This window comes from Phyllostomus discolor, chromosome 4 (genome assembly GCF_004126475.2).
Source record: "Phyllostomus discolor isolate MPI-MPIP mPhyDis1 chromosome 4, mPhyDis1.pri.v3, whole genome shotgun sequence".
Lineage (NCBI taxonomy): Eukaryota > Metazoa > Chordata > Mammalia > Chiroptera > Phyllostomidae > Phyllostomus > Phyllostomus discolor.
The window spans coordinates 5730027-5834343 of NC_040906.2; the positions used below are offsets into that span (position 1 = coordinate 5730027).

General features: G+C 44.0%; 1 protein-coding gene and 1 pseudogene across 1 annotated transcript; one reads left to right on the forward strand and one right to left on the reverse strand.

The window, feature by feature from the left end:
• Positions 1–16037: 16037 nt before the first annotated feature.
• Positions 16038–93157, reverse strand: SP100 (SP100 nuclear antigen). Its single transcript, XM_036025004.1, has 27 exons — positions 92765–93157; positions 64249–64411; positions 63896–64064; positions 62137–62220; positions 60737–60799; positions 57920–58066; positions 57402–57485; positions 54463–54609; positions 53563–53646; positions 50822–50875; positions 50013–50105; positions 48824–48877; positions 48134–48217; positions 44098–44211; positions 42796–42849; positions 38360–38404; positions 33824–33895; positions 30471–30518; positions 28436–28540; positions 26296–26438; positions 23508–23546; positions 22453–22494; positions 19976–20091; positions 18212–18323; positions 17874–17945; positions 17190–17333; positions 16038–16409 (listed from the first exon to the last, which is right to left on the reverse strand). Exons 1-27 carry the CDS (start codon positions 92977–92979, stop codon positions 16287–16289), a joined length of 2670 nt encoding a protein of 889 aa, XP_035880897.1. The 5' UTR covers positions 92980–93157; the 3' UTR covers positions 16038–16286.
• On the forward strand, positions 83483–84804 carry LOC114495570 (annotated as a pseudogene).
• Positions 93158–104317: the final 11160 nt, after the last annotated feature.

The window sequence follows — 104317 nt, forward strand, 5'->3', positions numbered from 1 at the left end:
AGGCTGGGAGTTTCACGTGCTCCCGACTGTGAACCACTTCTGCCCCACCCTGTCCTGTGCGGTAAACAACGGCTGTAAATTACATTAATAGCTGGGGCAGAGGGAAACCCAAGATGGCCATTTGCTTCTTCCTGGCTCCCTGGCAATCCCCCCTCCTTTTTTTTTTGCACCCCTCCATCCACCACAGTGCATTTAAGCCGGAATCCGTTCAGGCGCCGCTTAATACGGGTTATCAGCATGCTCTGGTTGCTGCAGGCCTGCTTTCTGGATGGGTGGGGGCCTTCCTCTGCCACAAAGTGGGTGCCTCATGGAGACACAGAAACTGGTGGAAGATGTGTTTCCCGTGTGGGGTGTCCCTCCCACCATCCCAGTGGCCGAGGTGCCCGGCGCATGGACCAAGTCACAGGAGCCCCGATGAGTGGCAGCCCTGCCAACTTCTGGGGACTGTCACCCACAAGGCCGAGAGAAGTAATAAAAAAAATCTGGGTTAGAGGCAGAGGAGGGGAGCTCTCAGGCCCCGACCCTGGGAGCAGCTGCCCATCTGCCCTGCTGCCCAGGGCTCCCCCTGGCATTGTTGGTACTATACTCCTTTCTTGTCTTCCCCATCAGCTGCTTCTTTAGAAACTCAGTGTTTCCCTCCAATTCAACTCTCCTCAGGCCCCTCAGACTAAGCTTGGAGACCATGTTCCGTAGCCAATCATTAATGCATTCCCTTACCCCAAAGGATATCTATCTCTCCATCCTGCGTCTAGCGTCTTGGAGCATTGCAGCGCACCAGGAGAAACGCTGCACGCTTTCTTTTTATAATGCGCAGGGTTATATTTGCGGGCAGGGTTGCTATTCTGGTCCCCGCCTCCTCGCTCCTCCCCAACAACCTTACACGTCTTAGAAGGCAAAAACGACTCTGGTGAAGTTATTTTTTCCTTCGCTGTAGCACAGGCGTTTTCTCACAGGAAGAAAAAGCTGCCCACGGGCAGAGGAAGACGATCACAAAGCCATCCCTGCGGATCAGGCTGAAATGACTCTCCAGTTTTGACTACCTGTGCGTGTCTCAGGTCGACAGGGCTGTCTTAGAAATTACCCCGAGCCTTCTGTAACTCAAGATTTCAGAACGACAACAAAAGAATTAACGGACACGGCGAGGCTGAAGATGAACTTCTGATTCCTCTCTTTGAGGGGAGACTTCCCTGAGCAGGGCTCTGGTCCCACCTGGACTTCTCTTTGGTTCCGTTCGGGTCAGCGCGTTCTCTGTGCATCCTACCTGATTATCATCCTGCCGGTTCGGCCCGGTGTAGTAGCTGCTTCCTTCCACTGGGGGCTCCACTACTCAGTGGCAGGAAAGTCTCAGCCTCTGTGCCTGCAGGGGCTCCAAAGGGGCAGGGAGATGAAGACCGCTTTGCTCCCGTGTGCTCTGCGAAGACACCTGTTATTTATAAATTTGAAAATGATTTCTCCCTATTTACTCCTTGTTTGAAAACCGTAACATAAATGTTCACCTCTCCACGGACCGCTTTGGTCCCCTTTGGGGTCGGTTGGGCAGCTAGGGCCTCGTGACACACAGGTGAGGAAGGTACGACCTAGTGACACTGAACATGGGGTGGGGAGGTGGACCGTGGCGCTCCACGGTCGACACTCTTCAAAAAGCCATTTGGAAAGGGTGCTGATAAAACTCGTTTGACAGCCACGGTGCTTGCCCAAGAAAACATGCACGATGCATAAAGAGTTCTCAGTGTTCGTGCACGGCAGGAACATAGTAAGGATTCCTTGGTTCCTTGGGATTTCAGACTTGAGGACTTGCACCATGAAGTTCTTTTGTTGACGGGGCTGCGTTCTCCTCACAAGGCAGGGGGCGCTGGCACTGTTGCGTCTGCTCCCGATGCCTGCTCGCCCCTGGGGGGCGCTCTATGCAGGCGTTATTTCCTGGGGCCACAGCCGTCACGCCCGTCTGGGTTCTGATTGTCAGCCTGACAATGGCTGCCTCGTTCTCTGTACCGGACCCTCGCGACCACACAAAGTTTGAGTTCTGTCTGCCAGCTGCACGGTTCGCAGAAAGAGCTCCCACGGGTAGGGAGGGCCCTCGTTCCGTCCCCTCTGGTGGGGAGCCACTCCAGCACGCGTCTCCTCCAGGGCAATGGTCAGCCACTGGGCATTCACTCAGGCTAGAAAATAAGCCTGCGGGGTGGTGCCCTCCCCACGGCGGTGGCCACTCACAACAGCCCACCTCAGGTCTCCCCTTAGAAGACTGCTGTCTGCTGTGGTCACGCTCCCCTTAACGCCCAGCTCGCCCTTCTCTGTTCAAGTCACCCTTCTGGAAGTGCTCGCAGAGTGGAGAAGCTGCAGGGCAAGCCAGTGGACGCCAGCAGGCCCTGTGCTCTGGGGAGGCTGTCCGGGTGGGTGTCCAGGTGCCAGCTCACTGCTCTGCAAGATCCGATACCTGGTGCACCGCTGCGGGAGACCACTGAGGGGAGCTCACCTCCGCGGAGCACGCCAGCCTGTGGGGACATCTGGAGGGCAGGATGCCGTGTTGAGGGGGTGGGGGGGTGGGGGGGTGGGTGGCGGGCACCTAGGCCCAATGAGGGTCTCAGGCACTCAGGAAGACGGACAGCTCAGAAAGGGGGTAGAAAGAGTCAAGGACACAGGGCTTCCCTCACGATTTGAACGGAAACTCCTCTGTCTAGGTCGTAACTCCCTTCTTGGGCATGCGAACTGCCAAACGGGAAAACCGTCTCATGCACCAATCGTTCATGTTACTTCACCCTTATTTCGAAGGAAAACTTGTACTTGAATCTTGATTTGGAACTATTTGGTTAGAGGGTTGAGAGAGTTCTATCCCCCCCCCCCCCCACCCCCCAAGACGGACAACAGAGGAACTCGGAGGGGAAAAGATGCAAAACACATCGACAGGGGACTGTGCAATAGCAACATTCGGCCACTGGAGGGCAGTGTAGACCATCGTAGAACCCGGAGAGAAGACGGCGTTACCTAGACAAGCAGACGTTAAAATGCAAATTTAAAATGAAGTTTCACCTGCTAAAATTAGAATACAAAATCACGGGGTAATCGCGGCTTTTCTTTTATTCTGCTCTGTGTGCTCCTGATATGAACGGGCTCCTACGGAAGGTTGTTGGAGCCGGTTCCCTGGAGGACCCACCTGCCATCAGGTCGCTGATGGTGTGGTCTGCGGGGGTGGGGGGTGGTGGAGGGCGAGCAAGAGGCGGGGGATGGGGGTGGACGGCCCTCAAAGCGGCTCGGGGCAGCGGCTATTTACCCACGGGGTCAAAAGCATGTTCATACTTTCGTAACGCATATGCCTTTTAGAGAGAGTCCTGGCTTAGGCCGGCCCACGAGGCTGGAAAGTGGCTGGGCGCCCGGCCACCTGACACGGTGCCAACCGCTGACTTCCAGTAAGGGCGCTTGTGCAAGAAGGAGGGGGCCCTCCCTGTTTCCCGGCCCCTGTTTACCGGGTCAGCCGCCCTCGGGCCTGACCTTTGTAAAGCCCCGCTGTTCCAGCGGCTCAGCCAGCGTCCTGGGAAGGGACTGGGCTGCGTCGCGATTCCTTCCCGTAAAGAAAAAGCGAGGAGCCAGGGACGCGAGTTTCTCTTCCTTCTCAGTCTCTTCCCTTTGGTTTTCTGCGGACACCATTCAGAGTAGCAGCCAAGCCCGGTTCTCGCCGGGTGCGGCCGGGTCGAGGCAGCGGAGAAGCGGAACCCGGGGAGCCCGGCTTCTAAGCGGGCAGCCAGGGCTCTCGGCCCCCGCATCTTCGCGCTCGGCAGAGGAGGAAGAAGCGCAGATGTGGCCCTGAGAAGCTTCTGATGTTTGTCAGGACCCCAGGTTCCCGCAAGCTCTCACTCTCCACGAAGCTGAGAATTCCCCACCCCCGCCCCCACCAGTTACCCTTCTGTTCCCAATTATGCTCAGCTCTCCAGAAAGCATTACGGGACAGCTTAGTTGGAATAATGAACAAAAAATCTGCAAATAAAGAGCCCCTCCCATGATCGTTTTAAAAATTGTGGTAGAATATATATAACAGTATCATTTTAGTCGTTTGTTAAGTGGACAATTCAGTGGTGTTAAATAGAGTCGTGAGGCTGTGTAAACCTCACCGCTATTAACAAACCTTTTTTGTCATTTCCAATTTAAACTTCGTACCCATTCAACAATTGCTCCTGGTTCACTCCAATCCCCACCTGCCCCCCCGCCGCTCCCCCACCCCCCAAGACCTTGGTAATCTATACTGTTCTTTCTGTTTCTATGAATTTGCCTATTCTAAGGACCTCATATAAGTGGAATCACACATTTGTCCTGTGTCTTGCTTATTTCATTTAGCAAAATGTTTTCTAGGTTCATCCATGTCATGGCATATATTAAAATTTTATTCCTTCCGTGGGTGAATAATGTTCCACTGTATGAATACACATTTTGTTTAGGCATTCATGTGCATAAACAAAAATGACTGAAAAAATCTATAATGTAAGAACAGTGGGCTACCGCTCCCCTTGGTAACCTAGCCCCATGTTAATTTATGTTTAACATCCTGGATTAAAAATTGCACGCTTTATGCTTTTCATGGGAAGCCTCTTTTGAATTAGGTAAACATCCTGCAAGGTTGAGAGTGACAGGGCAGGAAGACATCACTAAGGACACTTGTACCCTACCGGAAGCCCTTCTTGTCTGCGGGGCATCCCGGAGTGTGTGTGGTGGGGCTGGAGGGTAACCGAGACAGGGCTGCACTGAGACTGATTTGCTTTGCAAATGCACAGCAACTTACGCAGTGTAACCAAATTACATAAAATTAAAATAATTAAAAGAATTGGGACAGTATTCCATGATAACACCCACGCATCTCCAATGAAATGCCCAGGGAAGACTGTGCCATTATAAATCAGATTTCTGCCTGGTTGCCGTCTCCGCCAGAGTGTTTAAATTTTATTAGGTGGTTCTGGAGCCTCGGGATTCAGGTGGATTGGATTAGTGGGTCCTCCTGCGGGCACAGAGGAGGAAGCCAGCCCTTCAGCGTGTGGCTGTGCTCTGTGCTGTTTGCAGCAAGGGCAGGACCACCTCGCCGCCTCCTGAAGCCCTTATGGGGACTGTTCACACCTGGGGTTGCTGTGCGGTCCGCAGAGTTACTCTAAGATCCATTCAGGATGAGAGTGCAGAAGTCAAGAGGAAGGGCTCATTGTGATTTTAGGCTGTTGGTCAAATATTTTAGAAGTTCTAAAATGGTGCATGAAAAATGGTCATCTACACTGAGAAAGCGGAATAGGTCTTCTATACAATGACTTCCTTGATGTCTGTTTAACTTCTAAAACTATCACTTTATATATTTTTTTCCCTTTGCACTTTTTAGAAGGAATCTCAGGAAGCCCGTGGAAACGTGGCTCCTATAGGGAGAGTGGTGTATTCCCCTTCTCTGCCACCTCGAGAAGACCTCTGATAGGTCACTGCTACACGCCCTGGTCAGTGGGACTCATCTGAAGGAGAATCCTGATTTGGTCCAGGTTCAGAGAAGCTTTGAACATGGTAGTCGATTTTCTGCCCTCCCCTGTAGGGTCCAAGTCTACTTTTAATACATTGGTTCCCTCGGTCACTCCTTTCCCAAGCACTTAGGGAAGGTTTACCGGGTCCCGAGGCCTGCGCTCGGCACTGTGAGCACTGACGTGCTCTCTGATTTCGTCACTAAAATGATCTGCCAAGTGACTACGGTGCCAGGGCCTCATTTGTGTTTACTTACGTCCTTTTTTCCTCTGGGAATATCTAGCCCCTTTTTGAAGAAAACCCCTCCATTCTTGCCTAAGGTTTGTACCGTTTGTAGACACATTCCACTTACAGAATTTATGTTGAGACGGGTTTCATTCCTCTCTGATCATCCTGTTGGGCGATTAATTACTTCTGTAACGTTTCCGCTTACTCCGCCATCGTTAAAACCCCAGAAGCTCATCGCCTGTGGAATCTCAGTGGTTGTTGTTTTGTTTTTGTTTTTCTCTTCACTGTCCCAGGGAAAGGGACAAGCCACACCACACTAAGTCAGGAGCCACTGACATTCGGTGCCCCCAGGGCCAGCAGTTCCCCCACTGAGGGACGTGGATTCACGGGGGGCTTACATGCGTAATTATGAGGTGGTGTCCCCGATCTCTTACCTGCAGCCTCTCATCAATTGTCCTCTTTTCGGTGATATAAGACAAACCTGGGGAAGTGACAGAGAAGAGACGTACAAAATGCCCGGCACCCAGCCATGCTGTGAACAAGGTAATTATGACAAGGCACAGACTTGGTTTTCTGCTTAGTGAGAGGACAAGTAGGCAAAGGAACCCAGAGGAGACCGTGGTGCTGGGGAAGGGACACCAGACGAGCATGGCATGGGGAAATGAGCGTTGCTTTGAATAGATTCCAGAGTGACCCAACTCTGTGTGGAGTTCAAGGGTACTAGCAAGAGGTGGCAGAGAGGCTCTGACCAGTAACCTGGGGGGTGGAATAAGAATCTGAGTGTGAATCAGGAGTTTCCATGGGAGACCATCAGTGAGAGCCTGTGATGGGCTAAGAACTCGGGGCCCAAGTTTAGCATCAAAGAGGAGATGCCTGATGATGGAAGAGAGGGCTGGTTTAAATGTGGGGCATGTTATTCAAGAGCAGAAATATCCAGGAAGAAAGACAGTCGTATAGAAAAAGGAGAGGAAGTGGTAGACATGTGGGGAGAGGGGTGTGGGTGCTTTAAGAGAGAGAGGAAGAAGGAGGGGACATACGAGGGCAGAAAAGGGTCAAGAACACAATACAAACAATATTACAAAAAGATCACTTGACCGAACATCTGGCAGTTGTGGGCTGCGTGTTCACAGCTGCGTTTAGAGGCTAGTGTCCCTGATGTGCCCATTATGCAGAAAAGAAAACTGACCTCTGGCGAGACCATGTGTGGCCTGGGGTCAAAGGAGCAGGATGAACCCAGACATTCTGCACCCAGAGCCTGTGTTCCTTTGTCTTATTTATTTATTTATTTATTTATTATTATTTTTTAAGACTTTATTTATTTATTTTTAGAGAGGGAAGGGAGGGAGAAAGAGAGAGAGAGAGAAACATCAATGTGCGGTCGCTGGGGGTCATGGCCTGCAACCCAGGCATGTACCCTGACTGGGAATCGAACCTGCGACACTTTGGTGCCAGCCAGGGCACCTTTTTCTTTTTTAAATGGAGGTAAAATTTACGTAACATAAAATTAGCCGTTTAAAAATGGACATTGTTGTGCAACCATAACCTTCATCTAGTTCCAAAACAGTCTGAGCCCCTCCAAAGGAAATTCCACATCCTTGAAACCATCACTTCCCATCCCCTCTTCCCAGAAGACTCTGATACAACTAAAAAGTGTATCTTTTAGTTTCTGTGGGTTGAGTGGGGATGGAACAGGAGTGGGGCCTGGCACACAGGCTGGGGGAGGTGCAGGGGAAGAGAACAGGGAAGGAAAACAGATGTTAAAGACTGAGCTAGAGAGCATTCTAGAAAGCAGAGAGACAGAAATGTGGGACAGCAGAAGCCAGGGGCCTGAGGCCTATGGCGTCCAGGACGCAGAGATACCTGCCAAGGTGAGAAGCAGCAATGCCCGGAGACTGGATCCCGGTAGGAAACCGAGAAGGGGAGAGGAGGAGAAGGTCTAACAAGGTGGAGAGAGGCAGAGCGTTTGGGGTGGGGTTCTTGGAGCGGGAGTGTTTCTTCACCAGGAGGAGTTGACTTCAGTTTCAGCCTCGGGGCTCCGTGTGGCCACACATTTACGTTTCTCCTGGCCACTGGCTCTGGTCTTTTCTTTCCTTTAATGTCTCTCTAGTGCCCAGTAAATCCAAAGCTCTTGGAATAAAAAAGGAGAAAAGGTTAGAAGAGTTGCCCAGCCTGCTGCTGAATGGTGGACAAGGTAACTGTGATTGAATCCTACATGTTAAATAACCAGCTACCTGGTTAGGTCACGCAGAGGGAGGAGGGGCCAGGCGCACGTACACACAGGTCCAGTGACTGGCTACTGTCTAAGGTGTGACGGAGGCAAAGCAGGCTGAGGCAAGTGAGAGGCTTAGGGTACAATTTTTTTTTTTTAAATTAAGGAGATGGTTTTATTCAGGCTATTGCAATAAAGAGAACATTCATTAATGAGGAACATCTCAAAGAAAAGGAAGAGAGGCAGGTAAGGAAGGGAGTCATCTTGGAGTCTTATGGGCGTCATGAGGAAGGATGGAGAGGAGGCTTCTTGCAGAACCTCTGAGGAGAGCGTGTTCCTTTGTGGTTAGCTGGTCTGTCATTTCTGAAGCACAGAAGGGTGGGGGGACTTCTTAACCTCACTCTGAGGTTGCCCAGGGCTCCCATCAAGTTCAGCCTCATCAGTTCTCCCTGTTCTTTAAGACGGATATTGCTTGTCACTGAACAACTCAGAGGTGAGCAGAAACTGCCCAGCAGGGTGATGCAGGGCCCAAGAAACGGTCTCTCCGGGGTTTTTGCTGGTGTTGTTCCTGTAAAACTGTTGATCCACCTGTTGAGAGGTGGTGGCAAAGGTCAGTTATTTGGGGGCCCTGGAGAGGGTCCTTAAAGGAAGGATGCCTAACATAGGGAAGTAAGAGTACAAGAGTTGTATTAAAGTAAACAGCCAGGAGTGGAACCTTGGAATTAACCAGTCCAGAGGTCAGCAGTGGAAAACTGCGTTGCCCCACTTCATGGGTTCCTTGTTTTATGTTTGTTTGTTGTGGTATCGGGTCTTCAAACCTCAGTGTCATTTATACTTGTAGAACATCCTTGAGTTCCTTGAAGCAAAGACATCTCTGTTCTTGGTGATGCCGTGCATAGTCTTGGCTACCTCTGATCCAAGGGCGTGCGTGACCCATCTTGTTGGACTTCCTTAGTAAGGTCCAGCAGCAGCTTCCCCAGGGAGAATTCCAACCCTGTGCCTGGTCTGCTGCAGTGCTCATTCCTTCAAGGTCAATGCCGAGTCACCAGGCTTCAGTTCACAGGACTTCTTCGGATTCTGAGGGAAAGGCCACCTGCAAAGCAACCCTGAGCCTGATAGGGATCTGAACACTCATGTTGGAGTTCTTGGTGATGCTGAGTCAGGGGAGTGGAAGATGAATTTGAAGCAATACACTGGAGGGTTACAGTTGGATTAAAGAGAACTGTAAGGCTGGGAAATTTGTAAACCAGGTACCAGGCCAGTTCTCCCAATGGGGCTGGTACCTGTTTCCCATTGGCTCCAGACAGTCAGCCTTAGTCCGTCAAAAGTACCAGGTCATTTCTGATGAAATGAGCGTCATCCCCAAATATGGTATTTCAGGCAAAGCCTGGGGTTTGTAACCAATGTTTCCAATGACATCCTCCACTGCCTTCATGTTGGAACTCAGTCTTCCTAAGGTACAAGGTTTAAAGAGACCTTCACCTGCATAAACCTAACAGTAAGTGCTTCCTTAAACATGGCAACTTAGGTCTTTTGGCTGCCTCACCCTAGCCCTGACCGGGAGGCAAGAGAGAAAAGAAAGCTGAACTCCTCGGTGGAGGAAGGTACTCTGGGTAGAAAATGTGCGGAGAACGAGTGTAGACAAGGAAGTTAGAGTGGGCCACTGAGTCACGAGTAATTGGAGTGGGTCTGCTTTTACCTAGAGGGACATGAGACCCAAACTTTTCTAGGCTGGTGGAGGGTTGGCAGTGAGATAATTTTGTATCTTATTCACCAGAAGTTGTCATAGGAACGTGCAAGTAATAGGTGTGACTGTCAGGCTGGCAAGTAAGAGAGACGACGGTGGGAGAACTTTAGAGGGCGGAGGCAGCCTGAAGGGGCTCTGGTGTCATGGCCAAGAGCAAAAGAAGAGACTTATAGCGATGGAGGGACAAGGACAGTACATAGGAGGACAACGATGCGAAGAGTAGAGGCAGAAGGTCCAGATAAACCTTAGAGAAGCAGAGACAGAGGGGTGGAAGGGAGAGGGACAGCAGAGCGGAGATCAATGGACAGTTCTAGCAAGGGACAGTGACAAAAATTATAGGCAGAGAAAAACATGGGGGGAAAGGAAATGCCGAGAAAAGAGAAAGTAGGGAAGAGGCACAAAGAAACCGTGAAGATGGAGTGAGGGCAAATGTGAAAACAGTAGAGGTAGGAGGGACAGGGAGAGAGGAGACATTGACATATTTAGAATCTGAGGGAGGGTCCCTGGACAGAAGCTTCTGGTACAGGGCATTGTCCACTGTAACAGTGAGTTTTCAGGGTAAAGTGTCCCCATTTTTCAAAGTGACATTTGTAACCTGTTCCGACTAAATAAGCCTCTCTCCAGACTGCCTCACCCACCTGTGGCTCCTGTCAACATTTACGGCCAACGGACCCCAAATACACACGGCCAGACCAGGTCTGTCTTCTCGCTTATTCATCTAAGAGCCCAGAGGACATCTCCCGGGGATATCTTTCCGGAACCTCGGGTTTAGCGCTTCCCAAATGGATCTCACTCACCATCTTCTTCCCTGAAACCAGAACCATGGAACCACGTTTGTTTGCCTTCTTCTTCGCCAGCCTCCCTCTTCAGTAACGCCGTTGCCAGCACCGGTCTGCTCAAGCAGGGAACTCGGGGAGTGCTCCTCCCACGTCCTCCTCTCCCTCGTACCCCTCACACCCCGTCAGTCACCCGGCCCTGAGACTTGACCTTGGCAGTGTTTTCAACCTGACCATTTCTCCTTGCAAATGCTGTGGTGCTAATCAGTTCTCTGACAACTTTCCCTTGAACTTCAGCCAATGGAGGTTATGGAAGTGTGGGTGTATTTATGCCACTCTCCTGTCTAAACCCCTGCGATGTCGATCCTCTTAAGTCGATCCTGTTCCTGTGGTTTCTAATGCCTCCTATTCCTCTAGCCTCTGTTCTTGCATTCCGAGTCTTGGTCATGCCGCCTGCTTTCACTTGTTTGAATTGCCTTCGCCCCGTGCTCTCACCTCCATCTGGGACTGTTTTCCTTCTCCTCACCCTCTCCCTAATCTGGCTTCCTCCTGGTTACACGGCACTCCCCCCAGAAAGCCATGTTCTGTTTCTTGAACGGGACCGGGCCCTCTGTCCGTATGTCCCCACAGCACGTTGTTGGACTGGCTGGGGAATGGTGCTCATACTGTGTTATTGTGGTTTGGTCAATATGGTTTGGTTAACGTGGTTTGGCTAACGTGGTTTGGTTGTGCTGTCCCTGGTAGACTGTGATTTCGAGGCAGGGACCGATCTGTCCTGTTCTCACTGTGTCTTCTGGCCTGAACGTGGTGTCTGGTACCTAGTAAGAGCTCAGTGAATACTTATCAGGAAATGCCCTGACTGGTGGGGCTCAGTGGGCTGAGGTTGTCCTGCAAGGGGAAAGGTTGCTGGTTCAATTCTGGGTCAGGGTGCAGGCTTGGGTTGCAGGTGTGGTCCCAGGTCCGGGCGCATATGAGAGGCAACTGATTCATGTTTTTACCCCTTTCTTTCTCCCTCCCATCTCCTCTCTCTAAAAAATAAATAGATAAAATCTTTAAAAAAAGGATATTTGTTAGGAAACAGAAGTGCTCATAATTCTGTGCTCTGAAGGCGGAACACATGTTTTGGCAAACATTACATGACTGATGTATTTATTTGGGAAATTTTATAAAATGGTTCTAAAAATCTCACGTATGTATACATGTAATAAGCCACTTTTGTGGAAAGGAACATAAATTGGGAATAGACACAAAATCCAGCTAAGATTGTTATCAGTTAGTGAGTGAGGCTAGCCAGTAAAGGCAAAGAGCAAAACCGGAAGGTAGAAGTCAAGGTAAAAAGAGAAGCACCGGAGAAAGGGAATGAGCCCCCCAAGTGACGCGGGGACAGAGGGAGGGGAGGGAGCCACGGGGCTGTTTGAGGGCACAGAGGAGGTTCTCCACGAATCCTTACATGTTCTAGGGGCAGAATGCTCCACATACGAAAATCTAGTGCAGCCTTGTGCTGTGGGTCTGGTGTCTCGTCACCCCAAAATGAATGAGGGAGGCCAGTGAGCAAGGCCAGCACGTGACCGAGCACTTGACATAATCGGTAAGGCTGGCTGAGGGAGCCTGTCATGCGGTGACACTCAGTGTGTCACAGCAGAGGTGCCTGGAGGTGGCCGAGGGAGCACAGGGTGGGCTCAGGAGAGGGAGGCCCTGGTGCTCCCGTGCAGGAAGCTTCTAGCTCACAGAGGGAAGTGGGGGGGAGAGGACAAATACTGTGAGACCTGGGAGGGGAGGAACACTTAAGAGAGGCCGACAGCAACAGGGCACAAGGAGACAGAAGACACGTCATGAAGTGGTGGAGGGAGGAAATGCACAGATCAGGAGAGCAGAGAGGGAGGAGCCTCAAGAAGGAGGAGCAGAGGCAGAGGAATGGGGAGGGAGACTTCTGGGAGGGGAAGAAGAGAGGGAGCAGTGAGGAAATGGAGAGCAAAGCACGCAAAGCTGGCCACTGCGGTCATCTGTCCTCACCCCAGTGTCCTGTGGCTGGCTGAAGCTCCAGCTACCTGCAGGCTGCAGGGAGACTGGACCGTCTGGAGCAGGACTTTCCTGCTTAGAAGTTCTGCGAGCCGCTGGGCCTCTCCTGACATCCCTTGATTGGAGGTTTTCCTGCCGGCTTTTGGGTTTTGTTCCTTTGTGCAGGGAGCAGCAACGAGTCTAGGGTGGAGGAAGCACCTCAGGAAGGCCAGAGCTCAGCATCAGGATATGAGCCAGGTGAAGAGGGTGAGGACAGCCAGCCTGGCACGTGTCTGGATGAAACAGGAAGAATAAAATGTTCCCCAAAATTGCTCCATGGAGTCAAGCCCTACCAGAACTACGGCAGTCACAAAATCATGGTCCAGGGAACTACCTTGATATCTTTTAAGTTTGTTTTTCAGATCCAAACCACAAATCACAGAGATAAATTCATTCACTACCTAGTCGGGAAAGTCCCTTCCAGCATCCCATAAGTCTTGCCCAATCCCAGAATGCTTTGCTTCACTGCCGTATACCTGGTATTGGAACAATTATCATTGTTCCAAAAAAGGAAAAAAACTGCTAAACTACACCCTGACTGGCGAACCAGTGACTTCGTGTTCCCAAGCAATAGAAAACCCCTATTTGCATTTGGGATGCAGAAGCTGAGGCCCTATCTCAGTGCTCTTGCCCCCTGCCCGAGCCTCAATAAATCTGCCTTTACTTTTATCAGTGCCCTTGGTCTAAACTCTTTTACATCAGGAGACAAGAACCCAAACTCAACAGTAACATAGATTTAGAGTTCCTGTCTCTTGACACATTTTTCTTTGAGTGCACCCCCCAGCCGAGGGTCCACATAACGCTGGGAACCCACTCTTGGGAAATGTGGGCGGCAAGGCCCTGTACACGGCAAGGCCCTGTACATGGAGCATGCGTGTTTATGTACTGACACCAGAGTAGCAACAAGATAGCATGCTCATAGTGGTATAATGCAAATATGTATTAGCTTTTGCCTCTAGTCCCTGGCACAGAGCTCCCCAAACCCTTAGAACGTCCCGAGGGATAATAGTGACTTTCAAAAACCAACCACGTGATTAGAGGATCTGACTTTTCAGCTCCACCCCTTGCCATCTGGGGAGAAAACAGAGGTAAAAGATTAAGTTTGATCTGATGTGAACCCCGGCTCATGGGGTTCACGTCATTATGGAAGAAAATGAGACATTCACATGGATTATCGAATCTGGTGGAGGAAAAGGGACAGCATGGCTTTTCTCTCAAGGGGAGCAAAAGCCTCAGCCCTCTCTCCAATGAACTTTTATTGTCTTACTGGGCACATTACAAGAAAATCCTCATTAACTATGCACAGACTCGCTTTAGGTGGTTACCTTTTACAGAAAACAAAGGAGAGGATGCCGGTAATCCCATCACAGAAGAGGGATATTTGCAAATGAAAAGGCAAAAGTGGTTGGACTGGTTACACTCATCCTTAGAAGGTTTAGCATGGTTTTTAGGAAGTTGCTTTGCAGTGAATGTCCTCAATTCAGGGTGAGGGAGTTTTAGCAAAAAGCAAGACTCAGAGAGGCCTAGGTACATTGCAGGCCTGATTCCCCACAGGAGAACCTATCTGTGGGCGTGGGTCCTGTGCATCTCCCAGTGGGAGCTGGACCCACGCCACGCAGAGCGGCCTCCCACATGATCACTGCATTTAACGCGGATAAGCATTTAACCAACTGTGCTTCTGTATTGCAGCCTTGGTGAAAGTCCCTAAATAACTGGGCTCAAGAGCCTTGGAGTTGGCGAATATACTGATGTGCTGGAGAGGGCACGGAAGGAAGGTCTGGGCTGTGGCCCCTCCATACCTTGTCCTCTGCACCCCTTTTCTTCGGCTGCTCCTGAGTTGTACTATTTATAATAAAACAGTAATCGTAAATTGAGCACGTCCCTAAATTCCGTGAGTCTTTCTAGTAAATTGTTGAACCTAAGGGAAGGTGCTCTGGGAACCTCACATTTGTAGTGTGCTGGCGAAGCAGGAGACAGCATAGGCAGAGCTCTGAGACTGCAATACTGTCACTGGCCAGCATCTAGCACCCTGGTTGCCAGGAAACGCCTTTTACCAATTAGGTAGAATAAATAGTAAACCAAGGCAGGGAGGAGGAAGGAGACAAGTCTCACCCACTGACTCAGGAGTCCTAAGCCTGTTCTGGTAATATTGCCAGGTGTTTCAATATCACAAGAAACACTATATTAGCAAGAAAGAAGAAAAGTCCTTGAAATTCTATGTAACATTTACACTATCTGGGAAATAAAGCCTTGAAATTGTGCTTTCATCCCAAGCCCTGAATGTGGGAAAGGGTCCCCGGTGCCTAAGAAAGAGCCCATAAATAACTTTGGAAAGTGCCCCAATTTTAATGAACTGCCTCCTGTCACGTATTTATTTTACAACAAGATGACCAAATGGAGTCTGGAGCAAGATAAGAATTTGGGTGGACAGACCCCCATTCATCCCTAAATTTGGGTAGCACATTCCCCCAGGAAAGCTGGCGCCACATTTACCCATTAACCAATATGTAACTTTTTTCACTCCTATCCCACCAACTATGTAAGTCCTGAGAACAAAGGACTCTCTCTCTCTCAGGGGATCAGGATTCTCTCTCTCTCTCTCTCTCTCTCTCTCTCTCTCTCTCTCTCTCTCTCTCTCGGGGGCTCAGGGGGCTCTTGGCTCTCGGGCCACAGGGCCTCTGGCCACCTGCCTTAGGCTGCCCAGGGGCTTGCCACCCTGGTCTTCAGCCGCTCTTGCTTTTCTCACCCTGCTTTGCCCTGAAACTTTCCCTTTCACCCCCTACTCTACCTGGTCCTGGTCTCTTCCATAAAAGTGAGCCACTAATAAACTGATTACATACTACTAGGTTTGCTGATACATAATTCTTTACATGCGTCAGCAAGAAGAACCAGGTCTCTCCTGTCAACAGTGGGGACAAATGCAGGTAGCTTGGGGACCCCATCTTTGGCTGGGGTCTGAAGTGGGGGGCTGAACCCTTGACCTGTAGGGTCTGTGGTAATTCCAGGCAGTTAGGGTCAGAAGTGCATTGTGGCTATTCAGTGTTTGAACCTTTGTAAATTGTGAATTGTTAATCAGCTATATTGTTAAATTCTCCCAGTGGCAGCTTAAGGTCAATTAGGTTGTTAGGACAATAGACAATAAGGCAAAAGGATGACTATACATCCTGATTTGTAATTTACTCTTAATTAGGGCCTGCCTTGGTGAGGTTACATGTTAATTTACAGATTTTTGTCTAGTAGAGATGCAAATGATTTGTTTGGTAGAAAGATATCTCCCAAGATTATGATTTTTTTGGCTTGTAGGACATTAACTGGTTTTGGCTCTAATGTAGGAAACTTATTTCGGCCAGCTTGACATTCCTGGCTAACTTTGCAAACCTCCTGCTTTTTTCAGTTCTGTGTTAGTGGGTCACACACATTGCAATAAATAAGGAAAAAAGGAAAAGAGAAAAAAAGGAAGAAAGGGATGTTTTATGTGGGGAGGAGGAAGGAAGAGAAAATGTTACTTAAGAACATAACATAGTCAAATAAATGGAAGCACGTGATATGATCCTTTATAGAAAGACTCCATATTTCCGATTGTACATTTCACTCCCAATTATCCAATAAGAGCACTGGACAAGGCAATTTTAGATTTTATTTAGAAAAATAAATGAGCAGGAATGGCAACAAAAAAGTGTGAGATGAGAAGTGTGACATGATGTTTGCACAGCAGCAGATGGCCTGGGACCCCGGGCGCCTGGCCGCACCCTGCTGGAGGCTCTGGAGATGGAAGCAAAAAAAACGGTCGGCCTTACAGAATGATGGGCTCGGGCTGAGAGCTGTTCTGGCTGGTTTTCTGAACTGCAAAAATGTTTGTGAAATCGTCCTCGAATTTGGCCTCTAGTTGAAGTCCCAGCCTGATGAACTTACGTTCCTGAAAAAGAAAAGACAAAAGCAGTAAGAACCATGGCCAATGAGCTTAGACTCCCAAGGTTTCAGATAACCCCGGATCTTCAGTTTATGCTACCCCCAAAGGTTAAGTGAGACTTTATCCAGTGAAGAACAGCTTCATCGTTTCTCTATCTAGAAGACAGAGAAGCAAAAATAGTGCTCCACTGCAGCCCCATTCTTTGTCAGAAATTGGCTGATCGACTTAATTTGACAAAATCCAAGTTATCTGAGTTCTGAGCACAGCACGCATTACTTGTGGCGATATGATAGTACGGACCCATCTACGGCAAATTCACCGTGCCTTCCCTCCCCCTTTGTTCTCACCCCTTGCTATTTAATCCTTGTTAACTTTTTGATACGGCATTAGGGGATTTGCATGTAAAGAAATCCAAGAATCTGAAATTTGAGAAAGTTGGTGTGGTGTCTTCCTTTAGCGAAGGAAGCATTTAGAAAATGCTGGTTGCCTTTGAAAAGCGCTCCGCTGGGGAAGGGCCCGGGCCTGTGGTCTGCCGCTGTCTGTGGGAGGAGATGGGCTGTCTGGCAATGAGCGGACTCTGAGGTCCTAAGGCAATGACTTTGCCATCACACCTCTGGTTTGTTATTATTTTCGCCTCTGTAGACCACAGGGCTGTTAGGATCCTTCCAGAATTTTTACTTGTGTAGGCTGGCTGCACGATGCAAGCGTACATTGTGATCCAGGACGATCGATGAAAAGCAAAGTGTCTTTATTGAAAGAAAAAGGGGTGCAGGGACAGCCACTTACCCTGTAAAACGTCCTGTGGTTCTGAAAGATGAGGCGCATGTCCCGCACAAACTCCTTCACTCGGCCGTATAAATTCCAAGTCAGCTTTCTCCTGATCTTGTCTAACCACATGTACTTCTGCAGGCCCCGAGGTGCCTGTTTACTCTGTGGGTGGAAATGCCACAGGGCAGGCTGTGAGCGTGGGTCTGAGTCTACTCTCTACAGACTCTGCGCTGCTGTGGACTAGGTGTTCCTGTTCCACTCCCCTAACTCATGTGTTGAAATCCCATCCCCCAATGTGATGGTGTTAGGAGGTGGGACCTTCGGGAGGTAATTAGGTCATGAGGGTAGCGTACTCATGAGTGGGATCAGTGCCCTTTGTAAGGGGACCCCAGAGAGCTCTCTCCCTGTTTCCACCGTCTGAGGACACAACACAGCATTGGCATTCTGCAACATGGAAGAGGGCCCTTGCCAGAATCTGGCCGTGCTGGTGCCCAGGTCTTGGACTTCCAGCTTCCAGAACCACGAGAAACAAATTTCTGTTGTTGAAGCCACCTGCTCTGTGGCACTTTGTTAGAGCAGCCTAAGCCTCCGAGGGCTGACTGAGCTGCCTGAGACATCCATCAACAAGGCAATGCCAATGGCGACTCATTCACGTCACGAATTTGACCAATGCCAGTTTTGGGCTGTGTTGCTGCTACTTACATAGTATGGTTTTGAGGCAAAAAAGGAACTTTCTGGACAGGAATAGATCTTCAGGAGGAGGAATTCACATTTCTGCAAAAGGTAGAGGAGATCTTAAGTGAAAAGCAGCTTGGAGAGAATGAACTCTTACGCATGTTCAGACAGCGTGCCCCTGTGGAAACACAGAATGGGTATTTCCTTTGGATGCGGATTTTTTGTGTTAGATCGAGTAATCAAGTCGCTGTGAGGGACTGCAGCTTGCCTCCGGGCACCGCTCCTCCAGCCCCTGCGAGACCGTACTTCTCCTCCCAGCTGAACAGAAGCGGGGAGGGAGGCTGCGGCTTCTCATTGCAACTCACCAACTTCTCTTCGCTCAGCATCTGCCTCTCCAGGACCTCTGACTCCTGATGACATGGTTGATTTTCTGGGCCATTTTCCCCCATCTGGCAGAAGATGCAACTCCATGGGTTCCTGAGAGGCAGGACATAAAATGAGCAGAGAGGCAGGTTCTCTGTGAAGCAGCCCCTGTTCCTCCAGCCATTAAAGTCCTCCGTTCAAGAGGGACTATTGGTTGCCACCTCACAGCCAACTTCGGCCTTGGAGGCTCCTCCACGCTCGAGTCCCATCTGGGCTCAATTGCCAAAGACACCCCTCCCATAAGTAGTCTACTGAGTTAGGTGCCATGGTGGGCAATGGACTCTCGCTCATCTCAAAACTGAGGTTCCTCATCTGAGCCACTGTGAGTGTGGTCATGAGCCCTGCCTGCCTCAGGGCAGTGTGGGAAATCAGTACCGAGTCTCGGGCCTCGACCAAGCAGCAGGTCATAGGAAAAGTCAGGGAAACAGCTCTTGCCTCTCAACTTGGCTGCATAAGCACAGACCACAGGCCGCAGGCATCCTCCTCTCGGGCAGAGCCATGTCTACACCCAGGACCTGTGCTGCAGAGCCGTCCTGGGAAGGAAACCTGCCCAGAGAGTGTCGGGTATTCTATTTGCCACTGGAGTCCTCTCAACGGTACCAGGCTCTCTGTGCTGGGAGGCTCTCAGTAACCAGGTGGATACAATGGTTCATTTTAGAGATGTCATTTAGCCTCTCTCCTGGCCATCCCAGTCCTTTCTCAAGAGGCCCATTACAAATTAAGATATACAAGCTGTCGGCTATAAAAACAGTCGTGGGGGTGTAAAGTACAATACAGGGAATATCGCCAATAACATTGTAATGGTTAGGTATGGTGTCAGGTGGGTACTAGACTTATTGGGGGCATCAGTAGGTAAGTTATATAAATGTTTAATTACTACGTTGTACCCCTGAAACTAATATAATGTTGCATGTCAACTATACATGAAGAAATAGAAGCCTATTACAAAGTTCCCGTGGGGTGGGGATGGGGACTATTTGTGTGTTCACCCAAAAGCGGATCTGTCTTCCGGCTCTGCGAAGCGCCTGACCGCGGGGGTTTATGCCGGATCACTGGGGTGGCACCACTCCCTGGGAGCTACCGTCGAGCAGGTGGGTTATGTTAGATTCCTGCCATGACGGAGGACGATGCTCTGTCCTCATGGGGACACACGCATTCCTGGTAGACATCCTCTGCCCACGCCACCACTTACAGATGCTGTATCAGTCTCCCCGCGAGCCCACGGGCCATCACCTCTGACCGAGGAGACGTTTTACAGCTAAGGAGATGGAGCAGTGGACTCTCAGAATTCAGGAATTTCATCCTGGACCCCGTCAGCCAGGGTCAGCTGGGCATGGCCTTCTGAGGACTCATCACAGCCCTCACCTTGCCAGGCGTGTGATGTTCCCAGGGCAGGGGACACATGCTTTCAACCAGCAGCTAACATCGGGTGTCAGAACCCCATCCAAGTGCGTGGGCTGGGGAACAGAGCCGGGCAGGTGGCAGTGACCCCTCTTTCTGTGATAGTTATTAGCTACTTGAGGAGTTTTCGCTTCCCATGAACCTACTGCTGCCAGCACGGTGAAATAGCTCAGATACTTAAGGACCCCGCTCCCTCTGCATTAGGACACGTACAACCTGAGACAAACCTGGCGGGCTGAGCGTGCACGCTTGGGAAGAGCTGTACCACAAGAAGGAAGGGCGAGAGGGAATCGGGTCTCACCAACCTGTCAGGATCAATACGACGGATGTGGCATTTGCCATGAAAGGACCTCGGACAAGTATCACAGCAGAAGAGCTTTCCTCTTCTACGGCACACCTCACATTCGTTGGAGTTTTCCGGCTACAAGGGGAGAGAATGTAGACCCCACCGGGCTCGGTGAGACTCAGGAAGGTCAAGAGGTTTTGATACTAGAACACACAGACTTTGCTTGTACCAAGGTGACACCGGTAAATGTCTCTCCACGAAATATTCAGGGTCGACACCGAGCAGAGATTTGAGAAGAAGGCATTCTGGTCTGCAGTCAAGTTCAGGAGGAAGTGGTTGTGTTAGATCAGGGCAGTTTTCCTTAGGAAGACAGAGATTCATTCAGCCAGCAACAAAAAAGGATGAGTTAAAGATAACCTGAGAAATGGATGCTGCTGCTGGACAAACCTGGCTCAGGAATATAGTGTCTATCTAGTTATCTAGACTGCATCATCTAAAGCGACTCATCACAGAGTGATGTACTGAGAATTTAATGTGATGGAATAAACTTCTGAGATACCAGTGCACCCCGCTTTTTTAAAAAAATTATTTATTTATTTTTAGAGAGAGAAGGGAAGGAGAAAGAGAGAGAGAAACATCAATGTGCGGTTGCTGGGGGCTGTGGCCTGCAACCCAGGCATGTGCCCTGACTGGGTATCGAACCTGCGATGCTTTGGTTTGCAGCCTGCGCTCAATCCACTGAGCTATGCCAGCCAGGGCACTCTGCTTTTTTTTGAAAGACCATGGGCACAGATGACCAGGCAAGGGTCAGGGAAGACAGAGCTTTTCAGCTCTGGGAGCCTGGGGAAGGGGCGCTGTGACTCAGGTTGGCCTGCAAGGTGTGGAGGCTCCGGTTCTGAATGGCCAGGGAGAGTGGCAGCCATTGGGTCCATGGATGACCTGGTGCTGTGTCCTGTGTAAGGAGGATGGAGGAGCCCACGGAGTCGGCCGATGCTGGGTCCTCACCAATCTTAATATGTGGGGCTTTCAGCCAGATTTGATTTCCTTTAGTGAAGTAAAAAATTTGACAGTGTTTGCATCTAAGTATTGTGGAATGAAAAAGTGCATGTTAAAATGGTAGAATTTAGAGACCCAAATAAGAATCGATCAAGGAAAGAGCCCTTTGGAGGCTGAGGGAAATCAGTTGCTTTTTAAAAAATGTGTGTGTGACAATCTCTGTGGCCATAACATGTGAATCTCTGCATACTAAAGTTTCTATACCTGGCCCCAGCTGGGTGGCTTAGTTGGTTGGAGTGTCATCCTGTCAACTGAAAGGTCGCGGGTTTGATCCCTGGCCAGGGCCCATATCTAGGTTGTGGGTTCAGTTCCCAGCTGGGGTGCACACTGGAGGCAGTGGTCAATGTTTCTTTCTTATATCCCCCTCTTCTTCTCTTTCTTCCCTGCTCTCTAAAATCAATAAGCTTATCCTCAGGTAAGGATAAAAGTAATAACAAAATGAAATTTCTGTGTCTGAGGGTCTTGTGTCTATGATGGAGATGGAGACATGTCCAGAAGGATTTGGCTCCTCTTCTGGGACCACCTGAGCAGAAAGAGAGTAGTTAGAGGAGAACGGTGTGGTGGGGAAATGTTTCACCCAGTGAAACGCTACCGCACCTAGACGAAAATCTCCTGTCTACACCAGGCATTAGAAGGAGGAGTTCTGTGACAATCCAGGTACAAAATAATGCACAGACTTGGGGACCGGCCCACCCAGAGATGGGTGGCTGAGATGCGGATGGGTGGTGAGGAAGTGGGAGGTGAGAGGGAAGGTCATTCCCCTTCTTCCTTCTAGAAACACTGTGCTTTGTTCTGTGCTACTCCACTCTCTTGGAGTTCTCCCCCTTACACTCTAGCTTGTTCTTCGAAGCTTCCTCACTTAGAATGTGGGCATTCCTTGGGGCTCTGTCTTACACCCCCCCGCCCGTCACTACTCCCATGACCATGCCCACCATATTTAGACTTAGACTTTAAAACTCCTGTCTCCTGTCTCCTCCTGAGCCCCTCAACATCCACACCCGGCTTTCCACCAGCTCCAGGTAGACCTTCTTCATCGAGTCCAAAATCCACCCTGTCCCCAAGCACATTCCTCGTCTCTCTGTCTGGAATCTGTTCCCCCTTCAGCTCCACCTCTCACCAAGCACCCACCCCATCATTCGCCCAGGAGCCTGGCAGTAAACATAGATTCTGCCCTTTCCCACACCCAGACTTAGACTTAAAGCTCTGTCTCTCATAGCGATGGGGAGCCAGGAAGGTTTCCTCCGAACAACAGCAAGGAGGCTTTCACACTGGAGACCCCCAATCCCAGAGCCATCTATCCGACGGGGGTGATGCATCTGCCATTCACTGCTCATCACACACAGCAGCACGTTCCAGCGGAGTGTGAGCGCACTTCAGGATAATGTACTGAGGGAAAGGGCCCGGATTATTCTGGGGTTACAGGTGGGAGTCCGTACTTACATATGGGTCAATGAAGTCATTGCTGTGAGACTCTGGTATTGTCTATAGAAAGCAGAGAAAGATTGAATGATAATAGTGAATATGCGTTTTCATTAACCAAACGTTGGAACAGACTTTTTATGTAAAGGATTCATGCCCCAGCCCTCCCTTTGTTTTGCATCATCTTTTACGGTGATGGAGAACATATCTAACTGGAGAACAACGAAGTCCCCCAGCAAAGTGTGTGTCAGTGATAGTTTGGCCCAATGCACGTCACGTTCTTTGGCTCTCAGGCCCCAGCTGGCTTTCGTGAAGCCGTATGGAGAGGGACTCTGGCCCTGGTCCTCCCAGATGGAGTTGGAGCTGCAATGAGAGACTCAGACTGAGGACTCATGCCCTGCAGCCCCAGTGACACAGGGCCCAGAGTCCTGGGAGCCATGCCGATGTCCCTGTGACTCCACTGCCTTCCACCGCTCTCCTGGCACAGCCCTAAGGATAGAATGGGCACAAGGCCCCAGTTCTGCACCTCTTCTCTTGGAAGGTGAGCACCTTTCCACTGTCTCCCAAATTGCAAGAGCTGCATTGACCTTGGCTATCTGCGAAATAACTTGACTTCCTTCTAGTCTGGAATAATGACTGCCCCAGCTTTTACCTCCAGCCCAGAGCAGAGAGGCCACAGACAACCCGCCCAGTGGATCCAAGGCAGAATGACCCGAGAAGTGGCCGTGTGACTGCCTGTCCCTCTGGGTGCTCTAGAACCCCCGCCCTCCCCATGAGTTATTCTCTCAGGTTAGACAGCGATGTTGAAATAATCACCTAAGGTCAGTTCTGCCTCATGGTCTAGTTTAAAGGGTCGTCCTCACCTCTGTGTCTAATGTTTTAGTGCTTAAAGAAGTCCTGGCCTCATACACTGTAGTGTGTGAGAGCAGCAGCTGCAAAAACACCACATTATACAATCAAGTTTCATCAGAGTTAGTGAGATTAGTGAATTTAGAAACTGTAAAATATGGCCACAGAAATGGAAAAATCAACAGGATGATGGATGAGACACTGGCTGAAAGTCATATGATAATCACCTTTTTTCTCGTCCTTGGTGGGTCTGGCAGAAATCCTTTCTGAAAGAGAAAAGAAATTACAAAATGTGTCTACTTTGTACTTTTATACTTTTTCTACTGTTTAGAGCTTGGTGTCTCTGGCCACGCCCCAGATATGTCCCATCGTCAACAACACACATTCAAGGTGTCTTCACAGGAAATAACTCCCCCCCCGCCCCCAATCTGTAACACGCTGCCCTCTGTTATCCAGGCTCAGCTTTAAAAACTGCTCCCTCTCTCTTGCTCCCCTTATGAAGCCCTTCCAAGTTTTTCTTTACGGCCTCTTCTGTGCCCATCACTTCCTTTCCATTCCCCCCAGGACCTCTCTAGTTTGTGTTGTTATACCTCACACACGTCAGCTGCTCCATTGGCACACACTTGGTAAGGGACAGGTATTGGGTGTCAGGCGCCACCAGTGGCCTTGGGCACACACAGGTGTCCAGACTTTTGAGGAGAGGAGTGGGAGGAGCTGGCAAACCACAGGTGAGGACGATCAAGCATAAACCATGCCCTCACAGAGTATTTTGGGTTCCAGAGATGAGTGAGTGTGGTAGGTTGAATAACGGTCCCCGAAGATGTTAGTGTCCTAATCCTCAGGCCTGTGAATGTTAATTGACCCGTGAAGAGCAACTGCCTCTTTACAGAGGTAACTAAATGAAGGATCTTGAAATGAGAAGACTCTTCTGATTATCTGGGTGGGGTGAATGCAATCACAAGGGGCTTCCTGAGTGGGGGCGGGAGGGTCAGAGTGTCAGGGGACGGGATGATAGAGCAAGAGGCTGATTCGTGGAGGGCACCATGGGCCAAGGGATGTGGGTGGCTTCTAGTGGGTGATAAAAGCCAGGGACACATTGCACCTGGAATGCTCCCTGCTGACACCTTGACTCGAACCTTTCAAAACTGACTTCAGACTTCCGGCTTCCGGAACTGTGAGGTAATAGGCTCATATTGTTGGAAGCCCTACGTTGGTGGACAGCTGTTACGGCAGCGATGGGGAACAAACACAGCGAGTGTGAAGGACTTCAGAGCACGTGCTGCTGGAACTTGGCCTTGCAGGTTGAGTGGAGGTGTGTCAGACAGAAAGGCTGTGAAGGTCACTGAAGGTTTCCATGGCTTCAAGTGCTCCGCCCTCTAATCCATATTGCATTCTCTGATCGGATCAATATTTCTCAGGCATCATTTCAACTATGTCAGTCAGTCCCTAGCTCAAACCTCCCATGATCTCCCCTACGATTAAAGAAGGGTTCGTCCTCTATAGGGAACCAATCTGCCTGGCAATGGCGAATGTAGCCTAGGCCTATTGGAAAGCCCATAGGCGCGTGTTGGCATGCAGGCCACCAAACCCACCGATGGGCTTTCCCATGGGAAACCAGGCCTGCATGATGCCTAGGCTGCTTTGAGGCTTGCTCTTGCTAAAACTCCCTCACCCTGAGTTGAAACAGCAAATGCTTACTTCATGTCTTTAAAGTAACTTCCTGAAGTCTGTGCTAATTCTCCCAGGGACTAAAGTGTAACCAGGCCAATTACTGTTATTGTTCCCTTGCATCTGCAACATTTTTTCCTCGTTAATCTGTAGGAAATAATCAGAAACATTCTTTTCTTTATTATCTGTAAAAAGTAATTACCTAAAGCAAACCCGAGCGTAATGAATGAGAACCTTCTTTGATGTATGCTATTAGAAAGCCAATAAAAGCTTGTTGAGGCCAAGGTCGAGGTGCTCTCCCCTTGAGAGAGTGACGGGGCCATCCCTTTTTCTCCACAGGACTTCGGTAGTCCGTGCGAATTTGTTCACTGCATCCACAACACACGGACCCCGAGGGCCGGGGTCCACATCAGTCCTCCTTCCTCTGGCCTCAGGACCTCTATAGCTAACCCACCCTGTGTACTGAGCCTCATTACCCACAACATCTCGATAAGTTATGGGAAGGATTCTCATGCCATCCTTTTTATGTGAAATGTGTCGTACCCACAGCTCTCCTTGTCAGAACTATGCTTCTTTTAAGACCCAGCTCAGTGCAAACTGTTCCATCAAACTGTCCTCAACCTCAAAGTCAGAAGGAACTTCCCCTCCCCTGAGACCCTGTGTCTCCTCCTGCCAGTGCCTCCCCACCAGCAGCCCTGTGGTTAGGAATGTGCAGCCTCCCTCCTTGTTAGGGACTGGGGCTCGAACCTTACAGTCCCTGGTCCTCTAGATGTAGCTCAATAAACGTTGCTGAGCAAAGGGCTCTTCCTGAGCATTAGAGGGGAGCGAGGAAGGGCCATCTGGGGCAAGTGACAGAAACAGTCAGAAGGCAGAGGCTCGTGTGTGGCAGAGACCCGGCCCTCCTTGTCCACATCAGGGGGCTGGTACGAGGACCGAAAGTGGCATTTCAGAATGCCACTTATGTATACTCTCTTTCAAGAATGAATTTCAGTTGGCCAACAAAAGAAACAACGTTGAAATACGATGAGTAATCTGTAACCCAGGAAACACCTGTATTGGTGCATTATTTCAGATAACCCAGTTCTGTTATGCTACTTTGAACAACCACTTGTGACAGAGCCAAGGCCACAACTTACTGTCTACCTTCCAGGGGATGAGAGTTCTTGCACTTTGAGGATTAAGCTGTAATAAAAGCCAGCCGAGGTAACACCTGAGTGGAGTGTTAGTAAGGACATCATTATGACCTGCGCAAGGGAGGTCACGATGGTTTTCCAGACATGGGTGAAGCTCGGAGTTGGTGGATGGTGACACTGCATCCTTAATTTCAGCCCCCTGCCACTAGGGTACCTGAATCAGGAGCTTCAGGGGCCAGCCGCCGCAGCGCACGCTCAGCCTCCAGTTCTTGGATTTTTCATGGTCCCCTTCGATTTCGAATTCCTTGAGGGTGAGCTGCTTCCCATCCGTCAACTCTACACACTTCGCTGCGATGCCTGTGAGGCCGAGCAAGACAAGCTGAGCTCCCTCCGTTGCCCGGAAGTGCCCCCCACTGAAAACCCCAGAACTCGGCCTCCTACCACGTGGTTCGGGGGCCACCCATTTTGGGCTTGGAACCAGTAACACAGGAGAGCCGAGTCCCCACTCAGGGGCCCCACGGGCACCGGAAATGCGAGGGCGGAAGGGGACTTCCTGCTGTGAGTGCACATTTCTTTGTGGGATGAGAAGGGCACTAATTATTACCAACATTCACTTTTAAAAAGCACTTAACTACTGTATTTCGCTATGCATAATGCACTCCCTTGTCTAATGTGCACCCATGATTTTGGCCCAAACTTTTAAGAAAAAAAACACCTTTCCTTTTCATTTTTAAATTTAATTAATTATTTATTTATATTTAGATAGTTGTTTTTGTATTATAAAGGAAGTTTAGCATTTATTTGTGAACATATTATGGCACAAGAAATTTTATGTAACAAATAATTACAAAACACAAGACCAGATGCAAGGTATTTCAGGTACTACGCTTGTATAATGCAGAGCTTTTTTTTTTCCTTCAAACATTTGGGCAAAAATGTACACATTATACACAGCAAAATATGGCACATTCAAAAGAGAAACAAACAAACGGAATGAATGGCTCTAAAGAAGAATGACCAAGGTCCTTTCCCTTCCCTTGTCTGAGACCCTCGACTGAGCCAGGCTCAGTGTCCGAGGGGGGGCAGATGAGGGCACCCACGTGGCCATGTGGCAGCTGTCTCCTCGGCCGCGTCTGCCTCATTTCGTACAATGTTGATCGTCCAGCTAATGGCAACCAGCGATTTCTCACCTTTTGGACTCATGGTTATTTTGTGTGGAAACTAATTACAGAAACGTTATGTGGCGGGAAAAGTGAACTCACTCACATGCAATATAGTCGTAGGGCACACGTTTATACTTGTTGGCGCCAGCCACGGCAGGTGGACATTTGTGCTCTACTTCAATAATTATAATTTGCAAGTTATCCCATTTTTTTCTCATTATAATACAGTGAGGGAAGTTTTATTATTATTCCTGTTTTGTAGGAGGAAGTTTAGGATGGGAGACAATGGCTCGGTCCAGATGAAACAGACACTCCTGGTATAGCTGGCACTTGAAGCCAGGTCTCCTGATCCTAAGTCCTGTGCTCCTTCCGGTTAGCACAGGTGGTACAGACGTTACAGGGACCGGGGCTGTGAGGTTGTTGTTGGATTTCTCAGTTGTGTATATTCCCCCCACCCCGATACTGAAGCCCCTGCTGTTATATTGGGTGCTGGATGGGTGTCATGGGGACCTTTTCTATGGAAGAAAGGGGAGACAGCCCGGTAGGCTAATGCGTATGAATTTGAAAAGTGTGGAAATGCCATCTTTCCTCCAGCCTGTCTGGGACATGGCGCAGAAAAGACCTAACAGAGCGGACCCAAGACAGCTGTCTTTAGGAATGCCTGCTTCCAGGGCCAGCCCTTGGCTGGCATCTGAGAACCTGGATTTCAGGAGAGGTCCCACCCTCCCCATACGGCTTATGCTGGACACCTGCATTTCTTCTGGGCATCTGGAATTTTGGTGGGTGACAGGTAAAGTATACCTGTGTCGCTAACTCCCGATAAAAACTCTGGGCTCCTAGGCTCAGGGCCACTTCCCTGATGGACAACATCTCACACGTGTTAGAACCGGTTGCTGGAAAATTCAGTGTGACTTGCGTGGCTCCACTGGGAGAGGACTCTTGGAAACTGACACCTGGTTTCCTTTCGACTTTGTTAAGGGGTCTTTTTGCCTTTGCTGCCTTTGCTTTGTATCAATTTAATAAGTTGTAGCAATGAGTTTGACTATATGTTAGGTTCTGTGAGGGCCCTAGTGAGTCAATGAACCTGGGGATGGGCTTGGAGACCCGGTGCAGGTGTCTAGCCCTTGAATAATACAATGACCACATGGGGGTAGTTTCCAGCTGAAAAACATGGAAGACCAGGAAACTCACCTTGTTTCATCAACTCCTTACATAAAATCCCCTTCGCCTGACCGCAGGTCACCAGAAGTTTAGGAGGTTGAAAATCCATATTTGTATCTCTGGGAATTCTTGGAGCTGTAAGAAAGCATTATTATTATTACTTTTTCATTCCATCTTATACAACTGTGCCCTCTTTCTCCTCATCCATCGTGAGATCCTTCTTGTACAGATTAAAACCTATTGGAGGGAGCGCCCCACGAACTGGGCCTTTCGTTTATGGCTGGTGAGACACATGAAGATAACGTCATCCTCTATTCCTGTTCTCTGAAATCTTCCGTAAAAGCCTCGGGTGGAAGGGCGTGAGTTCCCAAGCTTATTGGCCACAATTACGTGGGACACAATGATTTTTCTCCTGGTTTTGAGGAAGATGTCTAATTAGTCATATTATTGACTTGCAGTTAAGTGGATGGAGAACCGCCCCCCACCCCCCCACCAGCTTTTAGTTGTGTCTCCTTGGCAGAGGCACCCACTGGGAGCACAAAGAGCAGGGTGACAACGGAACACCTAGTGTCGTCGGGGGAGATCAGGCTCTTCCCTCACAGGACTGCGAGGAAAGCGTTCCAAGGACCTGCGCATGGGAGACTGTGGCGTGGCAAGATGGTTCATTGGTGGGGAAGGCTGCCCCTGCATCCCCTCTCTGTTCATCCCATCATGGAAAAAGTCCTGTTTTGCCTTCACTAAGGCCAAAGCAAAAGCCGAGGCCCGGAGTTTCTGTTTCACGCTAAAGCGTAGTCCTTCGGAGCCCACGCAGTTGCTGCAGGCCCGAGTAGCTGCTAGAGCCACGTGCGTGTGTGCTCCCAAGCGAGAGAGAGCAGGCAAATGTGTGGGCATATGAAGGTGTGTGTGTGTGGGAGAGAGAGAGATAGGGAGATTTTTTTTTCCCCCTGGGATTATATTAGCCATGGTTTGGGACTAACTAGGTGCTTTTTAAAAATAACCAATCAACTTCTCAAGCTTTCATGGGCTTTTTGATGGGTCCACCCCCTAGTTAGACGGACAAGCCTCCGTGGTCAAGCACCTCTCCCTGGACCCTCCTCAGTCTGGTATCAGAGGGGGAAAGGAGCCAGGAGTGTTAACCCCCCAGGGTGAGCAATGCTGTAGCCCCTGGAGCGTGAAGGTATAGCTTCCTGGTGAAGCAAGCAGGCTCATGCTCCCCTGTTCATTAAACTCAATGCTCCCTTGGCTTTCTTTCTTATGAACAACTAATTAACGGGCTATGGTGACACTAGCAAGAGCAGTGTCTGTGTTCCCTCCTTGCTCTGCCTTGTTTCACTTCCCCTTCCTGTGAACTTGGTGGTTTTCACTCTGTGACACCCAGGGCAGGGTGCTCTAGAAGACACTGCAAGTTGGTCAGGAAGAGGGCCTCTGTACATCCTTTGGGTGGGGCACTGGGTTCTGATTCTGCAGTTGTTGCAAGTCTCAGCATGAACTTCAGTAACAGCAGCACCTGCTCCTGTCCTCCTGGCTAACACTGAGGGGACCCATGGAGACACATGCTAGGGCTCCTGTCCAGCATGGGCAGGGTGGGCTGGCCCTGGCCCTCTCAGAGTCAGTTCTGTCAGAGCTGGGGATGGCCCAGGAGGCCACTCACCCATTTACAGAGGAGGAAATTAAAGCAAAAGACGAAAGGACTAGCAAAAATCACATCATCAAAGGTATGTTAGGACTCAGGACACAGGTCTTGTATTACCACCCAGGGTCCCCGTTGGCGGGCAACTGGTGGGTCCCTCTGTGGTCAGGATATAAACAGCACATGAGTCACACCCTTTTATCGGGGCCGTGGGGGGAGCCTTGTGCTCCCTCACGGATCAATTGATCAGCATCAGTAAAGTGGTGCTATCAGCGTCCTGTCATGTTGTTGACACTGACCAAGGCTGATGACCACCCTAAGGTTTGTGACTGGCTCCGTAAGCTAATTCAGAAATTAGCTTACACAGAGTATAAAGTTAAAATTGAGGTGCTTAATTAATAAAAGTGTATTAATCAATTAATCACTTCTTTTTACCTCTTTTTCTGCATCTTTTCAAAGGTCCAGGGTTGACTGCTTTTTTCCCTGAGGGAAAAAAGAAAATAACATAAATGTCTCTTATTTATGAAATTGCATTGCAAACAATAGTGTTGTGGGAAAATACCATTCAGGTAAAAACTCTGCAGGAGCCTGTCTAGTCCTTTGATAAAACTATAGAATGCCTGATCAGGACTGAGAAACTGTTTTCTGTAAGGGGCCAGATAGTAATTATATTCAAGGCCTGTAATTACTCAGCGCTGCTGTTGTATTGTGAAATCCTTCCTAGGTAATACATAAATAAAAAGAGGTGGCTGTGCATGCGTCCCAATAAAACTTTATAAAACAATGGGCTGGGTTTACTCTATGGGCCAGAATTCACTGAACCCAGGCCTAGACTTAGTTATAAGGATGATACTTAACTGAGGTTCATTCTAAATTTCTTTTTCTAATATCTCCAAATTATCCCAGATAACTTTGTATCATGTACTGTGTTTTATGTATTTCCCAAGCAACAGGCTGAGAAGAATGATGAGGGTGGACACCTGCTGAGAACTTGCTTTGCACTAGAACCATTCTTAGACCTTAGTTGTATTAACTCACTTCGTTGTTGGAACAAATGTTCCAAATAAGAACTAACACTACCTTCATTCGTTAGGTGAGGAAATAAATGTGTAGAGATAGATATTCAAATTAAATAAGGTACCGGAGATTTCCTTTGATAGAGAGACAGAGATACAAGGCAGTAACATAAGGTCTCAAGGGTAGATCTCATGGTGAACTCTACCAATAAGATAGCTGCCACAAGCCTAATCTTGCAAGTAGATTTTTATACTAATTATGGGGAAAAAATGAGAAGAGACTGAAAAACTAACCCAATAAAAGGGAACGTATAGAAATGGATGCCCAGGTTCTAAAGGTTGTAGGGATAAAGATAACGAAATATCTCGGAAGATTAGAGTACACCCCTGACTATAACCTGAGTCTGTTCATCACTAGCTATTATTGGCAAACACACATTCGCTTCATCTTAGTTTCTCTCTATTTAAATAAATCCTTCTGGGTCTATTGGGTGAGCTAGGCTCCCCTGCCATGAAAACCTTCAGGTTTACAGACAACTCCAGGGTAAACAAACAGATGCTCAATGTTCTCCAGCCAGTTTTCAGCATGAAAAAAATGTGGGTGGAACACCGAGTCCTATGTGTCAAGGTGCTGAGGGGCTTTGCTTTGCGATGGTTCTTTGTGTGTTAGCATGTTCCAGCACCTTGTTGTCATCCAGCGTCTAGGAAGTAAGATGTCTGGACAAAGTAAGGTTTGACTTTTCTTGGGTCTACTATCTTAATAACACTAACCCCCACATTAACCCTTGTAAATAATAATGTAGCCAGAAAAATTAAAATCAATATAAAATAATTTTCTTAATAGTTCGGTCTACTCATTATGGGCAAAAAAGTGTTATCAGGTTGCCTCAGAGTGGCAGTGGAAGCCTCAACACCCAAGAACAATACAATAGGAGCCTAGTACACCTGTACCTTAAAGAAAGGGGCAAGCCTAGCCGTGTTGCAGAGAACATGGTAAGGGACAGTGAGGCTGGTTCTGCCAGCACAAGCCTTCCCTACCACCAGGCCTAGAAAGGAAGCTACATTTCCTTGGAGAGAATTGTCAGACACCTCTCTTTAATCCAAGAGAGAAGGTGTTAAAAGACCCCCACAGAAGATGGACTTCTGTCCTTGGGGATGTCAAGGTAGGAGAGACTGTTAGGGTCAACTCTAAGAAATGTAAAGGTGAAGGTCATGACTAAAGCATGCTGCCGTGGGAGAAAGGCTGAGCTGGGAGCCAGCAAGGGAATCAATAAAGAAGCGTGATTTCCATGGCTCGGTTGGGGCTCTGTGGATGGGAACTGGACCCGGTGTTCTTGAGAAATACTCTGGCCAAGAGAATCACCTGGAGTGGTGTGGTAACTGCAGCAAAGTGCAGACCTCTCAGAAGGTCCATCCAATGTCTTAATTCCCAAGCAAGTTGGCCACCATTTAACTACTGGGAGATGGTAACATGTACTGAGCCTACTACACTAGGAGACAATTTCTAGCCAAATTCCTCTCCTTCCTCCTCCCCCGCCAGCTTTGTGGCCAGAAAAAGAGTTTTGGACTGTAATTTGTCTATAATTTGACAACTCTCTCTGTAGGTTTGAGATGGGGACTGGCTGAGTGGGCAGCAGGATCACGATGGGGCAGCCTAACAGGAGATTGTGTCTGCCTTACCTGCTGCCCTCACTTCTCCTTCATATTAGCCTTCTGGCTGAAAGAGAAGCTCACTGGGGTTCTAGAGTCGTCTCCATATTGCACAAGGAGGAGGCTTTGCATCTTAGATTCTATACATGGTGGGGGTAGAGTGTGGCAAAGGACCGAGAATCTGTCTACTCCGTAGAAGCAGATGTAAAAGTTTAAAAATGAACTGCAGAAGGAGGAGCTGCTATTCCTGCCCCTCCAACCAGCACTGAAGTTTAGGGGAATCCATTAAAGACACTTCTTCAGTTTCCTGTTCACCCTGCAGAAGAGAGAACCGTCCACAGTGCGGTGGGAGATCTGCAGGGTGTTGAAGCTGTATATGAGGCTGGGACAGGCCTTGGAGGTCAGTCAGCCTCTTTATTATCACTTATTACCTCATTTTATTTTACTTTACCGATGAGTAAGAAGAGGTGAAGCACACAATTACCTCGAGGTGGTGGGACATGAAGAAAGACAGCTGTATGACTTGTGAGTTACACAGTGGTTTATGGTTACTACAGTTGGCCTTTGACCAGCTTGGGTGTTAGGGGTGCAGGTGCCCACCCACCCAGTCAAAAACCTGGGTGTAACTTCTGACTCTACAGTCAGCCTTCGCATATGCCGATGCAACCAGCTTCGAATAGAAGATAGTATTTTCCATCTGCAATTGGGAATCCGTGGTTGGGAAAGCGAAAACAATTTTCAGTCTGTATTTGGTTGACTCTCCAGATGTGAAACCTAAAAAAAACCCTTATTATAAATGTACAGGCGCAATTCAAACCTGTGTTGTGCAAGGGTCAGCTGTGTTTCCAGCCTAAAAGTTGTCAGGTCAGCAGGGGCAGCCCTGCCCTGGCCCCTGGGACCCGGGTCTTGGTTGTAGATTCATCACCAACATACTTGTTTGCAGTGTTATCGTCCTTCAATCCCTGATGCATTTTGGAATGGACTAAATCTGACATATTTCTCAACAGTTAGCACAGTTACATAAAGTGATTAGGGAAATAGGTTTGTTACTAAAAGCAAAGAGTAAAGCACAAGAACTTAGCTGTTCAGTTATTGAAATGTATCCATCTTTAAAAACTTTACTTTTTGGTTTGTTTCTTATCCTTGAGACTCTGGAATTCAGAGCTTGGATTCTATATGTACTTCTGTTTTCCACTGAAAAAATACAAAAAAAAGCAATTGCTGTGAGAAGTTGCATTGTGTATAATATTGCTTTAAAAATTCCATTTTAATATAACTTTTCAAGAGGCTAATACAGAAAGAAAAAAAATAACCCATAGTCTTATACTTATCAAACCTTAGATGTTTAATGTGGGTTCATCTTAGATTTCATTTTCTTTACCCTCACATTAATCTTCATTCATTTATAACCACATTCATTAAAAATAGTTTAAGACACAGTTTCATTTGTACCTGAAGGAATGCTGAGAAGAATAATGAGAATTAGTAGTTAAGTGTGTATGATGTGCCAGACATGAACATAAGATCCTTACATCTACTAATATAATTAGGAGATAGAACCTTTTACTATCCCCATTACCAATGAAGAAATGGAAGCATCCAGAAATAATATATTTTTTAAAAGATTTTATTTATTTATTTTTAGGGAGGGAGAGAGAGAGAGCGAGAGAGAGAGAGAGAGAGAGAGAGAGAGAGAGAGAGAGAGACATCAATGTGCGGTTGCTGGGGGTTATGGCCTGCAACCCAGGAATGTACCCTAGCTGGGAATCGAACCTGGGACACTTTGGTTCCCAGCCCATGCTCAATCCACTGAGCTACGCCAGCCAGGGCTCAGAAATAATATTAAAATAATTAAGTATAGCAATGTAGATTCCCTTTGGTTGAAAGGCAGAAATCAAAGGCAGCATTGCAACAATTTAGATTGTCTAGGGAGCCCCGACGATGAGCTACCCAGATGAAGTACTGGCCATTATCTTAGCTTGGAATGAAGGATTTTGGGCTGAAAATACAGTGAAAGTGACAACATGGATTTGGACAAAAAGTTAGGATATAAGAAACTAATCAACTGAATATCATCCAAGGAGAATTTGTTCAAAAAAGTTTAAAGTGTTAAGAAAATGTACAAATGAAGGAAATACTCCTCAGCTGAAAAAAAGTCTTTCAAATCTTAGAAAGCCTTAAAGTTAGAGATATCAAAGAAGAGTTGATTGAAACCCTCTCTCAGGTGAGTACGCTCCCACACTGAGTAGGTGATGAAGTGTGGGTGGAAAGATGGTGAGGCACGTACAGGCAGATCTCCTGAGCACCATGTTCATGCAGGACCATGAAGGCAGGAAGGAGTGTGCTGTCTCTCTCTCCCGCTCCCTCTGAAACTCTCTCTCTCTCCCTCTCCCTCTCTCTCTCTCCCTCTCTCCCTCCGGTTCTATGGTGGGACTGCAATTTGGGTTTGTTCAGGAGTAGACATCTTTGTGTCCCTCTACGTCTTTCTCTGGTACTGTTGGGTTCACCTTTCATTGAACTTGTTGAGGCCATATCAATTAAAGGTATAAAACTAAACTAGCTCAGCTTACCAGAGATCTCTTTCTCGGAAAACTGGGGGCTTAAGACGTACTACTAATATACAGCTACTGGGCTTTTAATTAAAATTGTTCTGTCTCGCTCCCCAGTTGTTCCTCCTGGTTTATCTGCACACAAATGCGGGACTGCCTGCTCCGCCAGCTGCTGCCTTGCCTGGTCTGCCAGTTGCCACCTCACCCAACCCCAGTCCTCCAGTTGCTGCCTTGCCACGAGTCCTCTCCATCCTGGCTGCTCATCTCCACCCCTCCTACCAGTCTGGATGAATATTTCTTCTTTAACTCCTTGGTTGTCAGACTTCCATACAGTTTGATTTCCTGGCGTTCTGGGTATTTTTGCTTTTAAATTTGTTGTTGTCCCTCTTTTGGTTGTGCGAGGAGGCAAAGTGTATCTGCCTACACCTCCATCTTGGCTAGAAGTCAGCTCAGGCTTTTTAATGTTGAATGAAAATATATCACTGTTGCTGAAAGGGACTAGCACAGCTCTGGGGCTTATCTAAGATCAGTCTGGGACAGGAAAAGTTATTTGAGAGAGTATATTTCAAAAGGAAGCAGGAGAAAAAGCAAATGTGATGTCTGCTTAGACCACCAAGTCCAACTATTTTAATAAAGCAGTAAGAAAAAGAGGTTTCACAGAAGCTCGGAGGAGAAAAATCTTAGTACTGGGTAAGTACAACTGGGGAAATAATCCAGATGGTAAAGATAAGCACAGAGGTAAAATGATAGAGATACTAGGAATTTATGTATATATTTATCTGTGTTACTTTAAGTGTTTATATTCATATTATTTACACAAAGACATTTATATATTTATATATTTAATATACAGGATCTGGCAGAAGTAAGGCCTGCTTGAGTGTGGTTCATAGGGTAATAATATGGGTATAATTTAGTTTTAATTTGAATATTTCATCTAAAATGTCATATGTTGTGCTTGAGTGTGATATTGTTATATTATAGAATTACATGCTTATGATTTTGTAATAAAAAAGGGGGTGTTATTTGTGCTGGACCCTGTATAATATATTACACATGTAAAACAAAGTGATAGAAATACTCAGAGGAAATGAAAAGGAAACAAAATCTATGCAAATATGTTTTAACTCCAGAGGAAAAAATCCTGCCACCTGCACAGTGCCAGGTAAACTTAGTAGCAGTATTTTATATGATATGATGCTAGGGAATGAATAAAAGAAATAAAGCATACAAAAGACACATAAGTAAAATTGGAGAAGGAAGGGACAAAGAGGAGAAGCAAAGGAGAGGAAGAAAAGGAGGAATGTGCTGGAGAATGAAAAACTGTGGAACCTGATCCTGAGACTGGAGAGTCCTTCATGATTTTTACCCCTTGCTGCACCCAGTGTGCTGTATGCCCTGGTTACGTTTGGCTTCAATTGTTGGGAACCGCCCTGACTGGTATCAGAAGCTGAAACCCCGCCTAGGCTAAGGCTAAAGGAACGCCCTTGGAACCGTAAGCCAGCAAGGAGACAAAAGCTTATCTCCCTGGCAGGAATGCTGCTTCTGCTGCTTTATTCATAACTGAACCCCCCAAAGCTTGGTCGGTTAGCCAAAGACGGGTAAGATCCCCCAAGGGGGGAATGACCTAAGACAGGCATGATCACTTTGGGAGGCCCCCCAAAAGAAGGACTTGGGGGGCTGCAGCAAAAGGGGGTGATGGACCCTCACTCCTTGGCTTTGACATAGCCTGAGTTCTCATCGTCTGGGAGAAAATCTCCTTATTGCCTTAGTTCCCGTGCTAAGCCTGAAACAATGACAGGGTGGTGCAGCTCTGTGCTGAAAAGGGCAGATTCCCTGGGTGATCAGGCCTAAGAAAGAATATGTACATTACTGTGAAACCTTCTTTGTTTAGAATGCTCTCAGTTGAATGAGAGGGGTCCAAGGAGGAAGTTAGTTTGTTCCTCAAAGTCTTACAGCTCTTTGATCCCGACTCAGTAGACCGGCAGAGTTCCTTGTTTTCTATGGTTCCTTACTTCCCCCTAATGAGTACTGTACTTTACCTGAATTATTATGCAAAATGAGCCCAATAAAAGCAGGTATGGACGGTAAATCGGCATGCTCCCCACTGGTGGGGGGGCCATTTTGTCCCTACTTCCCCACAGAAACTAGTTTGTCTCTGTGCATGTTTTTTCTTGCGTGTTTTTCGACAAGCCATCCACAGCGTTCCGTGATCACTGCTGGCCAGGGACCCACGCATCATTCAATAATTGCATTTCCCAGGCTTAGATCTGATGTGATACCAGGACTCTGTCTTCTGTCTAATTGAATCAAGTTCTTTCTGTCTGTTTCTCCTTGTTCTGTGGAGGGCTGTGTTCATTAGTTACAAGAAACCTTTCTAATGCTGTTTCCTGCTTCCTAGTTTCCCACATAGGGCTGGCTTGTCTCTGGCCACATACCTCCGGGCCGCATTCAGCTTCCAGCTCATTTTCTTGCCAAAGGGCCTCAGGTGGATAAGAAGGCCAATGGGGAGTTTGAATTTTCCTTCTTATTTGAGGAGATCAGTGACTTTGAATGAAAACATGGAGGATAAGCAGGCAGACAGCTATTTGTTACCCACAATCATTCTTTCTTTCTTTCGTGGGAATAAGGTTGCAGATAGACTCATGGCTGCCTGACTAGAGATTGTATTTCTCAGCCTCACTTACAACTAGCTCTGGCTCTGCGACGAAGTTTGGCTAATGGGATAGGGGATACGAGCAGAAGACTCTGGGCCTTTCCATGAAAAGAAGTAGGTGGGTGCTCTCCCTTCCAATTTCTCCTCTGCCCACTGGTGGGGAGGCAGTGGCAGCCAGGTCAGCTTTCTTGGTCTCAGAGAGGGAAACCATACATTGAGAAAGGTAGGTTCTTCCTACCACTTCTGGACTGTTAGATGAAAAAGAAACGAATGATGTGATTTAAGCCACAGTATTTTAGGTTCTCTTTGTTACAAGGATTCAGCCAGCACTCTAAGCAATTCATTAGTTATGAAACCCACAGAAGATTCTGGGGCTGTGGCAAAGAGAGGGCCCGGCAGAAAGATCAGGTCTGCAGTAAGCTCACACGTGTGAATCCCCACATTTATTCTTACCTCTTAGAAAACTCTTAGTTTTATCTATGTGTTTTCTCTTTTCTCCTTTAAACAGAAAAGAAAATAATCACTTAGGATTGTAAACAGAGATTTACAAGCTTTAATATATCAGCAATGTTCAAGTATCTTATTTTTGTCTTCATTCAAATTTTTGCGGGGCTAAATTCCCAGCTACCAAGACCCCTCTTTGTTGTCACCACACTGAAAACAACAATAGAAACAAAAACAACCCACCAGTCCAGTACTTGTACCTACACAGTACCAGTCATTGACAGTGTGCCTTTATTAGTACATATTCACATGAGGTTTTCTCATTCACAATAAGGAAAATATAAAAAGCAGCTGAAGTCAGGCAGAAGCTGACAGCAAATGAGAAGAAGTGTCAGGGAAAATAGGGATCAACAGATCTCAGACACCCTGTGATTCATGGGCTTGCTTTGAATGCTGGCAGAGGCTGGCTCATGAGGTTTAAGGAAAGAAGCCATCTCCACAACATCAAAGTGGAAGGTGAAGCCGCAAGTGCTGATTCAGAAGCTGCAGGAAGTTATCTGAAGATCTAGCGAAGATATATAATGAAGGTGGCTACATTAAACAACAGGTTTTCGATGTAGGAAAAAAACAGCTCTATACTGACAGAAGATTCCATGTAGGGCTTTCACAGCTAGAGAAGAGAAGTTAGTGCAGGCTTTGCAGAAGGGGTGCCAACCTTTTGGCATCTCTGGGCCACACATTAAATCCATTGCGACATGTAATCATAAAAATAATCTCATAATGTTTAAAGTAGATTTATGATTTTGTGTTGGGCCACCTTCATAGCCATCCAGGGCTGCATGCGGTCTGTGGGCTGCAGGTTGGACACCCCTGCAGCTTCAAAGGATTGGTTGACTCTCCTGGGAGAGACTATTGCAGCTATGACTTTAGGCTGAAGCCATTGCTCATTCTGAAAATGCCAGTGTCCTTAAGAATTATGCTAAATCTACTCAGCCTGTGCTCTATAGATGCAACAACATAGCCTGGATGACAGCACTTCTGTTTACAACACGGTTTACTGAATATTTAAAGCCCACCGTTGAGGCCTACTGCTCAGAAAAAAAGATTCCATTTAAAATATTGCTGCCCATTGACAATGCACTTAGTCACCCAAGAACTTGGATGAAGATATACAATGACATTAATGTTGCTTTCATGCCTGCTAAGGCAATATCCATTTTGCAGCCCATGGGTCAAGGAGTAATTTTGACTTTCCAGTTTTATTATTTAAGAAATACATTTCATAAGAATATAGCTGTCATGGATAGCTATTCTTCTGATGTACCTGAGAAAAGTAAATGGAAGGTCTTCTGGAACGGATTCACCATTATAGATGCCATGAAGAACATTCCTGATTCATAGGAAGAGGTCAAAATGCCAACATTCACTAGAATTTGGAAGAAGTTGACTCCACCTATCCTGGATGACTTTGAGGGTTCAAGAGTTTAGTGAAGACAGCAACTGCAGATGTGGTGGAAATAGCAAGAGAACCGGAAATGGAATTAGAGCCTGAAGATGTGACTGAATTGCTGCAGTCTCATGATAAACCTTTAACAAATGAGGAGCTGCTTCTTTTGGATGAGTGGTTTCTTGAGATGGAATCTACACATGGTGAAGAAGCTGTGAGGATTGCTGAATTACAACAAAAGGTTTAGAATATTACATAAAATTAGTTGATAAGACAGTGGCAAGGATTGAGACCATTGAATCCAATTTTGAAGGAAATCCTACTGTAAGTAAAATGCTATCAAACAATATCACATGCCTCAGAGAAATCATTTGTAAAAGAGAGTCACAACAAATGCAGCAAACTTCATTGTTGTCTCATTTTAAAAAATTGCTGCAGTCACTCTGACCTTCAGCAACCACCACCCTAATCAGTCAGAGGCCACCGGCACTGAGGCAAGGCCTTCTGCCGGCAAAAAGATTGTGACTCCCTGAAGGCTCAGATAATGGTTAGCACTTTTTAGTGATGAAATATTCTTTAATTAGGATATGTCCATTGTTTTCTGGATAATGCTATTGCACACTTTAAATAGACTACACTATAGTCTAAACATCTTTTATATGCACCGGGAAACAAAGAAATTAGTGTGACCCACTTTATTGCAGTTTTGCTTCATTACAGTGGTTTGGTACCAAATTTGCAATATTTCTGATGTATGCTTGTAGTACATTTTTTCTTAACTGATTTAGCAAACTCTGTATTTTTTGCCATGTGGCCACTGAAGTCTCTGTTTAGTTAGTCAGCTAGTGATTGGAAAGAAATTTCCTTAAATACCTAGAACTGATATCTCTCCTAGTCTTTGTCAGTGGGGCTCTGTGCAAGTGTTGGTGCATGCCTCCAACACACAGCCAGGCAGTTTACAACACTGCCTTATCTCTCCTTTCCTGCTTGCACAGAGCCTCAAGGCTAGCCAAGGGTGGAGCGCAGGGCTTTCTCAGGTCTTTCCTGAGTGTGAATAGATCTGGGTATGTATACTTTCCTGGAAACGTGGGGGGCCATCTAGACGGTCAGAAATACATTGGAGTTTTATATATAGATGTATATCTTCAATATATTGCATGCAATATACGTTTATATGCATATGGTTTTATTTATATAACATACATTATATATATTTAATGAAATGTATGAAATACATAAATATTTCACACAATATATTTATATGGAATTTATAATTATATTTATTATGTTTTATAAATAAATAGATACATAAATATACTTATAGACATGATTTAACAGTGTTGAACTGAGAAAGTTCATAAGAAGATAAGTCTTATAAAATATGGAGCTGTGTCTATTTGTAACTATCACCAATTTGTTCTGCTCTCTGTTAATATAAATTTGTCCATGGCAGAATTATTTCAAGGGGTCTTGTAATACTCCCTCAAATCAGAAATTATTTCTACTTCTCATGAAACCAATGCCCTAAGACAGTTAATTCTGACTGGTTGTCTTGATAATTTTTGGGACTGGCCATACTATTTTAAGTGATGACTGGATCTTTAAACTGTATACATGCTTGTAAGATTTCATATTAAATCAGAAAAAAAATCCTTGGCATTCTGATTTCCTCATATAAGTAGGCAATAAAATGACCATAAATTTTCTATTAAAATAAAGATTTTGAGAATCTTGTTTCATTTAAATTCCCTCCAGCTCTTCTATAATGGGAAAACAAGACATTCATAATAAGAAACAAATTTGTACAAAATATAATTAAAAAAAGAACAAGAAAATTCTTAGTGGAAGAACATTAAAGAGCATATGAATAAATGGGTAGAAATCTCTGTCCTCTCCAAATTAAACTGCGATTCAATTCATTTCTGTGCAAAGGTCCCAGTGAACTTGGGAAGGAGATGAGGGAAATCTCTTTGAGTTGATTCTAAAATTCATCCCTAATGAGTCATCAGGATGGTGGTACCTCTGAGATCAACTTTCTTTTCTGTAGAACCTCCCATTCCAAAACAAACACTAGTAGATAGACAGGTAAAGGCATGCTGTGATCAAAGAGGTATTCCAATCACGATGTAGTAATGGAGGGAACATTTTAATGATTCCCACTTCACATGTACACAAAGAAGCAAAACTCAGGGATTATAGATGTTGACATTAAAAATGATCAGATACTTCAAATATACAAGTATCAAGTATAGAATAATATTTTAAAACTCTTCAGGTAGACATGGCTGTTGTAAATATGATAGGGAACCTAAGAATTAGAAAGAGGTGACAATTTGACTATCTATACATTTATAATTTCTCTAGGACAAAAGATTACATTAAGAAATCAAAAATAAAAACAAATTGGACAGCATACTAGCAACATATATGACCATACATAAGAATTTCTAAAAAAAAATTCTCTCTATATGTGCAGCATCACAAGAAGACAAGCATCGTAACAGGAAGCATGGACACAGCATTCTGTGACAGAGTTCTGTGAAAAACAACAAATGACCAAAACAAATAAAAAATGCTCAACCACACTAAAAATGAAAGTAGTGCATGTTAAAGCAGCCTTAAGTAAGACTCTTTGTAACTCTTAAAATATTAAATGTTTTTATTGTCTAGGTGTGATATATTAATTTTAAAAAGCAAGAAAAGGAAAAGTATACATACAATTAACCTAGTTAGATAAATAAAACTATATTCCAAAATGTACTCATCCCTGCATAGAAAAACTCTGGAGAGATATACACCAATGTTTATAAGCCACAAATACTTTAAAATCAGAATAAAAACCAACATAAAGATATGAGCATTTTGAAAAACTTAGTTACTTTCAAAGGCACTTCTTTTGGCCTTATGAAAGGCATGGAAAATAGTTATAACAAACCTTAGCATTAAAAAATAGTTAATCTGTGACATAAAAATCAAATAAATTCTTATTCACTCTTACTTCTTTTTCCACTGTGTTTTTCCAAAGTAGAATTTCTTCCAATATCCGTGATATCTGGAAAGTAACAGGTTGTGGTCAGATAAAAATAACTTACATATAAAAGTTACAAATCTTATGACAATTCACGTTGTGGAAGGCTTGAGTTTATAATGATATCTAATTATCTAAATGATATTTAACAGCCCTAGCTGGGTAGTTCAGTTGGTAGAGTATCATCCTGATACCCCAAGGTTGCGGGTTTGATCCCCAGCCAGGGCACCTATAAGAATCGACCAGTGAATGCGTACATAAGTGGAACAACAAATCGATGTCTCTCCTTCTCTCTCTCTCTCTCTCAAAAAAAAAAAAATTAAATGAATCAGATACATATTGATATCTAAAGTCTTTATTTCTCTGAGGCTTTGAAAAAACTCTTCATTACTTATGTATGTCAGTGTTCCTGATTCATGAAACAGGTAGGTAGTAAAAGTTATCCTGGTTTAGATCCCGCTTTATCCTGTTTTAGGCTTTAGATTGCTTAGTGACAATTAAATAAGATCTTATTTGAAAAGTTAATGAGAAACCACTATACAGTGTCTTTCTAAAACAATAAAATATTATTTTACATCTGGCTTCAGAGGCTTTGAATAAGAGATTTTTGGATGTTTGCTAGGAGACCAAACTGTAAGTTCTGCCTCCTCTACTAACTTAGCATCCATCAGTAGATGCTGGAGGGCAGCCTTCAAAACTATATGTTGAGTTTAAGAACAATTATCTGAGGTCTTGTTCCTGACAGGTAGCAGCACCATTTATTTGCCTTTTGAGGTCCTTTCAGGGTTGTGACACTGTTATCTTCCAACAGAAGAACACCTGGATTTCTTTGCTACATGAACAAAGGTGGAAGTCACTATATAAATCCAAAAATTGATACGCTCATGGAGTACACAAGATACTGCCATTTTTTAGTCAGTGTATTTCTACTACACCATCCACATAAAATCAACAGGATCCATTCTGTTAAACATGACTGTAATCATGATCTCCTGCCTTCCTGCTGTTCCCAAAAGGGTTAGGTCAAGCAAATGTGGAAAACGAGATTCTGACATGGACTGGATCCCTTGTTTTCTGATTTCAGACTCCTGATTTCAGACTCCTGACATCCTGCAGCCTGGGTCGTGTGACTCCCACCTTCATAACTGATGCACTCCCTGTTGGTGAACTGCTTCGTGTGGTCCTTGAACCCTGACCATCTATCACTGATGTCCTAAGTGTCTGTGGTACCTGCTGAATCCCCTCTACCCCAGGACCCTTGGGTAGCTTTACCCATATCAGATGCTTGGCTATTTTCAGTCCTTGCTTCTTGGCCTCTTGGCACACCTTTTGATACACACATGACACAGGGACACTTCTCATTTCCAAGTCCTCGGAGCTCTGCTCCTATGTTGTGATTTGTAAAAAATTTTAATTTGCAATTTTATTTTGTACCCCCTATCCTCCAATATCCTTTCCCCCTCATCTGTACTTCAAAAGATGGCTCAGCCTCTGAAATCTCTTTGTTGTTGCTCCTTATCATCTCTGTCCCTTCCTTTCAATCTGTTTTTTCTCTATTATCTTTTTCTCTTTGCCCCGACCTTCAATCTTTGTTTTTCTAGTTTTCCTTTATGTGCTTCTCCCATCTATCCCTTAATGGCATTTTTAACAAAAATTTGTATTTATTTATATGTGATGTATTTTTTCCAGAAATACTGTTACATTTATAAATCCATACATATGTATATATAATTATTAATTTTTGTAATATTTCATATAAATACTCTAAACTTTTGCCAGACAAATTTCCAAATGTTGGAATACAGAGAGTGACTGATTCTTTCCATTCACTTAACAAGTTTGTTAAGCTTCTCTCATGTTCCAGGTGCTCAGATGGACGCTGATGCCCAATGTAGGGTGGATGAATGTTGATAACAATGTAAGGCATACTGAAGTGTCAATGCTTGCCAATCTTAAGAGCAACCATGACATTGACACATAAAGAAGTGAATACATTGAAACTTGGATGTTAGAACACAGATTGCACAGAATACTCTGGAGTGGGGATAAGGGAGGAAGAACTAGTTTTGTTTGTGATGAGGCATCTCTTCCAAAGGATGTGTTGCAGAAGCAGGAGTTAGCCAGATCAGGGAGGAAAGGGACCAAGACAATAGCCCCAAATGGATGGAGAAGCATGGGCAAAGGTCTACATTCCACAAATATGAGGAGTTTCAGATGCCTGAATGTGCAATAGAAAAGTTAATGGCAACAATGATGATGGAGAAAGAGGCAGGAGCCTCGAGGTAGGTAGCTTTGAGGGCCACAGAGAGAAATAACTTAATCCTAAAGGAAAGTAAAGGACACTGAATTTTATGTAGGATAGCAGCATGGATATGTTTGAGAAAGATCAGCTTAGCTCAGTCACTTAGAGTACATTTGGTGGGACCAAGATTAGAAGCAGGAGGACAAGTAGCAGCTTGTAGCTCTAGTTCCAGTGAGAAGGAAGGTAGATATTGATTGGTGACAGCATGGCAATGGACAGGGTGGAGGCACTTGAAGGGAAGAATTCATAGAGTTAGGTTACAGAAGGCTGTGTTGATTCAGGAGATGGTGATGTCACTGACAGCTCTGAGAATATGAACTTGAAAGAATAGGCAAATGAATAGTGTGTTCTAGGGCTAGAGAACAGGAAGCAGTTGCTGGTTTTGGGGAAAAAACGATGTGCTCAGTTTCAGAAGTGTTGAGTTTCATATTGAAAGACATGTAAGTGGAGAAGGCTAGGGCCTTCAGGACCTTGACCAGAGGTCTTTCGGAAACTTGGATGAGTGAGTTTAGAAGTTTAGAAGACAGGGCTGGCCTGGAGATGTACGTTTAGGAACCAATTAAGTTGTGAATGCTGATTGAAGCCTTAAGAGTGGATGAAATGCCTGGTGAGGTCTCTAGTAATCTGGGGTAGTCCCAGGGGCCACTTTATGCCTGGGGACACCTTACTCTGAAAACTCATTGCTAGTGTGAATCACCCCACGTGTAAATGTTGCTTTGGCCTTGTGGTCATCTCAGATCCCACAATTTCTCCATCTCCCTCCTCTCTCCCTTTGACACTGGCTCTTCTTCTCTACCATTTTTCTCTCATATTATAACCCTTTCTCTACACAGTTCTTATTGTGCCTTATCTAATTCCTCTCCATTTATCACTCACTGTAAGTACCTCATTCCCATCTATTTTTTCTATGCTTCTATCTCTGAATCTGGTTTTATTATTGAAGTACTCCTCTTTCCAAGGTCAGTTCCCTTTTGTTTCTCTTTACTTCCAGTGTACTTCTCTCAACCTTATCTTGATCCTCTGGCTGTTTTTACAATTGCAACCGTTGTCTCTATATTTTCTTCACTATGTTTGACTTCATCTCACAGATTTCTACTTTCATTGTCACCGTATGCCTGATCCTTTGACATTGACCGCACTATTGACTGCTATTTCTTTGGCTAGTTCCCGATGAGCTTTCTACGTTGCAGGTCTGTCAGTCAGTCTCGGATTTTATTACCATATTTCTACTGAGCTTCTGAGACATACCTTGAAAATCATTCCTCTTCCCCCACAGAAGCCCCCTCTGGTGATATTTGGAGTTCATGTTCACTTAGAAAAACTTGAAGCCTCCTTAGGTTTCTTTTTGTTTGGTGAACCCCAGCCTAGCTTTTCTACTCCTCCTCCTCAGTAACCTACCCAGTGTCACCCCCACTCAGGAGTCCTGTCCTTCTTTCTCTTTGGCTCCCTCAAATCGGATGATGTGGTCTAACTCTGTGCCCAGGTCTGTCTGTAAATGAGTGTGGGCTCATGTGCAGCAATGATTTGGGGGAGAGGTAGGTAAAAGAAGAAAGAGCTTTTCCTCTGTGCAGACAGAGGAACAAAGGTAACTGATAAGCAGTATCACAGTTGGTTTCCCCACATGCTCACTGGCTGGCGTCTCATCTGACTCTCCTCCTATATTCATATGAAGAGCTTTGAGTTCACAGGACACTGAAGGGAAGTAAGAAAATGACACACAACGGATGGAGACCAGGAAGCACACTTCAATGTGGTCATGCTGAATTATATTCACACCTCAGATGAGCTAAGGGGAAGTACACCTACTCCAGTGACTATACCTCACACACAGCACCCAGTTGTTGCCTCTCTACCTAGTCATACCTCATTCTCTTCTCATTTCTCAGTTCTTTTGCACATTGTTCTGACTTACACGTTTTCTAGCTCCATCATGTCGATTCTGTGAGCTTCTCTGTCCCTGATGTCTGTTTCTCTTTTTTAAAAATCAACAATGCTGTTAATCTTGGCTCATTTTGTAGTTCTCCATCTATTCTTTTTAGCTTATTATTCTAGGTGATATATATATATCATATAGCAGGCTCTATTCCTACCTCTTTGTTTCTTTATGATTTTCATTTCACCTTTCCATCAAGATATATATATATATTTCAGCATCCATACCAATATTGATTGTTATATACCTACTTATAGATACATATATGTGTGTGTATATATATAGATATATACTCACAAACACCCGTATTTATTTATTTATTTATTTATTTATTTATTTATTTATTGTTGTTAAATAAGTTTTCTTGTGTCAGACACCCATACATTCCCCTGTCAATTGCCCCTTCTACCTCCTGAGATCCCTTGTACCTCCACTTTGGACGTGGATCATGTTACATACAAAACCCACCCTTTGTAAACATTATAAAACTTGTACATCAATTTCCTCACCCCAAAAAGGGGATATCAAGAGTTAGCCTGCCTAAATCTTAAGGATTTTGTGATGACAGAGTGAGATCTTGTTTGCCAAAGTACTTTAAAATAACATGATGTAACCCAATTACAATATGATAGAAAACTATGCTAAAGTTTGAGAGTGATCTGAAACTTTTATTTCTGTCTATAATTACATAGCAGAACCAGTTCTCTATTGAGATTTTACAATTGAAAATGATATTGATGTTAATCAATACATTACTATTAAATGTCTAAGATCTTAATCTAAGCAGGCACGAGAGTAAATATTAAAAAAGGTGTCATCATTTTGGTAGTTATTTCTTCTACAACAGAGATACATAATACATACATTTAGTCGATGGGGCTCATCTCATTAAACATGAATTTATAGTAATTTCCTGCCTCCTTCCATTTCCTAGGACACTGAAAGGAGTTCCCAGGAATAACTGGGCACAATGTCTTCAAGGTGCTCAGAATAAAAATGCATCTGGAAACAGTTTTCAGTTTTGAGATTCCTGACATTCGCAGGCCAAGGCTTGGCATCTTAATCTTCTTTACCTGACCAACTTCTTCGAGCTGAGTGCAAAGTTTCCTGAGGCTGTTCTTCACTGTTCAGCTTTGGAGAGTCACCAGTGCTGATCCCTGCAGAAAGAGAAAAATTCAGTAGCAGTCTCGCTCCGTATCCTAGGAACCAACTCAGCACAGAACCAACAGGAATTGGACGAGGGAGGCTTGTGTAGCAGGGGTAAGAATGTTGTTACTGCCGGCCCACCCTGGGGCTCCATCAGACCTGTTGGTCAAGGTGGTTCCAGGAACCATCCCCAAGGACAGGGGACAACTTTGTTATGGAAGGCACTCCCTTTTGTCATCATTTCTTACACCTTTTCCACTTGTCTGCACCTACTTCTTCTGCCTCTACTCTGTTTCTTATCCAGGGGAACAGTGGAAGCAATATTTTCAAGATGTCAAATCTTCCATCAGCTGGGCCCTCAAAGATCATATGGGGCAGAGCACCCCCTCCACCCCCCACCTACTTTATCCTTTATGTGAGCGAAGAATAAAGTTGGATTGCTCTTGTGTCATTGAACTTTTATACCAATTAGCCAGCCTACCCAATGCAAAATGTAGAGTGTGTATCATCTAAAATCCCAACAAATTACTTTTTAAAGGGATATAACTGAAAAATTGACTGAAGCTTTTGTAGCAAAGAAAGCTACTTGTTTCATCAAGAGTTTTAATTGTTCTTACGTCTTTTCTTATTGCTCATCCCGCAAGTAGACTGGTTTCCAAAATCCAGAAAATCTAGGAGGTAAAGGAAAACACAGTCAGTAATCCGTAACAAAAGCAGTTATATCTTATGACTCCTCTCACTGTAGAAGAATCTGGAACATGAAGATGTGGTGATGATTATTTCTGCCTCTTCCCATCTACAGGAAAAAGATCATTATAAAGTGAAGTGAATACCCACGATCCCTTAGTCCATATGCAGAATCAAAGAAGTTTTGAAAACCGACATTTTTCATAGATTTGCAGATAATGAATTTGGCAGTGAATCTGGACTTAGCTGCCATAAGTCTATGTGAACTTTTTAATTTATTGCACTTGTGAATTCTTTCAATTTGCTAAAGGAATATTAATATCTTGTAGCATATTATAAAACTGGATTTTGCCCCAGAAGCTATCGGGGTGTTTTGTAATATATAGGATATAAACTGCAGTGTCTTTTTAAAATTATAAAATATTGTGTTACCTCTGGCTTCAGAGGCTTTGAATAAAAGGTTTTGGATGTTTGCTGGGAGTCCAAGCTGTATGTTCTACTTCTTCCACTAACTCAGCATGTGTGATCTATAAAAGATTGTTATATGTTTATTTATGGGAGTTACCCCATCTGTGGAATGAGGGGAGAAACAGTCATCTGACCTACCTTGTAGGTTGCTGTAAATGTAAAATAATATATATATATTTTGTAAAACCACTTCGGAATATCACTTTATAGGCAAATGTCACACTGGGGGTCATCTGTCAAAGGCTATAAATGAAATTTTATGGTAATAACCAGAGGCTTTTTCTTCTGTCGATAATGAGAGAGTATGACCAAAGTCTATGGAGGTTTGAAGAGGGTTGTGACGAAGTTGACCCATAGCTGGCTGTCCCACTTTCTCTGCTCTCTGCAGAAGAGGCGGGGAGTAGATGGACATCACTATGTGATCCACTGCCCCGGGGGATGACATGTCTCTGAGCACGGAGTAAGGCACACTGCCGTCCAACTAGAGGCAGCTCGTTAAGACTGAACTATGTTTCCTTTCTTTGCAGTTTTCACAGTGGCCACATGAAATCAAGGCAGGACTGGGCTCCTGGGCCGTGTGGTGTGCTCAGAGGAACAGGAGCTCTGATCTCAGACTCCTGATGCCCGGAGCCCAGCGATGGCCGTCCTTACCCTCCTCCTCAGAATCACTTCTCAGTGCAGGGCTGCACACTCCGGGGGGCTCCTCATCCGCACTGGACTCCGAAAACCTTTCATGACTTCTCCCTGCAGAAGGAGCAGATGTCCCTTGAAGGTCTCAGTGTATGACAAAGAAACCAATAACAACAATCACAACAATCACAACCACAACTACAACAACAAAAATGTGGGAAGCTCCGAAAACCCAGGGCTAGAATGTCCCTCCCTCAGACCTCCATGATCTACTTTTTATGTTCATGGGACCTGCAGGTCAGCGTTTTATCACTCACTGTCCCCTGAGCCTGGGGCAGAGATATTTCATCCCTGGTGGGCATCTCTGCTTCCTCTTGGCCCTCTGTTTTCTTTTCCTAGATCCTCTTTCTCCTTTTTTCTTGTCTCTTTATGGATCTGTTGTTGTTTTTGTATCTGCATTCACATTTATTTTTAGCTCTGCTCCTCTCCCAGAGCTGTTTCGGAAGTCTGATATTAAAGAAGGCAGATCTCCCACTTGGCTGCTTCCCAGAGTAACTTTGTGAAATAGAGCCGCACCCTGCCACCGTCTGGTGCTCCTAGGAATGTTTACTTGAGAACAATCAGAATTCTATTGTGTTTGAATCTTTGACCTCTTTGTGTTTATACGTTACACCCATTAGCTTAACTTACACAAAAGTTAAAATCCAAACTGGCTAAAATTAAAGCAAATTTATATTTTACTTTGAAGGACTTTAAAAAAAAGTTGGAATGGCTAATTTTTAGAAAAGACTGTTCATTTATAACTATGAAGAGTTCTTAGGTGCTCTTACCGGTTATCCAAAATCTTTTCCTGCATGTAGTTGATTTCCTGAAATTCACGGGCCCTGAAAAGTAGGAGGGAAGAAATGTCTCTTTGTACACAACAGTCTTACAAATTCTATATTAAATCACACAGCAGATAGGGTTTGCGATCATCTCATTCCTGAGATGAGCATTTTCCTTTTTCTCTCAACTGAACCCAGCTCTGGTGCCCAGGGTCATAATACTGGGGTCCTGCCCAGCTCTCCCATTTATTCTCCATGTGAATTTGTAAATGACCTTCAAACATTGCTTTCTCCAGTGTCCTCATCTATAATGCTGGGATAACCTAGGTACCCTATTTCCCTGTTAAGGTTTTTGTGAAAACAAAATAGACCTTCATTCATAAAAGCCCTGTGAACAACCACAATGTAAACTCATGGTTTGACTATGGTTTGAGTCTGAGAGTAGTTGGGCTGAAGCTATTTCTCTGTTAATGATTAAATAGCAGCACAAATTATTCTTTGAAGACTTTTGAAGTTGGAGACTAATGACAATATTGCCAGCAAATACAGAAATACTGTACTTACTATGCTCTGTAGAATGCAAAGCAAGTTGCTGGAAAATAAGTATATTATTTCAACTCTTTAGTATTAATAGATAAGAGAGTGTATAGTAAAAAGTATAATTTTACTAGAATATTTTTGCTACATTTTCAACATATTAATTGATTGTGCTCATCAAGGTAAACAATAGTTATAATGCCATTTCCCAATAGAGGGAGAGAAGTGAAATGCAGAAAAGGATGACCTAGAAGTAAATGAATCCATCTACATGGGGAATATCAGAATGAGACTCATCAGGAAACAGAGCTCTGGGTTTAGACTCTAGGTATTTTTCATACAGGAATGCCGTTCTAACACTCTTACGTGGTGCAGTCTTGGTTGCTGAGCAGGTGGCTTCTTGGATGTCTTCTTCTTCGCTTGATTCTAAGGAGTCAAGGAGTCAAGGTTATTGATCGTTGCACAAAGAAATAGCATTCTTCAGGTGTCTCAGCATGTGGCCACGGAAACAATTCAGCAGGAAATTCCCTAATAAAACTTGGCAAAATCTTGAAAGCCCATGTGTATCCCAGTCTGCACGTAGACCACCTGGTCTGATCTTCTAAGTCACCTGCCTTGCAGGGTAGCCATGTTCTGTTTCCTGTCTCCAGAGCAGAGACACGTCACTGCCCTGTTTGACACTTACCTCCCTACACATCTCCCTCTTCCCCATCTTCCCCTTTCTATTGTCATTTCACACTCCCTTCATCTGCGGCATCTCATGTGAGGAGACCTTGAAAATCTTATGTTGAAGGTGGAGGGCCTCCTCTCCACACTCTGGTGCCCTTTGAACTGTTTACAAGGCTGAGAAATAATCTCCTCTTGTGTCGAGACAGAGACCTATGTTGAGACCACCTTTTAGAGCAGTTTGTCTACACTAAGACAAAAATGAGAGGGTACAGTCTTGAAAAACTGAAGTAAGTTTACATTTTACTTTGAAAGATCTAGTAGAGCAATTAGAATAAACATATTATTTAAAATATTGGTCTTTGCCCTGGCTGGGTGGCTCAGGAACATCATCCCATGAGCCAAAAGCTGTGGGTTTGATCCCTGGTCAGGGCACATACCTGGATTGTGGGTATGATTCCCAGCTGGGGTGAATGCAGGAGGCAACCGATCGATGCTTCTCACATGGGTGTTTCTGTCTTCCTCTCTATTCCTTCCTCTCTCTGTAGAATCAATAAAAATATCCTTGGGTGAGGATTAAAAATAAAAATAATAAAAAATAAAATAATACACTTGACTTTGGAACAGGAAGATCAGGTAAAAATTTTATTTATTCTTAGGTCTTTTCCTAGCATGTTTTCATAAATAAGCGTGTTTCTAGTATCTTCTGAGAGAGTAGGAGGGGAAAACCAGTCACCATTCTGTATACTGGAGAGCTGCAGAGCTTACAACAACTCATGTTGCACACAGGATCGAGGAAACAACATTTTGTTAACTGTTTTGAGCTCTAGTTTTGCAAAGGAAATAATACAGAATCCGGGACATTAACCTTTGTCTTTCCCTTTGTCTCCATGAGACTTTGTAAATGACCATGAAAGACTTATGTGATCCTGTTTCGTTATCTAGAAACAAGGATAACAATATCCAACTTGCTTACCCCTCAGGGTTGTTGTAAAGAAAACAGTAAGATGCTGTTTGCAAAAGTCCTTTGAACAATTACTACATATGTCATGACTTGCTGAAGAATTCTATTAAATCTTTATATCTGTTAACACTAGAGAGCTGGATGAATTGTCTTCAGACATGTCTCAAATTTTGTGGCCAGATGACAGTGTGACCTTCCAATAAAGAGATATTAGGTTTCTGTTCTCTATAGAAATTATTGTAGAAATCTAACACTTTACAGGCATAGCAACTAATTAGTTAAAAAAAACACTTATCACTTCGCTAGCATATTCTTACTGTACAATCAATATAAGGTATGTATGTCTGCTAACAAGACCTATCAGTCCTCATATTTGATGAGACATCATCCTCAAAAAATGTTTATATGTTTATTTAATAATTATGTGTATACTTATTTATTGTCTTCCTATATTTCCCCAAAAAGTCAAGTAAGTGCAGAGAATGGGATTCCAGGATAAACCGGATCTGTTGTGCAGAATGAACTCAGAACGGATGCTTCAGGTTCCTGCAGCCCAAGCCTTGAGCTCCCATCCCTTTACCAGGCTCCCTTGTCACTGCTGAGGTGGAAGCTTCCGGGGGCTCGTCTCCATCACTGATTTCTGTGGAGTCGTCACTGCTGATCACTGCATAGAGGACAAAACCCCTCAGGATCTCCTGGTGGCCCAAGGAGCCCACAGACAGAAAGCCCCATGACAAGAGCACTAGGAAGACCTAGAAACTAAGTTAACTCAGGTCCCCCTGGTCTGTGCCCTAAGGTGTGTGGCCTGCAGGTTGCTCCAGGTCCTACACAGAAGGTGTGAGATTTGGGCACAGAGGGCAGCTGTGCCCGTTCTGCAGCTCTTCTCACCCCCACAGTCATCCTGTCTCCCACTTCCACCCTCACTGTACTTCTGATTCCCACCCCCATTCTACTTCAACTCATATCTTCATTCTACCTCTTACCTCCACTCTCAATCTACCCGCTACCTCCACGTTCATGCTACCTCTTCTTTCATTCTGTTTACTTTTTCACTCTCCTCTTGGCTCAGCCCATTTCCGCTAATTAAGCCTGTCTTTGTGGCGATGGTATCACTTTATACGTCTCTTTCTCTTCATGAGTTTCTTTCTCCTCCTCCTCTCAGAAATATTTTGGCTCTCTGATTTTCTTTCTTAAAACCTTATTTTCTGTCTTATTCGTCTTCTACCACCATACTTTACTTTCTTGCTTTAGAAATAGCCTCTCAGACATCAATAACTATTCATGCAATTTCTGTCTTTTGGTATTTTTCCAGTTCCCGGGAACCTCTTCTGCTAAACTCACAGCTAAGGTGCTGGTTCCCTCCTCTCCTGCCTACATGCTGCAAGGTCCCCTGGATCTCTTTGATGGACCCCGATGACATGTCCTAGACCCTTACCCAGTACCTGGGATTCACATCACACATTCTTTCAGTCAGTCTTACCTATTATGTCCAACGCCGGGTTACAGCGAGTCCTTGTTTGGGTTTGCTTTTCATGTTCTGAATCAAAAAATGGCTTTTCCTTCTTTATATCCACCAGATACACAGAGCAGGAATTTAGTTTGATTCTGTGGTTGGGTAACTCTGCTCCTGGACCAAATTGCAAGAAATAAAGAATTTCATTTGTCTCCCGAAAGGGAGTGAGGACCCACACGAGAATTAAGCCCTTCTCCCTGTTATCCCACTGCAGGGAGAGCTCCCCCACCCTCTCCTTTCCTGCTGCTCAGCTCTGGCCTTCCTTTGTGTCTCTCTGAACTCTGTGTTTTTTAGTTTTTACTTTCTTTTTTCACATACTCTTGTTCTTCTTTGATGATAATTTTTTTTTGGCTTTTTCAAAAAGAAAAATCATATTTGCAGTAAAACATACATGGATACAAATGGGCAAATCATAAATTTTGAATTATGACAGAGAAAGCATAGCTGAGTGAGCACCACTTTGGTGAAGACATAGAAGATGATTGTCACCCAGAAGCCTCTTAGGGAGGCTGCCACTAACGGTCCCCACCCGTCTGGCTCGTGTTGATCATCACTTTGACTTTTAACATCATAGATGATTAAGGATGCCAGTTCTGAACTTTATATAAATTTATATAAATTGAATCATGTCTTCTTTTTGTGTATCATTTGGTTGTGGGCATTTGGCTCATTTTCTCAACATTATGTGTTGTTTGTGTTTATTTTGCAGTTACAGTTGCCTGTATTTATTTTGCATGTTTATTTTCACGGGTGTACGGTATTCCATTATAGAAGTTATCCATTAAAAAATAAAATCAGCCCTGACCAGTGTGGTTTAGTTGGTTAGGTGTCATCCCATAAAGCAAAGTGTTGCTGTTCCAATGCTGGGTCAGGGCACATGCCTGGGTGCAGGTTTGGTCCCTGGTTGGGGCATGCATGAGAGGCAACCTATCCATGTTTCTCTCACATCGATGTTTCTCTCCCTCTCTTTCTCCTTCCCTTCACTTCTCTCTAAAAAAATAAATAAAATCTTAAAAAACCACTGAATGATTACACCAAACTGTTTTCCAAAGTATCTGCAAAGGCAGAGATTAGTCGTGCAAGTTTTTTTGGGAGGAAGGTGCATGAAGGGTGGGAAGACGCAGCTGTGGTGGGTGTCCTTTGGTCCCCACAGCGCAGGATAGGCCTGCGGCTGAGGCCACAAGACCATATTGGGTTTAAACAGCAGAGCCACCTGATCTGGTTTGAATTTTTGGAAGGCCCACTAAGCTGAAGTGCAGAGAAAGGACTGAGGGGAGCAAGGGAGGAGGAAGGAGCTCAGCAGCAGACAGTTCTACTGAAGTGAGAAGTGCTGGGGCTCTGGGTTAGAGTGAGTGTGCTGGGGATGGAGAAGAAGGGACAGGTTGGAGATATTTTGAAGTTGAAATGGGCAGAAGTGGCAAATAAAATCATGGTTGTTTTAACCCACTAAATTTTGGGGCTCTTCCTTACTCAGCAGTAGATAACTGATACAGCCTTCACATAGAGACATCCATGAGATCTCCCTGCCAAGATCTTCGGGCACTTGGTTGAATGAGCCTAGGTGTCAGGTCTGGGCTGGAGATGTGCGGTTAGAGGTCAATAGACCATAAATGGTGACTGAAGCCATGGAGAGGATGAGATGCCTGGGAAGGGGCCTATTTTTATCTTAGAGGGTTCTGGGAACATTTTTTTAAAAGATTTTATTTATTTATTTTTTAGAGAGGGAAGTGAGGGGAAGAGAGAGAGAGAGAGAGAGAGAGGGAGAGAGAGAGATATTAACGTGCGGTTGCCGGGGGCCGTGGCCTGCAACCCAGGCATGTGGTCTGACTGGGAATCGAACCTGCGGCACTCTGGGAACATTTTGATCACTGTGGACACCTTACCTTCTCGATGGTGTTAGGAACAGACCCTTGCGCCTTCTTTCCTGTGACTATTTCCTCAAATCAGACAATGCTTTGTCCTCTTTCTCTATACCTGGTCCACTCTACCAGTTGTTCATTCATTGTCCTTTACTCACCCTCAACACAGGTCTCCCTGTGCCTTCCCAAATTTTTCCATTTACTGGCATTCATTTCCTTCTGTACCTTTCTCTCTTCAGACTCATTTCCCACACACTTTTTAGCAATTTCCCCCAGCAGGGTCTAGGGTGATTCAAAGGTGGCGCCCAGGACACAAGGTGTCGAGAGTGAGATCCTCCTTATCTGTGTCCCAGGGTCACCTGACCTACCCTAGACCTGACGCTGCCATCCCCTACCTGAAATTTTAGTTTATCCTAACTTATGTTTCCTACTTTTTCCCATTCTATCCTGCTCCTTAATTCGTGATGTGCCCTGTGTACACTTCTTCTGTACCGGTTTTGTCTTTCCGTGCATTTTCCTGATCTCAGGCATTCAAATCATCACCCAAATTCTTCCCCTGCGTCATGTCCTTCCATTTGCCACTTCATTTCTAAAAGTCCTCCACCTGGGCCTCCTTACTTGAAAATCTAACCAGAAGCATCATCACCCATGACTTCGATGTTTCAGTTATAACTTCTAAAAATGAAGTGCAACTTATTTCTTTTCACCAACTCCGCAATATGGCCCTGTTTGGATTCCATATCAATTTATGTGAACTCTGTCTCACTCTTGTATTTTGTTGTTTGGTATCTCCCAGTGTACCCCCTCCATAGTCTTTCTCTTTGCCTTCTCCTGTAGGGACACCCCTCCACTGGAAAAATGAGCTCTCTTTCTCCCTGACCTCTCCCTCCTGTTAAAAGAAGCCAGAGGCTATGCATAGGCTGTGTGTCCTGGGTGGTATTAAGCTGGGTGGGAAAGGCGGTTAGTATGCGAGAACAAAGGAAAGCTTTTGCACTTGTAGAAAAACAAAGATACACTTAGATCATTAGTAAGGTAGGTAATAATTACCTTCTTCATTATGGGGCAATGGGCTGGGTGTCCCACTTCTTGCATCTCCATTATTCCCTTCGATGGGTACTGGTTCATAGAATTCTGAAATAAAAAACATGGCCGCTGAGGTCCACAGAGCTTTGCTCTGCCCTCTTACCATTTTGTTGAACCTCACCAGCTTCTCTTTTCTGTTCCCGTTCCTGCTCATAGCCTGACTGCATATATTGCACCTTCATTCAGTGAAAGCGATTGTGCTTCATTGATTCCACGGCCAATCTCTCCCTGACCTTTGTTTCTGTCGCTCTTCCCCAGTGAGGCTCTGCTGCTCTTTGATCTTTGTCTCCTAGTTATTTCTGTCTTTCTTTATCCAGGTCTCTCTTAGGAATATAGCAGGCTCCATTTCTGCATTCTGTGTCTCCGTGTGATTTCCCTCTCTTTGTTAATGCATGCCTCCTTGAATTGTGCCTTCATTCTCTGCCGCCAGCAAGTACCCCTTGGCCCCTCCACACTCATCAGACCCAGCCACCCCGTCTTACCTGCTGGCTCAGACTCTTGGGCACGTTGTTCATTTGCTTGTCGGTTTGCGGGTGCATTGTTGTCATTGGTTGTACCATTTCTGTTCGCATTTATCTGTTCTGTTTCAGAGAGGTGCTCTGAGAGTCCATTTTCAGGTGGAGCTGTACCTAGACGATGTTTTGATTCACAGATATTTCATTTGCTCTCTGTATCAATCAGGGTCCAACAGGAAAATACAAAGCCCTCTAAGCCTTCAGAGCAGAGGGAATTTAATCCAGGGGATTAGTTACACAGTTGATGGAAGAGGTGAGATGTCCAAATGGAAGAAGGCAGCAACCCGAAGAATGGTGAACAGGAAGCTATGCCAGGGACCAAGGGTTAGGTCATGTGCCAAGGTTACTGGGTATGTAGAAGCTGGACCATGGCTGCCTGCTTGGTGGGAGGTGGAGTCATGGGAGATGCAGCTACTGCCAGAGCTGAGGCCCACGAAAGTGACAGCAAAACACCTGGCTTCTCAATTGCTTCCACTCTCCAAGTCTCTTGCTAGGGTCTCCCAGGTTAGGAACCCAGCAGGAAGCAGTAGCAAGTGAGCTGGCAAGCAAGTCTGCAGGGGTCTGTGGCCAGAGATAGAGGGCAGAGCAGAGCAGGGGATGATAAAGAATGAATCTCTGAGTAAACCACCCAGAACCTGTGCACCCCCTTCCCCACAGTGAACCTCTTCTGTGCATTATTGATTCCATTGATCCATCCCCTTCTGTCCCTACCAACCTCAGTAATTTATGAATGGACACATATTTTTTTCAGTGCAGTTTGGATCTTTTATTTAGTGCTATTTTCTAAGCAAAGCGATTTATGTGAAGTATAATTTAAATACCAATTCCCACAATTTTAGCATAGGACTTGTGCCATGGTACATGTTTCGTGCCACATCCACAGTTCCTTTGAGCCTTCTCTTGGTGGGGTTGGGGAGGTGGTTGAGACACAGCCTTTTCCTTTCCTGTGCATGTCACAGTCAACCATTTCTGCTGGGTCAGACTCTTGGATACCCTTATTGGTGGTTTGTTTGCATCATTTGGCATGTAGGTTGAAATTTCTCTATATTCATTGTTCACCCTCACTGAGATGCTTTGGGATCTCACTCCCAGGTAAGTTTGCCCCAGGGCCACATAGTGTGTTACAATGTCATTACCTCCTCCATCTACACCTTCCTACACACACAGACGCAGACACACTCACATCGAATCCCTTCTCTGCTCATTACCTGTCACGAACCCTTCCTCTCACCCCTCCCTGTTCCCAGCAGCTGCACTGGTAGGTACATGGCTAATTAGGATTCATACATTTTAAAATTCCACTTTTTGAGTAAATGTGACTTCCTAAAAGTATATCTATGCTTTCAATCACTCTGGAATTTTTTCTTTTATTAAAAATGTACTACTTTTGAACCTCCTTTCTTAAATAACACATTCCACGGAAGCGACAGATTATGCCTTCCATGGTGCAGGAAGTTCCCTGAGCCTCCTCCATGTCACTCATTTCCATAGGAGGGGCAAGGAATAAAGACATGAATTTATCATAGCCTAGTGTGCTTGCAGGTGGGGACCCTGTGGTCCTCAATTTATTTTCCTCAGCCTGAGGTTGGTATGGCTTTAATCACTGCTCCGCAGCCTGGGGGATAATTAAATCCACCATGGACATCTGTGAGAAAAGAAAATCCCACAGTTTACTGAAGTGGTTAATAGCTCAGACTCTGGACCAGATAAATAATGATAAATATTAAACATAGTAATATTAACAAGTGCAAGGAACACTGGTGAAGACCGAAGCATGACTGTGAATGCTTACACGACATAACTTGTTAAAAATCCATCCCTCACCCTGTGAAGTGGGTACTATGTTCATCTCCACTTTATAGATGACGACACTAGGGACAAAGACGGGGAGTCACATCTCCAGGCCACAGGGCAGCATTGGAAGCCAGGTGTGGGTCAGCAGGCCTCCTGCTCGGACACTGCCCTGTGGCAAGGTTCAATCCCTACTGTCGGTGTCTGAATTTGCAGAAGCAGCCCAAGTCTCTACAGTGATTCTTTGTTCTCTGAAAAACCCAGATGACGTACCATCATTTTAAGTGCTTGAGAAGATTACATAAAATATTGTCTGTATTACTGTAAGGGATATTGTGACTGATTAGAAAATTAACTTTCTATGATCAATGTCTTAAATTTTATTAATGTCTTAACACTATTAAGAGTATTAGAGATTAAGGGAAGGTCAAGAGTTGTAAATGGTAGTTATTGGTCGCTAAAGTACCAAGGTGTTTTCCTAGAGTCTGGTCAGGTGTTTGGTGGGCAGCTCCTGGCCTGCTGCCCTGGAGATGATGGGAGGCGGGTTGCACGGGATTCACATGGTGTCCATTGTCCTGTGTGAGGGACCCAACAGGTGAGAGACTCTGGCTCAGGAGGAACACATATCACCCTTACCCCACCCCTCTCTCTGCAGTGCTGGCCACCACTGGATGTGGTGTTAAGCAAGGCTGTAGCCAGAGTCAAGCAAGACAGAGGCAGAAGACTGTGAAGCCAGGTGCATGGGCAGTAGGTCCAGGCCCTGGTTGTTGGGAGCTGGCAGCATGTGCATTTAAGGAGTATGGAAGGACCAGCCCTCCCAGCAACCAGGAAAATGAAGGCTCTTTTATATAACTCTTTGGGAAAACTGCAGATGCAAAGGATGGCCCTTATGGGCAATCAGTACTAAAAAGAAGCAGCCCTTGTCCCACCACTGCCCATGCCAGCATGGGACGAGAACAGCAAATGATCACAAAACAGGTACTAGGAACACACCATTGTGATTTGAGCGATGCGGGCCGTTCCAGGACAGTCTTGGGTATGGGTTCCCACTGGGTCCTAGGGAGAAGAAATTAGAAATTCATTTCAGAAACTAAAGTTTATTTCAGAAATGCCATTCTCTGCTAATCCCCAATTAATCCTTATAAAGTAGGACTTGAAGATCCCCTCCCCTCAGGTGTCAATACAGAGACTACGGGGACCCGGAGGATCCCACCTGACTCTTACCATCAGACCCAAGTACCTCTTTGGGACAAGAGGGCCTTGGCCATTTCTTCTCACTGAGTGTCCTCCATGAGCACCTGGAGCAAACAGCACTGGTGTTTCTTGGTACCCATGGCCATAACCTGTTTTTGTCCCCAGAGTTGACCCTGACTGGTGGCCTTCCTGTAGTTCCTACAAAGTCCTGGTGCCTCATCCTCCCTCCCTTCACACCACACCACACCACACCCTGCCTCTGCATGTCTGTTTCTCTGCCTCGTTGGCCTTTTCATGAGGTTCTCTGTCTGATTCTCCTGCACTTATCCCAGATCCTTGTATTCTTTCTGTATGTATCTCTCTTCATATATTTCTCTGTTTTTCTTTCATGCTTCCGTCTTTTCCATGAACTTATCTGGGTGTGTACAGGATTAAGAACACAGGCTCTGGGTTCAGAGTCTGGGTCCATCCTGCTCATTTGACCCCAGGCCAATGACACACATGGTCTCTCTAGACTTCAGTCTCCTAACTGCAGAATGAGCATAAAAGTAAGACTAACCTCTAATGGCAGGTGTGAGCACTAAGCCCACAACTGCCAGATTAAATGTTCAATCAAGTGAGCTCTTAATAATGTGGTTGTTTTATTGTGTCCTGTACCCTTTTCTCCTGTCTTTCATTTCCCCTTCTTCTTCTTTGTCTCAAAGCACCTACATCTTCTTTTTGACATCTTACCACTTCCCCTCTTCTCTCCCCATATGACTGCCCATCTCCTTGAATACTTCTGCTCTTGAACAGCATCCCCCATATTTAAATCAGTCCTGTTTTCTGTCATCATCAAGGATGTCTTGTGTGATGTTGACCCTGCACCCACAGTTCTTAGCCCTTCACAGCTTCAATCTGCTACAGGGTCTTTATAAATCACAATTACTTCCAGGTCAACCTTCTTGTTAAGCCTGGTTTCCTGACTCATTGCGTTCCTGTTCCTTTGTCCTGATTATTGGGCCTATGGTCTCTTGTCAGAGCTGCTCCTCTGGGATCAGCTTGTGGTTTGCCACTCATGTGAACACCCCTCCCTGCCTTCTCTGAGTTCCTCGGCAGTTCTTCCCTGATTCCTCAAATCCACTTGGGACTCAGGGCCCATCTGCCTTTCTCCTTCCCTCTTAGCAGATGAGAATCAGTCTTTATCTGGCTGCAATCACCTTGTTCAAGGCTCAATGGGGTGTTAAGGTTCTCCACAGTCTCTTCTCCATCACTCTCTTGGTAACAAAGTTTCTCGTGGATTGCTGAGAAAATGGAGAGAGAAGACCATCAGTGAATTTCATCAATGAACAGGGACATCACCTCAAATTTACATACTTAGGAATTTCTGGACCTTTGATCTCTCATAGCTGAGTGGGTTCCCATCCTCATGGTAAAGTTCCCCATCATTGATAGACAGAAAAAAGAACCCCCAACAAGCAATACTTTACATTTCTCACACAGAAGGGAGCCACTCAAATGTCAGAATAAAGGAACTGTGAAAACATTGTGAGCCTGTTAACTCATGTGAAAAAAAATTCATATGGCTGGGAAAGCGTATATCAAAATCAGTACTGGAAGTGAAATGTGTTTTCTGAATTGCTCAAACTGTAATGAAGAAATAGAGGGAGACTTCAGTAGATGAACTAGGATCCTAGAGAGATCCATATGTATAAAAGAAAAAGCCCAACAGCTCTAAAGATGGGCCTGAAGAAGAGAAGGATTGGACTTAATTGGGTCAGGGAGGATGAGTGTCTCCCCAAGAGACAGACCAGAAGACACTGGTGGAAGTAGACAGACCTGGCGCCGGGGGCACAGAAATGCCATTCTGTGGACATTTCAGGAACAGTTCAGGATTCCAGGAACAAAGGGAGGACAGTGAAGCGGCGAGCAGGAGGAGGATAGTTCATCCTTGGAGGATGTCCCTAGATGCCTGGACCAGGGTCATAGAAGGCTGCCAGTGAGGAGAGAAGAGAGCACCAGCCCAGGGTCTCTGCATGTAGGTGACCCAGAAAATGTAAGGAGGAAGAAAATAGGCCAAGAAGTCTGGGTGTGTGTGTCCATGGCAAGTCCAGGAAGGATGAGACTCTGGAAGGAGGTAAAGGCTACCCAGGCCATTGATGGGAGCTCCTCCTGGGACCATGCCCATTGGTTAGTTGATGGACAAGACCGTGGGAAGCATGGATGCTTTGTCATCCCAGGAATAAAACCATTTCTCCTTCTTTAAGAGCAAATTTGACTTTGGGTTAATTTTGTGGCTCATTACTTTGGAAACCTGATGAAAATGGCCTCTCCTCTGTGTTACTAGGCCAACGTTGGGTTTAGGGTGGAAAACGACCAGTGACTGTAGGTAGATAAATTGCGTGTGTAATAGGAGGGACTAGATGTAAACTATCAGCCATTTTTGGTCTTCCTCCAATGTGGTGACTCTTGGAGCTAACTCAGCTGTCCCTTGTGGTGTCTCTGTAAGTTATGACTACAGAGTTGTTACATGAGACATTGACTCCCCTGGGTATGGTGTGGCTAAACCAGGGTGAATCTTGCACTAATACCTAAGCTGTCACTCAAGGCAGGTAGTATTCAAGTTGGTGGGCAGCTGTGTGGGCCACTGCAAGTGGTCCCAGAGAAAAGCAACAAGTGATGCTGCCTTATTGGGATGTTGTATTTCTTGTGACTTGTTCTTCCTTGTACACCTGATGCCACTGTGGCTGTGGTTGTCCTGTGTGACTCTAAAGGCCTAGTTAAGAAGACCTCGGGGTGGGTGTTACACTGTAGTTATTATACCCTGGGCCTTGAGAAGAATCATGATATGTCCGTTTTCTTCACTGGCATGTCCCCACTGCCCACCACTGTGTGTGACCCATGGTAGGAAATAAATATATACTTGTCAAAAAGAAGATTATCCTTGTGTATCAAGAGGTAGGTAATAAACCTAAATACCGTTTTCAAAGCTTTTATAAATGTTGTTTAATTCAGGATATTCCTGTCTGTTGACCTCGGTGAACAATGCTTCCAGAAGTGGCAGGTCAAATTTGTTCTCCAGTTGCCTGAGAACATTGTACACCACTTTCTGTACAGGGACCAGGTTTCGACAAGATTCTTGACAGTCCTTAAAAAATAAAAATGGAGAAACTATAAACACAGTCTTCCAAGTTACAGAAGAGCCGTTGAAAATGATTTTATTGTTAATTTTTTACAATTTCCTTAGATAGATATTTTCTCATGCAAAGTTTTAGAATTTCTGTTTATTTGTATGGCTACAAAGTGACTGTTACATAATAAACCTTACTTACATCATACATTTTATCGGTGATAATTTCACGGTCACGAAGTACCTCAAGGAAAGGAAATTCTTTTTTTATTGCAGCTGCAATCTCGGTCTTATGTCTTTTGAAGTGCTTGTAAACAATGTCATAGATCAGCTTTTCGTCTCTACTCTGGTCTTCTGTGGACATCCTAGGGAGGAAGGACACCGTGTGGAAAAGATCATCAAGATTTTGAGATGCTTGTGGAGGCTGCAGGGTCTTATACATTAAGGGTAGGCTGTGAAGAACCAACATAGGTAAAGTTATTGGTCTTGAGTAGAGAGAAAAAGAAATGAAATTAAAACAATAAAAAAAGATTTAAAGGAAGAAAGAATTTAAAGGTGGAAATTGAGAAAGACTTAAACACAAAACAGAAAAGTCCGGTTCAGTCTGTCCCAGTCAAAGCCATTGTAAAGCTATCTTCACATATCTGAATTTTTTTAATTAAAAATTTTAAATCTGTACAAAATTATGGAGTAAACAGATCATCCACAGAGAAATAAAACATAGTATAAAACAAGGAATAACAATAGAATCTAACCTTGAACATGCATCTTACTTAACAACAAATAGAAGGTAAATCTCAAATTTAAAAACAAGGTGTTCCCTCTCTGACCAATAGCAGTTGAGACATAACATCCTGCATTATAAAATTAGTTCATAAATGACAAGGTGTAGCTGGAAAAAGATATGATATAATATAAATTGAGTATTTCACAAGACTAGCAATAATTTCTTCTGGGACTTTTGCTTTGTGTTAATATAAATTTATTTGTGCTTTGTTATATATGGTGAATCTTTTCATGCACCTGAACTTCAGAAATTGCTGTTGTTTCTGGTGAAACTAATTGTAAACATGAGTCTAATTCTGGTTCTTAGTTGATAATTTTATTACTATCATAATACTGTTTTAATCCACATCTTGTATTCCTAAATGTTATGAAGACACATACAATTATTTTTCGTCAAACCAGAAAATAATTATTGGCACTTTCCAGTCCCCCATAAGTATCAGGGAATAATAATGTCACATAACTGTGTCCAATTCCTGCAAGAAAAAGTTTCTGGTTAAGGATGGAAGGTAAAGAGAAACTTTTGTTTTCTCTTTTATTGGGAACCCCACTAAAATGGTAATAAAGGAACTGGGTTCCCCGTGACAAAGGGAATGACGGGCACAACGAGTAGGTGAGAGATTTTAACCAAAATCTGTAGGACAACATGTGGTCAGAGGAGCAGTAGTGGCTATTGTAGGTGGAGAATCCTCCCAGTGGTCAGGAAAACAACGATACGCCCTGTGGACCCTTAAGAGAACTGAGTGTTGCCAGGGAGACACTGTGCTGAAACTGACTTGTGTGAAACACAAGAACAGTGACAGAACAGTGACCCTCTACTCCACAGCCCACAAGCTGGCCACCAGGACCCCTGCAGCCCCGGAGACAAGACATTGCTGTCTTCCTGTCACCATATGTAACTGTCGCTTGTTACTGGATTTCATGTATGGAATAATACATCATGTATGCTTATTATGTATCTGACTTCTTCTGCTCATCCTCCATGTTTTTGAGTGATTAGAAGTTTGCTCCTTTTTATTGTAGAGTATTCCATGGTGTGTTTCTATCACAATCTGTGTATTCATTGTCCGGTTGGTGAACATTTGGATTGATTTCAGTCTTGGGACTAGTGTAAATAAAGCTGCTGTTCTTTTTGTAGCAAGATGTTTTCATTTCTCTCAGGGAAACAGCTAAGATTGGACTTGCTGGGTCATTGTGTAAGAGTGTGTTTAAGCATTACGGAGTCTGCCAAATTGTTTTTCAAAGTCCTTAATATAGCCTTTCTAATTTCAGCCATTCTAATGTTTGATGTGGTATCTCAAATAGCTTTGATTTGTATTTTTTTATAAAACATGCAGTGATTTTTTAAAAATATTTTATTTATTCACTTTTTTAGAGAGAAGGGAAGGGAAGGAGAAAGAGAGGGAGAGAAACATCAGTGTGTGGTTGCCCTTCACTTGCCCCCAACTGGGGACCTGGCTCGCAACCCAGGCATGTGCTCTGACTGGGAATTGAACTGGTGACCCTTTGGTCCGCAGACCTGAGCTCAATCTACTGAGCTACACTAGACAGGGCTGATTTGTATTTCTTAATGACTGATGATACTGATCACATTTTCACATGTTTATTGGTTATTCATCTATCTTATTTTGTGAAGTGTCTGTTCAAGCCTTTGGCCCATTTAGATTCCTGTGTTGTCTTTTACTACTTATTGTTGTGTAGGAGTTTGTTATATATTGTGGAAAGAAGTGTTTAGTTTGATTTATGTACTGGAAACATTTTTCTCTCAGTTTGCCTTTGATTTTCTTAACTGTCTTTATTTTTTATTGTTTTATTTTATTTTTTAATTAAATTTACTGGGGTGACATGGGTTAATAAAATTATATAGGTTTTAGGTGTACAATTCTATAACATTGTCCGTATCTGAGTTTTATTTTTATTTTTTGCCTAATCCCTTCACCTTTTTTCACCCAGCCCCACAACCTCCTTCCTTCTGACAGCTGTCAGTCCGTTTTCTATCTATGTATGAGTCTGTTTCTATTTTTTTTTTGTTAGCTTATGTTGTTCATTAGATTTACACAATGGAATACTACTTGGCTGTAAAAAGAAGGATCTCTTACCTTTTGTGACAGCATAAATGGACCTGGAGAGAAGTATGCTAAGTGACATAAGCCCATCAGAGAAAGAGAAGTATCATATGATTTCACTCATATGTGAAATCTAATGACAAAAATAAATTAGCTATATCTTTTGATGAAGAAAACATTTTAATTTTGATGAAGCCAAATCTATTTCTTTATGGTTAATCACTTTAGTGTACTAAGAAATCTTTGCCTACCCAAATTTAATGAAAATATTTAAAAAGCCGTTTACATATAAGCATGGGTATTTTTCTGGACTTTCTGTCCTGTGCCATTGATCTATTATAGTTTTAGGACTATAAGATGCTCCGGACCACAAGACACACCTAGGTTTTAGAGGAGGAAAATAGGAAAAAAAAGCTTAAAGCAAAAAATGTGGTGAAATATTTAATAACCTGTGATCCTCCTCCACTTCCGCCCCCTCCCCCACAGCGAGCCAGGCAAGCTACATTCTGACTATAAGACGCACCCCCCTTTCCTCCCAAACTGGGGGAGGAGTGCATCTTATAGTCTGAAAAATATGGTATTTGTCTACCTTTAAGTCGCTAGCATATTGGCTTGAATACTACAGGTAATAGGAAGTCTGGGAGTCTATCAGGAAGATTATTCTGGCTTTTCTAAGCATTTTGGTTTTCCATATACCTTTTATTATTTTTTATTCAACAAGTATTTATTGAGGGCACCGTTGTCTTATTTTCAATATTATTTGTGTTGGTTTCAGGTATGCTGCGTAGTGGCTAGAGAAGCATATACTTCACAGAGTATCCCCCCCAGTATTCCCCCCTGGCCCCACATCCTTGAAAATCAGTTTGTCAGTTTTTATAAGAAAAGCCGTTTGGATTTTTATAGCCCTTTGTATTGAACCAACAGATCAATTTGGTAAGAACGGACATCTTAACAATATTAAGCTCCAATCTGTTTACATTTTGTAAGTTCCCATTTATTTAATTTTTCTTAATTTTGCCTAGAAGTATTTATAGTTTTTAGTATAGAAGTCATGCATATCTTTTCTTAAACTTATTCCTTACACTTAAAGTATTGAGCTGAGTGGTAAAGAAAACTGAAGTTAAATAATTTCTTTAAATATAAAAAATTGGAACAATATGGTTTCAAATTCAACACTAAGAATACAGAAATATAGATTGAAAAATGATTTTGAAAAATTGAAAGTAACCACTGGTTGAATGAAATCAGACTTTAGAAAACTTTTGAAAGACTAAAAAAATAAAAAAAAACAGTTTGCATTTTTAGAGAGAAAAAACAAGGAAAGCAATAGGACTCTAAAAGTTAAACCAGATAAAAGCAATATGAAAAATATATGATTTAAAACACTAAATGAAAATTAAAAAATGATAATATTGGAAGGCATAGGATCAAAAACTGGATCCAAGAAGAGACATAAGAAAGACAAACTGACACAAAATTTGCTAAAATTAAAGATAGGTAAGTGATTGTGTGTGTGGGGGGTGGTGGAGATAGAGGAGGGTATAGAGTGGATAAATGATAATGGAAAAAATAAAAATAAATAAATAAATAAAAGATAGGCAAGTAAAGTTACTCAAATGTGAACAAGACAAATAACAGGAATGTTCATTTCCATATCCAAGCAAACTGAAGAGACAAATAATGGGACAAATGTTTTATAGAGAGCAAAAAACAATTCACTTGTAGTTTTTGACTCTTCACATATACAAAAAAATGATCAAAATATACAGATAATGGAGAAATTAGAAAGAATGATTTTATTATTTAATTTTAAGATCTAAAAAAATGAACAACCATTTTTCAAAGTCCTTGCAATGTATATCAATATGGATAATAATCTTGGCCACAAAAATGTCTTAGTGAGCTATAATCAGCAGAAGCTAGACAGGTTGCATGTTAAAGAAAATAAACCACCCACAGATTTTGTAAAACAAAACAAAAAGTATGGTGTTGGGTCAAAGATGAAATAAAACCTGTTGTTAGAGGTTATTTCCCAAAAAAAAAAAAGGAAATATAGTGAAATGAGAAAGAGTAATAATGGTTCAACATTAGGAAATCTCTTTATGTAACTCATCACATTAACAAACAAAAGGAAAACAGTTGTAAATACATCACTAAATGGCAGTAAAAGGGAATTTAATAAGACCCAAGAGCTATTTTATAAAAACTATATAAAATAGGTGCTAAAAAACATAAAGTCTCCCAAAATAACAAATATTACAGTTAACATTGAAATAATAAGGTCGTCTAAACAGAAAAAAAAGACAAGGATGCCTATCATTATCATAATTATATATATATATATATATACACATATGTACTTATATATACATATGTATATATATACATTCATATATATATGTATTTAGAAGTTTTAGCTAATGCAATAGGATAAAAAATGAAGTAATTGGGGTAAATAATAAAATAAGATACATTATATATCTTATCATTATATACATAGAAATCCAAAGGACCTAAGTAAAGTCCATAAAAACTAGAAAAAAATTTACCAACATGCATGAGTAAAAAAAATAAGTATATGAACTTACAGATTTTATTTGGAACAACATAAACTGAGAATAAATAAAAATAATTAGATACAATAGCAAATACATACTTATAAACATCTGAGAGGCATGGACCTATATGAAGAAAACTATTGAAGGAAATTAAATATGATCTAAATAAATAGAGATGTACAAGGTGCCCCCAATTAGAAAAACAGAAATTTAAAAACATCAATTTTTTACATTTATTTTACTTTAAATTGTTGTTCAAGTACAGTTTTCTGTCTTTTACTCCCATCCCAGCCCACCCCCCCAAGCCCTCCCCACCTCCCTCCCATTTCCACCCACCCCTAGTTTTTGTCCACATGTCCTTTATACTTGTTCCTGCAAACCCTTCCCTTTTTCCCCTGAAATTCCCTCCCCTGTCCCCTCTGGTCACTGTCAGCCTGTTCTCTATTTCAGTGTCTTTGGTTATATTTTGCTTGTTTGTTTGTTTTGTTGTTTAGGCACCTGTTCTGATATTATTATATAAATGTGGAGCACTTGCAGCTTATAATGCCACTGATACTGGATAAAGTAATATAAAAACTTATATGAGAAACAATATGAATCCAGCCAAGAAAAATGTAAAAAGAAAGTAGGTAGAGGGGGATTTAATAGATTTAAATGTAAAAAAGTACCCAATACAGTGTTAAAAGACAGTGTAGAAAAATATTTTCAACACATGTGATTAAAGATTAGTATCTGGTAGACAAAGACTCACACCTATTGATAAATATGACATATAATCCCAAAGAAAATGGAACTGAACAGTCACTTAGGGAAAAGAAAATTAAAGTGTGCATTAAACATATGTATACATAACAACTAACACAACAAAGAGAAACTATTTCTCACCCACTAGACTGGCAAATACAATTTCCTAAGTGACAATTCAGCGTGGGAGGAGATTCAGAGAAGCAGACATTCTGGTGTGAGCCTGAATTGATAAAGCCTTTAAAGAAAAGACCTGGCAATATCTACTAAATTTTAAGATACACTCCATATTGATCCAGCAGTCAGCCCCACTTTGGGAACCTAGCCTATGGAAATAAAAACATTAGTTTGCAACTTACAGAAATTAGAGCTCCAGAACTTTTACTGGTGCCCCATTTCCCCCTCAGAAGAAAAACAAGTTCTTTCAGTATTCAAGTGGCCTGAAATAGTCCAGCTCTTCTCCCCTCTCCCCTAGCTCACTTCCTCTGCTGTTCCCGACTGTACCAGGCACATGTGAGCACTAGAGACTTGGTGCTGGCTGTCTCGCCTGCATAGTGTGCTCTTTGCCCAGATACCCGTCTAGTGAACTAACTGCCTCATCTCCTTAAGGTCTTTGTTCGTTGTCATCTTCTCACTGGGACCTGCTTTGACCAACTTACTTGAAATCAAAACCACAGCCCCTTCACCCTGCCCATATACTCCCAAACACCTAATCTGGCTCTCTTTCTTCCATGTCCTTTCTACTTCCTACCTAATATACTAAATTAATTACTTATATATTTTATTTAGTGTTCATTGTCCTATTCATTGTGTATCTTCTCTCAAAAATATATATGCCAAAAGCACAGGGATTGTGGCTTTTCGTACCTTGATGTTTTTGAGTACCTGATTCACAAAAAGTGAAATAAATATTTGTTTGTTAGATGCCCATAGGTGCATACACTTTTATTGAAACTTTTTTTTCTAGCAAAATACAACAATAACAACATAACACTGATCCCCAAACCTGAAAACAGCCCGATGATTCATTCAGCTAAATGGTTGAATAAATTACGGTAAATCTAAATTTCTGGATATATAGTTATTTACTTCTAGCATTTGGATGGAAGGGCATAGCTTTACTGATGAATGAAAACATCAATTTCATATTAATATATTATGATCCTATTTTTATACAACTCAAAATAATAAAAGTCTTATATTTTTGTGTAGACCTGGGAACAAGTGTTGGGAGAGGGAAGGAATGCTATACCCCAGGCTGTTAATGAAGAATGTCAGGATTTTACCCAGGTCCCTTCAGATCCTTCTCTTATCATTTTTGGTAACATCAGAGGAAATAGAAATAATAGGGTCAAAAACCCAACATTTTAGAGTAAATATATTTAGTAATCCTATAGCTTATGAGATAATATTGTCTCTACAAAACAATTAACTGGGAAATCTAGAAATTTAAAATTTGAGTTTTCAAAATAAAAAATAAAGGTAGGAAAAAGAATAAAATACTGAAGAATAACATTAACAAATAGGATGCAAATCTTATATGCTGAAAATTTAAAACATTGCTAAAAAAATTAAAAGATCTAAATAAAAAGAAACATCTCATATGCATGGATCAGAAGACTTACTATATTTAAGATGGCAATTTTCCCCTAATTAATGTATGGATCCAATGCAGTTGTTATCAAAATCCTGGCAGGGCTTTTTGCAGAAATTGGAAAGCTGGTCTCAAATTTTATGTGGAAATGCAGAAGACCCAGAATAGCCAAAACAATCTTGAAAAACCAAGTTTAGAAGACTTATACTTTCTGATTTCAACACTTATTATAAAGCTACATTAATCGACACACTTATAATACTGGCATAAAATAGATAAATGGATCAATGGAACAGAATTGAGAGTGAAGTAATAAGCCATTATGTTATTGGTCGATGTTTTTTTCACAAAAGTGCCAAGACAATTCAATGAGAAAAAGATAGTCTTTCAACCAATGGTAAAAGGATATTTAGATATCAACATGCAAAAACTTCATTTATACCTTTACCTCACACCATATACCAACATCAACTCGTGTGAGAGCAGGGCCAGCCCACGGGCCTGTACCTATATGGTCATACAAGGCCCTATGTTTGCTTTAATGCTCTGCTTTCACAGTTTTGAAATTCTTAATCTCCCCACTTTGACTTTTACAGAGTTCTACAAATTGTGTGTTGCATCCTGTGTCAGAGTGAAAATGATAAAAACTTTCCAAAGAATATATAGGACATAGTCTTTGTGACTCCGGGTTAGACAAAAAGGTAGCTACAACACCAAAAGCATTGTCCATGAGTAGATAAATCGATAAATTGGAATTTAACAAAATTTATATCTTTTGTGCTTCAAAAGACACCATAAAGAACATAAAAAAACTAGTCCCAGTCTGGGAGAAAAATATTAGCCAATCATATTTCTAATGAACAACTTGTATGTAAAGAATTCTTACAACTCATTAGACAAGCAACCTGATTAAAAGATGAGCTAATGATTTTAATAGTTATTTCTCCAAAGAGATATGTGGAGGGTAATAAACATGTGAAAAGAGGCTTAATGTCATTAATCATTAGGGAAAAAGCAAATTAAAAATAAAACATGAGATTCCAATGCATTCCCCCCGAATTGGCTACAATCAAAGACATAAAACAATAAGTATTAGAAAGATCGTGGGAAAACTGGAACCTTTATACATGCTAATGGGAATGTAACATGGTCCTTTGAAAACACTGTAAGATAATTTCTTAAACATAATGTTAACACATGACCCAATGATTTCACTTCTAGATATCTACCTAGAGATGAAAATGTTATGTTCATATAAAGATTTCTATGCAAATATTCATGGCAGCATTTATCCTAATAGCCAAAAATCCAAAAGTCTATCAACAGGTGAATGGATAAGTAAAATGTGGTGGATTCGTATAATGGAGTACTGTTTAGCAATAAAAAGGAATGAAGTACTTTCTGCTACAACACGAAAGAACCCGCTACAACAGAAAAGAACCTCAAAAATATTGTTCTCAGTAAGAGAAGCTAGATGCAAAAGACCACATGATCTATATTAACTTTCCAGGAAAATGAAATCTGAAAAGAAAGTAGAGTAATGATAAAGCAGACGTGGGGCTGGAGAATAGAACAGGGATCGACTACAAATAGCCGTGAATGAACTTTATGGGATAGTGAAAATGTTCTAAACGTGGATTGTGGTGATGGTTGCAGAACTCTATAAATTTACTAAAAGTCATTGAAATGTAAAATTAAAAAAAGGTGAATTAAAAAAATTTCTTATTGTTGTTCAAGTACAGTTGTCTCAATTTCTCCCCCCGGCACTTTCCCCAACCCCAGCCATCCCCACTTCCCACACTTGATCCCACCTTCCCTTTGGTTTTGTCCATGTGTCCTTTATAGATGTTTCTGAAAACCCTTCCCTTTTTCCCTTCCATTATTTCCTCCCACCCCTGGTTACTGTCAGTTTGTTCTTAATTTCAATATCTCTGGTTATATTTTGTTCGCTTGTTTGTTTTGTAGATTGGGTTCCACTTATAGGTGAGATCACATGGTATTTGTTTTTCACCACCTGGCTTATTTCACTGAGCAAAATGCTCTCCAGTTCCATCCATGCTGTTGCAAAGGGTAGGATGGAATACTACACAGCAGAAAGAAAGAAAAATGGGTGAATTTTATAAGTATAAAGTACACATCACTAAAATATTAAGGAACAAAGGTAGGCATGTTAATTGCTGAATAGATTCAGTTGAAGAAAAGTTAGCTATATTTCTTTCTGGAATGCAAGAAAAAAGAGGAAAAATATGAAAAAAATTAAAATATGCTGTATAATCTAATGCTTCAACATTCTACCAATGGAAATTCCAGAAGGAGGGAAATAAATGTTAATGAAATAAACTGACATAAAACATAGAAATAGGTATATTGGATAAGAAAGAAAGTTTAGTTATACACATTCTGTTTATAAGGGACATCTAAAAAATAAAACAGTTCAACAAGATTGAAAATAAAGGGATTGAAAAAGGCACACAAAACAAATGCAAAGTTAAGAATGCTCTGTAGCAGAACTAACATCAGAAACAAATATTGATAGAATTTAGGTTGAAAAGTATTACAATGGAATACTATATAGCAGAAAGAAAGAAGGAGCTCCTACCCTTTGCAACAGCATGGATGGAACTGGAGAGCATTATGCTAAGTGAAATAAGCCAGGCAGTGAAAGACAAATACCATATGATCTCACCTATAAGTGGCACCTAATCAACAAAACAAACAAGTGAGCAAAATAGAACCAGACACATGGAAACAAAGAACAATGTGACAGTGAGCAGAGGGGAGTAGGATAATGGGGGAAAGAAGGAGGAAGGGTCATCAAGGAACATGTATAAAGGACCAGTGGACAAAGACAACGGGGGTGGGGGGAGTGGAGATTGAAAGTGGAAGGTGAGGGTTGGGTGGGGCAGGGGAGAGCAGTGGGGTGGGGCAAATGGGGACAACTGTAATTGAACAATAAAAATTTAAAAAAAAGAATGCAGAAGGTTATTTCATACTGATAAGATATACATTCTACCAGTCTATATGGCAGAAGTAATGGTCTATAAAAAATCTTAAGTGTCCCAGGTTCGATTCCCAGCCAGGGTACATTCCTGGGTTGCAGGCCATGACCCCCAGCAACCGCACATTGATGTCTCTCTCTCTCTTTCTCCCTCCCTCCCTCCTCTCTCCCTTCCCTCTCTAAAAATAAATAAATAAAATCTTAAAAAAAAAATCTTTAAAATAGTAAAGGTAAATATTTTGTAGCTATGTAGTGTCAGAGCTGGAGTTCAGAACACCCCCTTCTCAGCCTTCCCACCCACCCCCTCAACTACTGGCATTGGATAGCACAGCATTAATCTGCATTATGCTGCCTTTCGAACATGAAGAAGCCTCAAAAACAACGCTCATTAGGCTACAAAAGGAATAACAAAGATTCACAAATGAAACAGATCTTAAAGAAAACATTTTCTAACTGTGTGTGATAAGATCCTAATAAACAACAGGAGAAAGAAAGAGCTCCCCAACCCATCCACTGAGAAGCTTTCAAAGCTGCTTCCAAATCCAAATAAAATAAAGAACAAATCAAAATAAAATTACAGATGATTAAGAAATAAACACCAATGAAAACATTACATATAAAACCAATAAATATACACAAAGTGGCACAGAGGTAGATATGCATGACTTAAAATGAATTTATTGGAAAACCAGAAACATTAAAAATAAAAAATTGTTTTAAATCAAGCTATTAAAAAAAGAAATCAAGGCTATCCTCCCAAGGAAGTAGAAGACAAGAATTATAAGAGAAAAATATAGTATACATATACTAAAGAAAAGCAGGATATAATTAAATCTGAAACAAAAAATAAGATTAATGAATCACTACAATTAAAAGGTGGCTCTTTGAAGAGAGCAACAAAGTGGAAAGTTTGATCAAGAGAACAAAAGAAATGATGTAAATGAACAATGTTAACAATAATAAAAAGAATGTATCTCCAGTTAAGGAAGATATTAAAACTTTATAAAAGAAATCCTTGCATAATTTCTATCAATAAATATGACAATCTAGAAAAAATGATTACTTTTTAGGGAAATATTAATGATTAAAGCTGAGAGTCAACAGAAGCACTAAATAAAACTAAAAGGAATAGAAGAAATGTATAATGCCCTCCCAGACAGGCCCTAGCCCCTCCCCCTGCCCACACTCACACACAAAGGTATCAGTTTCAAACAGCTTTATGGACAATTCCCGGCAATTCTTCAAGGAAAAGAAAATATGCAAATTAAATACACTTCCCATTCATTAAAGCAACTTCAAATCACCCCAAATCATCATGACACCGCTATATTTCTGCCTTCAAAACCAGGTACATAAAAAGTAAATGCAAATTGTACATCCATGTTGCTTTTAAACACATGAGGTAAATCCTCCAGTGAAATATTAGTGAGCCAAGTCCGCGAGCGAATGAAAGAGTCATGTGATATGATGGAGGACCTCAAGAATTCTTGGAAGGTCTCATTAGAAAACCTATCTATGCTTTTGGTTAAACCTGGCAGACTGAACTCATCCATGTTTATCTGTGTTCCCTCTGAAACTCCATAAAATCACCTGCCAGAGAGTTCCGCTGCAGAAAGCAGCAAGGACGAAAGAACAGGAGAGGAAAGAACATCAAAACCAGATGTCAAACAAGCATTTTGGAAGATGGGATGTTCATGGATAAGAGGTAGTCCACTGCACAGAGTGGAGGAATAAGAAACCTGAGGGGACCCCTGTCTTATACCACATACAAAAATCAACTCAAAATGGATTAAAGACTTAAATGTAAGACCCGAAACTGTAATGTATAACATTGGCACTATAGTTAATAACACTGTATTGTGCATTTGGAAATTGCTAAGAGAGTAGATCTTAAAAGTTTTCATCAGAGGAAAAGTATTTTTGTGATTATGTATGCTGATGGATGTTAACCAGACTTATTATGGTGATCATTTTGCAATACACACAAATATTGAATCATTATGTTGTACACCTGAAACTGATATGTTATATATCTATTATATCTAAATTTTAAAAATCTATACATTAAAAAAAACTAAATATACTCCTATAAGATCCAGGGATTGTGCTCCTTGGTATATACCACAAAGAACTGAGAGATTATGTCTGTACAAATGCCTGCCCATGAATGTTTATAGCATCTTTATTCAGAATTGCCCAGACATGGAAGCAACCAAGATGGCCTCTAAATGATAAACTGATAATCTGTGGTAGGTTAAGACAATGAAATATTATTCAGTGTCAAAAAGAAATAAGTTATCAAGCCTTGAAAAGACAGGGAAGAACCTTAAATACATGTTACTAAATGAAAGAAGCCAAACTGAAAGGTTGTGTGGTGTTTGATTGCAACTGTACAACACTCTAGAAAAGGCAAAACTATGGAGACAGTAAAAAGATCAGTGGTTGCCAGGGGTTAGGAGGAGGGATGCATAGGCAGAGTTCAGAAATTTTTTAGAGCAGAAAAAACCACTGTGTATGATACTGTAAGGGTGGAAACTTGTCATATACATTTGTCCATACCCACAGAATGTACAACACGAGTGAACCTTAATATAACCCGTAAACTTTGGGTGATAATGATGTGTCATTGTAGGTTCATAATGTTGTCAATGTTGCCAATGGAGTAGGCTGTGCATGTTTGCGGGAGAGGATATACTGGAAGTCTCTGCTTCCTACTCAAGTTTGCTGTGAACCTAAACTGCTCTAAAAAGTTGTTCATTTTAAATATACTTAAAAAATCCAACCTGAATTTGTAAAACATTTTGATGTTGCTCTTGGCAATAATTTCTTGGATTTGACACCAAATGCACCGGCAACAAAACTGAAAACAAACTAGTGGGATGACGTCAAACTAAAAAGCTCTGCACAGTAAAGAAACCATTGACAGAGCTAAAGGGTATCCTATGGAATAAGAGAAAACATTTGCAAATCATTTATCTGATGAGAGGTTAATATCCAAAATATATAATATCTCCTACAACTCAACAACTACAACAATAACACCACCGACAAAAACAAAACAAACCCTCAATTAAAACAAAATGTGCATAGGACTTGAATACACATTTTCCCAAGAAGACATACAAACTGCTGCCAAGTACATGAAAAGGTGCTCGACATCACTAATCATGAGAAAAATGCAGATTGAAACCACGGTGAAATGTCACCTCGCAGTTGTTAGAATGGCTCTTATTAAAAGAAAAAGAACTAATGTGAGCAAGGATGTGGAGAAATTGGAACCCTTGTATCCTGTTAGAGGAAAAAAGTGGTACAGCACTATGAAAAACAGTATAAAGATTTCTCAAAACATTCCCACTTTGATATATTTAATTATATGTATTAAAATCAGGCTTTGGAAGAGATATCTGTATCTACATGTGGATATCAGCATTATCCACAATTGCCAAAGTATGGAAACAACCCAAATGTTCACTGGCAGATGAAAGGAGAATAAAATTGTAGACTACATTTACAATGGAATATTATTTAACCTTGAAAAAGGCAATCCTCCAGCCAAGATGGAGGCGTAGGTAGACCCACTAAGCGTCCTCACACAACCAAAAGATCAACAAAAATTTAAAAACAAAAGACAACCAGAACTGACAGAAGATTGAACTGTATGGAAGTCCGACAACCAAGGAGTTAAAGTAGACACATTCATCCAGATTGGTAGGAGGGGTGGAGACGGGCAGTTGGGTGAAGAGGACTCATGGCAAAGTGGCAGTGGGCAGACCCAGCGAGGTGGTGGATTGTGGAGGGGAGCGGCACACAAGGTGGCTGGTGGACTGGGTGGTCCCACATGCACGTGCAGATAAACCAGGTGAAACTGGGTAGTGGGACAGACCCCACAACCCAGGGTTCCAGCTCTTGGAAATAAAGCTTCAAACCACTGATTGAAAACACCTGTGGAGGTTGAGGTTCTGGGAGAAACTCCCAGCCTCACAGGAGAGTTCACTGGAGAGACCCACAGGGTCCTAGAACATACACAAGCCCACCCATATAGGAATCAGCACCAGAAGGGCCCAGTTTGCTTGGGGGAAGCAGCGGAAGGGACTGAAATCTGGCAGAGAGCAGAGCAAACGCCATTGTTCCCTCTTAGACCACTTTCGCGCATACGGTTCACAACCCAGCGACTGAGTTGACCTGCCCAGGTGAACATCTAAGGCTCTGCCCCTCACTACCTAACAGGTGTGTCAAAACAAAAAAAAAAGTGGCCCAAACAAAAGAACAGATCAAAGCTCCAGAAAAAATACAACTAAGCGATGAACAGGTAGCCAATCTATCAGATGCACAGTTCAAAACACTGGTAATCAGGTTGCTCACAGAGTTGGCTGAATTTGGTTGCAAATTAGATGAAAATAAATGAAGGCTACACTAAGTGAAATAAAGGAAAATGTACAGGGAACCAATAGTGATGGGAAGGAAACTGGGACTCAAATCAATGGAGTGGACTAGAAGGAAGAAAGAAACATCCAATCGGAAAAAAATGAAGAAATAAGAATTCAAAAAAATGAGGAGAGGTTTAGGAACCTTCAGGACATCTTTAAACGTTCCAACATCCAAATTATAGGGGTACCAGAAGGGGAAAAGGAAGAGCAACAAGTGCAAAAGTTATTTGAACAAATAATAAAGGAGAACTTCCCCAATCTGGCAAAGGAGATAGACTTCCAGGAAGTCCAGGAAGCTCAGAGAGTCGCAAAGAAGTTGAACCCAAGGAGGAACACACCAAGGCACATCATAATTACATTACCCAAGGTAAAAATGAAGCAGAGAATCCTAGAATCAGCAAGAGAAAAGGAGGCAGTTGCCTACAAAGGAGTTCCCATAGGACTGTCAGCTGATTTCTCAAAAGAGACCTTGCAGGCAAGAAGGGGCTGGAAAGAAGTATGCCAAGTCATGAAAAGCAAGGGCCTACATCCAAGATTGCTCTATCCAGCAAAGCTTTCACTTAGAATGGAACGGCAGATAAAGTGCTTCTCAGATAATGTCAAGTTAAAGGAGTTCATCATCACCAAGCCCTTATTATATGAAATGTTAAATGTTACTTATCTAAGAAAAAGAAGATAAAAAATATGTACAGTAAAATAACAGCAAACTCACAACTATTAACACCTACAACAAAAACACAGACAAACTAAGCAAACAACTAGAACAGGAGCAGAACCACAGAAATGGAGATCACATGGAGGGATACCAACAGAGGAGTGGGAGGGGGAGAGAGGGGGAAAAGGCACAGAGAATAAGTAGCATAGATGGTAGGTAGAAAATAGACAGGGGGAAAGGTAAGAATAGTATGGGAAATGTAGAAGCCAAAGAACTTACAAGTATGACACATGGGCATGAACTAAAGGGGGGGGGGAATGTGGGTGAGAGGGGGTGTGCAGGGTGGAAGGGAGTGAAGGGGGGAAAATGGGACAGCTGTAATAGCATAATCAATAAAATATATTAAAAAAGAAGGCAATCCTCCCATTTGCAACAACATGGATGAACTAGAGAATATGATGCTCAGTGAAGTAAAGCAGTCTCAGAAAGAGATCTATTACATGATTCCACTCACATGAGCTATCTAAGACAGTCAAAGTCAGAGAAGCAGAGACTAGAATGGTGGTTGCCACGAACGGAGGAATGGGAGACGGGAAATTGTTTTTCTGTGGGTATAAAGTTTCAGTTATGAAAGATGAGTAAGTTCTGGAGTACCCATAGTTAACAAACATGAAAAAGCTTTTCTTGACGATGGATATGTTAGTACCTTGGTTGCGGTGATGGCATCATGGATGTGTGGAGATATCCAAATCCGTGAAGACGTGCACATTAAATATGTACAGATTTTGTATTTCAATTATAACTCAATACATTTATAAAAATGCATATTTTATATATTTTAAAATGTATAATATATATAATGTATATTTAATATACATTATACACATATATTTATTTATAAATGTATATTAAACATATATAATTACTTACACAGGGGGGAAGTAGCAAGAGGCGAGTGAAAGGGTTCGGGAAGCAGAAGCACCATTACTTCAGAAGACTGCTTGGGAGGTGAAAAGCGAAAGCTGGCGTAACGAGGCTCACCAGTCTTCTAGAGAACCCATTCATTACACGGAGCCCTAACTGGTCGTTCAAGTCTCATTCCTAAATGTGGATGGACACCCAGGGGTTGCCTGCTGGAATCTTTGAGAGCAAACAAAATATGGGTCAGGAGCTGGGAAAAAATTAATTCTTAAAAGAACCTTGGAAGAAATTAATTCCAAGATAGAATTTAAGAATTATCATCCTTCCTCTGATAGCTAGCGATATTAAGCATCTTTTCATGTGTCTCTGGACCCTCTGTGTGTCCTCCTTGGAGAAGTGTCTGTTCAAGTCCTTTGCCCATTTTTAATTGGGTTGCTTGTCTTCTTAGAGTGGAGTCCTGTAAGTTCTTGACTGCTGGAATTATATCATAAGAACCCTGAAACACCAATCCAAAAGAACCTATGCACCCCAATGTTCATAGCAGCACAATTTACAATAGCCAAATGCTGGAAGCAACCTAGGTGCCCATCAGTAAACGAATGGATCAAAAAACTATGGTACATTTACACAATGGAATCCTATGCAGCAGAAAGAAAGAAGGAGCTCCTACCCTTTGCAACAGCATGGATGGAGCTGGAAAGCATTATGCTAAGTAAAATAAGCCAGGTGGTGAAAGACAAATACCATATGATCTCACCTTTAACAGGAACCTAATCAACAAAATAAACAAACAAGCAAAATATAACCTAAGACATTGAAATAGAGAACAGGCTGGCAATGACCAGAGGGGAGAGGGGAGAGAATTTCAGGGGAAAAGGGCAAGCGTTTACAGGAACAAGTATAAAGACACATGGACAAAAACTACGGGGGGTGGAAATGGGAGGGAGGTGGGGAAGGATGGGTGGGTGGGCTGGGATGGGAGTAAAGGACAGAAAACTGTACTTAAACAACAATTAAAATAAAAAAGTATCATCCCCAGTAATAGAAATAAAATACTAGATTCATTAAACAAAGGGGGATTTCTTGCCTCCTATGTGACTCCTCTTCTTTTCCCTAACATATTGGACTGGCTCAGGCTGACCTCCAACCTCTTCGCCACCTGTGCTCCTTCCCTTGTAATCTTGTTGAGTCCCATGGCTTTGAATACCAGCCACACAGGGATAATTTCCAGTGGGCTTTCTACCTCATATCCCTTCCATGGATTCCAGGTGTGCATTCAACCATCTCCACTTGGATGACCCCGGCAGGCTTTTCACACTTAGCCGGGTAAGAACCTATCACTGACCTTTAAATTACCTCTTGAAAATGTCTTATTCTTCAGTTTTTCCAAATACAGGATTTAATAAATACACGTAACACTTACTAAATGCTAAACACTATTCCAAGCAATTACATAACTCAGTGAATTCTGCCAGCACTTATGAGGCATGTGCTCTTATGATCCATGTTACAGATGAAGAAACTGAGGCACAGAGATGTGAAGGAATTTCCCCCAGGTCACGTAACTATTAAAGAACAGAATGAAGCACTTTAATCACCACCCAATATTTCTATCTAGGCAAATGAAAACTTTATCCTTCAGTTTCTTTGATTAAAATTTTTGGAGTCTTCTATGATGCCTTCTCTTTCACATTTATTCCATGTTCAATTGTCCTTGGCCCCACCACAGACCTGTACCCAGTATCCCACCCCTGTTCCGTATGTCCATTGCACCAACCTGGTCCCAGTCACCACTGTCTCTTGCCTCAGCTGTTACAATAGCTACTAACTTGTTCACCCTCTTTCACCTTTGCCATACTGCAGCTGTTCTCCAAACACCAAATAAGCAGAAGAAAGATTTTAAAACCAATAACAGATCATTTCACTCTACCGAAAACCCTCCAAGGTGTCCCCACTTTATTTTTGAATGCAATCTAAAGTCTTGACCATAATCTATGAGAAAACACATGCCCTGTATCTCCAGCCTCCTTTCCTACCACCCCCTTCTACATCACCGCCCTGGGCCACCCTAACCTCCTGGCTTTCTTTGGACTTTCTCAACTGGTTCCTTCTCCTGCCCTTTCATTGGCTGTGCTCTCTGCTGAGCACATTTCTTCAAGAGTTTGCGTGGTGCTTTTCCTCAGTTGATTCAGGATTCGCATCAAGTAATAAATAGCCTCTTGGAAAGCCATCCCAGGGCATCCTGTCTAAAACAGCACTCGCTCTCACGGCACTCTGTCCCCGGGCCCCATGTGGGCTTTCTTTTCCTAGGCCCACCACTTCCTGCCATTGTCAGGTATTTATTCATTCTTCTGTTTGGTTCACATGTCTCACCATTATATTCTGGCACCTAATTAAGGGCTGGACACATGGAAATATTTGAGAATGAATGAATAAAGTATTATATTAATATATAGGAGAATATGGTTAGAATTCTGAGCATATAAAAGACCCAGGAGGATAACACTGGCAACCTGGAGTACGTACGGTTTTTGTATATAATTGCTGAGCAAGGTGGAAAAGTAGACTAGGCTAAAGATTAACCTATATAATTGATTTATCAAAAAAACTCATCAGAACAGCCAGCTAACTCCCATAGAGGAAGACACTGTGGCTGGTTCTGTGGCAGCCACGGCGGGGAACCCTGGATGGATAGCTGTTGTCAGGAGGTTGGGAAAGACTGAGTTGAAATCTTTCCCTCACTGATGGCAGACCTTCATGAAGCCTCGATAAAAGGAGCACAGGCAGGTCAAAACCCACTGAAGAAAAATCTGATGCCTTCACTCTTTGATTTTGACGGATCCTAAAAAAGATCATAGAGACTAAAATGTTGATGAGTGAAGTGAAGAGAGAAGCTGCCTTTTCGCTTGCTGAGGCCAAGTTCACGGCAGGGGACTTCAGCACCACCATGGCCCAGAATGTAAATAAAGCCCAAGTGGAGATTTGTGTGAAGAAAGATTGTGTAGCAGGGGTTACTTTGACAGTATTTGAATATTACCACGAGAGAGCTGATCATTATGAATTGACCGATTTAGCCAGAGGGAAGGAACAATTGACTGAATTAATGAGAAATGACACCAAAACAGTGGAACTGCTGGTGGAACTAGCCTCACTGCAGACTTCCTTTGGGACCTGGGACGAAGCTATTAAGATAACCAACAGGCGTGTCAATGCCATTGAATGTGTCATCATTCCCTGGATTGAACATACCCTTGCTTGTATCATCGCAGAGCAGGATGAGAGAGAGTGAGAAGAGTTATACAAGTTAAAGAAATTACAGGAGAAGAAAAAGATCCTCAAGGAAAAGTCTGAGAAGGAACTTGGAGCTACGGAGGGCAGCTGGAGAGGTGATGGAGCCTGCCGATCTTCTGGCTGAGGAGAAGGAGGAGGGTCTTCTGCCTGAATAATCTTTCTTGCTCTGGTTCTTTCAGAAGCCGGATATGGCACCATTTTAGTTCCCAGTGTGTAGGTTTGGGTTGCCTGTTTATTTTTTGGCCTAAGATTTTTACTGGTAGTAAAATTTCCCTGGATGTCCATTTATGGGACTACCTTTGCAGGATCCTAATTTAGCAACCACTTATCACAGGTGACATTTAGAGAACCCGCCCAGGAACTTGTAGAGTTTATTCTGCAGAAGGGTCACCCTACTCCATCTACATGTGTACTACAAGTGACAGGCTTACAAAGCATATTAGGAAATTCCCCTTAGGAACAGGCAGTGGTCTCAGGCCGACACAAATAGGCCATCCATTGCAGAAATACCCCTCGTCCTTACCCACTCAAATATGTTGGTGCTGCTGTGTGTGTGAGACAGCTGCAGCCGTCCCTGTGTTACTGTGGTACTTCTCTCCTCAAGCTTCATGGGAGCCTTCAATACTTTACTTTGTGCAACAGATCTCTATTCTGTCTCTCATGGAATAGTTTTGCCAATTTGATTGTGACTATGGTATAAACAGTAATAGATTTAAAAAATCATCAGAGGATAAAATGGAATGGTTTGAGGCAGGCCAGAAGTCCAGTCGAGAACAATTAGAGTTGCCAGATAGAATACAAAACAAACAAACAACAAAAACCCCAGACCCCAACTATTTGGACAGGGATTAGAGAGTTACAGAGCAACATAGGACAACTTGGGGAGCTGAGGGGCTATAGTTTTCCTTTTCTGGGGAGCATTTGCTTATTCTGGGAGTAGAGGCTGAGACTCTGGGCCAAGGCCAAGGAATGCTGCTCTGAGCTGAGAAAACAGATGAGCTTGTTAGGGTCATGCGGGGCTGGAGACTTGAAGGGCCCCCATGCACAGCCAGTCCCCCGTCCCAAGATATTGGGTAAAGTTGTTCAGATCAGGAGGCCGGAGAAACTGTGTCAAAAATCTCTGAAAGCAGAGCAGAAGTACCTGCAGGCCCACCATGCAAAAATGGCAATGACAATTATGATGAGGTCCAGAGAACCTAAAGGGAGAAAGATGAAAGCCCTGAAGGAAGTAGTGATCTGGCTACAAGACATGCAGTCCCTTTGCTCCTGAGAGCACTGGTCAATTCTGGACACAGCCAGCTGCTGAGAGTCTGGACTTGGTGGGGACAGAACACTGTGGTCAGAGGACAAAGAAGGAACAGAAGTTTTGATGTCACGTGTGGTTGAAGGACAATTAAAGACTTCAAGGAAATAAAAAGCTTGGTTGGCTTTCTCCTCAAGAACTTTTCTCAGTTTTAAAGCTGCATAAAGCAAGAGGCCAAAAACATGACAAAGCCTTGGAAAAGCAGAAAGCTTGGAGGCAGTCTGTCAGTGGAAAGCCCTGCATGGCCGCATCTGGAATCAGGGCAAACCATGGGTATATTAAATCTTATTGAAAATTCAAGCCCTGGCTGGCGTAGCTCAGTGGATTGAACGCGGGCTGCGAACCAAAGTGTTGCAGGTTTGATTCCCAGTCAGGGCACATGCCTGGGTTGCAGGCCATGACCCCCAGCAACCTCACATTGATGTTTCTCCCTCTCCCTCTCCCTCTCTCTCTCTCTCTCTCTCTCTCTCTCTCCGCCCCCCTTCCCTCTCTAAAAAATAAATTAATAAAATCTTTTTTTAAAAAAGAAAATTCAAACCCATTTTGACTCATTTCATGCTTTGATTTACTTCAGGTAATCCACTCCATTACTTTGCCTGCACAGCAGGGGAAAGGGGGGCCACTCTCTTGAGGGAGATAACACCTGGAGGCTCTGTGTCTTGTGCCCACCTTGTTTCTCATTCAACCAAAAATTAATATATATGCCAAAAGACAGAATTATAGGACACAACCAAGAAAAAAAAAGGTAATGGAAGCAGATGGTCCATCGATTGGAGTTAGCACACACATGAAAACTATGATTAAAGTGCACAAGAAAATGTATATATAGACAGTAAATAAAGAAAATTAAACAATTCCACCAGAGAATTGGAACCCACAAATAATAATCTAATGGATATTTTAAACCTAAAAATATAATTTCTTAAATTAAACTCAGTGAAAGGATTTAGCAGAAGATTGGATACAGAAGAAAAGATAAAATTAGTGAACTGGCAAATAAGAAGACACAGATCAATAGTGGATATCCAACTAAAGAACAGAAATTAAAAAAATGGAAATATCCAGAAAAGCATATAAGAAATATGTGAGAAATGGCTAAAGGATCTCATTTGGGGAGGGCAGAAGAAATGTTTGAGGAGATAATGGCTAAGAATTTTCCAAAATGGATAAAAGACATCAACTCACAAATTCAAGAAAGTCTGAAAACCCCAATGAGATAACTGCAAAACAAAACCAACAAAAACCGTAAAAAAAGCAATAAAATCTAGACTCATTACAGTATAACTGCTAAGAGAAAAATATTGGAATCAGGGAACAACTTCATGAGTCACAACCAAATCTCAAGCCATAACTTTGAAAGATGACAATCAATCATTCAACCAATCAATGGCCATAAATTTCTGGTGCGGTGAGGCAGGATTAAAAAAATTCTCAATACCCTTCAACTCCCCTATGCAATAGCTTTCTGTTGAAGAAACTGAAAAGTTTGAAAAGGCATTGAAATGTTACTAATCATTGAAGAGGTGAACACACGGTAAGGATTTATTATGCAAAAGTGAAGGGGAAGGAGAAACTAGGGATTAGGGGAACACAGAAGCTACTCTTGACTTCAGGGCATTTGCTGATCCCAGAAAACCAGGTCCTCAGGTCTGACAACACTAACGTGTGGCAGGAACAGGAATGAAGTCTAGAGTCTACAGGCTAACAAGGGGCCCAAACCCTGCCCATCAGTCTCACCTTCACTGCGAGAATAAAGGGGAGGGGACAGCTCTGGCCGGGAGTGCATACCCTGGAACCCACTCTGGGACCCTGACCTTGTGCGAAAGTGTTGTCAGATGGGTTGTGCCCTCAGGGACCTGCATGTGCCAAACAGAAATCCTTTCTAAAAGCCTAAGTTTCACTGCAGGCTTAAATCTTGCTCACAAGTAATTTTTTTTCAAATGCAATTGATATGGAATAAAAACAACAACAACAAAAAACACAAAACAAACAAACAAACAAAAACCTCGCCCTGGCTGGCATAGCTCAGTGGATTGAGCTCGGGCTGCGAACCAAAGCATCTCAGGCTTGATTCCCAGTCAGGGCACATGCCTGGGTTGCAGGCCATGGCCCCCAGCAACCGCACAGTGATGTTTCTCTCTCTCTCTCTTTCTCCCTCCCTTCCCTCTCTAAAAATAAATAAATAAAATCTTAAAAAAAAAAAGAACCAAACACTGACTTAAAAAAAAAAAAACAACCCAAAAACCTCAGCACAATATATGCAACATAACCTCTGTGAACAGAGTGTGTGGAAAGGGAAAACCAGGAATTGTACAGTGGAGAATCCTGCAAACACCGCTTTAACTCCATGCTCAAGGACAACAGCCCAGGCGATGAGTCGGGCTGACGTCTCCCCTGATGTGATGTGTCAAGAAGGGCACTTCTCCTCCGGGGATTTTTTTCAGAAAACCCATTACCCCAGTCTAATTATGAGAAAAACATAAAGATGCACCTAAGGTGGAAGACATTCTACAAAATGCCTGACCAGTATTTTCAAATTGTCAAGGTCATGAAAAACAAGGAAAGGCTGAGAAACTGTCACAGACCAGATAGAACAGGTGACAAGATGACGGAGGGCAGCGTGGTACCTTAGAGGGAATCCTGGTACAGAATAAGGACTTCAGTGGGACATGGAAGAAATTTAAAAAGTTTGTGGTTTACAATGAAATATCACCTCACACCTGTCAGAATGAGTATCATTAATAAATGAACAAACACAAGTGTTGGCAAAGATGTGGAGAAAAGCGAACCCTCATGCACTGTTGGTGGGAATACAGACTGGTGCAGCCAGCGTGGAAAACAGTATGGAGGTTCTGCAAAAAAATTAAAAATGGAACTGCTTCATGACCCAACCATTCCACTTCTGGGCATATAACCGAAGAAACCCAAAACAGTAATTCAGAAGAATATATGCGCCCCTATGCTCATTGCAGCGTTATTTACAATAGCCAAGATGTGGAAGCAACCCAAGTGCCCATCAGTAGATGAGTGGATGAAACAACTGTGAGACATGTATGCCCTGGAGTATCACTCGGTCATGAAAAAGGACGAAATCTTGCCATCTGTGACAGCACGGACCTGGAAGGTATGCTAAGAGAAATAATTCAGTCAGAGAAAGACAAATACCACAGGATTTCACTTATCTATGGAATCTAAAGGAAAATAAAGAACCAAAACAGAAACGGATTCACAGGTACAGAGGACAGGTTGAGGTTGCCAGGGAGGAGGGGTGTTGGGGGACTGAGTGGAACAGGTAGAGGGATTGGGAAGTACAGACTGGTAGCTACAAAACAGTCGTGGGGATGTAAAGTACAGCATGAGAAACACAGTCAATAATATTGTCGTAACTATGTACGGTGCCAGTTGGGTACTGGAAATGTCAGGGGGAATACTTTGCAAAGTATATGATTGTCTAATCACTGTGCTATAAACCTGAAGCTAATATAAAATAATACTGAATGTAAACTGTAATTTGAAAAATTAAAAAAAAACATTCACTCATTTATTTTTAGAGAAAAGGGGAGGGAGAAAATGAGGGAGAGAAACACTGATGTGAGAGAGAAACATTGATTGGTCGCCTCTTGCACACCGTGCCCAACCAACTCAGCCACATCAGTTAGGGGGTAATTAAAACAATTTAAAAAATCACGATTAGAAAAATAAACAAAAACGTCTGTGGTTTAATTGACACTGATGTAACAATGTTGGTTTTTCAGTTTTGGAATACATACCACAGTGGTGTAAAAGGTTAACACCACAGAAAATGAAACTGGATGTGTAGTATACGAAAACTTGTGTAGTATCTTTGCAATTTTTCTGTGAATATAAAAACAGTAGTTTATTTAAAAAATCTTTGTAAGTGAGAACAGTAGAAAAAGTAGGAAACAGGGACAGGAACACCTCATTCATTGAAAATATCAGATGCCACCTATAAAAACTTCTTTAATCTGTATAAGTTTTCCTACTAGGAAAGAAAAGCTACAACAAATAGCTTCCATAATTGTACAATGAGGAAAGCTTTCTCTTTGGGATTAAGTTTAAGATACAGATGATTACTATCATTACTTGTATTCACCATAATACTGGAAATTTTGGCCAACACAATAAGGCCAGAAAAAGAAATAATAAGTGTAAAGGTTAGATTTGTAGAAACAGAACTGTCATTATGAATACATTATGTAAATTAATGTATATACATATATATCCACATGTCACCAGAATTACAAAGAATTTGGCAAAGTTTTAATTTATTTTTATATCTTAGTAGCTAGAAGCAGCTGGAAAGTTCATTTTAAATTATGTAGATTTAATAGCCTAATAGTATCATAACATCAAGTATCCATGAATTAATCTAGCAGAAGTATATGACCTCTAGAGAAAAAAAGAAATTTTATCCAAAAATATCTTAAATTAATAGTGTACATATACCATATCAATAAGAGAGAAGACACAATATTATAAAGATGTCAATTCTCTTCTGATTGATCTATTGATTCATTACAATCCTAAAAAATAAATTCCAACAGGATTTTGAGAGGCTGGTTTGGACATGCAAAGGGCCAGGGCACTCTGAAGAAGGAGAGAGATGGGAAGGTGCGCTCTGCCCGACGTCAAAGTTCCTATGAAGCAGCCCTCACTATGACAGTGAGTGTGGCACAAGGAGGGGCTCTCCAGGCCAGAGGCGGTGGCGGGGGCGGAGCACGGAGCAGACCTCACCCAGGTGGCCGTGGGTAATGAAAGGGCAGCAGAGCAGAACGGAGGGCAGAAGGGTGGTTACCCAAACATGGCGCCTCAGAAAAACTGGCAAGAAAAGTGGTAAGTCCTTCCAACTGTACATTAGATGCCAAGAAATCCAGTCTCAGGTAAGACAGGAGATGGGAAAAAGAATTCACCCAGATGAGGATGGTGCAAAGGTCAAAATGAGTGAGGTGGGCTCTACAACCGCGGCAGGCAGGAGGAAAGAAAGTGCAGGAACACAGACACCAACCTGCAGGCAGGGTCAACCTGCAGGCAGGGTCAACCTGCGGGAAAAACCCAGGGAATGAAGAAAATGTCCCCAAAGCACCTAATGTCACGGAAACACCTGCATAAATAAAGCAACAGTGCGCAGATGGGCTGATTTAGTAACAAAACGTGGTTGAGTTTGCAGAGGTGTGGAAGGAAATTATGATCCCCTCCTTCAAAAATAAACACAATCAACTATATAAAAAGTTAATGAGAAACCAAAAAAATGACAAAAAATTACATAACTTTCATAGAAGAAAGGTTTGAGACAACCATCATGAACAGGAAGTAAAAAGCTAAAGAGATGATGTACCGGGGCCAGATAAATCTGTGAAGGTGAAATAGATGGAGTCTTCCAGTGGAAGAAGAGTTTTGCCCCCAAATTAAGAAAGAATATGTTTTTGAAGACACTGGAAAAGAAGCCTTCCCTGAAGTAAAAGTAGAATTGAATCTGCCACCTTTTGACCACAGGAACTCTAATTAAAGATAGAGCACATGGAATTCATCAGTAACTTTCAGCATTGCCTTTATTTATTTGTAACAAACAGGGTGCATCTATCTTATAAAATCAGTACTGTAAGTTTTTACTCTACATTTGAAAGCTTTCATAAGATAGAAGTCACCACAAACAACATTTAAGAAAAGGAAACTCTATTTATAACTTTCAGAATATTTAGCCAGCTCTCCTTTATCATCAAAGAAAGGACAATCACACTAACTGATAACACTGGCCAAAAATAAACCAACAATTCATAGAAGAGGCAATTTAAATAGATAATGGGCACGAAAACCTATTCAATCCCCAAGTAATCAGAGAATGCAAATTAACTAAATAAACCTGTTTATGTAGCACCTTCACAAAAATGGGTGTTGGGAAGTGAGTTCATTGCATTCACTATTGTTAAGAGAATATATTGGTTTGGCTACTTAGAAAGCCAGCTTGGCAGAATCTGTAAACAAGTAAGTATTAGTATCCTTTGCCTCAATGATTCAAATTTTTTTGGTTATTGACACAAGAAAAATTCACATATATATGCAAAAAATAGAAAAATATATAAATGACCTAAGTGCCTGTCAATGGAAGAGAATGGTTTAAAAAATTATGGTATATTGATTCCATGGAGTAGTATGCAGCTGTTAAAAAGAATGAGGGAGACTGATACGTTTATTAAAGTGGAAAGATTTGATATATTTGCTGTTCAAATAAGTGCAAATGCCAAACGGCATATACAATATAATCCCATTTGTTGAAAAGCAAGACACAAAGTATGTATTTAGGAAAATAAGTTACGTCTGCTAAACATACAGAAAAAGGCGAGGAAGGCTGTGCCTACAGCAGTTCATAGGACCAGGACAGAGAGCTGCAGGGGGCGGGGTGGCACTTGTTCCCTCCACACACCGGCACGCCTTTGGAAACTTCATGAGCAAGAATGTAAAATGTAATTCTTTTTTTTTTCCCTAAATATTTTATTTATTTATTTTTAGAGCGAGAAGGGAGGGAGAAAGAGAGAGAGAGAGAAACATCAATGTGCTGTTGCTGGGGGTCATGGCCTGCAACCCAGGCATGTACCCTGACTGGGAATCGAACCTGCAACACTTGGGTTCGCAGCCCTTGCTCAGTCCACTGAGCTACACCAGCCAGGGCAAATGTAATTCTTTTGTATTAAAAAAATAAACATTTCCGACCCATTACTGGAGAAAAAGATAAGATCTCTGGCCTTTTCCTAGTCAGAAGTATAAGCCACTCCAGAGCAGAAAATCGAAGTACAAATGAAAACACTTGGATTGTTCTGGTCTTTGGAGGCTTGGTCCCCCCGCTTTCCCTAGATCAAGACCCCTGGAGGAAGAAGCCAGACCCCCAAACAGACACGGCAATAGGCCCAGTGCTGACCTGTCCCCAGGTCAGGTATGAGACCAAGGCACCCACTGTTTGAAAACAAGCCGTGTGTTTACTCTGCGTTTTATAATTTCTAACAAACCCTCTTTGAAATGACGCAGGTGGAGGAGGAGGGGGCCTGAGGTAAACAAGAGGGTTCAAAAGTTATGAGAAAATAACAAATTGCTGCCTCAAGGCATTAAGAAGCACAGCCGAATCCAGACGGGCAATCAGCTGAGCAGCAGGGCTGCAGCCGCTGCGCTCACACCAGCAGCTGTCCCTCTGCAGTTGAGAGATCCAATTTCCCCATCGTATATTTCTGCATTTCATTCCACTGCACGTGAGTGTACGTGTGAAGCAGGACTAAGGCCAGTAGTTAGACGAGTGTCTAATGACGGGCACCAAAGCAGCAGCACAGCCAGAGAGAAAGTTAAAGGAAGGGAGAAAGACACTGACCTGGTGCAGAGGTTGCTGCCCCCACTGGCCATGATCCTGCCCTGGGCCCTGCTTGGGCCTGGAGCCTGCTCTTCCATCCCTCCTGTGTCCCCAGCCTGGTTCCAGTGTCGCTGCCCAGCCATGAGCAGGAAGTGTGTAACGAGCTCACCCAGACAGGGCTCCACCCAAAAGGGGAAAATAGAAGTGAAAGTAACTTTCCGAGAGTTGCCAGACATGTCTCCCTCCTCCTGCAGTCAGACGTGGTTCTCAGCCATCAGGACATTGTGGCAGCAGGAATGGAAGACGAGGAGGGACAGTCAGGACTTGGAGGGCCAGGGGTGGGGGACGCCCAGCCATGAACAGGATAGGCTTCCAGGAGTCCCCTTGTTTGTGCAAAGACACCAAAAACAAGGAAGCAGCCCGAGCTACAGGAGCTGAAAACCTGGAAAGCAGGAGCGGTGACTGAGGAGGGGACCTGAGGAGTCACAGGCAGCAAGAAGCTGCAGCAGCAACAGCAGCCACTGGGCCAGAGGATGAAGCCCTGAGGCACCTCTGGACGCAGGAATGGAGAAGGAGGGGCACCTGGGCCCCAACAGGGAACACTCAGGCCAGGCACCAATGTCCCCTTCTAGGAGGTGGCCCATCAACCAGCAGGGCTCCAGGTCCCCCTGCCCTCCCTTTCAGGCTGGGAGTTCTGTGAAAGGTGAGTCCGCTCCCTGGTGGGTCTCCCTGGGCCTCATCTGGCTAGGGGGCCTGGGCTCTGTGCTCCTTCCAGTTCAAGTGCACAGGGAGAGCAGACTGTGTGTGTGTGTGTGTGTTTGACTGGAGGAGCATGAGGTCTTGTGGCTAAGCCCAGTTCTGGAGGGCAGGTTTAGGAATTTTGCGGGGGGCACACATCTGAACCATGTTTTCTGACCCAGCTTTTATCAGGATGAAAGCTGGTGTTTTGATTCCCTTTTGTCTCAACTTTTTGTGTGTTAGTTGGTCTGGAACTCAGGCTGTGGAAAGACATGTGTTTGGGGGCCCACCAGCGCCTTACAGGGGCCAAGCACTTGGATGTATGTCTTGCTTCTGGAGTTCTTGTCCTTTTGTGTCCCAGATGAGTAAAGAGGATGGCAGTCATGCCCCCTGTGATTGCACAGTTGTCTAGTCTTCATGGCACTTGGTGACAATATTTCACCTTTTAGGGACTGGGGTGAGGTGGAGCCCCCTCTCCCACTCAGTAGAACCTCAGGGACTGGGCTCAGCAGTGGTACGTCTGTGGACTCCTGAGTCTTCCTACAAAGTTTTTAAGAGTCCGGGCAGATTACTGGAGATGAGATGTGATGATTTCTATAGAAAAGGAAGTGAGTCCTTGGAAAAGGAGGTGGGAAGAGAAGGAATGGGTTCGGGAGTGAGGTTTATAGGGGCGAGAAAGAAAAGGGGGCCACTGGGGACACGGAAAGTCTATCTGGGCCACATTCGAGGATCTAGAGGCTCTCCATGAGAAACGCCCCTGAGGAAGCCCACGGTCCCTGTGCAGCCTGAGGAAGAAGGAGCTGGCCCAGGGCTGCATGGCCGGTCCCAGCCCGTAGTTGCCACCATCACCCACAGCCCTTCATTGGGAGCCCTGGGCTTCACTTCAGGGGAGGTTAGCGACCAGCATCTGCATGCACAGCAGAACGAGGACTGATTTGCCTGGTATCCTGGTTACTGCTGGACAGCATCCCACTCCCTGTGCCCTCTGAAACCAGCTCATGCCTCTCCCCCATGACCACCCAGCCCCAGACACACTGTGTGGACACAAACCAAGGGACTGCCATCATGTTTCTCATTTTAGCACCCAAGTGTCCCCATTACCATGGGCTGGGTAGCCCTTTCCTCCCCAGCATGGCTCCAGCCACGTCCGTACTTCCCTCTAAGTGGGCCACCGTGGCATTACTGTCTCCTTAGAACTGGGTTTTGCTGCGTGTTCGGAGAAACTGAAACTAGCAACCCTTCCTCTGAAGACTGACTCTATCCAAACCCCTGCGAATTAGCAACAGAAGCACTATTATTTCCATCTAAATAAAGGTGAAATGATGTAAAGATTGGGTTCTGAGATAATTTTGATATTTGGCAGGTCACGAGCACAAAAATGAGCTTATGACCTGAACAGAGAAGTGTGGGTTCAAAATTGAGGGAGGTCATGAAATTTTGGCCCCTACTATCCCCGGGCAGCTCCTTTCTGTCCCGGGAGCCCCAAGGTGACCCTGCCTTCTCCACCTTCCTGGAGGCAGGACAGCTCAAACCTGCTCCTCCATGGCCTGAGGCCAGACTTCCTAGGGTGCACACCTGAGAATCATTCTGAGGTCCCTCCCAGGCATATTGATTTTACTCCAAGGTGAGCAATTTAAAGCAATTACAATTACTTGTTTAGCAAAACAAGTTTCAAAAATGAATGGCGTAGCATAAATGTTTAAGGGAAAATGTGAGACCACAGACAAGTTGTGGGCTGCATGCAGACTTCAGGCAATACCTGCCACTCCCCAGCCCCTGCCTCCCTGGGCATTGTGTTCACCGTCCTCCAACGTTAGGGTTCTCCGCCTCCTGGAGGACTGGAATCTGAATGCCTCAGCTTCACCCAGCTACTACTGACTTAGATGTCCAACTGCTTGATGGGAAAATAAAGGTTGATCTTTTACAGGGTTCACTATGTTTTTTAAACATTTTAAATTGTTCAATTGCAGTTGTCCCCACTCCCCCCGCCCCCCGCCCCGGCACTCCATTACTCTCCCTGCCCTACCCCCCCCCCCCCCCATGTTTAATATTCTGGGCATCCTGGTGGAATCTCCTAAGTGCTCCATAAGGGAGTCCCCACTGGCACCTGCTGCCATCATTGGTGGGCCCTAGACCAGGCAGTTCCAGGTCAGACTTGCCCCGTAAGAAAAAAGCAGGTCTGTAGGTGTCAGCCGTGGGCTCAGGAAGGGGGAGGAATGTTTCTTGGGCTGGGCACCGCAAGGAGCAGGGATGTACCAGGAATGGAGGCGGTTGAATTAACAGGGAAGCCTTTGCCGAGTCCTCACTCCTAATATTTCTGCAACCCCCCTCCACCTTTCATCCCCTCCTAATTGTGGTGACCTGGAATGGCTCCCTGGGCTGTCCTGCACCTCGGGATGGCCATGGGATGCATGGGTAGCAAGAAAAGATGTACGCTTGGTGGCTCGTTCTAATCATCTCCACTCAGCCCACAGAAGGACCCCACTGGGTGGTGGCCTTCGCTTACTTTGGCTTGTAAGTGGGTGCTTCTGTGGAGCGGAGCATCTGTACTGGGGACCTCAGAGTTGCCGAAGAGAACGGAAACAGTGCAGAGGGCAAGCGCAGCTTTGTGAAGACTCAGGGGTTGTGAGACAGGAGGTGGGGTGTCATAAGGAGGAGCCACCATGGGAAAAGATAATTGAATTGTCCCTGCATAGGACTCAGAGGGACACAGGCACAGAGGGATTCAGATAGGACTCCGCACCCCCAGTGCATTTCTAGTGTGAACAGTAATATAAACAGAGCTGCTTTAGAACGGAGCTGCAGCTTTCTGGCCAGAGGCACTGCCTTGCACACCTGATGCCTCAAACCTTGGGACATTAAGGCAGGGCAAAATGACCTTTCAACTGGGCGAAGCACACTTGTGTCCCAGTGAACTGTTTGGAAAGATAACAATAAAGCATTATTATGACTACTGGACTGATGTCTACTGGACTGAAAATTACAAACATTGTTTAGCCCCGGCTGGTGTGGCTCAGTGGATTGAGTGCCGGCCTGCAAACCAAAGTGTTGGTGATTCAATTTCCAGTCAAGGCACATGTCTGGATTGTGGGTCAGGTCCCCAGTAGGGGGGTGCGTGAGAGGCAACCACATATTGATGTTTCTTTCCCTGTCTTTCTCCCTCCTTTCTCCTCTAAAAATAAAGAAATAAAAGCTGTAACAAAACATTGTTTAGAATTAACATCACTATGTTATGTTATCTGCACCACTAGAAATGCCTGTGTTTTATTGATGCAATGGTTCCTCTTCTCTTTCTCATAAATGCCTACTGTGTCTCCTAATCAGAACATTATTTGGGGTTCCGCCTGAATTAATGATTCCCGAATAGCTATTCTTAGTGATTTCAATAAATGTTTCGTGGCTGCCACTCAAAAAAGCCTTTCTATTTTAGGTTATCACTAGCAAGGCCAAGGCACCCCTGCTGACCATTGTCCGGAGTGATGGACAGTGGAGGGGTGGAGCCTACTTTACCCACAAGAGCTCTTGCTGGACACTGTGGTGGCTGGGAGACAGCTGAGATTAAACACTCTCAGCACTCACAGAGCGCTTGTGCCCAGGACAAAGTCCTGCACAACGGACGAGGTGGGCCTTCCTGGACCGTCAGCTATAACAGCTCTGGCCCCGAGGAAACCCCAATATGAGCTCTCCCTCAGAGCTAAGTCCTGCGCCTGCCCCCTGCCTGGTGCCCATGTTTCTCATGTTACACAAGCTGTGCCCAGGAGACCCACAGGCATCTCAGAGGGTGCCAGCACACTAGCACAGGACAGCTATGTGGGACTGGCCAGGCCATAAAGTGGCCCTAGGTGCTCATAAATGTGACCCTGGAGCTCCTCCAGGCTCTTCTGGACAACATACGTCTCACCTTGGAATGAGGCTTGTCAGGCGCAGGTGGCCTCCGGGGTCACCGCGTGCAGTAGCTTAACGGACAGGACCACGACCAGCACGGCTGGGCTGGTTTCTCAGACAATTACACTGAAGTCGAAAATCCTCCCATCCTATTTTATTTGTGGGAATAAAGGAATAGAAGGAAAGTTCCCTGGTGATCAGATGCCATTTCCTCAGATACTAACCATTTGACAACGGCCAGTGGGTTGTCTAGTGGATGACACCGTCCCTCCCACAGAGAAGGAAGACCTGTCTGCCCTCCGCCTGCACGCCTTCTGTATACATGCCATCTGTATACATGCCATCTGTAGCCTACGAAACTCCCTCCCCTGAGACATTCTGCTGACTGGAGCCGTGGTGAGTGAAGGGCTCACATTCCCAAGGGCCTGGATTCCAGGCTGAGCTGTCATGACCATAATGATCCCCTTGAGCTGTGTCTGCAAAACCAAATACTGGCCGCTGGGGTGCCTGGGCAGGTTGGGCCCGGAGCCACCACTTACCATCAGGCAATGGTACAATGTAGTGTTACCGAGCAGACTGGGGCCCATCCACGTGGCGCCCCGGTGAACGACCCAACAATTAAAGCTGGCAGAAACAGGTCTTGATTTACAAGAGTCCAACCTTGACAGAGCTTAGAGCACCTTAACCTTGGAGCCCTCCTTCCCCATGAGACCCAGCACTTCTCATGCTCCCCGCCGGCGTACAGGGCAAGGCATCCTCATGTTCTTATCTTAAGCCGGCTGTGCAAATGATTCTCCAGTCCCTCTGGAAGGTACCCAAGTTGCCATCCTCACACAGCAGCTGTCTCCTTCAGGGTGTGTGGTACGTTGTCACCAGCCTCCATGTAATTGTCCAGGAAAGGCGCAAGTCCTGAGAGTCCAGGTAAAACCCAGGTAGGTGCGGCAGATCAGGATCTTGCAAGGAAGCCCTTTGCAGCTCTGCAGTCAGCTAGAGCTGGCACGGTCACATCGGCAGCATCTCCTTTCTTATTGGACCAGACCACATGGCCTCCTTCCTCACTATAAACTACACAGCTGCTTGCTTCTCCCTTCTCACTGCCCTGTTTCAAGCTGCATGCAAAATCCCTTCCTTCAGATAGCATGCCTTCTCCCTCACTACTATTTCCCCCAAGGCCACGAGAGAAAATCGCTGCTGCGCTTGAGTTTAGATCCTCATCCTGCAGCTCCTCCATAACCCCATTTCCAACTCCTCCCACAGTGGCTTACATCGGCCCATTCCCTGTACGTTCTGCCTTTCTCGGGCTGCCATTGTTACTCCAGGCAGGAGTGGCCCAGGGATGCACAGTGAACCGCCCCCTGCTTCTCAGACAGCTGGTGTAATGCAGGAACCGCCTCCCGGTTTAACGCATGCGCGGTAGCTCCCAGACTAAGTCACTAGCCAGGCTACATTCAGAAAGTTACGCCCATTTCCCTTGCTTCAAGCCTGCTGCCACAGCTTTTTAACAGAACTATGAAGCTAGCCGAATTGCCATAGTTATGCAAAATCTCCCAATGGCTGTGCTGCTTCTCCCATCCCCCAAACCAGGTTAGTAGGGGTTTTCTCCGTTTTGGGGGGAACCTCTAGCTCAATACCCCATTATAATAGGAGCCCAGGGTGTCATATTTCCTGAATAGGCAAAAGTAAACAGAACCAGCCATCTCCTGTACACACTCCCGGCTGCACGCAGTGGCACAGACTTGGCCAAAACTTCTGAGAGCAGACAGGTCCACAAGCCTGCAGGGTGCCTCTTCCATGGTCCTAGCCACCACCATTCTCAGAGACCCTGAGGAGTGGTCACGGACACCAGACAAGACAGGAAGGAGCTGGCGCCGTGTCTTTACATAGCAAAGACCTGCGCTCCCGAGACTGGGGTTCTGGGGTTCCCCGTCCAGACAGGCAACTGTGGCCGAACCCTTGGGGCTGGGGGATATGAGATGTGGTACTACCTACCTCCTGTCCTCCTCCCCCACCCCCCGCCAGCGGCTCTGGCAGAATGCAATTAAAGGTGTCAGACAAGGGACTCAGCGGAGCTGCCCGCCCTGTCCCTGAGCACTTCCCACCCCGGTTCCCAGCTAAGGAATGGGCGAGGCTGCCATTGTATAAATACAGAATGCACGGCTTTGTATGAACCAGCGTGGGCTCTCTGCCTCTCACATTGTGGACTCAGGGGAACACTTGAATGCACATTTCAGGCGAGAAATTCTAGTTTTGGTGGAATTTAGGAACAAGTGGTTTCATATCAGATGAAAAATTTCAGGCCAGCATATCTGAGCACGTGCCAGCGGGCAGTCTGACAAGTTTCCAATGAACTACATTCTTCGGCACAACCCCTGTTTTATTGTTTTGTTTCGGGGAAGCAGCAGAAAGTATCCTGGGGCTGAGTCTGTCTTTGCCAGTAATTTATTTAACACGGGTTTCCTGTGGGAATTTCCCAAGCCCATAGCATACAGGATCCTATCTTTTAATAAGCAAAATAAAGAAACAACATACTCCAAACACATGATGGATTAACCCTGCTATTTGAGGCACGGGGAGATGAAGGAGTAAAGTTCCAATGTAATATGAGGCGTACCTTTTTGTATCTGGAGGCACTCAGGTGAGCTGGCCACTAGCCAAATAGCTGATGTCTAGCTGCCAGCACAAAGGAAAAAGCCCCCTGTTGCTAGAACGTGTTGCCGGGAAACAAAGACTCCAGTGTTGGCAGGCGGGCTGATCTCGGTCACGGGCTTTCTGCACTGTTTATCTCGACTCTCTGCCAAGGGTGCATCGAGAATGCCCCAAGGGTTTTGGGGGAATTTTTAGGATTGTGAAGCTTTGCCTCATCGGAACTGAAAATCTCAGAGTCCTCACAAACTCGCATCATAAATAGTCTCAATGTCCCCTCGCCAGGGTTGCCTTTCTACATGTTCTTACTGATATGCCCTCAGAAGGGACCCTCAGCGACTGGGCTGCTGCCTGCTTATCACTGACAATCGATGCCGAATGATGGCATCCTGGTATGACTTACCTCATTCCTACGTCAAAGTAACTTTTTTGTCTTCGTCATAAACAAGTGGATCAAAACAACTTCACTTCAGTAATAAACCAATGGATTTGAATCCTATTATAACCAATACACAGCAACTGCTATGTCCAGGTTGCGACTTGATTTACTAACTATGCAGCTAATTGAGGAATCTCACAAGAATCTGAACAGAATCAGCTCACTGTTTACATGGCTCATTTCAGATTTCACACCGTCTCCTCCGCTGCTCAGACCCCGGTTCAGGCTCCCTTCCGTTAGTCCCAGGCATGTGCCGGAAACTTGGAAAGGGTTTACGTGCAGAATCTGGGGTCCTTCTCTGTGGATTTCTCTTTTTGGGATTTCCCCCACTCGTCAGAAAGCCTGGTGGCTCTGGGCTTCTCCCCCCGCTCTGCTAATCAGAGAGAAGGCGGGCTTCCTACCAGACTTTAGGCACCCCATGCCAGCCTCTCAGAGCCAGGCAACAATAAACAGAAAACATTTCACTCTGGCTGCTTCCTTCAGAGTCCCCAGCTTTTGTTCACTTTGCAGATGTCTCAGGCTGTTGTTCTTTGAATATTGCTCAGAGCGTCTAGCTGTAATCTGCAAGAGGCTGGTTGGGTAAGGGCTCACGGCTATGGATTACAAGCAGAGCTCTCCATCCGCCTGGTTGCAGCAGACCACCCTGCACACTCCCAGGCCCAGCCCTGTTCTGGCTTCTGGAGACCCCAGTGGGTCCAGTGCCCCTGAGCCCCTGCCCACCAAGCAGGAGAGATGCTGCTGTGCAGAGGATCTGAGGCACAGATTTGTTCGGAGAGACACAACCGGGCTAGACACACTTCGTAGTTCTGTGCTCACGGGAGCACGGACTCATGCCTACTCAGAGTGGGCTCGTTTATAATCTACGTAAAAGAGCAAACGACATGCCTGGAGAAAAAACATGGTTTATTCTAGAATTTCAGTTGGAGTGAATACTTTACAAGCCACCCATAACGATGAGACATGTAAGTTGTTGCCGAGAAGCCTAAGAGTATGTGTTCTTTGCTAAAGGAATGATGCGTGGGTCACCGGCCAGCAGTGACCACGGAATGCTGTGGATGGCTCGTCGAAAAACACGCGAGAAAAAAACATGCACAGAGACAAACTAGTTTCTGTGGGGAAGTAGGGATGAAATGGCCACCCCCCCTAGTGGGGAGCACGCCGATTTACCGTCCATACCTGCTTTTATTGGGCTCATTTTGCATAATAATTCAAGTAAAGTACAGTACTCATTAGGGGGAAGTAAGGAACCATAGAAAACAAGGAACTCTGCCGGTCTACTGAGTCGGGGTCAAAGAGCTGTAGGACTTTGAGGAACAAACTAACTTCCTCCTTGGACCCCTCTCATTCAACTGAGAGCATTCTAAACAAAGAAGGTTTCACAGTAATTTACATGTTCTTTCTTAGGCCTGATCACCCCGGGGAATCCGCCCTTTTCAGCACTGAGCTGCACTACCCTGTCATTGTTTCAGGCTTAGCACGGGAACTAAGGCAACCAAGAGATAAGGAGTTTTTCTCCCAGACGATGAGAACTCAGGCTATGTCAAAGCCAGGAGCGAGGGTCCATCACCCCCTTTTGCTGCAGCCCCCCAAGTCCTTCTTTTGGGGGGCCTCCCAAAGTGATCATGCCTGTCTTAGGTCATTCTCCCCTTGGGGAATCTTACCCATCTTTGGCTAACCGACCAAGCTTTTTGGGGTTCAGTTATGAATAAAGCAGCAGAAGCAGCATTCCTGCCAGGGAGATAAGCTTTTGTCTCCTTGCTGGCTTAGGGTTCCAAGGGCGTTCCCTTAGCCTTAGCCTAGGCGGGGGTTACAGATTCTGATACCAGTCAGAGCGGTTCCCAACAAAGGAAGAGGTTGAATGATGATCATTAAATTTGGTTTTTGTTTGAATGGTTTATTCACAGTCCCTGCACTCTGACGTGGGCCCTTGTGAAGCCGCCCGGGGACAGTGCCCCATCCGGTTTACCGGAGACAATCGGAGAATGCCAGCACTTGTTCTTGCTGATGTGTTTATGGTGGCCACTCTGAAGGGGCGGGGGGAAGTGGTATCTCCCTGCGGTTTTAATTGGCATCTCTCTGATGGCTGGTGATGCTGGGCATCCTTTCACGTGTCTCTGGGCCCTCTGTATGTCCTCCTTGGAGAAGCGTCTGTTCAGGTCCTTTGTACATTTTTACCTGAATTATTTTTCTTCCTTGCATGTAGTCATTTGAATTCTTTATATATTTTGGATATCAAGTCCTTGCCTGAGGCATCATTGGCAAATATGTTTTCCCATACGGTTGGTTCCCTTTTCGTTTGCTGATGTTTTCTTTAGCCATGCAGAAGCTTTCTAATTTGATGTAGTCCCATCTGTTTATTCTTTCCTTTATGTCCCTTGCTCTAGGGGACATATTGGTGAAAATATTGCTGCGTGGAATATCTGAGACTTTCCTGCCTATGTTCTCCTCTAGATGTCCATATTACCCAAAGCAATCTATAGATTCAACACAATCCGTATTAAAATGCCAATGACATATTTCACAGATATAGAACAAGCATTTCAAAAATCTATATGGAACCATAACTGACCTCAAATAGCCTCAGCAATTTTGAGAAAGAAGAACTAAGTAGGAGGGATCACAATACCTGATGTCAAACTATATTACAAGGCCACTGTAATCAAAACAGTCTGGTATGAGCATAAGAACAGACACAAACATCAATGGAACAGAGTAGAGAGACCAGAAATAAACCCAGGTGTGTTTGGTCAATTAATATTTGACAAAGGTGTCAGGAGCATAAAATGGAGTAAAAATATCCTCTTCAACAAATGGTGTTGGGAGATATGGAAAGCTACATGCAAAAAAAAATGAAACTCAACCACCAACTTAGGCCAAACCCAAAAATAAACTCCAGATGGATAAAAGGCTTAAATAGAAGTCGTGTCACCATGAAGAGTCCTGGTTGTCATTCTAAGCTTGCTGCTCATTGCGGAGATTACCTGTATTGCTCTGACTATTTAGTGCTGCCACATAGCTTCCTTTACTCTGGAACCCTATCATTTCCTTTGCTGCGAGGGAACCCGGCTCGGCATACCACTCCTACATTATCTCAGCCCACAGAGGGCAGTCCCGCCTGCACATCTCAAGGATGAAGGTGCCTTAACAGGGCGTTCCTTATGCCTGTTAAGGTGGTGTCTCTGAGGCCTCCTGAGGGTGCAGCCACCTGCTGGATGGGTTTTCCAGCTGTAGAGAGTAAGGCTGTGCCATTTTCTTAATGCTTTTGGGTCTTCCCCGTTTTGTCGGACTTGGCAAGTCTGGTATTTCTCCTTTCACTTCATCTGGCATGCTCTGTGCTTTATAGCGATCCTCTAAGAGCCACCCAGAATCATTGACTTTGGAGCTTGCCAGGCTAACTAAACTCTGTGGTCCAGGAGAGTGTGCCTGTATCAGCAGCCTCCACTGCCCACCAGTGCTACGTTCTAACATTGTCTTTCCAGGATCCACTCCCACACAGATCTCCTAGTTCCTACTGGTACATGTGGCCAGTCCTGCAGCTCTGTTGGAGTAAACTATCTCATCAGCTAGCAGCCGTATCTCTTATATTCCTAGTTTTGTGATGCTGAGGTAACTCTGCACAGTCTTAATTCAGGCAAGATGGCAGGTAGGGCAGGGGTCTGCCTACCCACAGGGACAGAGGATTGATTTGCAGGCCTGTGGGTTCAGAAAGATCTAGAGTTCAGAGTTCTCATTGCATCTACCTAGAAAATTCCATTTTGAGTTTCAGGGTGTCTCCTTTCCCTTCCCTTCCCTTCCCTTCCCTTCCCTTCCCTTCCCTTCCCTTCCCTTCCCTTCCCTTCCCTTCCCTTCCCTTCCCTTCCCTTCCTTTC

Coding starts and splice junctions, on each gene's coding strand:
- SP100 (XM_036025004.1), bottom strand. CDS start 92,979: ATGTCTGGCAACTCTCGGAAAGTTACTTTCACTTCTATTTTCCCCTTT. Junction 23,547..26,295: donor CCCTGAAGCTCCTGATTCAG/GTACCCTAGTGG, acceptor TTTCTCTTTCAG/AAAGGATTTCTGCCAGACCC. Junction 22,495..23,507: donor CACCAAGGACGAGAAAAAAG/GTGATTATCATA, acceptor TGCTTTCTATAG/ACAATACCAGAGTCTCACAG.